Genomic DNA, 144,179 nt, shown 5'->3' on the forward strand with positions numbered 1-144,179 from the left:
CAGCCTTTAATGTTTGTTTTAAATGCAAATTTTTTTATATTTTTATTTTTTTTGATTCTCAAAATGCATTTGCCCGCAGGGCCCGAGCCCCCCTTCAAATTTTTTTCTATAGCTTAACTCTAGTTCAACTGTTTAATTCACATTTTTTAAATTTTGATTACCAGCTGGTTCCTTAATATATTCATTTTCTCATGATATAATTATAGTAAGTATAACGCAATGAGTTTTGGAATAGTTACTTATATTGTAGACTGCAGTCTTTATTGTTTGTTTTTAATACATAATTTTCATAATTTTCATAATTTTTTTTTTTTTATTCTCAAAACGCATTTGCCTGAGGGCGCCCATGCCCACCTTCCCATTTTCATTTTTAAAATTGAATTATATTTAATTTTATCATATTTTTTTTTTATTTTGATTCTCAAAATGCATTTCCCTGTGGGCGCCCATTACCTACTTCCCATTTTTATTATTATAATTGAATCTTGATGATTTTTAAATAACATTTTTAAATTTTGATAACCAGGTGGTACCTTAAAATATTCGTTTTCTCATGACATAATTATTGTCAATAACGGAATGATTTTTTAAATACTTATATAATAGACTGCAGTCTACTATGTTTGTTTTTAATGCAAATTTTTTCATACTTTTATCTTTTTTTTTATTCTCAAAATGCTTTTGCCTGTGTGAGCCCCTGCCCCCCTTCCCATTTTTATTTGAATTTTTGAAATTGAATTATCGATGACTTAAATACCTTTTTTCAATTTTTATAACCAGCTGTTTTCTTAAAATATTCATTTTCTCATGATATAATTTTTGTAAATAACGCTATGAGTTTTGGAATTCTTATATTGTAGACTGCAGTCTTTATGGTTTTTTTTTAATATAACTTTTTCATTTTTTTTTTTTTGATTCTCAAAACGCATTTGCTCGCGGTTGCCTATTTCCTCTTTCCCATTTTTATTTTTGAAATTGAATCCTATTTGATTTTTTTTTTTTAATTAATAACATTAATTTGTCCCCGAGTGTTCGTTCATTTCTGTCCGTGATAATTATAACTGTTGACACCGCTATTGAAAGTATGACTACGGCTGTAGTTGTACTATATATCAATCTAAACAAATTTTAATTGTGGGTAACATTATATCTTGTCTTTTGTCATTTTATACAATATTGTGTCTTTATTCTTTAAGAGGGCGCTACGCCGCCACACCCGTATTTATTGGCTCCGTCTTAGAAGCGTGTAACATGGTAAATTTAAGTTCAGCAGATCTCGTTTAGCTCTGTCACTTAAAAAATTAGAGTGAAACTTTTTACTAACTTAATATGAAACTTAATGGCAAAAACATAATCTGTATTCAAATGTTTGTTTTTTGACGATATGCATATTTACGGGAACAACAATAACTGTTTACTTTCGTATTTTCTTCACAGTATTAACGTTTATGGCACGTAGTATTAGTGTTTATTATATGTGTACAATAATTGCGAAGCACATAGCACACGCTGTGAATTAATGTGTTGCTTAAATCGTGGTTGACAATGTCACCAATTAACTTTACCAATGTTTGCCATTACAAAACTTATCATAAATAATTTATTATTCACAACAAATATTTCTTTGCTAAAATAGTTTTATAATATTTCACCCATTACCCATATTTTTCTATAAATTATTCTAATATTAAGGATAGGATCTTACTACTTCCTTGAGAGAACTTAGAAATATTGAAGAACCATAAGACAATTAATATAATATGATACGATAGTTAATTTCATAAATATTTTATAATACTTAATATAGGACATAGGTAACACTGTTGTTTATAAAATATAATATACGTATGGTTTATGAAAAATAAAATAAAAATATAATGTAATATGATATAATTTATTGACTATAATTGCTATATTTTTGTGTATAGAACAATATAGAAATTACCTATATATTAATCAATCGTGAAAAATTAAATATAATATAAGTATAAATGTATAATGATAGTTTAAGAACCAATATATAATAAAATAATAATTACACAAAGTAGTAAGTACACGATTTAGGTATTGTCCATTTCATGAAATGGATGTCCGTATGATGTATTTTCGTCAAAATTCACTATCTGGACGAATTTCGCTATCTGGATATCCAGTTTATGAAATGAGTAGTTTCACTATGTGGATGCGACATATACATTGTCCGAATTTTCCACTTTGCCGGTAACATATACATTAACATGTAATTGGGCTTGTTTCTTTTGATGGTATAGTATCAGTGGCTGTAAATACAGACCGATTCGAACGACGTCGACAAACTTTTAACTTCATTTCTATTTCTCAATTGAATATTTGAATATCTAATTTGGATTTGGTCAAAACCACTACAATACACCAAGTCCATCGACTAGTCATTAGTGGATAAAATATCGTATACTATTGAAAAAAGCTCATTTGCACAGCTGCCTTCCTTGATGTATCACAGGCATTCGACAGAGTATGGCATAAAGGCCTACTCTTCAAACTCAACATGCACATTTTTTTTCAATTTATTTTTTTTCATAATAATTTATTTATTCATAAATGTTTGAATATATAATGACGTTTTTGAAGTATAACAATTAATTTTTAACTGTCCATATTTTAAATTGATTTTATTATTTTTGCTATAGATATTATGACTAATGTTTACTTCGGTAAATTTTGGAAAACCTATATAAATTATAAATTATTATACATAACGTGAAAACACTAAATTAATAATAAATTATACCTAAACTTGGAATTTTGTTTGATTTTTATTATATATTAAAGTATAGAAAATGCAGTTTCATATGAAAAATGTATTTTAACAATTTTATATAAATGTATAGTAAAATGTTTAATGTTTGTCATACATTTTATGTATAATACCCTGGGCTGTACGTATGTACGTATAATCTTTTATATTTCAATGAAAAATTATACAAGAGAGTACTGAGTAAATACACTATAGTACTACATATTATATATTATTATATTATATTATTATACATATAGACTACGATCAGGCTTAGATTGAACCGGCGAGCTACAGAGAAAATCTCGGTGGTCCGCTTAAAAATAATGTATTGTGTACATGTACATCTAATTATAATAATTATATAAATATTAAAGCAAATCAAATTTTAATATTGTAAAGTCATAGTAAATTGATTAAAAATAATAATCATACTACTCATACTAAGGTCATGAATCATGATGACTGATGAGTATAAAATGAAATGTGTGAAAATTGCATATATCTAGTTCTAAGCTTATATTTTGAGTTCTTTTAATAATAAATAGCTGTGAACGAGTACCTATACTAAGTAACTTAATTTAATGTATTGGATAATTTATAAAATTGCTTTAGAGAAATAATTATGAATTAAAGCACACATGCTAAAAGAGTGATCATAAAAAATGTTTGTCAAATTCGTTGAGGGCCGGTGTAATTTTAAATCTTGGTGGGCCGAAAAGTCTTGATCCGACGCTGACTACGATATATTGCTAATTGTACAGTAGCACCAAAAGGTTTTTAATGGATCCATCAGTCGTATTTTATTCACAAAATACATATATGATTAGACATTTAGACCTATGTATAAACATTAAAATGTTAAACGTTCATTATAATACGGCTTAACCAAGTAAAATTTGTGTTGTATGCGGATGATATAAAGATATTTTATAAAATTAGATCCCCTTCAGATTCCACTTTACCTCAGAGTGAATCAGACATTTTTACAGAATGGGTCTCTCATTTAGGTTTAACCCTAAACCTTTCTAAGTGTAACGTTATTTCCTTCTCCATATCTTTAACTCCAATTTTAACCACATACTTCCTTAACGGCACGGAACTTGAACGAGTTTACTCCATTAAGGACCTTGGTATAATTTACTCGCCCAATCTATGTTTTAGCATTCACATAAATTCGATGGTTAATAGAGCACTTAAAGTCCTTGGGTTCATCATGCGTATAATACTAAATTATTTAAGTCGGTTGGATGCCTTTGTACTTTATACTATGCCCTCGTCCGCTCTCTTCTTGAGTTTGGATCTGTGGTCTGGCAACCGTATTTAGTCAAAGACCAGCTACGACTTGAACGCGTCCAAAATAAATTTCTTAACTTTATTGCCTTCAAAATGAACATTTATCACGAAAATCATGATTATTCCGATCTGCCCTGCAAGCCTCGTAAGCTGTCCGATGTGCTGGAGCAGAACGGACCCCCCATCCAGTCCATCGGACCACGTGATGTCCGTTGCAAAGTACGCAGGATACAACACGTCGCTGCAGGATAACGGTGCTATGGAATCGATGGATATGCAGAACGGAATTGACACGTCATCGTGTACGTTCGTGCAGCCAGTGCCGGAACTTCGAACAACATCACCCAAAGTCCGAGAGACAAACGAATTCGGAGGCTGTTCAGCGCAGAGTCGATGGTCCTCAGCGCCAAATATACATATAACTTCTGGACTGGTGGACCACCCGGAACGGGAAACAGAATACTATCGTAACAATGAGCAAGAGTTGGCCAGTAACCCTAAAAATCCCAAACGGCGCCAGTTGATGTGGAACCGGACGAAGAAATTCGTCCGGCGCATGTTTTGTTGCGCCGTTTAGGGTTACCGCGACCTTCTTGTTGCTTTCTTGTTCATACAGTTGATTTATACAAATAAACTTGGTTTGTTATGCTACTTGTCTAATTGTTTTTTAATTGAAATAGTATTATATTATTATCAAACGCATCAGCTCCATAGTGTACAATTAATTTATGTAGCTTATGATAATCGCAACTTTATTGTAAGTTTCTAACGTCAATCATATTGTACCAAAAAAATACGTGAACAAAAAAAATAAATACCAGTACCTATGGGCTATGAAACTGCAAAAGCCATACAAAAAAGATAAATTTCTCTGATATAATAAAATTACTTAGTATACACGTTATTTTTTTTGTATTAAAATTGATGTTTAAATAGATTTCCCAATCAGGTACTTACAATTATATCTTATATTACTTAAGATATTTAGATATGTTTGTACAAAGAAAAACTACGTTCCGAGATGAAATATGTAGAATGTACATAACTCAGACAGATACTTTATACAACACAATATTTGATCAAATTTGATTTATCTTGTGTGGAAACAAAGGTGCAATATCAATTCAAGCTGGTTTTAAGTTATAAGTATGATAACTGATAAGCAAGGCTGGAGACTTGTAGTATTTGCTAATTATTTTTGACTCTAGCAGATAGTGCCACGGAAACTCATGTCAATATGTTACAATGATCTCAAATATTAGGTAAATTTGAATTGTTGTTTTTTTATTGAACTTGTATTATTTATAAAATTAGGGACATATTATGTAGCTAGAGATATATCTTAATAATATTATGTTGTTGTACTTATCACATGATTATTAGTGTCATCATAGATAAAGCTATATCTTTTTTATTAATTTAATTTTATACTATTAGTTTTAAAACATAAATTAAATCCATATAATATGCCTATAATAAATGTATAACATACGGTATTAATACTTTTTTATTTTATAAAAATATTCATTGGTAATCCTTACATCAAAATATTGGGCCTACCTAGAAAAAAGTGTCTAGCTACGCCACTGCAATTCGTTTTTTTCTGAACCAATTCGGATACTCCGGACTTTCAGAGCCCCAAATCCTAATGACAATTTACAATATGTCGGGACGTTCAGGGTGCCTAGGCATTTCTCCCACACATACCCACACTCTGAGCACTCCAATTTCACCACCCTTTGCCCCTTGGAGGGTTATAAAACCCATCCATGCTACAGACTATATAGTTAACCACCGACGGGTTAATGGTCATAGACCACCGGCCGGGAACCTTTTCGTAAGAAAAAACCATTTTTTCAAAAAATTACAAAACTATGATGTCCAGGGAACCGCACAGGGTTGAACAACCTTTCTTTTAGTTGTAGTTGTTAGTATAGACAATATATTATAGAATATTAGAATAAAGATAGCATTATTATTTCATTAAATAATTGGTAGGCATTAAAAACCTTATGACACGTCTTAAATTTAAAAAATATAGAAAAACTTTATTTCATTAATTCATTATTATTATTATTATTATTATTGTCTATACAGATGTAATATTATTCAACTAAATGCAATAACACAAAAAAAACGTATCTACTTGATATTAGTGGGAATTTTCAAAGGAGCCGCAGTTTGCATAATATTAAGGGCGTGATTCATTTGGGCGAGAATTTAATCGATCGTTTAGGTGAATTTATAAATTATTGAATATTAGGGAAGTAACATACCTATACGTATACATTGCTTTGTTAATCAAAAAAAAAATATGATAATAATAAAAATGCTTTCCAACATGCCAAGTTATTTGCTGTGTCTTTCATCTTGCACAAAATTGGTTTAAGAAAATTTAGCAAAATACTGTTTTACACAAGCATTACTATTGAACAATAAATCAGAAATTGGTGATTGGCTACAATGTTTCTTTAGTTTACTGTTATTACCATCAGATCAAATTCTACATGGATTTACAGAGTTGATATTTAATTGTCCAACCGATATTTCTGATTTTTCAGACTATGTTCTAAATAATTATATTATAAAATATGCTAAATTCCCACTTTCACTGTGGGCAAAAGAACCATCTGTTGAATCTCGTACTACTACATACTAACCTAACGGGGCTGAATCTTATCACAGTAATTATAACTCGCAATTTTATCATCCATATCCTAATATTTATCAAGTAATTAATATTTTAAAAGAAATTCAAGTAGAAACCTTACTAAAAATTAATTATATTAATAAACAAAACATAAATATATTACGCATATTAAACAAATGGGCATATGAGATACCATGCTAATAAAAACAAATTTTATAGGGCAATATAATACATTTTTAATCATACCTTCAGTTAGAATTAACTGAAAGTCCTAAGTCTCTAAAAATGGGAAGGAAAAAGTATTAGATAAATTAGGGGTCCATGTAATATAAATTTCGCCCAAACGATATGTTATTTTGGGACATTCGCCCAAATGAAAGTCGCCCCATATTAAAGAGCCGCAGGTTCCCGACCCCTGTGATAGACGATACTAATATTACTAGATATATACTCCCGTCTCCCGCCCACGAGAGAATGACCGTAATTCAGATTTATAGACATATTAATAATATATCATAGTCTCTCTATTGCCTTTTTCTGAGTTGTTCATTCTTCTGTAGTTGAATAGTTCAGTAATATTACGTATCGTACTATCACGTAGGGGTGTAGCCGCGTAGGGCAGTGGTTGAGTGGTGTACACCCTTTCTTGATCCACGACCCCCAAAATTGTTTATTTTGGTAATACGACCCCCCTTCCTACCAACATTATGTAAGTGTATAATATATATTTACTTCATAGTCTTAATGTATACAAACTTATATTATTTATATAAATTAAAATTTTAATTTTAATATTTCTTTAATTTAATTAATCCAAAACATGAAAAATATATAAAATTAGAGTTATATAAAATATAAAATTAAAAAACTAGGTACTCAAATTACCTATTATAATGATAAACAACATTTTGATATTGTTTAAATCATCAAATTACTAGGTAATAAATTATTTTAATGAGAAACATGAGTTTACATTGTAGACTTGATTGATTCTATGTTTGGTTTGATATTTGACACTACTACTCTTAAATCAGCTTCAAAATATAATGTGAAGCGATATTTGTTTTTAATTATCGCAATTGACACACACATTGACCAGGGAATAGTAGTATACAACTTTTTCATTTGGTGTAAAATTATTGGCAACCCTCTAATAAAATTTCACGACTCCCTTAGGGGTCGCGACCCCCAGGTTGCGCACCACTAGTGTAGGGCATAGACGCATGGTAATGGTATTATATAATTATATATAATAATTATATTATATTATAATTATAGACCAGAAGTAGAGCAGAGTATTCGTAACATTTAAAATAAGACAAAAACTGTATACGTCGGCGCCATCTAGCTGGATGAAAATGAGCTGCCGTCGAGGGCGGTTCTTCGTTGGTATCATGTTTAATGTTTAGACTGCAGTGTTGCACTGTTGCTGCTGCAATCATGGAACATCCATTATTCAATTATTAATTATGTATATAGATATATAGATGATTTTTATTATCTTGTAATCATAGATCTATGAACTCTATGTCTCTATAGGTCTATGCTTGTAATATTCTACATTTCGTTTATTATTACGTGATACTACTATTTTTTAATAGGTAAATTCAGTTTACTAATAGTGCAGACGCTAGACTTATGTTTATGTACGAGTTGTAGTATTCGAATTATCAACATTCGTGTGTGCTACGTAATATACAACTGCATTTGCTTCAAGAATCAAGATAAATATATTATTATTGAGATTTAGATATAAATAATAAGATTACTTCAATTCGTGGTATGCATAATTCACAAATTAAATATACATCATAATTCATAATATTGTGTTGTGTATTTAATCTATGGATGCAGTATTTTCTTAATTGAAATATTTGATATTAAATTGTAAGTTCTAACTCACCTACACAGTAAATTACAAACATCAAGATGCCCGAAACAGAAGTCCAAGACGGGAGTCAGACCCAACGGCTGACTAATGCAGATTTTAGACGATTACTTATGACCCCTAGATCAAGTCATCCATCAGCCACCCCGTCGCTCTCCAATTCAGGCGAAACGCCATCTTCCAAGACACCGTCTACATCGAAATTTGAATCTGGCGGTTCGAGCGACAAAGCTGAGCTTAGGCGCAAAAAAAAGATATTTTATGCTAAGCTCAAAAAACAGGAAGAAAATAAAATGGCTGAGCTTGCCGAGAAATATCGTGACAGAGCCAAAGAACGTCGGGTTGGTGCTAACCCTGATTATCAGTCTCAAGACCCTGTTGCTGTAGCCAGTGGTTATAGAGCCGTAGCACCAGATATGAAATCTGGTATGGATGCTGCTGAACGCAGGCGTCAGATGATTCAGGAATCTAAGTTTTTGGGAGGAGATATGGAGCACACTCATTTAGTCAAAGGTTTAGATTATGCTCTGTTACAAAAAGTTAAAAGTGAAATTACTGCAAAAGAAACCGAACAAGAAACTGAAATGGAACAGCTTGCAACTACTAAGCCGATAAAAGAGAAAGCAAAAGATGAAGACGATATGCAGTTTAAAACGAGACTTGGAAGAAATGTTTATAGGTGAGAAATAAGTAGTTCTTTTTTGAAAACTTGATTCGAAAATAATTAATACATTTTTTTTTTTAGAGTTGCACTATCTGATAATGAGATGTTTCGTAATCCATCATTTGCCCCTGGACGTATGGCTTACATAATTGATTTAACTGAAGATATTACAGATACTGATATCCCAACAACACTAATTCGCAGCAAATCTGATGTGCCTAGCATGGATGACAGACCCACATTGACTACAAATGATATTGTTATTAATAAATTAGCACAGATCCTTTCTTACTTACGAACTGGACCAAAACATTTAAAGAAATCGAAAAAACGTGATAAACAAGTTTTCGATGATAACATATACCCTGAATTACCAGATTATGAACCATCTACTCAAAAACGTAATGAAGAGACCACTAAAAAACAATCAAACTATTTTAAACATTCAAAGGATGAAGAAAAAGAAGTGGAAACTGAACATCATAAAAGAGATGAAATGGGATGGGTAAATATATATACATATGAATATATTGTGTATTAATAGTTATTACTGGGAATCAGGAGCTATAAAAGTTAAAATTGATAAAATATGTAATTAACTAGCTATTATAATAACAAATTGTGTGGGAAAACTGGTTAGGAAAAAATGACAATATGTCGTAGTGGCAAAGGTTATATTGTGACTGTTAGGTCATAATAAAAATATGGCATTATTTGATAGAGTGAATTTCCTTTTGCAGTCTTTAAAAAAAAAAATACTCACATTAAAAAATTAAATGTTTAACATTTAAACACATAAGTAATAAAAAAGCAATGTAAACTTTTATGGAAGATAAAATTGGGTACAAATATAAAATAAATCAGGTAAATAATAGAATAATATATTATTTAATATAGTATGCATTCTTTTTCTGAAATTGATAATATACCGAATATTTTAAATTGTTGTTTCTTAACTGGCAATTCTATAGAATTAATTTCTTACTATTTCTGCAGTATCTGCTATGAATCAAAAACCTACTTTAGAGGAATATGAAATTCATTCAACTTCCAAGCCCTAAGTAATTCCTCTAATGTTTTGTGTTGGAATAAAATGGATTGTCCTACAAGTGAAATTTGTGTAATTATTTGCTTGAAAGGCTGGACAAGTTAATGATATCTTTTAACTCAGTTTAAGTTAAGTCATATGCATCAATAAGAAAAAGTTAAAAGCTAATTTCAAAGTCAATACACATTTTTTTATATAACTCTGGCATACTTTATATTTTACCAACCCAAAACTAAATTATAGATTATAGTGTTTATACTTTATACAGTATTTCATTGAAGATTTTTGTTTCTAAAAAAAAGAACTATCTACTACCTATTCACCTATCGTATAAGTTAGATTGGAAAAATAACATTTTAAACTTTAAACAATTCATGGTAAATATTTCTTTGCCATGAAAACAAAATTGACTGAAATTGTTAAATGTAATAAAATTAAAAACAAAATAAATCAACTTAACTTATTTCTTAAAATGAAAAATTAATTTGTTAATTTCACATTAATTCAAAAATAAATGTAGTAAGTTATTAGTTAAGTTAATAAAAATCCAAAAGTAACTAGTTTACTAAAAAGTTAAAATTTAATAAACTTTTTAACTCTTTAATGCCCAGTCTTGTTTTGTGTTTATTATTCTTACTGTTATAATAGAGTGTATGTGTATACCGTGTATGTAGTATATACTGTGTGTACTGTGTATGTGCATTTATAGTTTATGTACATCAATATGATCTTTAATACACTTATAACTTTCAAAAGCTCAAAATATTTATTTTTAGGTACTCTAATTATTATTGAAATTAATTTTTTTACCAGTTCTAAAGTAAAAAAAAATATATAATAATACTGTAGTATAATAATAAATTATTAATTTTTATTGATATAATTGATTAATAATTATTTGAATTTGACTATCTAATTATACAAGTATTGAAAACACTATATTAAAGATAAATTTTATTTCTTACTTAGCTTAATATAATTTTTAATTAATTAATAATATTTTGATTATGTATTTTTCTAGGAGGCATTAAGTAAAACAAAGTTTCAACGCAAAAACCAAATGGGCTTATTATCTCGATTGGCAGCTGAACCCACTGGCTATGCAGAATGTTACCCAGGACTGGATGAAATGCACGATGCAATTGAAGATTCAGATGATGAAGCTGATTATACAAAAATGGATCTTGGTAACAAGAAAGGACCAGTTGGTCGTTGGGATTTTGATACTCCTGAGGAGTATGGTACTTATATGAGTAACAAAGAAGCATTACCAAAAGCAGCTTTCCAGTATGGTGTTAAAATGACAGATGGACGGCGTACACGTAAACATAATAAAGAAAAGAATGAAAAAGCTGAACTTGATCGTGAATGGAATAAGATTCAAAATATTATACAAAAACGTAAAGTACCAGCTGGTAAAGATGAAGGATCGTCATTTAAAGTACCTAAGTATTAGTTCATAACATAATATGGAATATTGGACAGTCATTTTATTATTGTAATAAATTAAAAAATAAATAAACACAATGTCATTAAGTTATTATTACTAAATTAAATTTTGTACTTCAATTGTATCCAGTTTTTAACTCCTTTCAAAGACATTAGTACAGGGATCATAACAGGTAAGAACAATGGAATATAAACCGCATATTTTTGATCATCCGGAAAATAAAGCAATGCCAATAATGATGGATGAGTAAATGCAAACTCTGATGTTTCAAATGCTATTTTACTGTATTCCAATGCTTCTTCCAATTGCCCCTTTTCTATACATTGAAGTACTTTAGTAGCTGCTTCTACTGATTCAGTTACTGCTTTTCCAACTTCTTCAATTATCACAATATTACTGATTTCACCCAAAAGTCGTGACAATGATGTTAATGTAATACGTGTATTAGTGTATTGTTCAATAATTTTGAGTCTGTACATTGAATCCAATTGCCATTTACGCAAAGTAGATGATTTTAGTGGCATTAGTGATATGTAATTGGACATATTTGGCACACCAATTAATGAATGGAACTGTGTGATGATGGGAGTCATAATACTGAGATCATCAGGTATGAAGCTTACCGATTCATTGCATGACATCTGATTGGCATTTAAGAATTGAACTCCACCCCAGCGAGCTGACATCATAGCAGTAGTTAACTGATTGTTTTCATGAAAATATAAAGGTATATAAGAACAAGGAGTTACATATACAACAAAATGTATACACGGATTTCGAGACACTCCAGAACCTGAAATGAGTAAACCAAACAAATATTAACTATAACAAATGATAACTATTATTGAACTTTGAAAATATTACCTAATTTTTTCTCTAGCGGAGTAATTATATATTGAGCATGGTTCTTGTCTAATACAAATGTAGTGTTCAATTTTGGGGGTTTTTGAACCAAATCGATTAAATAAAGCCATTGAGATTGTACAGAAAAGTTTGAAATCAGTTTTAGTTGATCAAGTAAAGGCTGAAGATAACCTAAAAATAAATTTAAAATGCATAAAATAATTTAGTATTAAATGAAATCCATATTTTTGTGAAACTAACGGTTTAAAGGTATTTCTGGCTTCCAAGACACGTGTAGTTTATCAGGTTCTGGATTTACAACAGTAAGAAGTACATTATAATCTGATGATGGTCTAACTCGACGCTGTCGTTCGATTACTACTTGTTGGTCATCAGAATGATTGCCAGGGTTCAACATTGATATCATTGAATCAGACAATGCATCTGTTTGTAACAGTCTTTTTAATGAGTCCATTAATAATTTAATATCTGAAATACATTTAATATGAATGAACATGAACAACAAATAATGGGAAAAAATATAAAATATAAGGTGGGCTTACCTGTATTAGGAGGAAAATAAATATTACGACCAATACCAGCTATTATATCATTTACACTAGTGGTTTCAATTAGTTGTAATGATCCTAGAGGAGTTATAACCATTTCCAGTTTATTCAGTGCAATGTTGTCTGAATGAATGTAAGTAGAAGGCTGAGCACTGATACTGAACATAGCTGTAAAAATATATTTAATTTAATTTACCATGTTTATACATTTTTAAGTATTTATTTTAGAATTACTTGAATTGAATGTAGTATAAATTTGTTTGATAATACGTTCTGTTACATATGGGTTTTTGGTATATACAAATACGTCTGTAGAAATAACTATGTCCATGGTACTCAATTGTGAGATCTGTGCATATGGAAGAGAGTGGCGTTGTACTTCTGTCATTCGCCACCATAGTGGTATGCCAATGACCAATAGTATAAATGCATAAACCGCAGCAGACAAATTTCTCAGGTCCTCTATAAAATAGTGTTAACAAATTGCCTGTAATTTTTAAACGCAGCATATTATTACCATCATCTTCTTTGTCAATTATTTCCCAAATTTCATCATTGCTGGCATCATTTGTCAATGGCTCAACACTATCGATAGGCTGCTTGTCGCCCACTAGAGTATCCATTTTGTGTAACAAAAGTCAACTATATTTGAGTTTAAAAAAAACAATGCATATCAATTCATTGGTTATTTATCATGGGGAGTCTAAAAATTCAAAATACTTTTGAAATTAAAATCATACTCTGGTAAGTAAAGGAAATAAAAATTACCTAAAATTCAGGATGATTTTAATTTTTTAAATATTCACAACCATATTCATATACCGAATAAACCTAATGAAACTCCGTGAAAAATCAATGATTTAACATGAAACATTTTAAAAAGTATTGTTGGAAAATCGTTCATTAAATGAAATAGTTAATTGTATGACGTACACAACAAAAGAACTAGGTAAGTTATACGCACGAATTAAGTTATATATTTGTATTACATATATTAAGGTTTAAGTTATAGCTTAATTTGTGGTCACAGGTGAAGACTGAAGACACATGCAGGGAATACAGAATTAGAGAATATTAACTAATAAGCTTGATTTAAGATATTATTTATTATACTTATTTAGGTACATCGTACATTAACTTAAATCTTGCTACTAACTACTAAGTGAAATCGTTATCTAATCTCGTTATTATATGTACATATTTTCCGGCTTGATAGTTGATAATGCCCACGGATATAATCACAGAACATAATGATAATTAATATCGTTCTATCTTCTATGATGTAATATAAATTTTTAGTACAGAATAATAAATCAATATTTTTGTAATATTTTTATTTATTCTACAATATTGTTCTGTGCAACTGTGCAACTGTGCAAGCCGTAAGTTCAAAGTTATATTGATACATGTGGTTTTATAGAATGTGGAAGGGGGATTATTGTTTATTATTAGTTATCAGTTATCAGTTATCACCACTGAGAAAGAACTTACGAGTTTCGTTTGTGAACAAATAGTGGACTGTTAACACATTATTTACTCGAAGTAGACACTAACAGTTAATATTTGTATGCGGTACTGAGGCTTACAATTTTTCATTGTATTGTTTTTATTTTTAGTCTTTTGGATTAATCGTTGAAAATTCTTGTATTTTGTTTTTCTGTCAAACTAATTAAATCTATAGTTCCAAAAATGAATAAACGAAAAATAGAAGAAGAGATTTTTCAACAGAATAAGTTTGAAAAGTTAAATAATATAGCTGATTCTGAAGAAGACGATGATGACAGTGTTGATGAGAGTAACTATGATGTAATGCAAGAGCAAGATATTGAAGGTAACTTTTTACTATATTGTGGTTTATGCATACAATATAATATATAAGAGTACATAGTAGTAGACGTGTAACTTTTATACTTTTAAAGTTGAATACAATTTTAAATCTTTCTACTTTTGGACATGTTGCACAATGCATTATCAATTGTATTATTATTTCTTCTAGGCCAAGAAGAAGGAGTTGTTGGACAAGATGGTGAGATACGAATCACACCTTTTAATATGCAAGAAGAACTTGAAGAAGGGCACTTTGATAAAGAAGGAATGTATCATTGGAAAAAAGAAAAAGATGTACAGGACAACTGGCTAGAGAACATTGATTGGTGTAAAGTAAATGAAACAACAGACATAATAGTTTTTTATGTTTTGTCATATTATACTGTGTAATTTGTTTGTTTGTTTAGATTAAAGATATATCGAAAGAAAAAAAAGAAGCTGATGAAAGTGTAGAAGATAATATAGAGTTTAATGTAAATGCTGCGTATAAAGAAATCATTAGCATGATGGAGCCCAAAGAGACCATTTCAAAATCATTAAGGCGTTTAGGTGGAAACAAACGACTTACAACTGCTGAAAGGTGGAAATTGAAAAAGGCGGGATTAAGCACCGATGAAGGTTCGTCTTCAAAAGTCACTAGACTTACAGAGCTTGCTAATCAAATTTTAACAGCTAATGGCAACATGGATGTTTATCAAGAAACTTATGAGCAGATTTCTCAAATTGTAAGCAAATGTCTTGAGTTTATTTTGCTAGTAAATAATAATATAACAACGTTTTTATCAAGTTTATAACAGTTAAGACACTATTGTGAGTTGTTAGGTTACTTTGTCATGTTTTAATAATTACCTATTTATGTTCAGCCATTATTGTACATTTTAAAGCCATTATTACACTAAAAATATGCACATACCTACTAGATTGGTTGTATATGCTTTCTACAAGTTATCTGGCTTGTGGTGAATTTTTGTGTTCAAAGTATGTGGTCTATAAGTGAAACTTTAGTTTAGTATAATATATCTGATTTTTTTTTTTTGAAATAATTCATCCTTGGAGCGTCACTTTCTATTCTTTAAATTTGTAGTTTTGAGAATAATTAATTTGAAATTTGAAACAACAATGTAATTTTAGTTAAAGTTAGAATTATTTTAGTGCTTCAAACCAAATATACTAAAACAATAAATTATATATTTATGTTTTTAATTTGTTGCTTTTGTTAATACATGAAACTAAGCCTTACTTCAATTGCAGATTATTAGTTGATAAACTTTTCGTACAATAGGTCTACGGGGGTAGTGTAAAATGTAAACTGCATACTATAAGTAGTAATGTTATAAATTGATTTAGTGCTTGACAAATAACATTCTAGAGATAATCATCATTACTACAATTTTAAATAATGTTAAATAATAGTATTTTAAATATTGGTTTTAAATTGATTAAATATTGACTAATTTTGTCATATGATATCAAAATATTTATAAAAATAGTAAAAAATATGAAATGGTACTATCATTTTTTTTATAGATTTCAAAATCGGAAAAGAAAGGACAACCATCAACTTCCATGTCATCAGATTTGGATATGTATGCGGAAGATTTTGATTTAAAAGAAAAAGAGAAATTAGAAAGTACAATCCAGAGTGGTCAAGAAGAACCAGAAGAATCAGAAGAACTATTGACGGGTATTTATAAAAATATTTTTTTTTAACCATCAATAGATATTTAATCAAACTTTGACAATTTCATTAGGAGAGTCATTACAGTGGGAATACAAGTTTTCATTAGAAAGTAATGAAGTATTTGGTCCTTACAATACTGAGCAAATGCAGAAATGGAAAGTAGAAGATAAATTTAAAGAACCCATTTGGGTACGTAAATGTAATTCAAACAGTGATTTTCATTCATTTAAACGTGTTGATTTTGAACTTTATTTATAAGTATTTTAATGTATGTGTTTATTGAATTTACGACATATTAAATATAGTAGTATTATAAAGTATAGTTAAAATTGATTTTAAATTGGGAACCTTAAAGTTTTGAGACATATTATAAAGGAACAAAAGAAAATCAAAAGTTTCATTTCCCATTTATTCCTGGTAACATTATGAATCCTTGATTCAAAATCATCAAATTCGTAATACTAATTGTTTATTTTCAAATAATAGTAAAATAATAACATCAAATCATAATATCTGAAAAGTTATTTTGATTATGTTGTTTAATTAGCTTACACTTTGTTGAATATGTAATTGGAAATTGTACAATTAGTGAATTAAATACATACATACAATATATTTTGAGTTTTTTTATTCGTCAGCATTCTCTACACCAGTAATAATAAACTATTAAAACATGATTGGGCTTAAGTTACTGTTGTGGCTCTTTAACCAATATGAACAATTAAACAATAATCTTAATCGTATTTAACATATACCAATTTTTAATAAACAGATGATAAATAAACACATACAAATAAAAACTTAGATTATACATATGACACAACTACACAAGTATAAAATGTACATATAATTCAGTAATAAAAAAATATACTGTACAATATAAATTTAAAAAATAAAATGTTCTTAAAGGAATTAAGTTTATTGTATTCAATTTAAAAACAAATTTGTTAGAGTTAAAAAATTTCAATGTGATTTTTGATATTGTTTGTCTCCCACGAGAGAGTCACTATCAGGATTTGAATTGTATAGTATTGAATCACTCACAATTTATTTCTGTATTTATTTTTCAAAAAATTAAAGTTGAAAAGGCTTGTACATATAGATACGATTGTCTAAAACCTCATCAAGTGTCTCAGTAACAAATTGGCTTGCAATGCTGGATAGTCATTCCAAATACTTTCCAGAACAGGACCAATGGTGTGGAGTCTGGTTACATGATTGACCAATGAACGAGTCTTCTTTTGATGATATTTTCAATTGTTTAAGACTTAATCTTCTTCAAATGGATTTCTGATCCATTGGATTTTAGCTTTAGGGAACCAGACATAATGACGTTAATAAAATCATACAAAAATGTCGATGTTGATGCCAATCAGGATAAATTACAATTTGCCAACCCTTGTCTTAGACCCTTCACCAGCATTTGCGGCACAATATCATGTTTAACGCGGCCCATGGGCTGGGAACCTCTGCTGCAAAGTGTTATTTTTCTATAGCTGTTGACTATAGTCGACTTAAAATGTTCTTAGATAACTTCATGTATATATCTACATTGTATATGTTTAAGTTTCTACACTTAGTAATGTCTTATAACTACTGGAGTAGGTACTAAATAATTTAGTTCAAACAGTTTTTATTACATGTATGTGGCTTAAAGTAACTAATTAGATTTTAATATCCTACTGGTTTGTCGAGGAGAATTCTGAAAGTAATTTTCCCCCTCAATATAAAATTTAAATATTGTTAGAAAAAATTGTCAGTTGCTTCACTTAAAATAATGATTATCACTTCAAAAAGAGGTTAACTCTTGTGTTCATAATATCGTCTTGAATGGTATAAGTTATGAGTGATAAAAAGTACTTTACAAAGTTTTTAATTTACTGCTACTATTTAAGTATCAGCGTCTATATCAATTTTAAGTTATAATACTTAGTCTTAATAGGTCTTCTATTTTATCATTTACTATAAGCATGTTCAAAATAATGTGGAGTCACTTTGATGATCATTTTTGGTAGAATAAATGGTTGGTATTGCATACATTTTAATAACACAATTCCATAAATAAATATTTATTTTTAAATTAAATTACAGTTTTGCCATTAAAAACAAAAACTATTGCTAATGATTTCATCTCAATTACTAAAAAATGTATCGGGTCGTTATTATCGCACTTATTAAATACCGCGATTAGACACTAGTGTACCCAAATAGCCTATCTGTTACCCCGTGAAATCATTATTTGATTATCGAAATATTAAACCATTGATTATAAATATTAAATACTAGTAACAAAAATATTCACACATGATAGTTTTAAATTTGTAACTAAATTATTTATTAATCACTTGCTGCTTTTATTAAAATATAAACACAAGAGAACAAAAAAAAAGAAAAAATTTAATATTTGAAATAAAGAAATAAATCAACTACAGATACAAAATTGATGCAATTTAATCTGCCTCAGTTATTCATATGTAAATAATATAATAACTGTTTATAATTAAACTTATAAATAGGAGATTTTTAATAATAATACATATTCGATACAAATAAAGTACAATATTGAGCATTTTGGTATTAAGTGTAAAAACAACATAGTGTATAATATAAATTTAAAACTTAATAAATAAAATAATAAACATGTTTTCCCATACAATTAGTAAAATGCATAACATTGTACATCGAAGTAAGAAAATGAAACGAACAATATTGTAATTGAATTACATTGAATTTTTAATAAAAATTGGACACACATTTAAAATTTAAATACATACCTACTTACTGTTAAAATCAAATTGTATAGCAAATATTAGGTATTTGTGTAATATAATGAGTACGAAAAGAGTATCATGTTTTAAATTATTATTTATAATAAGCAGTAAATAATAAATGTAATTATATGTTGTGCATACTTTTTAACAACTATATAGTATCCAATTTTTTTCTAGCGTATATATCCCCGCATAACACGTACATAATACCTATTATTTTACTGCTGTCCAATATTTACCTACTTGGTAGGTACATAAAATAAAGTCTTAAAACAAATGCCGATTTGGTATAATACTGTATACTTATAAATAAATATAATATTGTATAGAAACCACTTGCACGACTTGATTTTAAAGAAGTACCTAACATTTATTATTGTAAACTATACATTTAAGTCTTAAGAATCATCAGCTTAATTAGATGCGTACAGATGGGTATCATGCATTTACGCCACAGACGCATAATAGCTTAGTCTGTTGGTAGGTAAGCTGCAATTAGATGGATCCCCAAAAATGAATATTATATATTATTATGATGTTGTGCTTAAATAAAATTATATTATAATGTTTCTGTAATGTTTCGTTGGTACACGCTATCTATAATAATATGTATGTGTTGGATACTTGGATCATAATCGAATAAAAAAAATAATTTTAAGTGTGCGTTATTTGTGGTGGCTATCTGAAAATCTAGTTAAGAAAAAAAACAAAAACCATAAAAATAATACTAACGGTGGTGGCAACTAACAGACAAACAGATAGCAGTTTAGCAATTAATAGCATAATATATACTATATTATATACAGGTATATACCTACATATATATGCGTATTGTACATTTGTACATACATATAACATATTATATTATAGTAGATTGATACTACTGCAACGATGATTAAAATATTATTATATGTACACTAAAATAATATGACGTAAGCCTACGATATAAATCATAATCGGTAATAATATAATATAATAACGATACATATTGCGTAATCAATTTAACAAAATAATAATAATACATAATATAATCATGCGTTGTCGTCGATCAACAGGCGTAACATTGCACTAATCCCACTTCATCGCAGTTCATACACTTGAGGGCGATCATTTCGGTGGTGAAGTGATTCCTGTGCACTGATTTCTTGCTACCGTTGCACATCGGACATGGCAGCAGCCTGTAGCCCCCGCAAACTTGGCACGTCGTACACGCGTCCGGACTCTGGAACCATACGAAAACATGATATTATAAAATATAATAATTGTATTATACCGCTATCGAATATTGATTTATTACAACTATTAGGAGCGGTACTCCGTACTTATTAATGGGCATCACCCATTTGAGCAAAAAAAAAAATTAATTCGTTTTGGGTAAGTACAGCCTTTTTGCGCCAAAAAGGTATGTTTTTTCTGATAGGCCATTTGCGTCAAATTTACCCGTGATTTATACATTTTACATTAACGACTTGGTTTAATTCATATATATTAAATACATGACAAAAATTTAAAAAATATTAAAGTAAGCAAGGATATTAAATTTAAATTAAATTAAATGTTTTTATATCATAATCAAAAATACGAGTTTTTCAAAAAATATGGGTAATACTTATTTTTCTAAAGAACAACCAATAATAGGTACCTACCTATACATTTCTTTTTTTAAATCATAGGCTATAATAATAGTTAGTAGTCCACATTCTTTATAAATCATAACAAACCAATATATTTTTATATTATGTTTTTGAAAAACGCCACCGTTCAACATTTTAGAACAAGTACCTATACGCCAATATTATGTGTCTTCAACCATTTTTCGCCTCTTTTGCTTGTCGTACATTCCATTCTTATTAATTAAACTAATTAAAACAAATAAAATACAGACTAAAATATTATGTACTTATGTAGTGTAACGTAACGAATATCTGATAAAATCACACTGCGATAGTTCTTATTCGATGATTTGGAGAATAACGATATCCTATAACGGAGGACCTAACACATTACTACATAATAAAAATGATATAAAACATGTTTTCAGCCTGTCTACGCAATAATATATATAATTTTAAAATCTACAGATTTATGAAAATATTATCTAATAAATATGAGTTACAAGTGCTACAACGTAGGTATGTCGTGTTTTTAAAATATATCAATCAAACCAAGTCGTTAATGAAAATGTTTACACAGGTAAATTTGGCTCAAACTTACTGTCGGAAAAATACATCCTTTTTATTTTAGCACAAATACGCTGTACCAAAACAAATTCGTTTTTTTTTCGGCATAAATGGGTTATTCCCCTTATTAATATTATACGAGCTTTCACAGATTCTATAAAGACCAGCGCAGTTATGGGACTCGAGACGTGTCATTTGTAGCTTCTTCCCGAAACAAACTTAATAATGAGACATTGCAGCTGCGCGAGTTGTAACTATATAACATGGGTCGACAGTTAGTTCCTAAGTGGGTCCGGATGTTTGAAAAAAATTATGGAGTGACGTATTACGTATATCAATTTAGGCTCTCAAGGGCGGTAAAACTTAAACTTTAAAGGGTGGTAGAAAAATGGCATGACCATCATTTTTTATTTTATATTAAAAATGTAAATCAGAGATTATAAAATTATTTTAATATAGACTAAGAATCATTTACACAAATTCCATTTTTGAGGGATGGAGGTGGCGTCTGTGCGGCATTTGTTTAGGGGAAACTATTTTTAAGACATCTGGACCGCTGAAAGTTCCCGGCTCTTTGGTAGGTATAAATAATATACTATATATCTATACATATACACATGTATATACCGTCTACGTTAGCAAAGCTTGAGCGTCTAGGTATCGATTTTTCGGATACAACAATAATTTATAAGCCGCACGCGCTATAATAGGGACCGGTACTTGTCGTGTAACACACGTCTGCGTCTCAGTTGTAGGTCGACGTGTCGTTTGTTCCGACGAATCACACACACACACACACACACACACACACACACACACACACACACACACACACACACACACACACACACACANACACGCACACTCACACGGGCACACGACGCACACTTCGCTTATTGAATTCGAGCCAAAGTCGTCGCACGTTAATGGTCCGGGCGACCGCCTACGATTTTTTTTCACCCGTTTTCATCGGCACTCTTCCATTCAACAATATATCATAGCACTTCGCAGTTTGCACACATGATTGATTACATTAAAATTTTACCGCGAGTTAAATTATCATCTATTGTTTTTATTTTATTGTATATTATTCCATGGGGATGTAGGCTCTTCAATTATACGCAAATGCAATATTTTATTATAAACTATCTATTACCCACACCTATATACTATTCCTACCATGGGTGACTCTTGGAAAACTTACAAGAGGGGTGTAAAAGTTAAATATTTCAAAAACAGGAAAGCAAATGTACACTCATTCATTTTTGTTGCCATCTCACGCCATGTTTTTTTGATGTTGACAGTGGAAAAAGCATTGTTTTTCTCCCTCGAATATTATTAGCGGACAATTTAACCTCCACGCATCTCTTCCCAAATGCCCCTTACTGTGCTATAATTTATTATATTATTCATGATTCTATAGGATCTTAAAAACAGTTTAACTAGGCGTGCTGCACGATTGGACCATTCTTGAGGACGTTTTTTTTTTTGGTAGAATTACATTTTAAAAAATACATTAAAATACAAATACATTTTTTTATAACTATTATTATTTTTATGCATGTTAATATACCGGCTTATCTGATTTTCATAATAGGTCGACTCGCGGATATTATTTTTCATTTCTACATTACTCTGTGGCTAGTCAAAAATGGTACAGTCGTTCATGTCTTACAGTGTTGTTTAAAGTTTTCAGAAAAATTTACTACCTATTCTATTATTATTCTGAAGTATTTTGTGTCTACAATAATAATACGTATATTGTACAAAACGCATAAACACCCGCTTTGCTCAAGATTTCGAAACGTCGGGTGACTTATACTTTTTATTTACTTTTTGATCAATTTATCTACAGTTTATTTTGTTGTCCTACATGTGTTAATAGCACAGACATTTATTTATACCCGGTTATACACTTTTTGATCACTTAACAATGATGTTTTTTATTTATTTTTTGTCGTAAGCTGAGACATTATACAAAACGTTTTGCATACAGATGAAGAGTAACCGCATTGTTTTAAATTATTAGGTGTGAACGTTTTTTTATTTCAAAATGGACAAGTGCCCTAAGTCCTATAACAGTGTCCTTGCAATAATAGTAGCGTGGTATACATTACATGTGATGAAACGTATTATTAATTATTATTCATAAATAAATAGAAGACTTGTATGTGACACTCCTGGAAAATTAATTTATTCCTATTACTTATTGCATATTATAACATAATATATTAAATTATGTGTATTGTCGCAACGACTATTACGTTACTATGCCTATTATACGCGTGTTAATATTATCACTGCACTATAATGGCGGTCAACAATATTTAAATGATTATTCCATTGTAATATACACCTATACACCTATAACAATGGTAGATATTGTACATTTAATATTTATAACAGGGTAGTAATAATATCTATTACCTAAATTTACGTGATTCCTAAGAATACCATGTATATAATATAATGTATTAATAGGTATAATACTATAAGGTCGTTGCCCTTAAGAAAAATAAGGCATCATAATATTCATAAATGTTATTCATCGTGCACACTGCACACTGCTGATATTTATATAATTTTCTTTTTATAATTATTTATAATTTATATTGGTTAGGTATTATAATGTCATGTATTGTTACAATATTATGCTTCACACTTTGAATTAGTTCTAAAAATCGCTCTCATAATGGATTAGAAAGTGTGTTATAGATTTTATTGAAAAAAAACGGAAAAATCCTTATATTATTATTTATACAACATTGGATCTGTCGATCAAAACGGTATTGTAGAATAAAAACAATACAAATGGTTATTATTAAGAAAATGTTTTCGAAAAAGATGTCCCATAAAACAATAATTATAAAAATAAAAAAACAGTAAAACAAAACTGTCAAAATAGTATGTCAACACTTGTTAAGGATTAATATGTTAAAGATTCAACTTATTGGCGTGGGATTTCAAAAATAAAAACATTATAGAAATAAGCTCTCTGGATATTTAAAAAAAATTTATTTTTAACACATTTCTACCAGTAAGGGTGATTTTAACCGATAAACTATTATTAGGAACTCTATAAGTCCACTAGCGTATAATTTTACAGCAACTATTAAAATTGAAAAATATTTAAAGTTATTAATGTGAATAAATAGTAATTATTAGTTTTATTGGTTTAGAGGGATTGCTGGTGTGATGGTACGCTATTACAAACTACAAACGATTCAAAAGCGTGATTCGATCATAATAATAAAATATACAGTGCACATCCATCATTTTGAACCGTATTTGTTCGATGGTTCCTTTTTGCTATGTGTAACATATATATTAGATAACATCGTGACTCGGGTTGTGAAAAGTGAAAACATTAAGCATTGTACAAATTTGAAATATTTACATAATCTCCGAGTAAATTCGAGTGCAATAGATGCATTTATATACATATATTATTTTTAGTTTGTTGGCCGGCGGCAGTATGATGGAACAACAATGGCATGGGTAATAGATAGGTGGAGATGAAATGAAGTGAGAAACGAGTGAGAGAGACCTCTGTCAGAGAGAATCTTTTCATATTAAAAACCATCGAGTGTATATATATATATATATATATATATATATATATATATATGTATATAGAAGTCCGGAATAGGAAAGTTGCGTTTTGTTCTGTGAGTGTATGTGTGTAATGTGTATGTTGTGTGTATGTGTGTGTATGTGTTTGTGTATGTGTGTGTGTGTTTAATGGCATCGGACAACAGGATATTCTTGTCTGCACCGGAAGGAACGTTCCGAATATGAAAACGGATTAATGAAACATAAATCTTTTGGCTTTACCTTAAATGGTTTTAAAATCGATCGGAGTTCCCCAGATTCGTTCAGTCTTTCTACGGCTTCTGCATCCTGAGAACAAAGTCAAACGTCGTTCAATCATTAATCATTATCATCAACCAATGGCCATGATTATTGTAAACGGCTAATACATAATATTTTTTAAAAAATTATTGTTAGTTTGATCAAGACATCTACAATCATTAAATTCAAATGTCGTAAACTTTTAACAACATCGTTAGATCGTATTCGTTTGACGGTACCCATCACATATAATATGTATACCTATAAATTAAAGTTATGATACTACGTTAATAGTATGCTATTAATCAATAATTATAAGTATCGTTTATCTATATGCGTGTATAATTAATATAACATTATAACATCGAATGATTTTTGATAGTGAATTTACTTTGAATTTTGCCGTTTGTAAAATGTATATATAATTACAAAAAATGTACTTATAGAAGGCACTAAAAGATAATAAAAGAAACTAAAATCGCTTTTCTCATAAAGTTTAAATTACAATAACATCAAAACACGCTTAAGTTGTCTCAGATAAAAGTCCACCGTACCATGCCGGTTTATCTTGTTCTTGTAACAGAACACGAAATTCAATTAAAAATCTTATACAATCATGACGTGGACTGTGAGTTATTGGTAGGTAGGTACCCACCTAGTTATTGTTATGAAGATATCGTGGGTTTAAATTCCTATGCATGAAATTAAATTTCGAAGCTCAGAGTTCTAGTTTTAAATTGTAAACGAAACACGTTACTTAAAACAAAAATTCAAGGAAATCAAGTTTACCTATACAAAGGTTACAATATTGAATGTTATTAATGTTATACGAAAAATAATAATATTATACTCGTAACCACTTGCGTTGTGTTAATGGGTTTTTGTACAATTAAATACGAATATTAGATCTTGTAAATAGATGACAAAGTATAATATTAATCCATTATATTATAATATGTACACGCATAATCTCGTAAGGTAGTGAGCAAAGCTTTCGGGTTGCCTAAAAAAACCCCCTCACTATTTGACGTAATGCACTCATTATTCCAATAATCATTAACATTTTGGACGAGTAGTTTATGCGTTATAAGTATTTAAAGTTTAACTGATCGAAGTGGTGTGGTGTGGCACAGGGGTACCCCGCAAAATATTGGTCCACTATAATAGTATTTCACTCATCTAAACTCTAAATACGTACAACTAATAAATTACTCGTCTGAAATTTGATTTATATAGATTGAAATATTCCAAATAATATTCTGCTTTGAAATATGAAATAAAAAATGTATGTTATCCAAAAGAATAAAAAATTAAAAAAAATAACTATAAAAAGTAGTAAGAAATATAATAAAATGGAGTCTTGTAACCACTTAAAATTATGTAAAAGAATTATTTCCAGTGTTTTTGAAACAAATGGAGTGTTTTACTTTAAATGGATCACTCCGTATGCTATATATGGATAGGTACATTAATATTCGGTAAAAATGATAATATTGTAAAAATGGAAACTCACTCCGATGAGATTCCCTTCAACGAACAGCTGCGGCACTGAAATGGTGTCGCCGCCGAGACGTTCTCGAATTTCCTTCTGCACTTCTCGGCTCATGAAGACGTCTCTTTCCACGTACTTGACAAGATGAGTCCTCAGTATTTGCCTGACCTGGAGGCACCGCTGGTAAGTGTCCCTAACTATGCCCATGGTGGTCGTGTACAGCACCACTTTTCCGGCTTCTTTTTCTTGCCACGTCTGAAACAACACAATCGAATCGAATATTATATTACGCGATCGAGTGCAAAACTATATATTTTTTAATTTTTAATTTATATGGACACATTATGTGATGATACGTATTTCCGTCTGTTGGCGGATAATAGGGATTTGTGTACTATAGTATTATCATGTGCCTAGTGTCTACGTCACCGTAAAGTCAGAATTCTGATTGAGCAAAAAAATTATTTACAAAAAATTATTGTTTTTTGTTATTTTTTCAAACGTGAAAACAGATTATGGGGTAGCAAAAGTACTGATCGGTACCCTTTAGTGACGCTCATGCGCCTATGGAAAGATATATAGAGGAAACTTTGTTCATAATATATCAGCTATAGTTTATTTGATTTGATTTTTTCAGTGAAAGTAAATTGGTATAATAATATCGGATACAAGAATAATATCACGGAAAACGTTTATTATTATTAATTTTTTTTCCTATTTGACTTAAATCGCGAGCGGGCTGTTTATTCGGTTGTCTTAAAAGACACGACGTCGGCTGCTGCAGGTACCCGCGTTACGGTATTCAGGTCAAGGAATGCGCGAAAGGTGAAGGTTCCGGCATGTGCATGAGCTTAACCGTTTACCGTATTATAAATATATATAATAATAATATGTTTGTCGGATTGGGTTCATTTCGGAGAGGTTAAATTACCAAAAGCGAGGTAAAAACGCAAGTGTAAATATTGACGTGTTCTCGAATTCTAAATATATTTATTATATATTACATTTGATATAATATAATAATATGTATATGCGCCCAGGTCTTGTAACCTCCGGACAGCAGGTAAACGCGCAGTCGAAATTAAACGCGATCGTTTCGTCAACTATTCATATATATCCATTTCAAAAAAAAATATTAATAGAAACGTGTTCGTGTGGAAAAAAATCGACCGTAAATCATTATAAGAAGTTATACACATATAAGATTGCAGTATTAATTTCGTTGATATATAAACGTACCGGCTCGTATAATTGATTACTTTAACTAATTTAAATATGTCTATAGTTTGTTTGAAAAAAAGGAGTAGGACTTGTTTTGGGCCGGGTGTGACGACTGTTGCGTAAGTGAAAATGTAATAATATGTGTGTATATTTTGTCAGTGGGAAAAAAACACAAATATTTATCTTACGCAAAAGACTAGGTGACTGGATAGACGATGATCAAATTTCGTCATTGATGACCAACAATATACGCACCTGCCTACGACTTGGGATAAAAAGTATATTCGCCCAAACCAAAAGCTCTGACTTTAAGTTACCTATAGACGGATTTTTATTATACCTTAGGTATAATAACCAATATTATGGTGGCGTGGTGGTTGGCTTCAGTTCTGAAGTCAAGCATCAGCTGGTGTCATTAGTTCCCGGGTTCTAGTGACAAATCCTCGCCACATATACAGTAAACACACGTATTCTTACCAACCGTACCTTCCCTCACGGTTAAAAAATCTACTAGACTCAACCAATGGCCTATGTAGCCGTGAGTTATTTAATAACAAAAAAAAACTAATATTATACATTGCTAGAACTCCGTATGTACTCCGGCGCGGTCATGGATACCGACTATATCGACTACTACATTTGTATTAATTATAATAATATGATCACGAGAACAAACCTAATTACCTATATATGTATATATATATATTTGTTTATTTATATTTATCAGAATATGCTTGTGCGCATACCATATGTCCATAATATGCAATATATTACATACGTATCGAATAGACGCATATTATACTAACTATATATAAATGTACCTAATATGCATAATACATTGATGACCGATCGACCTCCACAAGGAGATTCGGGCGAGCGGGCATGTGTTAGACGACAACGAGTATTAAAAGAAAGATGAGATAAAACGTTGGCGGGGAGAATCAACCGACAAGGACGTAGATTGAATGACCCGTTTCGCAATTAAAATATACTCGAGAGTGTGTGTGTACCTTTACATTTATATACGAATTTAATATACCTATATGATATACTACATATATAGTGATAATAATAATAAATAAATAATAATATAATAGCGGCAACATTGGCGGCGGTCTGGATAAAATGGAAGGCGATTCGCGCCCGGAGGCTGTACTCGATGTATAATATGTGTGCGAGAGGAGACCGCTCCTTTATATATATATATATGTACACATTATACATCTTGTAATGTGATGCATGTGTGCGTGTTTGTGTGGTGTGTGTGTGTGTGTGTGTGTGTGTGTGTGTGTGTGTGTGTGTGTGTGTGTGTGTTTCCTTCTTCTTATTTTTTTCACGTTGGGTATCATTGACCCGATCGCGAGAGTAGATATATAGGTATGCGCGAAGATTTCTGTTCGCACACGAGCGCGCGCGCGCGATCTTTCATTTTGTAATATCGTTTTGCATTCCTCGCGACCGATCGAACATAACAATAATAGTAAAAATAAATAATAATATTTATTACAATGCGTACACGCTCATCTCTCTCTCTTATAAATAAATAATAGTATATAAAATAAATTATATCCCAGTACCATTTGTCTTATATATATATATTATGTTTGGGCCATCGAATAAAAATTGAGTCGTGTTGCACGAATAATGGGATTTTGAGAATATTATTATTTTGTTGTTATCATTCTATTAATATTATTAAATGGTTATATTTTTTTGGTTTCAAAAGATATCCAAATGTTTACATTTTTTTCTGCATATACTTAATTCTTCTCATTTTTTTGGACCGCATTATTTTCCTCGGACATTATTATTGAGTATACTATTATAACACAGGGTGTCTCTAGTTCACTCTAACCACGCTTTACTCGTACATATTCTCTACCCTCATTCATTCTATACGTTTAAGATTTTCTTAATTATGAATCAGGAAAACAAGTGATAATCAAACACCGAAGTGATCGACATCATAAATGTTGCGTTAAATATGTTTTAATATGTTTTAAACATGTTTTACATGTACCTATAGTGACTATACATGCTAATAAAGAAAAAGCTCCACTTGACCGCGTTCAATTTATATTTTAATATATTGTTATTTTCTGGAATTTCCGGTAAGTAAGTATTAGGTACTATAAAGGACAATATTTTAATATTCTTGAGTTTTTGTATTACTTAAGGAATATCTTATGGTGATACAAACTTCTGATTTTCAAATAAGAACCTTCGTTGTTTATTAAATAATTCGTTATTGATATGATTATTAAATATAATGATAAGTGGATAATTTTTTTGATAATTTTGATATACCTAATTCAAAATTTGAGTAGTTTCTTAGTTAATGTTAAGGACAATAGTACCTACTTAAAAATGGTTTTACAAAAATATAAAATAAATGTTAGCAGGTATATAATATTGAATCTAATATATTTTATTATACTTGGATCACTTTTACAAATTATAATTTATTTTTAAAAACTAGAATGTTCTAATTTCCATAATAACTTCCAAACACATTACTATAGAACTATAGTATAAACCTCAGTACATATAGTCAAATAGTTAAAAAACGGTTAGCTTGGATTTTTATTTTGAAACGTCAACATTTCCATACAAATGATCCGCAAAATTATTCACAATATAAAATGGTGGTTCTCATTTGAAATACTGGAATTTGTGTCTCCGCAGAACACTTATTAAGTATGTGTGGGTAGGTAGTCCAAAAAATCTCAAAGATTTGAAAATATGGCCAAAGTATGGATTTTAGTAGGTTTATTCAAAAATTCCAAAAACCAGATTTTGTACAATTCCACTGTCGAAGAAAAAAAAAGGTTGAGCTTCATTTTCGATTCATCCTGTATAGTATAAAGATAATAGTAATATAGTAAAAGCAGTGTACCTATTAAACGAAATTCGATTTCGACAAATTTCCATTTGTAGCCGTCGGCGTTTAAATAACCGTCTGCGGCAAACAACAGTATTACTGTACGCCTGTACCTATATTTATGATATCATTCAAGCGTTATGCTTTACCGTATTAATTGTTGTCGATTTGTATATGATAAATGTATTATAATATTATTATTGTTTTAAATCATAATATATTGTATCGAAAACCCGGGTCGCCGGGCGCGTTTCTCGCGGCGGAGAAAAAGAAACACACAGCATGCTGAGCTCCACAGCAGTCTTTTATCCTCGCGCACCTCTGTAACAGTGTTCGTACGACGTATAATAAGTTATAACATATTATTGTAATAACACAATATATTATAAGGTACAATGGGTGGTTTAAAAACAAGCCGAGTGTCGTTCAATCGGTTTTGGAAAAGTTAAGCGGTTTTTTCTCTCTTCTCGTCGGTTTTGTTTTTCGTTTTAACTGCAGTCGTAAGTATGCGCTATAATAGCTGCTGTGTGCATATATAATAATATTATGAACGTTCTTCAATCGCGTAATTCGTACAGCAATTTTTTGCCATTTCTATCTACCTATACAGCAATGCTGCGTGTTCACATTTATACCCGAGTGAAGTTTGAACAAAGCGCTCCGTAAATACATTAGGTTTTGTTATATTATAATATATAGTTTTGACTTTTGTTTCGTATACGTAACACTTATAATATTATAGACGCATAGAAAATTGACTTCAAAGTGTCGTACCTAACACAATAATTTATTAACTAATTTACAATTTTACTATTTATTGAATATTTATCGACATTCATTTTATTTTATATCTCTTTTTACTGTAAACAATATTATCTGACTATATTATGATTATTTATATGTATATAATATACTATTTATGATACATTTTAATAAATATATTTGTTTATAGATCTTTATTTTATTAATAAATTATGTAATATACGCTACATAGTATTTTGTGAACCGCACATTGGTTAGTTGGGACTCAATCGGGATACTTGTACTTGGGATAAACTACTTGAATTCGGGTCGCAATCGGGCATCTCTGGCATGCTCACCCCCATTTTTCGTACCTAATTTAAATTTGAACGAGTACATTTTCAGTTGTTAAAATGTTTACATACTAGGTAACCATAAAAGTCCTCAAAAATGAATGGTATTCAAAAGTATAAAATAGATGTAATATTGGAACTGGTGTTTGTGTTTATTTTAATTGAACTATTTTTATAAATTATAAAAATATTGATATTAATTAAAACAATTTTCAACCCACCTTTGTCTCCAAATCTTTGAAACTCGTCATCAGTACAAACAATTAAATAACTCAAAAACTACTCGTTTGAATTTGAATTTTTATGTATGTCAAAATGTTCAGAAAAATTATTCACTAAATCTTTTACAGTAAAAGAGAGGGCTTCTGATTTGAAAATTGAAGTGCAAAAATCTCAAGAATTTAAAAAAAGATAATTTAAAAACTACCATAATCAGATTTTCAATAACTGCTTTATTGAAGAAAAAAAGGGTGAGAACGCTAGATGAATCATCTTGTATATACGCATAATATTATGTACTTGATACACCTCCCCCACATAATATTACATTATAAATATATTTATTGAAAGTATCGAACGAGATAAATGCCATAACATTTTATTGTCTTACAAAGCCATAATTTGTGCCGATGAATTATTATGAATTATTGGCACATGACATTATTGTAGATCACGTTTCCACTCGGGAGGTTCAATAAAAAATAAATATTTAGGACAAATGAATTGTGCTAGGTTTTTTTTTTTAACCGAATGTTAAATGAAACAATATCGTAATCCACCAATATGTAACTCCTTGAGCTAAATAAAAAAAAAATGTGCATTTTAATTAATAATTACGTCATTTCTGTGACGAATTTCCGCACGGTTGTATGAAAAAAACTCATCCATTTCACTAGTTCCTATACGTATTTGGCATAATTCACCACTAGTTTGAAAAAAACTATTTATTTCGATGTACCTTATGTATCATAATACGTGTGAAGTAATGTGTTTTTTTTTTATTGTTTTACGACATTGTTAAATTGGTTTTTGTAATTATTTGACATGGACAGTCTGTGCTTTTTTTACAGGAAGAAAACTTCACAGACACCTTCATAAATTTGTCTTTTTTAATTGTAAACATTTCTCACGCGTTGAATTGTAAACGAATTTCTCCACGACCCAACTCAATTAAGTTACGAATGATGTGAATCGAAATTTTGTGTAGTATTGTAAGATTTTTACTAAACAAATTGAAATACGAATCCCTAAGTTACCTAAGTGTTGAACAATTATATTTAAACTATTTTATTCTATTTCAAACATATAATGTATAAATATGTAGATACCTAACTATATTACGTAAAATACAATGTCCAGAACACATCACATAAATGGTTATGCACTCAAGTATACATATTTATTATTATAATATGATGTAATAGCCATTATAAAACGAATTTTGTATTTTTTTATAACTATAAAATGTTTTGTAAAATAATATAGTTATTTATATGACAACTAAAATATAAATCTTGACTAGTTTTATCAAATTTATGTATACCTATTTTTATTTGACACGTTCCATAGTATATAACATATTATACGAGTTCATAAGAATATTATAATAATATATTACAATATGATATTATTGTACTGTGATATAACTGATTACCAGTAACGATATTTATTATTTAGTCATATACACTCAAATACTACAAATATATTTTATTTATCTTTTTTAATATTTTATAAATCAATGGTGCAGTGTAAATTGTTATTTTAGTATATTATAAGTTGTTAAAATATTAAGAAATCCCACACTTGCATACTTAAGCGTTCTATGTAATTTATTGTTTATAACGTATTAATGATAGTATTTTTGATTTTAAGCAAGTTGGATATATCATTGCCGTACCTATTGGTTAAAAAATGATCTATGTGTGTGTTTTTTTTGAATTGGGTTTGTAATTACGTTTTAGAAGGTGGAATCGTCGTAGCACCATCATAAAAATGTTAATTACGAACCAATTTCATTTTATTGTAACCATTTATAACCGACATTTCTGATACTATTTTTCAGACATGTATAATTTTTTTAATATTTTGGCTTTTTTTTTGGTTTTTTATTTATTTATTTATATTGATAAAAATGTTTTTGACCGGTCAAAAACCTTGGAAATTTAATTCAAGGTTTGTCGCATAAGTTGTTCTTGCTGGAATTAAAAAAAGAGTTAGTGACTTAGCATGAAATAGTATTAATTTTTTATGAGCATTAAAAGTTCAACATATTTTGAAGACATTGAATATTCAAACGATTAATGTATAACAACGATTTATCTTAAACGGTTTTTATTATTCTGATGTAATTTATCAAATATTATTAGAAGAAAATATTCCTAAAATATATTCTAACATTTTAAAATATTATTTAGGTTAATTTCAACTTATTCATACACAATTATAGGTTGGTAGGTACGTACCACGAACCTATTCACACCGTTATACGGTACATTGGTTCTGACTAGCATACTATGATAATAAAATATGAAGTGATTTGTTTTTGGCAAAAATTAGTTAACCTAGCTAACCTACGGGGTATCACAAAAAGAATAAATAATTAGTTACAATAAAAATATTTAATAAAATATCCTAAGAAATACCCATTGGCTGACAAAACGTTTCCATCCAGATTCATTTTTCACTTATAATGTTTTATCATTATTAAATTTAAGTTCAACACATCCATTACATACGCAGTGACCTACTCGATGACGAGGATTACGCTCGACTCCTTCTATAACTATACAGCAGAACGACTCCTCGGGTTTTTTCCTTCGCTTTCAGCTGTCGTTTTTTTGGCTGTCACGGTTACACGTCTCTGAATGCAAATATACAACGCGTACCAATCTGCGTAGTTTATTATATTATTATTATTATTTCGTATTTCCTATACATAGGTTTATACAATAGATATACGTCGTACCGTTTGTACGTTTGACAACTCAATGACAGCGTATGTCTGCTTACTCTGGTTTAGTATCTATACGTGAAAACAAAACAATAAAAAGGCGTAAAATCCATATGGGAACGCAAAGTAGTCCGCAAACAATAATTATTATTTGTATGTAGGTCTACACAAGAATGGTAACTCCGTACTTTGAGGCGATACGATATAGGTAGGTACGTACGTGGTTAATTCCTCGTTTACACACAAAATATATTGTAAAACCTCGCTAGTTCCAAAGAATAGTAATACGCTATTGTTTGAGATTTTAATTACATACCTACGTGTTGATTATAACAGCGGTTGCAGTATATACAAGAGTAAATTTGGAACGATTTATACACATTTATATATACATATATATTGCGTAAGTGTATAATTATTTAGGCATACGCATATTGAAAATATAACGGAAACGGGAATAAATTATAATGTTGTTGTGTTATAAGTTAGCAGTGCAAAAGTGTAGTAATAATATGTGGGACACGCGGAAATAGGTACTCCTACTAAACTACTTCTACTACTATAGTTAATAATAATAATAATTTATGCATATATATGCCATGTACTTATCACGCAATCGTTACTATATTATATTTAGTAGTATATAAATATTATGTTCTTAGACACATAGGGAGACTTATTTACAAATCGCAAACTTTCCTCAAGAATTATCAACACCAACTGTGGGGGATATGTTATATCTATAACCTAAAGTAACCGCTGATTTTTAATTCGATAACCATTAACATCCATAGGATTATTTTTTAAACCAAAATGTTGTTTGAAATGAAACCGTTAAACTTTCAATATATAAACAAATTCTAAAAAAAAAAATATTTTTAACTTGAGAATAAGGTGAATTGAATTGAATTATTATACCTAGTTTAATATGCAAAATTCAGCCAACGATTGTTAACAATAATGTTATTATTGTCAGTAATACTTACTTTTGTATTTATTTCTTAAGCCAATAATAAGTTATTTACCGATTCATATTAAAATAAAATTTATTATTTATATTGTGGTATTATAATAGTTTAGGTGGATTACTGGGTTTCCGGACGCCATAAATGTTGCCTTATTTAAAAATAAACAACAGAGCGAGTTATAATACTACTGACAAATAAAACAATTTTCAGACGAACACTTTAAGATAAAAATTATATTAGAAAAATATTTTCATAAAGTGAAAAAAATCGTGTGAAAAGTCGAACAATGGGTAAAATGTCAAGTGAACTAAAAAAATAATTTATACAAATAAAATAAATTCAATAACAGTTAATGCATTGAGCCATGTGCAATTATATGGTAATTTATAACTCATTAACAATTATTATTATTGTTATAAGTCTATAGTAGTACCTATATTATTATAAAATAAAATAAAGTAAACAAGGTAGATGTCCTAAAATATATTATTATTGCTGTTTTTTCTGTCGAAGAAAGAAAATAATGCGTACATTATTATTTAAACGTTAAGTAAGGAGTTACACAATAAATAAAAATGTCTTCGGGGGACGAGGTGACCGAGTGGTCTGACTCTTCCGCTGCGACGCAGCCGGTCGCGGTTCGATCCTCGGCCACCGGGCGGCATTTTTCTCCGGACAAGTCGCGGTGACCGGAGAACAAGTGCTGCCATCCCCCACCCCCGGGGCATGGCAGAAACCTACGAGTGCCCCATTCGAAATTCTGCCAAAAACAAACACACACGTGCTCCCCCCTACCGTACCAAAAAATCTACAAACCATCCATACAAACCTACAAATCTACAATACCTACTAATAGCTAATGGCCACAGTTGCCGGGCTCAGGATCAATAGAAAAAAAAAAAAAATGTCTTCATGTTAACGTAATAATTTAGACAATATTATTTCCGAAGACTTCTGTATCAATTTTTGAGTAAATAAATATTAGTTCGTGTTTGGACTTTGGAGCCTTGTACTTATACTTGAATATAATATGAAGCATCATCGTGAGATGAATGAGCTATAGCCTTATAGGTAATCGAATAAAAAGCTACCTACGTTTTTGAATTAATTTGAATATTTTTACGAAATAATGAAAAACGCAATAAAATATTTCGTACATATATTATATTATTTTAAAACTTATTTTAAAAATGATCTTATTTTTCCATTAGATTTCCCCGCTTCATTCACACTACAAATTATAATATCATGTATACACGCTATTACGTTCGGCAGTCTATTCGCGGTTGTAATCATTTTTGCTTCCTCTCAGCATGGTGGTTTGTTCAACTGTTTATTACGGATATGTTTACGAATAATGAGTAGGTAAGTATCTACGTATGAAAAACTCGTACTAACACGTACCTGCCTAACTTCTGCGTAAAAAAATTCTCATCTTGTCAAAATGTTATAAATTCTGAATATTATATAGCAATATATTAGTCCAATCAGGTATCTAATTGGAAAGTTAATAGTATAGGTCGGTCTGTAATATAATAATTTCTACTATACAGCTGCGCTCATCTAGATATCCGTCCTGCACAGGTGACCTGCAATAGATATTATACGAACAGCGACGTATATAATACGCTAACGTTATGCACATATTTTACGATGTTCGAGTAATTCGTATGCTAATTTTCCAACTCTAGAGTATAATATACTTATATTATGTGTGTGTCACATACTGATACTGTCGGATATAATAATAAGGTCTGTATAATGAAGTGGGTACCTACCTACCTATGAGTCGATTAATGTCAACGCAGAGCGCATGTAGATGCACGATGACCACAGAGCAAGTCGTCGTCATCGGTAGTAAAATAAGACGACGATAAAATGCAGTTTAAGGGGATTACAAATGGACAATTTTTATTTCAACCAAAAAATACCAATATCGATGGATATAATAACTCGATACGACTTCTGGACACTGATTTGAATTCATTAATATGTCTACTTGAGATCGATCAGGCCACTATTTTGAAACATTTTTAGTTCTTGTACACCAGCATATTTATACATAATATAATTATATACTAGGTATATCATCATTACACTGTTGTTGTGGGTAAATGTGACGCGATCGAATCGGTCGAATTAAATGACATGGTAAATCGTACGTCTTTCACTGACACTTTTAATGAAAATTTCTGTCTACCATTATGCACACGTAATATTATAATCAATAATAATTCATCATGCAACAATGAATAGACATATTTTTCTCAAAAACACTGAAGTCACGCCTACAATCAAATTGCGTAAGGCAATGTTTATTTTTTCTTCTCCCGTTTCAAAAAAATAAAATATTTATATACATATACATAATATATAGGTAGATAACCATATAATTTATATTAGAAATATTGCCGTTGACAAACATTCTTTCGGAACAAAAAAATTGCACGCGTTCAATGTGCTTAATGATGTAGCATGTATTTAGGAGGCTGCTATACGTTTCATTAAATATGTCCACGAATTTGTGTGCATATTTGTATTTTTCAACTATGTATTATACCTACATATGTTTGCAGACGATCAATTATAAAATAATTAGCGTATCGAATTAACTTTCCGATACGAATTAATTTACGCCCAATTGGACATTTCGATAGTTGGGCTCATATTGGGTCGACAGGTCATCGGCCCACGAGTGAAAGCTTACCCATAGAGTTTTGATAGGCTCATATAGACACATAGACACACGCTTACACACAAACAAATATATATATACAATTTATTTATAAATTGTACACACATTGCATTATACTCACGAACACACAAACACACACACACACACACACACACACACACACACACACACACACACACACACACACACACACATATGTATACAAATATGATAAAATATAATAATATAAACAGACGTGGCGACCGCCGCGAAGACCACCACCAGTAACGTTTATATATTAATCTCTCACGTTCCGAATCGACCACGAGGAGAGGTAATACACACCATATATATTGCATACGTGCATATTGAAAAAATATAATCACCGAGACTTCGACATGTGTGTACCTACGTTTATACATAGGTATATATAGGTACAGGTATTGTGCATTCGACAAGGCGGCTTGTTTGCACGAGAATGAGAGACGAGCGCGCGGCACTTGACGAGTGTATGATTATGGACTTTCGCAAAAAGTCGAAAGGTGCGGGTATTCACACGGTGTGTTTTGTAACTGTTATTGATATAAGACGTATTTGGGTTAAACTCTAACGCGCCGAATAGTTTTGTTCCCAAAACGATGATTTTTAATTTTTTCATCACTGTATAGGTACCTGCTATATTATATACTATGAACCTATGTATATTCTATTATACCTATATGACACTGTCAAAATAGTATAAGTAACGATATAATAATATTGAATCGTATATACATAATAAGGTATATTGTTATGCCTGCATATTATATACAAATATCGAAATATATCGATGTATACGTATTGTAAGGGAAATCATTCGAGGATAAAGCTAAAATAATTATTTATTGTGTACTTGTAATATATTATTTATATTTCCCATACACTTTATACTAGATTGTTGACTTGAAAATAATATGAACTAAAGGGTATATTACCTATGTAGGGATGACTAACGAAAAGTGATTCAGGAGTCCAGGTGGTAATTCATTTGGTCTCTAAGATTTTAAATGCCGGCAAGTTCCACCACAACTTAATTTTTATTTTTACATTTTCTTATTCGCTTTTGTATTCAAAATAAACTAATAATACAGTGCATTAGGGCTCTGTAATACTTTTTAATTCATAGATGTTTTACTTAAACTTTTAATAAATCGTGTTTTGATGTTTTCGAGGTGTTTTGACTTTGGCGTATAGGTGTGCGGTGTAGTCATTTAGCAATATAAGGCATAATATAACACAGCAGATATACGTCTATGCTCGCAGTCCACTATATACCTTCATGCCGGTTATAAGATGTACTATATAATAATATGATAGGCAGTCGGTAAATAATACATGTACTAAGTGTAGTAGTTGTTTAACTATCAAAATACTGGTATGTTTGCAGAATATTAATCATATAGATTGGAAACGTCAACGTACGGAATAATAATATATGATAATGATATTTATGTATATAGGTATATGTGAGAGATTGAAATTATAAATTGGATTATAAAGATGTCTAGGGCACACTTGGCACTAAAAGAGATTTCCTTATTGTCACGCAGGCCGAAATCGAAAACTTTCAAACGTCGTTTAAAACCACGGTGCACTAGATCCATATTATTTTTGCGTGTCTTGTTTAATAATTATTATTGTCATTAGAGCGTATATTATACTGAAAAGTGACGAGAAATTTAGTCGTCCGTGTTGTGTTGTGTTGTGTACTAGTATAATATAATTATTTGTCGAAACTAGATGCGTGTATATATATGGATATAGGTAACGATCTACCTATATAGTTGAAATAATAATACATGTTTGTTTGTAGTAATTGTGTATTATCATTTATTGACTAGCTGTTTATAACTCTTCGACCGCAGCAGAGTGTAGCCGTTTTACCTTTTGACCACATCTTTCGGAAAACGACGAACGTATATAGTATATACAGTACACACACCACACGTGTCGATTTCGAAAAATGTTTACTATCGATTTGCCACTACATGGCACACACATCACATAACGGTTAGATATTTTACATTTCGCCATGGAAATTAATGATTTCCGATTTTCCAACCATCATCGGCGGGCGGTTTCCACACGGCGAAAATGAATAAAATATTATTAAATAAAAATAGTGAACAGTTGCGAAACTTTCGGACATATTGCTCCGTGTCCCATTGTTACAATGTTTCGTTGACGCCGCCCAACTGTGTATATATATACATGCCTAACATTATATATTATATACCCAATGTTATATATGCGTATATTTATCATTATGCAACCCTTCGAGTGCGTGAATTATCACGGTCGGAAATATTGTTACGTTATATTTTCGATTGATCGACGTGCAGCGTTCAGTTCGGCGCGCCAAATAGATTACAAGCCTATAGAACGAAAGCCTGTATATAGAAACAACACTCTAAATTATACATATACATAGGCATGTGTATATAATGATAATAACACATAATATTATATACTATAATGTACCTATACAATATGTGCACACACACACACACACACACACACACACATACAAATTATATGCTATATTATGCGGCCGTAGACACTGTATATATTACATATAGGTAATTTAGTCGCGTATTGTACTATTATACACTCAGGTGCGGGCGTGTGCGTGTTCACGTCGTTCATGAAATAAAAATCAAAGATCAAAACGGAAAAAAAATAATAATCATCATAAATAATCGGCGGAAACGGTTTTAAGTTTTCACGTATTTTCATTGTATGACTGGTGAATGCAGCGAAACGATAATATTATATCTACTGTAGTTATTATTATTAATTATTATTATTATTATTAATTATTACTATTACTATTATTATTATATTGTTATGTTTCGTGCTGTTTGGAGAAGCGACAGCAGACGCATCGTGTAGTAGGACACACGCCGTCCTGCAGGCGGAACAAACGGAGCACACCGCACGACGAAACCGTGTCACATACCTAACTACTAATCCAATGACTAAAATATAAAAATACGAACACACGCGCTGACTGAACGTTTTGTGGAACCGTGACACCGTTGGAATTGGACCACCTATATTTTTTTTTATGATTTATGATAAGTACTTTGCCGAGACGTATGAAATTATATTTTTTACTCTCACTTTGCATCACGTCATAGGTATAGGAGGTATAGTAGAACACTTAGTAGCACTTAGTGTAGTATTTTTATTTACGAATCGTAAACACTGTACAATGACTTGGTATTGGTATTTGCGTTAAAAACCGAAGAACATCCATTTTGTAGTCCATTCAACTGATAAAACATTTCCTGTAATTTTCCCTCGCGACTGAGGATTCTTCGGTGAAGCAGAAGTTGAAAAAATAAATAGTTAAGTCTGCAAGGACCAGATCCTTCAAAGCGAACAACCACTTGACTGGACTTATTTTATACAACGATATATCACGTAGGCGAGCTTTTATGGTAGGTATTTCAAGAAATATCGGGCTTTAACTACGTTCCATCTTATATTTGAAAAAATATAATATTTTACGAAGATTTTTTACGTAGACGAAAACCCGAGGTGTTAAAAAATACCTATATTGATACAGGGTGAGGTTTTGAAGATTAAATAGGTGAAGAACTGGGCCAGGTTGGTTTGTTAATGAAAAAATGATTGGGACTCTAGTAAACAGTATCGTTGTTAATAATAATAATAATAATAATAATAAATAAATAAATGTCACCCATCAAAACGTTGTTTGCTTGTTTAACCGGAACACACAAAAAAAATGTCCTGTCTAAATGAATGGGACGTGCATAAAGCTTACACGTCTACCTATAAGTAGCAACTAGTATTTCGATGTAACTGTATTTTATTTTGTTTTGAGAAGTAATTACTATAATATTATATAATATAGCAAAAAGGACTAACAGAAAATTTACAATATATGCTACATAAAGAGTAAACTTATTATAGTAACACACACACATTTTTTTGAATAATAATATACCTACATAATATTTCTAAATATCTATTTTTGATAGAATATTTCTTTATTTTTTTAATATTATAAGTTTAAATAGCATTTGATTTGAATTTTAAATTACCTATATATTAATATTTCGACGAAATTATTGGTTTTAAAATTGAGGGAGTAAAATATATAACGATACAATTTAAATTACGACAATCGGTATTCATAATATGAAATATTTTAGTAAAGTAGAGTAATTGGTACAATGATTGGCAATATAAGTTTATTATGGTTAAAAAATACATTCGTCGTCGAATGGGAATTTATGAGCCCATTGTTTTAATTGAGAAATTGACCTATACTCCCATAAAGCTATTTAGTTATAAACGTGTATTTATTTTTTATTACCTTATCGTTTATTTTAAGCGATATTATAAGGACATTTTTGTAATAAGAAATTATGTTTGCCAATGATTAGGAAAAAATGTTGGAAATATTTTATGGGTAGTAGCTACCTAGTTAATTAGTAATTACGTATAACTATATACAAGGTGATTGTTTTAAAGGTTAACACTCATTTTCTCAATAAGTATTAATGTTTTCACATTGTATAAAGTCACAAAGTAAATGTAAAAAAAAATGTTTGCAAAATATAATGTTGATTAGAGATAAGTATTTTAAGTGCATATGCGTAGATATACTCCGTTTATCAAATCTGAAAATTAGTAATTACTTATAACTCTTAACTACTTATTCGAAATTAATTTTTAAACATTGTAATTTGTAATTCTCAAAACAAAATTCTGATTTAATGTATGAACCAAAAAAGTAAAAAATTGAAAAATATAACGATAAAAAAGACATTATTTTTTCTCTCAAAAACTTGGTTTTGTAAAGACTTCATCAAAAAAAAAAAGAATACGAAACGTTAGTACTTTTCGTGAAAATGAATGCTCACATAAAAAAAAAAAATTAATAGAAATCAAAAACAAAAACTCGTATTGCATAAGTATAAAATTATATAAATATTTTAAATCATAATAAGCGATTATAACTCCTCACGGTTCACGATAAATTTATATTATGCTAAAAAGTACGAATCTGATGGACTCAGAATACACGTGCAATGAATTGAAAACCATAATCTGTGTACGATACCGCAAGTTATGCCCAATGATTTTTTTTAATTAAACGATCAATAATGAAAAATTTATTAAAAAAGTGATTATTATTTCATAACATGTTTTTTTATTTTCCTGTGTAACTAATATTTACCTACATAATAGGTACTATCGACATTTTATTCTACATAAAAATATGTATTTTATTTGCTGAATTAGATCAATTCGTCCAAACACTCATTATATTTTATTATATAAATCGAGTATTTTTTTTTTTATGACGTGTCTAGATTAGGTACTGCGTTGTTTTTCATCAAAATAATTGATATTTTATTTATATAATTGAGCGTTTCACAGGCACGTGCATATAATTATTATGTATTACAAAATAATATACAATACCTATTACATATAGGTACACTAAAATATATGCATATTATGCATATTACATTTTTATGTAATAACGTTTCAAAAAAAGTCGACAGCTGTACAGGTAAGATTACTACACGTCTGCAATATTGCTCATTAATCATAAAATTATATTACCTACAACTATAATTGCAGATGATACGTTTTAACACCAGGTTGAATATACCTACCTAGCTAATACCTACATTATAATATTTATCCGGGCAAGCGACAGTGTGAAATTTAAAATATTTTTTGTCCATTTCTTAATACTTACCTACCTAACTATATAATATTGGTGGTAAACTCGATCTTATAAAACAACCTAGAACGGAATAGTTTTTTTCTCTGGCAATATAATATAGCTGTCATTATACTTGTACGAACCGACGAACTAACGTCTGGTGGTTCGACATGCATATATTATTATTAGTGTCGTAAAACTGCTTATCTTCTCTCGTACGTTCATCGTTATGACGTAACAGAACGAAAATGTTCCAAAACTATTTCACGATAGGGTTTTGCAACGCTACCGGTGGCTGCAGATGCAACGAAATCCCGATGGTGTGTGTCACATTCTCACACAGGTATTTAATAACATAATTTATTGATTTCTACCAAATGAGCACAAACCAGACGGTGTTATGTCATGTGCAGTGTCGTATAGGTACACAATGTAGCCGATGATGTGTTTTTTTTTTTATGAAAAGGCACATTATTCGCGTGTCGTCGTGTACTGCAGTACCTACACGTATGTATCAAACAGTCACTATATCTAGGTCATTGTTTTCGGTGGACAAATTGGTCGGGTGTGTCTTTGTAACGAAATCATCTGTTGTCTCATACTAATGATATATATTTTCAGTATTAATAATTGCTGCCGATTTCATCAGAGCTCAGAAGTGGGTTTTCAATTTGATAACAACATAAAAAACAGTGCTGTTTATTGAGAGAAACTCGTGATGATGTGAGAGTTTATAGTTTCAACGGTTTAAAAAATATTTAACTAATTTAGTAATTGCGTTGCTCGCGAGTATATAAATATAAATCGTTATTTTATATAGGTACCTACTTCACTATATGGTGTTACTGTATATTGTATAATAACAGAATGTAGGAAATCGTCCGTCACGTTTGAGCCTTATGCATTTACTCACCCTCGATATTTCCAAGCTAAGTTTGAAAACATATGATTTTGTTCTGCGCTTTTTTAATATAATGACAAATTTGTCGAATCTTCTGACTCCACCGGAAATCATATTATTTGGCGTCACCAATTGACGTATTATGTAGACATTTTATACGATATTTCCTTATTTGGGAAGCTTAGATTTTACATATTATTATATTCAAACTTCAACGAACCCTCTCTTCCTCCTCATAAAAAGCAATATATAATTTATAAATTAAGGATTCAACATTTTGATTTGATTTTGCTCCACCTTCAAATTAAATAACTAAGAACGCTACACCGAACCGCAAGTGAATCATTATTCGAGAATTTGGCAGTACACATAATCGCGCGAGTCGGTTAAACTCACCTTGTTGGTCTTGGGCTGCAAGAACGTCGCTATTCCGGCCCTGACACGGTTCTTGACGCCCCTGATTGTACCCTTGGCGCTGCGTATCGTGTCCGAGGTGGCCACCGTCTTGCACCCCGCGAACGTATCGTCTGACGGCGCTGCGGCAGCGGCCACGGCGGCCGCGTCCACTTCGTCGAACACGTTCTCGTTCATGTGAAAGCTGTAATACTGGTCCGTGTTGTCCATGTCGATGATGCGATCGGTTGCGGCCACAGCGGCCACGGACTTGTCGTTGTAACACCGCTGTTGGACGAGGACGGACTGCGAGGACGGACGTTTCGGCAGCTCTTCGACGACTGTCGCGACGGTGGCCGTGGCCATGATCCCGGCCGCGGTACAGGCCTGAACCACCGGTGCCTGCGGCTTGACGGCCACCGGATCGGACGCGACCGGCTCATCGACGGCATCGGCGCAGGCTGCAGCGACCGCCTGTTTCGGCGCCGATTCGACGGCCATTACAGCCGTCTCGGGATCAGCTGTGCTGCTCGTCAGCGAATCGCAACTGCACGTCCCGTCGTCGCTTTCGTCCCGTCGACTGCCCGTGTCCAGGTCACTTCCCGTGCCGCTGTCGAGCGGCGACCGGTGTCCCGACGACGAGCGCCTGTCCTCGTCGTCATCTTCGTCATCATCGTCGTCCACGTCGGTGTAGTGCCGGCGGAACATGAACGGGTCCACGCAAGTGATGTTTATCTTGACCGTGCTGGACCGGCGGCCCACCGCGTGCTCACGGCGCGGCCCGTCGTCCCGCTCGGCGCGGTCACCGGCACCGTTACCACCGCCGCCCCCGTCCACCATCATTGGGTCTATTCGGATTTTCACCACGTGACCGTTGGACTGCAGAATCGTCGCGCCGCCGCCACAGTTGCCTTCGACGCCGCCGTTTTTCAGGCAGCCGCGACGGGTTTTGGGCGGCAGCGGCGGCGGGATTTTCTTCTCTGCTACGGTTTCCAACATGGCTCCCGCGAAACCTGAAACACGCAAAGTCCCTCATGGTAAGCATAATAATTTTATGTGTAACACAGTTGTTTTTAATGAGAGGTTATATAAAAAAATTATTTGTATATGTTACGCATTCAGCGGGGCTCATTATTGTCTCGAAGAATAAAAAAAAAATACTTCATTTAAATGTTATTAATTTTTAAACAAATATAGTGACTAAATATAGTGTAAACAAATACCAGGGGAGTGTTCAACACCCCCCCCCCTCATCGTATAAATGCCACTGTACATAAAAGATGTATAACATCCGGTATCAGTAGTGGTAATAGTGTTTAAATCAACCACAAGTTAAATATTATAATATTGCATCCATGACAATTCTGTATTATTATACTATAATATTACACTCATCTCACCTACAGCCTGCAGGACTAAAATAATTGGAATTTTTTCCACGCAAAACTTCAATAACAATTGAAAATATTATCGATGGGCGTGTTTAAAAGTAATAGAACCATATAGGCAGGTATAATATCACGGAATAAATATTATTATTTTTGTGTTCTGCGATAATAACAATAATATGTTCAACGTTATGATAAATAAAGTATATAACAAGACTGCAGCAGCGTATAAGGTCCTCGCCTCTTCTGTTTTTACAAAGAATAATGTATAAGTACTTACACGAGTTATGAATAAGTCATATAACGGTCGTTTAGGTCTTAAAGGGATGCGATTCGGTCGGTTCACGGGCCGAAAATACAAAATAATCGTTTATTTGCAATGAAAAATACATCGTTACGAAGCGGTGGCGGCATCTTCTTAACGCCATTCAGTGAACTCGTATATTAAACAGCTGCAATAGTATTCATATATGTGTCCATCGTAATATGACGACGACTTAAACATGATTATATTATATTTCACTTAGAGGGACGCTACCCATGCGTTTGCTGTCTTTGTCTTACAAACGTACGCCATGGAAAATTCTTGTTCACTTGCTTCATTAATGTGATGATATTTTTGATATTAGAGTGAATCGATCTCCTACATCGAACTTTTAAGAAAGACATTGTCTGTGCTCAGACGTCGGCTTTTATTCGATATTTTCATTTTCAAGCAGGGTATGAGCATATTTTTCAATATTTGTGATACTTCACTTACCCATACGTAGATTGATAGATATATCTATAATCAATATACTGAAAATCAAAATATTTAAAAAAATCACCGAAGCTGAAGCACAGATAATGTTTCCACCCAAAAGTTTGTATAATAGATAAATTCATTATAGTATATCAAAACTACTGACAGCACACCATTGAAACATTTCAAACTGGTGGTCGAACATTTTCTGTCTGCAACGTGCGTAAGACAGATACAACAAATGCACGGATAGCGTCACCTTGTACATATTTTTTGCACTAACACCACCACTACCATTAAGACTATATGGTATTCTTCGAAATCGTTATTGGTTTTTTATTTCTTTCGTTATTCTCCCCAGCTGAATCTGTGGATAACGGTGGAGTGCGCGATTTAACGGTTATCCGTCGGTGAAAGTCGCTATATATTATATAGATTTATACAAAAATGCATAATGATGGATTGTTATCATATTTTGTGGTAAACAACTTATTTATTAGAAACGACTTCAACTGACATTTTTGTCGGAGAAATACACGTATAGGTATAGTAATATAATACATGGTACTTATAAAACGATAAAGCAAATCCATAGTTTGTACGGATAACTACAAAATCTATACTATCTGAACAGGATGCGATTTAATGATGGTTTTAATCCGGTGAAAAAAAAAAATGTATTAAATAAACATTTTATATTAAAATGTAATATTATTAATGTACCAGCTAGGTAGGTACCTACCTAAGTATATGCTGACAAAATGTAGTGCACTGAGACTATCAGATAAAACGATATATTATAATCAATGCATAGAATCAAAGCATACATTTATATAGTTTTATCGTATGAAATCAAGATCTAAAATTATTAATTATTCTTTAAAAATTAAAAAGTGGTACACTTGAAAAAATTTAAAATATTGACATACATATCGGTTAAAAACTTAAAAATGATATGATGCGAGTTGGTTTAAAATAATTATAGCGTATACTGTAATAGTATAATTATTCAACTTAATAACGTAGGTACCTACCTATTAAACCATTTAATTATTTATGTATCCTAATATTATTTTTACCTTCGAAGTACCAAGGACCAAAATTATGTTGGCCCTATTTGTAACACAAAAAATACACATTATTGTAAAATTATAACGAAACATTTTCTCAAACTATAAATCTAAGTAGTTATGCTACTTAATTATGTTGATGTACTTCAATGAAAAATCAGTTATTAAAAATATCCAATAAATCAATACAACTTATTCTTGCCAGATAAATATAAATAGCATCTAATTTAATAAAAAAAACAGTTAAATTAACAAATATTTGTATTATATTCTCATTAAAATCGATTTAATGTAAAACTAATACCATAGCTGTTGTATATTTATTTAATAAAAATCTGTACAATTATTAATTAGTCGGTATATAAGGTCATATTTTTTTACCGTTTGGGCGTATTCTTGGTTATTTATAACATTAATACATTATGTTGTGTAAATGGAATTTTATGAATTTTGATAACCATAAGTAAGTTATAGGTGTGTGTTAAATGCTAAGCAATAAAGGAAAAACTTTGTCCTTTAAATTATAGCCATCAGCTACCATAAAATAATATAATATGTAATTCTTATTTATTTGTATCATAACACACACACGCGATACTATCTATATAATAAAAAAAATATAAATCTCATTAATTAAATTACCTATTATAATTATTACGGAAATTAAAACCTCTTATATCATGTTTCATGTTCAAATTTACATTCGCCTATAAAATTATAATGTAATCAAGAATTATATAGGTATGTTAACTTATTATTTTTAACACCCTTTAGTCGTTTAATAAAACACGATGAAAAAAATCACTGACCGCCAAACAAAATTTGATTGAAAAAGAATAAAGTTCGAACGAAAATAGAACAATATTCGTTAATAGAACAATGCATAAAAAAAGTAGGTACAACTCTGAATAATATTATTAACTACCACACTTGCGTCGACCGAATGAATACCTATAACACGAATCATGACGTAAGATATCATAACCATATTATGTTTAAAAAAAAGAACATGCACAATCCATTCTGCGCTCGTGCGTTGATGACTTCAATATGTTACATTATGTTCACATACTAATTTTTTGTGTAATTAAAAAAAAATTATAATGCTACTGCGGTAGTCTATATAGGATATTTATTTTAAGATCATCGTTGAATTTAAGTAATGTATTTTAGACTCTAGGACGTTTGTACAATTTTCAAATATACCCATATATATGTCGCTCCTGTAGTATTAATTATAATAATTATTATTATGTTCATGGAATTTCGTGACAATCAAGATATATACTTAAATTATTTATTTATCGCTATTTTCTCTTCTTCAACCGAATGATTTAAAGATAACGTTTATAAATGTCTTTTAATCAAGGAAATTGATTTTTCTATTTAATTTTTATATGGATTATAATATTTTATAAGTATACATTATAGTTACCAATTTATAAACATGTTATAATTGGTCGTAACTCATTAGTAAAGTGAAAATATAGCTAAGCAGTATATATTATGTATTGATAATATATTATAATTTATAACTTGAGTTACAAAATTTCTTAGGAGTATTTATATATTATAATATTATTACATACATTTTGCTCACACGATAAAACCGATCAAACTACGATCGACTTACTAAAATACAATATTATTTATTTATTATGCATATCGTTTTTGTTATTTTAAAATTATAAGACGGTTAAATATGTAACTATAATAAATTAATAAATCAGCAGTAATAAGTACATCTTATATTAGCTACTACACATACAGATATAACTACTTTCAAAATGCAGGTAGTTAAAAAAGTAACACAATTTTTATATTTTTTGCATTAATCGATAGTAATATAAGAAATATATTTATAACATTATTTACTAAAACAACTTGGTAATGCCAATAAAATATAATTAATACTATAGTAATATTAAAAAAAACTCATCATTTATAGATGTAAAATGACGTTAATGTAGAAGAAGCTTCCTATAAATAAAATAATTTACCTTAACCAATTCATTACACCGCGCACCGGTCACAGTCTTACACGTATTAATAAATATTATATTTTTAATATAATTTACTTGTTGAACATAGAATGAAGTCTTGGATTTAAAATACGTACAAGGAGGTACATGTGTATTATTACTTTATGCAAGCCAGTAGCCACTATGGTAAGTCATCTGACTTTAAAAATGATGAATTATTACCTGATTTTAGCCGAACGTTTACATTTCAATTTATCCTAATGAATTTTGAAGTGCCTGTATACGCTCGTGACTTTTATTCGCATAACAGCGTGTGACAAATAATATATCCAGTTAAACGGATGTTGAATATATTTTATGACTTATCTGAATCTTTCGTCATTGATTTAATAATATTATGAAAATATATATATATTCCTGGAAATATGCAATTACTACAACTTACAGTAATGGAATGAAACCGGTTTAATATTTCATTGATCAGCTATAGTAGTTAGAGGAATATGCTATACGATCGAGATAGGATGTAGGTTATCATTCAGTATTTCTGTCTTATATAACAGTACCTCCTGCATAAAATATTTTTATCTGCTAGTGAATAGAAATACTATACACCACATACATACAAAAATGTAAAAAAAATATATTTTTAAGGATTTCTGTAGTATTGAAACGTTGGATGCAATTATAGAGATTAACTTTTGACATAATTTTTGGTGTATTATCTGAATAGATGTCGGAAAAATTGTGAATATAGAGCTAAATGTCTATAATTTATTTGTTATTGATTTCTAAGAATAATTCTATTGGAAAAATTTAATTTAATTTTAATTTTTTTTTACGCACACTTACTTTAATATTATATCACTATTGTTCAATATTCTCAAATAGAATGTTTCTACGAAAATAATGACATTATGCTAACAGGGAGGTCCATTAGCTTATTATATTTTACCGGTATAAACTATAAATATTGAAATACATTATATTTTTTACAGATTTTCGATCCTTGAATAAATTTTAAAATAATACTTATATTATGTTATTGTCATATACGCTAAAATAATAAAGTGATCGTGTATAATAGCATAAGCGTAAAATATTAAAAAAATATTCGGTTCAGTGGTCGTACAGAAATGTACAACCGGTGATGGAAGTCAGGGTTCTGGAGAGTAAAAATATTACTTAATCGAGTAAATTTATCCTTCAAACTAGAAACTTAAAAAAAACAAACGAATCAATTTGAAAAAAAAAATAATATCTGTGTGAACCATGACTTGTGCGTAGTGCCGTAGAACAATGAGTTTTCTGCATTGTTCGGTGGACCATGCTCATGTGTCTGGTGTGTGGAGAAGAATAGATCGGCGGCGAGACGGAGCGGTGGTGCGTCGTCGGTCGTTCGCGATCGGTCCGAGAAAATCGAGAAACAAAACATAGCGAATTCTAATCGGACGTCATATATTGTTATATTAAATATAATATGATATTATTACTATTACTATTATTACGATTTCGGTCAGTTGTTGTCCACGCACCGGTGACCAAGAGAGCAAAATTCAATATGCTAACAACAGGAAAAATATCAATACGAAAGGCTGTTTAATAATAATAATAATAATAATATATGCTTAAAAATGGCATTGTCTCTAGAAAGCGTGTCTTCGCTGTGGGACACAATGATTTGGTCTGGCGATGTTTGACTTAAAAAGAATTGCCTTTTTTTGACATCCATTCAATACCAAGCAGACGCGGAGCGACGTCCAACCTCCGCAGGATGATGTGTGATGATTGATGTTCATTTTATGGGACAAATGACCAGGCAGATCTTGTCGAGATTAAACAACAATATAATAATATGTAAACGTTTGTTATTTTCAGATGGCACATACGTATAATGACTGTTTAAATCCTGTAGTGTAAAATACTAACGAGTTTAAAAAACTAAGTGAAAATCTGTTTTTTTTTGTGTAAAGTCTTTCCATGCAATAGATAAATATTGTATGTAGGTAGTAGAGCTTAAAATACTAGTATACGTTAAACAAGTTCAATTAAGGGGTATAAGACAACATATCAAAGTAAATCTATGTACTTATTTTTACCGTTTTAAACACTTAATAATATTTAAACTAAATATGTATTTATATGTTAGTATGAATATATTATGGGTCCAATTGTGAATCTAAACTATCTCGGAATCTATTCAAACACTTACAAAAAAATTCATCAAAATCGGTCTATCTGTTTAGGAGTTCAATGATGTACACACGTACAGTAGAATTGTATAGGTACATATAACGATTATTATTTACATATGACTATAAAATATGTATATGTTTAAATTAATAAATGGATATAACTATATTATATAGTGGAACTTTATAATGATTATTCGTAAATTTTATTATTCATGAGTTTAAAATTATGATTTATCATAAAAACAAAAATATTAATTCAATACCAATAGGATTCTATTTAAATTCCAAAACTAAAATAACAAGCATCTAGGTATTAGTGTATTACAAACTGTTTGATATTGAATATATAAATTCTGTATTTCAATGTTAAATTATTTTATTCATTATTTTTTAAATAAATATTTAGCTATAGGCGCACGTTGACGGATTTGCATATTAAACATGCTTTCTTTTAACGAAGAAGTCCTCCGTTTCTTTTTAATCGTTTTTTTAAATATATTCAAATTTTGAATTGATCAGGTGTATAAGGTTTTTGTGTCATATAATACCTACGTACTTTATTCAATAATTTATGATACTAAAAACTGTTAACTTGGAGTTATATCCTAAGAGGCAATGACAAAATTCTAATAAAAATATATAAACAATATTATGACCGTCATATTACACATATAGGTTTGATTTATTTCCACAAAATTCAATTAATAACGAGAAGAAAATGAATAAATATAATACAGACCGCGCTTACTTATGTGGAAATAAATTGAACTTTTACACTGCAGAAAATTGTCCCTAAGCTAACATATTATTATTTATTATATTATGGTGTGCGGTGTAATTAGTGATTCATAATAAGCTGCTCACGGAAAATAGTCGAAAAGGAAAAGTAGTAATTTTGACGTAATAAGAATTTGAGTTATTTAAAATTGCTCGATCGACAGCGATGTCGTGTCTACGACTGGAAAACAATATTCGAACGAGTCATTTTGGAAAGGATTTTGTACGTTTTGCGCGTCTCACGCGTGTATAATATACGTGTATTATGGTGAGTATGGACCTTAATGTGCCACTCGACGACGGATAATTTCATGACTGTACAGGTATGTGAGTGTGTGTGTGTGTCGTGTGTGTGTGTGTCGTGTGTGTTTGGTTTGATAGGTAAAAGTCATTATTTCGCATTGCACATTTTGATCCTGCTTGGAGTTTAGACCCGGCAGATATATAATATTGTAATATGATGTCTGTACACGATAAACGTGGACAACTTATTGGAGCGTGTAAAGACTGGTGGCCATTGTGTATGATGGTGTGGTATATATGGTTAAAAAATGTGCAGTAAAAAAAAAATTGAATTTGCCACACTATTACCACTACTATGACTATTACTATCAGCATTACTAGCTATTGTTGTTGTTGTTGTTATTATCATTATTATTTACGAATCATGGATCTGCATGAAACACGCATTGCTATCATCGGTAACAGGCGATTATTTCGAAATGGTCCGGTAGTTTGCAGTGACACATCGATCCGTGCGCGTTCTAAAATCGCGTCTGTGACACTATTTTATTACTAATGGAAATATAAATATTATGGCAACAAATAATGATAATAACGAGAAAAATATTAAATCGATGTCGTGTGCAGCACTGTAGCGACCGCGGCTCCATTATCATATATCGTCCAAGTGCGTTTGTCATTAATGTCAATATGGGTACAACTTTTGCCGGTAGCTGACATATTATTATAAGCGAGCGAGCCCGTTTCGATATTTTTTACCCGGTAATCTACAATACACCTACCATAGTCCGAGCAAAATCATATCATTACAGCGCTCGTGAGAAAAAAATGCCATTGTTACCGCGTTATAATAATAATAATATTATTAGTATTATTACATTTTCCTATGTCACAACACGAACTCTCGAAATAAATATCAAACATAATATGAGGCCAATTCGAAAACGAATTCGATTTCTTTCGTAAGTCGTATCGTATTCTACTGCACATACATACCTACCTATATATATATATATATATGTGTTGTATATGATAATATTGTTCTCGGTGGATATTGTTTCAATATATACGTGCGTCTACGAAATCAACCCGAATGTCCCGAGGCGTGTTTTAAAAATTGTTTTTTTTTCTGGACGATTCCTACCCGTTCACCGTTAGTTCCCATCGCGTGCTAACGCGCCAACAACATATAATCCGATTCAAACTATAATTATTATATTATACCCGAGCTGGTTACACACGTTCTCTTGGATCCGTATCATATGCCTCTACCACTGCAGTTTGTATAACTATATAATATATTACGTTAAAGTTACTTAAGACCACATATTTTAAGAACTCTGCCTGTGTATACATTTAGTATTATTATACCACTGACATAAGAAATCAAAATATTCGTCATTATCATTGTATCTAACTAGAAGAATTTTATTTAGATTTGATTACCATAATATATTATTACCTATGTTTGCCGTCGTGAATTTCTCGTACCTAAGTTATAACCACCCATCGATAATTTATAAATCTGTGTAAGCAACATAAAATGTTAAACAACTAGTTTGGATTTAATTTTTTTCCTCTCTTCGGGAAATACCAACTATACCTACACAGGTAGACAACAGACATCAGCTATTGCTGTAGACGGGGGTGTAAGCAATCCGTTGAGTTAGTGTACGCGACGAGGTTGTTGAATGGCGTATAATTACAAAGAAACATTAATTACGAACTTCAAAAGGGATGAAAGGGGACGGACCTCGCACACAATGCCGGGGGTTGTATGTTGTATCGTTGTCTGCATTGTTGTTGTTGTAAGCATTTTCGCCTTCAAGAAATTTTAAATACCGGCAGACATGATAATTTTCAGAGGAAAGAAACCAAGACAAAACTTATCACAGCACACACGATTGTTTGCCTTGCCTGCTTGTCCTGTCTGACTACTCTTTATTGTTAACGCTTTGAAGGGGAAACAAATACACCATTTACCTTATTTTTTTGCCGAAGTCTGCAGATATCCAAAAGACGCGCGTTTGATACTATTGGAACAGGTGTGATGTGCGTATCAAATTAAAAAAAAAAAAAAACACTAACTAAACAAACGCTTATACCAACGAAATTAAAATCGAAAAACCGTTTTTCGGCAAACGAAACGAGGTAAAATAAAATATCGGTGTTCGAGACGAGTAGACGCGCGCGACGCGATCTTCTAAGAACAAGACTGTCGGTAGGTAACCACTAACCAGTCCGACGTGGATAGACGAGATCGCGCAAACCAGTTTGTACACGCCCCACCAGACCGGCGGAAACACGCGGCAGACAGGAATGATGTGAGGTACCTAGGTAGTAGGTATAGGTAGGCAGGCAGGTATCTTGGGCTACTTTTTTTTTCCCGCACAGCCGCAGCGGTCTTTCAACGAGAATCACTTATAATAATACGTCTTATCATATTATTATTATTATATTGTGCCCACCCGTTCGGTATTCGTGTTTGATGATGATGATGATGATAATAATAATAACACGTAATTGTTAAGGACAAGTCGGCCGGCGGTATAATAATATTGGATCTCTGACATTCCGGCGCCAAAATACCGAAACAAAAAGCCGAGAGAAACACGAAGGACAATCGATTTTTCCGAAGTGGAAAAAAAAACAAACCCTCGTTTATGTTACTTTTATAATTATATAATATTCTAATTTTTAATGTTGTTTGCTTTCGATGACATACATCTGCAATATTTTAAACTACGACAGACAAACAGTATAATAATATAGGGAAATCATTAGAAGAATAAAATTGAACTATAATTATTATTATATTATTATTATTATTGTTGTTGTTGCAACGCTTCTGTGTTTTCGCCGTCTGCACGTTTCCTGGTTAAAATCCAAACTTTCATTGGTTCCGGTTTTCCTTTCATCGGCACCAGGCCCCTGTATGTGAACTCGAACTGTGGGTCCCAGTTGTTGCTCTGATTCAGGACACTGCAGGAAAAAAAGCACAATAATTACTACACAAAACGAATTTATATTTTCAAGTTAATTGGATGTATTATTACTATTATTATTATTATTATTTTTTTTTTTTTAATCTACATAGTAGATACACACTGACGCATCATCATCATTGTTTATTATCTGAGGTTTTCAAAAGTTTTTACTCCGAAGAAAATTATGAGTTTTTGTTTGTTTTTTTTTTTATATATTTCTTAAATGGAACAAAAAAACTATTGTCACGAGACGACGTCCTTTTTGTTACTCGAATTTGATACCACCACGCTGGACACGTTTCGTGCACGTCTTGTATTGATCGCACCGCAACTGTTCATACATCGATGACATAGACTTATACTAGCCGGTACTCTATTCTTTATTTATTTTAGCCGTCTAAGATAAATATTGAATTTTCTAAAAACCAACCTTCTGAATAAGGTAAAAGTTTACCTGTGTAGTTTAAGAATTTTCGTATTGTTTATCATTTTATTTAATGCGTATAGTTTAACGAAGCTGAAAAATTGATTATCGTTGTATATAGTATTAATATATATAATATCGGTGACAGTGTTGGTTGATACGAAAACAAAACAACAGCTTAAGGCATGTATGGAAATAAGCAAAATAATATTATAGTGAAACTACCTTTATTATTTTTTTCCTACTTATTATTTTTATCTTTCATTCATATATGCACTCAAAATCTTCACTGTTGTCATCCGTGAGTCACGAGAGATTTAAGTATTTCCGTTTGAAGCTTTCTCTTCGATTTTTCAACTTCGAAATAACAAAACCAATTTAGTTTGTGACCAACGAATTTTAATTACCTGCGCTAAAGTCATAAACAATTACAGAATGAAATACTCAATTTTTATGTTCGCACAAAACTTATTCTAATGCAGAGAAAAACGCAGTTTAGTTGGACGATGTTACAGGCCAATGTATATAATATTATACAGCAATATATAAGTAATTTAGTTATTATAGTTTATTACTTATTATCTAGTACCTACTCGTTTTTCTACCTCGGTATTTTATTTTAGAAACTGGTTCGATCAAAATATGGTTCAATGATTAATTTCTTGTAGAAAAAAATATAGGTCTATATGCGGCATATGCATTTAACAACACAACAATATGTTCAAACTTTATAATAATTTCACTAGGTCGGTTTTTTTTTCTTCAAAATATGAAATTATTATTTTACTTGTAGGCATACCTATATATAATATAATAATAATGATGGTGTACAGAAAGTAATTTATGTATTTTTAATCATAATAGGTTTATAGGTGCTTGTTATTATTATTACTATTACTATTAATGCATCGTTTTTACAAATAACTTTTGTATTTTTCGTTTTACACTGCGATCGTTGCTTAGTAATATATATCTATATACTTTTATGTTGATTGTGTCTGAATAACATTTTCGAGGATTGGCTGCATACCGTCCGTCGCCATCATTACATTAATACATAGCCGTTAAACCGTGGTTGTCGGTAGGTATACACACACACAAGATAATGATATTACCTACTATACCTATAATCCGAACGATCGACATACCGAACGTGAAAACCGATCGTTTTACTCGCGTAGGTGCGTCTTAATAGGTACGTATCGGGTGGCGCCGGTGTGACCACGTCTCGAGCCGGAAACGTGTTTGTCACACACACACACACACACACACACACACACACACACACACACACACACACGCACGTGACTTGGTGACGAGTTTTCGGAACGTTTCTGGTTCCTAGTCGCGGTCGGTTAGGTAAGGTTAACCTATGCGGAGTGACTCGATGACACCTATAACCGTGCTCGACGGTCAAGGGTACGACGATGAGATCGTCGCATACTAATTTAAATAATATCGTACACCTTTATAATGGATATTTGGATGTGATATTTTCAAATGCGTAACCCATCGCACATATAGAACATGTATAGTACGCTGTATCGAACAAGTCCGACTTGGATGATGTAGTAATATTGTTTACAGGGCGATAAAACACCAAGTATGCTATTGCTATAGCTAATACCTATAATTTTATTAAAGATGAGGGTATGATTTTTTTTTTAAAGCTTCAATGCGATTGAAATTTGAGAGAGTAGTTTCTGAGTTTTCAAATTATAACAACGGTATCTATGAGTTTATAGAGTTAGTTATATCCTAGTTCGATTTAGATGCATCATCTTTAAAATCAACATTTAAAAATTCTATTTACAGTAAAAATGGTGGTTAGCGTTTGAAAATAAGAAGTTTGCACCACAGCAGTCAACAGTCCACTCCTTACGCTCCTAAAATGGCATGACAATGTAAATATTTTTAAAAATTCCGGAAATCAAAATTTTAACGAACTCATTTAAACGAAGTGGATAAAATAGGGGTGAGCATACTCGATGAGTCACCCTGTGCTTAGTAATAATATGTAACTAAGATTTATGGCTTCCGAGGGCGGCGGTAAATCATAAATCGTCATTGTCGCCTGTCGTTCAGTCGGTCGGTCAATGGGTAGGTCGGTCGGTTGGTCGGTCGGTCGGTCTGTCTGTCTGTCTGTCTGTCTGTCTGTCTGTCTGTCTGTCTTTCTGTCGTACACGTCTTGACGAACGCGTTTCAGGAGTGACTATGCAGGCTGTGTTGGACGAGTTCTATGCGCAAATCGTGGCCAAACTGGAACGCGACGAACTGATACCGGCCTACAAGCGGTCAATGCACCGCGAGTACCTGGCCACCGTGGTGGACGGGCTGTGCGGGCCGTGGTGCGGCCGGGACAGGCGTCGAGCTTGCGAGGCTGCGGTGGCCGGATCCGTGGCCTACCACGGCCGCGCTGTCCGAGACAACGGGTCCGTGTGTCCGCTTGGCAAACACCACGACATGCTGTACGTGATGGCCCGCTTCGCAATGGACGCAGACGCCGGTCCCGAACCCGTAGCCGAGCTGTTGGCCGCCATTTACACGTAATTTATCCATGTTATATTTTTCGTTTTTTCTAAGTTTTTATGCGATCGTTAATTCGATTAGAGCAAATTTGATTTAGTCAATAGCATTAAATAATTAATGTGTATTGGCGGGAGGCTTGGGAGGGACATAATTCGAATTAAAAAAATACGTTTATAATATGCACCAAAGTACCGAATTAATATACTACTTATATACAATTTAATGCGCATTATGTTATTTCATGTATATCCTTATTGTTCACTTTGTTGTTGTTTCTTAGCCTTAGGACAAAATATGTAATTGGAATTTAATTTAGAGCATAACTTTAGTAACTACAGTACTGATATAAAAGTATTCGTTTCAAGCATGATATAAATTATTTAAATTTTCATGTTAAATGGAACATATTAATAAATACGATACATGGCATAATTTATTATTAAAAATATGGTCTGTGATACTTCCATCTCAACAAGTCCCTATTAGTTCTTCTAATCTATTTTCTTGAACGTTGTTCGATTGCCATCGAAATATGTTACAATTCTATGGATGGCAATAGCTGAATCAGACTCATTTTGATAGTTAAGGTTCTCATAGGTGTTATACAATTATTTGTACAGTTCGGTCGTCTTCGCTATGATGTATCATCATATAATATTATGTTATCATGTCCCTCCTCTTTTTTTTTTGTTTTTCAAACGTCAGACGTCAGAATTAAAAAAAAATATTAATTGTATGTCCTCAATACGCGTTCGCTGTACCTACATATATGTGTATAATATTACTGTGTATCTAAGTGATAGATAATACGAGTATGTGTAATATAATATGTGCAATACAGCATTTAAAGTAATAAAAATAAAATACTGTTGTGGTTTATGCACTCGTTTGTGTGTTAACGTTTTTCCACTATTGGAGGTTTTATTCGTCAGAGGTGGGATATTATTATTTTACTAGAGGTATTTAATACATATTACGTGAGATATTTTGACCGTCATCCAGTCAATCCGGATTAAGGACTCAATGGACCCCGGAGCGTTACACGAAGTTGTGTCCCGTGCTCCGAACGACTACAATTTAAACGACCGACTTTTTAATTGTATATTTCCTATATAGACAATATTATTAAAAGTAAAACCATTATACGATTCGATAGGTGCATGTTAATGTCATAAACATAATAATATAATTATATCTATTTGTCGATTAATGAACGGGTTATCATTCGTGATACGAATCATGTGAATTCAGCACAACCCCCCTCCTAATTGTCGAATCTCGAGAATTTAGTGATTCATAAAAATTATATTGTAGACTCACATAGCTATTTCATTTAGCTACTATTTGTGTAAAATTCAAGAAAAAAAGTCGTTACGGGAGACCACTCTCAATTTATTATACATAAACCGGTGATATCTGCAGGCATCAACCTCATTTTTTCTATAATAATTTATAAGTTTACTCCAGTTCCACATATTCAATTATTCAGATTTATTATACCAATTAAGAAGTGTCCTGTATTAATACAAATTAATTTTTTTCCAAATGAGTTTCAACTTTTTTTAATTAGATGTTGTTTTTTATTGTTTAAATGTCAATACATCTAAATTGAAAAATAAACAATAAACTATTCACTTCTTGGTTATTAATATCAATATGAATATATATAATAGGTACTAAGAATAGTCTTTAAAAATGGTTTTATAAAAATATAAACGTACCTAATATTACAGGATGAAGTATATTTTATTATACTCAAATATTTTCACTCATGTGCTATACAATTTTGATAGATTAATAAATTAATAACTTTCGTCTTAAATTCAAAACATCCGGTATCCGCTATACATGTTTCAAACGCACTATCGTGGACCTATTATTCTTAGTGCACAAAATTTATTAAGTCAAATACAACTCATTCGGATTTTGATTTAGATACATCGGTGTTTCCAAAAAAGGCGTCTGATTAAAAATTCACCGAGAAAAAATGCGATTTTCATTTAAAAGTGAAAAGTTAACATTGCCACTAGACATTCGCTCTAAATCGTAAACAAATCTCAGCAATTGAAAATGTGGTCCTAAAGGCGTATACCCAAAAGTTCCGAAAATCAGTGTTTGAACAAATTCATTTATTTTTGGAAAAATAGAGGTGTGAGCGCGCTTGGTGAATTGCCTTGTATATTTCGGCACCACATCTATCTACGGTGAGTGGAAACCCTCCATAAACCTAGGTGGTTACTTCGACGAATCCACGGGCCACGAACGTTAAATATGTAGTTCTCTAAATCGGAAGTGACTTATACTATACAAATGAAATCGATCGAAGTCTCTGCAGTCTCATAAAATATCTTGTTATTAGCTTGACGAATTGCTCGATTTGTCCCACTTCGACATTAGCGTAACGTATATTAATATTATATAGTCGACGAGACACTCGGCGGCCGCGGAATACGATTGCGATTGAAATCCGTGAAAGAATAATATCATCATCATCGAGAGCGATGTACAAAAATTATTATTATCACCTAGCAAATAGAAATCTCATCGTTAGGAGGAAGTTTATTAATGAAAATGTCTACAGTATATTATAAACTCTCTACTGTTCTACCGATCGCGTTTACGTGCTTTTATATGATTAACATAATACCGTTTGAAATCTATAGGTAATTGAAGTATATAAATCATGGCATCATGCCACCACCTAGAATAAATATGTTCGTTTCTCTTTTTTCCTTTTCTTCAAACGAAATAATTTAAAAATATTATAATTGTTTATTTTTCATTAAATAAAATAGATTTAAATATCGTTACACAATAATTAAAAAAAATATTATTATTATTATTATTATTGTCAGTTGATTTTGGCGCAATTATTACATTATGTTCAGTATTTTAGTACTATTATATCACATCCTGCATACCGTTTGTTAATGCTTATTTTCGTAAAATGTTTCGTCGTCAGCTTAGAACTCCCAGACTTGTTTACATTATACATACATCATAATACGAAACATAAGAAATATTTCGGAAGCGGAAGCCGCTTGTATACATTCAATTTTTGGAGTAGGAAAGAGTTTATGGTCAAATTATACACTTTACAAAGTCCGATGATATTGCGAGCTGAAAGTAGTATTATTATAAGGTTTTTATTTAAGCAAGGAATAACCACATTTATAGATAACTTGATAAAATAAAGTCCAAAAAAATCAAAGAAAATAAAATTAAACAATTATACAATTACTTCGAATCATTTATAGTATCGATTGTCATTACCTCATTAAGTTATGGTTTTTAAAATTTCAAACACTTCGTTAGTATTTTACTACATACTAATTAACCTTCGGAAGGTGATTAAATGAGTTTATATTAGGATTGTTATATATCTCAGGCCCCTATAGTATATAATCTATAAGTAAGTGACATACTACAGATTTTGAAGTCTGCATACAAAGCGCATGAAAGCATCTCATTAGAACATCAACTGAATCATATTTCGTTTCTATATATAGTCATATTTGATCGTACACACCTCATTCAGATTAATAAAAATAATACACTTAATATCACTATCATTCATAATATCCGACATATTAATATGAAATCAATAAATCTGTTTCTTATTATTGTAGTAATTGGTTGTTATATTAGTTAGCACAATATTGAAATACCATTATACCAGAAAAAGTTTTTTTATCAATCTATAATAATGATCTTTCATTAAACAATTCAATGTTAAAAGTAATGTTATCAAAATTGGTTTGAAGTTTAGTTTTAATTTTAAGTTAACTATAACCTTGCTTGCAGTCATACACTATCCTACCAAATGAAAAATATGTACTAAAATTAAGAAAACAAGGAACAATAAATTATATTTTTTTTTACTACAAGGAACTTTTTATTGTTATATTGTGGGAAAAAAATGTAAAATTAAAATTACAAATTATTGTATTTAATAAAAGCACCTAGTTATAAAGATATAAAGAGCCACTTTGTAATTGAATAATTACGAATAAAAAAAAGAGAAATACTTTCTTCGGGCTAATTAGATTACAAAATGAACAATCGTATCCGTGTATATTCAGTGTATTCCAAGAAAAAATGAATCATCCACAAAAGTACAAAGTAAACAAATAAAATAAAATATTTTTTTTTTATGTCCTATAGATTGAATTTTATTTGAATTAGACATTATAAGATGCATAGAAAGTCCTTAAAATAGCTAAAATAACTAAATCATTAATATACTTATATAATATGGTTAACAACGTTTACGTCATTTTCACGTATCATACGATTCATGCGTATGTATCGTGTATATATATATATATAGATATAGGTACCCATTATATAGATTTATACGGACTAATTTATTTAAGGTCATTTTTTAAAACTATCATATTAACAATAAAATGTTTAATTAAGAAAATACCTTTTTAAAATCGTCAGCTATTTGTTTGTACCTAATGTCTATGTCTCGGTAAGTACAGGCGCAATTACTAAGATTTGCTCTGTGTAATAGGCGTAATTTAACTTAATAATATGTATGCCACTCTTGAAAAAAGTATTTATTTTCATTTTAAATAATATAATGTTCTTCATCCGTGTATAATGGTAGGTATATAAAGTATGCAAAGTTAGTAAAGTATCATATTTTACGAAATCGCACTCTAGCATAAGAAATGAAATAAATTATAATATATGCGTAAATAGGTAGGTAGGTATCGCGAAAATTGAAATGACTGTAAATGGTAGATTATGCAAATAATACACATTTGTCGCTCCAAGAATAGTAATGTATTATGCGTTTTATTTTTTAATTTAGTTTGAGTAAAAAAAAAAGAAGAAACACTTTAACATAATAATATAGTTTCTATTTTTAAGTAAACAAACGTCTTATTTCTATTCCTTTTGCGTAAGTTGAACAATATATATTTCCGGTCAAAAATATTAAGATTTTTAGATTTTAGAATAGCCGTGAATCGTATAAAGAGAACATATGGCTAGTAATATAGACTAGGTATAGTATAACATGTATTACAGTGCTGTATGTATTATTTATAATATGTTAGCCATTTCGAATTCAAACGTTTGATTTGCAATTTATTATTTCGGATATTTAAGTCAGGAACGACGATGATAAGTAAAATATTAAGAGTTTCAGAATCAAGAAAAAAAATATTTATATACCTACATGACATTATTATTATGTTGGAATCGCAATACACTGTGAAAACCATGACGAATATTAAATGTTATTGTGTAATGGATTGCTCGTTTTAGAATGTTTTGTTATCGGGATAGGTGTTTGCACTACAGTTAATTTTTTTTTAATCGTATTTCTAATTCGGATCCGATGAGATATTAAAAAATACAATTCGTTACGTCATGTATTAGAATTAGGGTCTACTATGCACATTTGATTTTTTATTATACAAGGTCAAGCTATAAACTGAAACGTGGGAAAAGGACCAATGCACTTATAATAGGTACTTACTTATAAACATTTTCATTTCAAAAAACTGGACCATTACACATTTAAAATAAAAAATAAATTATGACAAATACATCAATACTCTTTTAACGTACTTATATACTGCTTATTAGTGTTGAGGTTTGAACATTTTGCATAAAGCTGAAGATAGTCATGTCCTTATACGTAGGGCTAGGATTTAAGTGCATTCAATAATTGTAAAAATATATACATTTGTTATATACGTTAGTTTATAAATATCATGTATCATATATATTTTCTAATTGAATAAACTGCCTAAAAATACAATGAAAACTGCAAGTATAAATACATAATAGTAAATTGATGTAATGTAAATTCAACATATTTAAATCATGTAAATCATGTAACGCCGGATGATAATCATGCAACGATGTTTAAAAAAAAATTTAAAAAAATAAAATATAGGTGTCATATTTAATATTTTTGACTTAAAAACACAACAATTACAGATATTTATAAGATAAATAAGATTTTACATTCGCTTATACAAATAAATCCTCGAAAATCTATTACTAGATAATATGCAGTTATTTGCATTTTGATTAAAATATGCAAACATATAAAAGACAAATTGTTTAATAAAATTCATTGTGAGGCAAATCATGGATATAATTGACGACCAATGTATTTGGACTAATAGAAAAAAACATTTTTAAAGTGGCTAGATATCCTATCTCTGGTCATATTATATAAAAATACCCCTCCTTATTATAGAATGTATTTAAATTTTAAAAATTAAAACTAATCGACAAATTCATACTACCAAATTGTAGTTGGTGCAAATTATTCAAATACTGTATTTAACATTAATACATAACACTCACACATATTATTGAAACATCCAAACGACGTAAATCGTGAATAGTATGTTTAATTTTAAAATACTTTAGATTTTTAATTAGTAATCTAGCTACCCCGTTAAAGAGTAAAATAATGTGTTATTGATAGCTTATATTACACATTGTGCATTGGTATTGAATAAGTTTTGAATAGTTTTAATGAATTATATTTGTATGCATTTCACGCTTGGTAAGGGATTGCTAAATCACCGCATTAAACCTTCGTGTGACGGGAGCTGTAAAATTAAAGTACTTTAGTTTTTAAGTCTGGTTAAAACAATAGTTCGTTTAAATTACATTATTTTCATGTAAAACAAAATTTGAAGCCTATTAAAATTTTCGAATGTTGTTTTAATAACTAGGTAAAATTTATTTGTATAATATCATATTATATTGACAATATGCGTTTTAAATATTAGAAAATTTTCACCTATTTAATTAAAATTTAGTTTAAAATATAATTTAAAACGCAAAAAAAAACATGAAGTTAGTACGTTAGTAGTTTTGTGTACGTTGTCAAACATTGTGTTTGTACTATTATTTCCCAGTCACGATTTTTCGTTTGTTTACACATTATCGTCCTGACCTTGAGCCAAAGAAACCAAATTTAAAATTTGCCCTGATGTATTATTTAGTGTCTCTTTCGACACGTACAAAATAATTAGTTTGCAATATTTGTATTCATACGATCATACGGCGCAAATGCCACCAATTAATATCCGGAGTTATTGTTATTCCATTGTAGCACAAGGCCAGTGGAGCTTATGTGTGGGGTCCTCCCTAATACCTCGGGATGTCAAGCCTATAATACGGTATGATTTGAGAGTGGTACGTTTTGATTACAAGTTTGTTGACTTTACTTGGCCTAGTTGGGAAAAATATTCATTGACATTCCGTAAGTGGTATTAGAGATATCATCATTCAGATAGATAAAAATACATTTGTATTTATTTATTATAATTACATTATCGTATTGAATTTCAACTCACGTATAACGTAATATATATAAGCCATCACGAAATAGAAATGATGGGCATTATTGCCAAACGTTTCTTTTTTACGAAAGTTTGATAGGAGCTGTCAGAATGCTTACAGGTAGGTAGTTGAAGATGAGTTATTTTTTCATACATTTTGATCTATATGGGACTTGAATGTTATAGGTATTACTGATTAATGTCGAGTATGAAGTGTGATTTTTCTTACGTCAATATATGCTAATAATAATATGTAGGTGCCTGCTGTACATCATTGTCAATAACACACATATGTATATAAGTGTGCCAAAAAAAAAATTACAATTTACCTATAGTATATTTTATTTATATTCAAATGTCCGTTAATTACGAATGTTTATTTCAATGCTTTCATGGTAAATGGAATATATGGGGCTTAAAAATCGTGTAGGATAATATTTTTTAAAAGTGGAAGAGTGCGAGTTGACACATGTCCAAGACAAACACTTTAACGAAACGCCAGAAGACCGTGTCGATGTCTGTAGTTGTAATTCTATGTAGGTACCGCGTAGCTCATGGTCCGGAAGTGCATTTATAATAATAATAATAATAATAATATTATGACCTACAATTTCTCGGAACTATTAATGTTACAGTATTTTTAGTCTTACTTTCGTTCCCATTCGGTTAAAAACTTAACGTCTTGTATATGAATGTTTTATTTAAATTGCGTAGAAGTCAAATAGGTCAATTTTAATTTTAATATACAAGCGCCTTATTCATCCTAGTTTATTGGTTACCGGTTATTGCCTACTGGTTATTATTTATTACTATAAATATAAAATGTTTGTGTAATGCATATATATATATTGTACATTATAAACATAATTGTACGTATAAAATGACAATAAAATAATTTGTCGAGTATTATTAAGAAGTTATTAAACTTATACAGCATTGATAGTCATGGTAGTTGGCCAAATAATGTTTAGCAAATTTTTGTGTAAGTACTATAATAAATTATCACAAAATATTTTTGTATTATCATTAAAAAAAAAAAAACAATTTTTGCAAGTATTGTACATAATTTATACTATTTTCACTAGTTTTTAACTTTCAGGTAGTCTGGAAGTAAAATACCTATAATTAGTTAGCGTTTGTGTTTATGACAAAAATATTTAGATCCTTGGTAGTGTAGGTGGTACTTATTGTATCATTTGAATGCATTTTACTAACATTATTAATATTATAGCACAAGTTTCTTGTCTGATACATTCGAAATAAAATGTATACTCGTGTTTAGAGGCTAATCCTAAGTATTAAGAACATTCATATACCTATACTCAGGTTTAATGGATTTAAAAAAAATGTGAACATACTTAACGAACTGTATCCTTGGATTTATGATAAAATTCAACTTTGCTATTCATCCTGCGTTAAGACTAACGAAGTATAGATATTATTAGATACATTCAAGAAAGCGAAATCCTTGAAAACGATAATCATCAAAAAACTATATAGGTATTATATTCCATAATATTATATCCCATAGTTAGGTCTGCTTATAACTGTAACTTTGTTTGTACACAATCACAATGGTTAGCTTAGATTACATTAAAATTATGAAAACCACATAATGTGGGTACACACTATTATATACCTACGAGTGTTGGGTCGGCTATATTTGATATTCAATTATTATTGTACTTGATTTTTATGGATTTTGATTACGAAATATCCGTTAAGCACAAATACTTTGGTATAATTTTTTGTTTTACAAAACTAAATTCAGACTTTATATTAGATTCTGGTTAAGAAAAATAATTTACGAGTAATAAGTAATTATGTGAAAAATGTTGTCAATTGTTCTCAATTCTTATTAACAGTTATTTAAAATTGTAAGTAGTTTAATTGTATAATTATATTTGACCAGTTGAGCTCTGTGTTGTTGTATTTATATATTATCATGATATAAAACGTCATAATATACCTACTTTTCATTATCTAATAGGTATACTATAGAGTATAGGTATTAATTTAGATGTATTTTAATTTTTAATTTTATATTTTTGAACTAACGCCATAAGAGTTATTTTAATTTAAGTAAAAGTTGATTACAATGATTAGTTTACGAGTATCACTTGCGCATTGCTTTTAGTATCATTACGTTTATTATGTTGAAAACTAAAAAAAAAAAATATATACTTACATTTAATTTTAAACCATACCTTAAATTTTTTTATGGATGTTTTTTTTAGTAACTTCATTAGTTACGCATTCTAAAGATTTCTTATTGGTTAGTTAACTTTTATGTGGTAGGTACCTGTATTATCCATGTATTGAATTTTATTTTTTTTACATTTGTAAAGTGTGTTAATGATTTTTTAATAACTGCATTTGTCTACCACGTATGGGATTGGTAACACTTAGTTAAGCATTTTACATAAATTAATTTCATTAATATATTATAACAGTGCAATATATTAATATTTTACATAGCTAATGAATGTCAATGTCCTATTTTAATTTTAGTTTCCTTGAATATCCTCGTATCAAAAGTGATTTTTTATTATTTATTTTTAGTTGTGTTATTACAACTTTAAAAATACCTACATGATTAACAAAATTATAAATGTACTAAATTTTGTTCATCATGTATAATTTTTACAAAATTGTATAATAAAGAATATCTATATTTATCTGTTATGTTCTAGTGATGTTGGTTTGGAATCAATTACTTTGTTATTGTTCTTCCTGTATCGGCTATATCCTATGCACCAAATTATACCAACGAACTACTGAACGGTAAAATACTTAGAATTTGAGATATTGGGTTTCACTTTTTAGTTTTTAATATTTACTTTTCGTTTTGTTTATTGGTCTATTGCTTATTTTCTATTAGTTTTAATTTTATTTTACCAGATTTGCAAAACGACTACCTGATACATAAATTAAATCTGTTGATTCATGTTTAATTTCTTTTTTTTTATGATGATATAAAAATCAGAGAATGTTATTGTTTTTAGTAATTATTAATTTGCAAACAATATAATATACTCATTGCCGATAATACACTATTTTAATCGATTTTTTCAATCAAACAGATCATAACCTGGCCTGGGAGAATTTTTATTGATTACATACACTAGCCACTAGGCTTTCGGATTTGATCCATAATATAATGATATACTAAAGATTTATTCGAACGTAGTTATCCTGTCTTACAGCACATGCGTACCCGCGAAACAGACGATAATAATAATAAAGAAATACATAAAGCGATTTTTGTGGTTTTGTTCCAAGTCGTTTGCATGGAATAGCTATTGCAGTGTAGGATTGGTACTTGCGGAAACTAGCGCGTGATAATATAATAACGATATTATAAACGCGTAATTAGTTACAATATTACTTCGAAGAAATTGGTCATTTTCGATTGGCGCCGCGATGATGCCAATCGAGTTAAAAATCAGAACCCGGTCTTGACTCATGACCACCGGACGATCACCTATTGACCCACTGGCCCAACACCCGTTACGGGTCGTCGCGGTCGGTGTTACGACTTATATCATAATATTATACGAATATGATAACTTCGAATATTTTTATTATTGTTGTGGTACGTGCGCATTATGCGTATTACGCCCAGGCCGAGTGCAAAGCCATAAAAATGCATATAATATAGGATGTGAAATAACAGCAACGGCGTGTTAACCCTTTCTCTACTTCAACCCAAAACACAACTTATGTAAGTGCACATGATTTTGTACGGTTAACAACTCACACGCATTGCACTTTGGCCTAACAAAATAATAACAGAAATGCAGACGTGTTAAATAATATAACCTTATGACAATAATAATACGTGGAATCTATATAGTGTACTGTATAGATTTTCGCGGTAATCCGCTACAAGTCATGTCCCACTACAGTCATCCGACCCTAATTATTATTATTGGTACTATCATAGGTACTGCTTAATACGTAAGCTATTGATAATTTACGTGTTAACCCTTTCTCTGCTCCTACCCAAAACACAACTGATGTAAGTACACATGATTTTACTACGTTGCAAAACTTAAGATAATTGCACTTTGCCCTCGATTAATTGCCCTAACAAAATAATATAAATGCTGATATGTCAATGTAACCTGTGACAATAATTCCTCTGTAATGATATGTGGTACTTTTATTATAGTGTGCTGTATAGATTTTCAAGGAAATAAACTACAATTAAAGTCATGTCTCGCAGTCATCGGTCCCTAGTATTATTAATGGTACTGTTATAATATTTTTTATTCTGCCAAATACAATATAATTTATTGATAATTATTCCGATAAACCAACTACATTACTTCATGTTTATAGGTGGACATACAATGTACACTATAATGTGTACGCGAGATAAAAAAGTGTAAAAGTATTATACCACATATTAGGTAATATTTTAAAATATAGCAAAAAAAAAAAAAATAATAATATAGGGGAGTTTCCACCGCTTCAATATGAATAATAATGGTCCAAGATTTATATTCTAAAAAATACAAAATATAGGGTATTATATGATGTTTAAAATAATTAAAAAAATTGTTTATATTTATTTTGTTCTACATTGAAGATTTTAAGTTACGAGTATCACGAAGCACGGTCTTCCATTAAGGCGCGCAAGTTCAGTAGGTAATATAGTTTTAACTGTTTCCTCGAATGTTTACGACGAATGCAACTTTATATGTTGCTATTATGCAGAAATATGCATTTAATGTGTTGTAATTCGGAATATGCAAAAAAGAAATGCAGTGATGAACGTTTGCATAAAAATAGGTATATGCTAATACCATAATATTATTTAATCCATACAAGAATTATTATTAGTATTAATATTCATAAACAATCATGAACCTTATATACATATAGATCTCTGACCAGAGTGATTTCAAGTCAAATGTATACAAAATTATGCATTTGCATTTAAATCTAAGCCACGAGTGTAGTTATACGAATATCATTATATCATGTTTATGTTCATTACGACCGTTATAACGGAAAAACGTATTATTATTACTATTATTATTTTATGTGTCATGGCAGGTGCGAGAAAACGTTGGAAAAGCTTTTCGAGGGCGCCGTGGTGGGCAGCAAAGTGGCGCGCATGATCAGTGGCCGGTGGACGGACTTCGGGGCGACCGTCGCCGACAACCGGACGGCGCTGGCGTTCTATCTGGACCGGGCGACGCGCGCTAGACTCCTACTCGACGGCCGCCGAATGCAGGACGTCTGGATGCGGTCGTACCGGGCGGCTCCCGTGATGGTGGCCACGGCCACGGGAGACCTGGCTGCTGTGGCCATGCTGTTGCGGTACGGCCCAGACGAGCGGTCAGTGCGCGCGGCCATCGCGTACTTACGCCGCCGTTGCGCCGACCAGGACCGTGGCCCGCCGTTCCCCGATCGCGTCCAGTCATGCCTGGAACTGCTGCTCAGAGCTGTCGCCTGCGAGGGTGGCGGACACGGCAGTGTCAGCGGTGACAAGGACGGCAGTGGCGGCGGGTATGGCAGCCGCGATGATTATGACGAATGTGACAGCGCCGGCGGTGGTGTCAGCAGTGTCGTCAAAGTCGTTCCGGTGACGCCGACATTGCTGCACCTGGCCAGGTGCGCCGTGCGCAAAGCGTTGCACCAAAACTTCAATCTACCGCACGGCATCGCGCAATTACCCGTGCCCAGGTCATTGGTATCGTATTTAGATCTCGAGTGTTGATCCACAACGTACTACTCTCCCCTACCCTTCAGGCCATTCGGTACACCAGTCATCGATATTATAATATTGTGTGCGTTATGCTTTTAACTGCACCGGATACGATCGCAGGTCGTTCAAATAAAATAACGATACAGACTCAACTAGTTGTATCATTTTTTTATATTTGTTATCTTATTATACGTTTCTAATAGTTTTGCTACATAATCTTTCCGTAGTTATCTGAATGCTTGTATAAGTGATTTCGACGATCGTCATAGGTGCAACTAGAGACATTTTTCTGGGAGGCTTAGAATTGCATCAGCAGCACAAACTCTGATAACTGATATTTCAAACAAAAATATGGTTAAAAAACGGCGAGTGCTACTGATACAACTGGTTGCCGAAGCCCTCACAAGCTTCCCTCCTTAATTGCACCTATGACTATAGTATGTTAATGTTATAGTGTTAAGACTGGGTATGTAACTAATTGTAACACTGCTGTAATACTGGTTAAAATATTGGAGGCGCTCTATTCGTATGTAATGCAGAGAAACTCTCCGCGCGTATAATAAAGAAGTTAATGACGTACATTAGTCTCGTTGTTTTCATTAATTAAAACGTCTATTTATTTTGTTAAGTGTACGACGGCTCCTATTGCATTATATGAATTTATACAGCGCAGTAATAAATTACCTACCCAAAGAGTGAAGTAATAAACTACTGTGACTTTAGAGTAGGTATATATGGCTTAAAATAAATAAATAATTGTTGTACCCACAGTCAATATTGAAACAATTAGTAATTGTATTGCTCGTCGCTGTTAATAATTTCTATTATTATTATTTAATAAGCCACGAAGATGAACAATGTAAATGAGTAGACGTGTCCTGTGAACTGCTTTGTGTGATGCATAATGTGCATAATATTGTGTATTATAATCGTGTTTATTGTACAGCTTTGGTTTCACGATCGACCAAATTATTCATGGTGAACTTTCGAAAACGATCATCGTGTTGTATTGACAAGTTATTTTTTTTATTGATATTCCTGGCGAGAACCGATATATTTTGACATATTTTATACCTCATATAAAATATGATACCTTCTGAGAAACTATATTTTATTATGTGTGAATAATTCACACAGTGTGATATTCAGGGTAATGCTAGTCAGTAGGTAAATAGGCACCTACTCATTAGCATAGAAATTGATTTTAATATATTTTGTTATACTATATTATCATATTATTTACCTATGTATGTACCTTCATTTAATAATAAAGAACATAAACATCATTATTATGTCATGTATACAAATTGCAAAAGATTTTATTTATTTAAATAAACGATTTGCTATAACTATAATTTATGGAATAAATATTTATTTTCTAATCATATTTTAAATTCTACCTAATTGATCTATAAGATATTGGGTACGTATAACTACAAAAATATGACCGTTCAACATTTAACGCAATTGGTTTGTTTTTTCCAGTCAATATCTAAAATTAGGCTCACAAAATGTGAAAGTTTTACTACAGAAATTTGAATAATATTATTAACGGTTGTCAATAGTTGGTGCATTACATTAATGTAACGTTTTTCTGAAACTGGAGATGAACCATTTTTTATTCTTGTTTTCTCTTTACATGCACTCATAATATTTTTCCTACATTCATGTAAACATTGGTTTTTTAAAATATATACAAACGTTATGCAACCATTATAGCTGATCCGAGACAGTAAATATATTAGGTACGCGACATGGATAATATTTTATTATGGTATGTCACTACATCATAATATGTTGTACTTAATAAAAGTTAAGTGGTAGTCAAAAAGTTGTTGAAAATTTAATAAATGAACCGATTACAACCACATTAGTTATGATAGTTATAATAGGTAGGTACAAGTATTTAAAAAAAATATAGTAGTTTTGACTTGTTTTTTTTTTAATTTCAATATAAAATAATAAATATTCTATATCAAATGATATCCTTTACCTATACCATGAAAATAATTTTGTGGAACAATAATAAGTTCTGATTAACTCAATGATAATAGTTATTTATAAATGCTTTTACTGTTTTCTTTCAGAGTGAATGTTGCTTTAATTTTTTGGTAGTGACTGGCTGTTGCCTGTTTGAAAGTTTATACAATCCTGCAGAGAAGATTAAAATTATTTAAACGTATTAAACCGCACATTCGCTGTCACCCTTTAAAATACTTATAACTCGGTTCATTATTAGATTATCATTAACGTGAAATTGGGCAATAGTTCGTTAATATTTTCTCAGTCGTTGCTCGTTAGTACAGCTTACTACAGTAATAGTTTAACGAGCTGTAATGTTTTCCGAAAAAAAGCAACATCATCGAATGCTGTAAATGGTGATAAAGTGTAACAATGTAATATTGTCAATGGAAGTATGTTTTAAAAGCTCAATTCACTGGTGCAGCTACCTAAGTATGTTGTATCTGCAGTATGCCAAAATTAAAAAAGAAAAAAAACAAAAATTGAAATATTAATGTTCACCGTACCTACGCGTACTTATTAGGCATTATAATTTGTAATACTCTATTAACACAGTTTTCCTATACCGATTCATCACCTACAGGCCCTATAATATTACCTACGTAATTTTATTATCAGTACCTAGGCTAATATTATGCTAAATTAGTATTACTGAAAGATACTGTCAACTGGGACTATTGAGGTGTAAAATATTAATTAAAAACTAAGAAAACTTATTTTTTTTAGTGAGTAGCTAAATATTAAAATGGTCCGAAATATAAATACAGGCATGTGGAAGGGACCTGTAAGGCTGGTCCTTCTCTAAGGTAGGTGTATGATGACTTGAACAAAAAAATACATAAATGATCCCCTCAAACAGTTTAAAAAAAAACACCAATATATTATGAAATATTATTGAAACTTGTTTAATGTTAAGTATTTTAAATTTTGTCCACGAATACACACTCCACAAATAAGGACCCGACTTAAATTTAATATTCATTTTAATCGAAGGGTGACCATCAAAACTTCTAAGGCTCTTGGAACCAAAGTGACTTTATCAACCCTGCATCATTATCATAAATTCGTATCGAGGTATCAGACTACAATGGAGTGCAGAGTGGGTTTGAAATACAAACTACAGGTACTTATTATTCAATTGCTAGCATGAAAATTTCCAGCAGCTCGAATCAAAGTTTTGGTTTGATAAACAATTTAATTTTTAATTAATTATTTTAATCATACAACTTTACGATATCGTTGTAGGTACTTAGGTACTGGCGCACACAAATATAATACTGAACCCATAACAAAGTTGCAGCAAAAAAAATTACTCTTTTACTTTTTATAGTAATTGCTAATAAACCATAGCTAATTATATATGGCATCACTTTATTTTCGAAGTCATCAACCGTTCACCAAATGTTACGTTTGCTCAGTAACTCTTAAGTAATTGTACACCGCGGCCAGCGTGCAGTGTGGCGTGCAGGTCTCAAGACGTGTTATATACAATATTTTTTTTGTTATGTCCCTAGAAATATGTATTTATTTGTTTCTATCTTTGTAGTAAAATTTTTTTTTATAGTTTTAATGCGTTCAGTTACCATTTAGGTCACAAGCGCCTTGCATCTATAATAATAAGAGGTATTGTCGAAAAAATCTCGTCGCCAAAGCGTTTTATAAGCTGTTACACAACTATTTGTATATTATACGTCCCGCAGTGAGTATTATTATCAATTTGTTTCTCAATAACAACGACAACAGTTGCGTGTTGAAACGTTGTTTTAAGTGATTTTTTTAAGAAACTCCATGTAGGTACTAAAAGTATAATAATTATTATTAAATTAACAATTTGTTTTTGTTTTTTTTCCATCAATATTATATAATTATTAATAATAATAAATTTAGTAAAAACTATTGCACAAAAAATGATTTGCAGTTTGTATTCGCTGTTAAATTGTTTGGGCAGGACCAAATTGACAGGGCACAAATTTGCACGATTGTATACGTCATAATAAATAAATAAATAAAATGCTTGGGCTCAGAACCAAAAGGTACTAATTCAAGCTCATATCCATCATTGTAGGTCCGGTTAGATAAGACAGTTTTAATTTAAAATAGTTTGAAATGGCTCTCCTGGATAATTTTATATTTTGAAATTGCACTTTTTGTTTCTAAGCCCACGCATTGCCCGTAATCTATATAATATATACTATGCATTATGAATATAATATATACATATGGGTATTTTAAGAATTTGAAAAATCATTCAAAAGGTGTCCAAGAACGTTTTCAAAATTAGACGCAGCTCGAAAAATGAGAAAGAACCCAAATAATTAATGTAATCATATAACAGCAAGCAAAAAAACCAAAAAAAAAAAATTAAATAAATAATTGCCAAGAAAATAGTACATGCAAGATTAATATCAAAACGGAATTCTGCGAATCGGCCAAGCGGCGGCGGCAGCGGGCGGGACTTAGCTGATGTGCTCACGATCCGCATGAACGCATACACTACGGTAGAAACTTGTTATGATTTGACGTAGAAAGATATACGTATACCTACCCTAACTACAACAACTGTGTACAGCTGTACGCATTATATCGGTGCTGCAGGAGGGAAAATGAAAAACGATGATGGAACGCGCACGGGATACGACATCGTTGATAGTAGTTTCGGACGTGAGTGTGGGTAGGCTAGGGAGGGTAGTTGGGTATACATGTCATAGTGTATAATAATATTGTATAGCGGACAGCAAGACGAACAACAGCGAGCAGTAGAAAAGCGATGGAGACGGGGTTGTAGTTGCCGAACGTTTCCTCGTGGGGTGTTTTATTTTTTTAATTCGGATGCGAAATATCTCTTCTAACTGGCAACATTTTAAGCCAAAATATAATCTCGCTCTGATGTACAAGTTCTTTTTGTTGTATTTTGCGTTACGCGTCTCGCAGTCTCCTCATTTCGTGACGCCACCTTGTTATCTAATCGTACCTACATATATCTATAATCATAATAATATGTACGCCGGACGGTAAACGACCCGTACGATACGACGCCTCCGTGACCAATTATTATTCGATTTATTTATTTTTTCGTTTATTTCGCATTAGAATTCGGTATCGAAACGACAGCGGCGGCGCACACGCAGGGTGACAATATGCTTTGTTTGCCGCCTCGAAGTTAAACGACCGTGAAGTCTGCTGAACGAAATCGAATTAATACAACACTGCGAAAACGAAAAAAAGTGCAGTCCAACCCAGCGTTAAAGCCGAAAAAAATGTATTATTCTACAGACATAATAATAATTTATCAATTCCCTCGCCCTTTGTCAATGTTAGAATAGCGCATAATATATAATAATATAAAAGAAAATATTTTATTAATGAGCCGTTGTTCGCGGATGAGAGACACTCGCGTCTTATTGTTGTTCTATATTATTATGCAAAATGTTCATAAATTCGTTTAACGTTATTTAATTGCAATCTTATATTTCGTCGTCATACAACTGTAGGTAGTCATAATATTGTTTATAAACCAACAACTTAACGTTAAAAGAAGTCTGTTTAAAAGAGTATAGGTATTTAATTTTTTCGTTAACGTTTTTTTTTAGGAAAACGTATAAATATTATTTAAAATTCATGTAACCAAAAAACAATAAAGCGCTTGAGAGACGCGTGTCTTATCATGCGATATTAATTTGACGTTGTAATAAAATAATGGCTCTGAATATTTTTGAAACGGTGTTAATTAAAAATAAGAGTTGAGTAATAAAATTGAAACCATTATATCAACTAATTGTGCTAAGTATACATAAGCTTACAACGCATAAATTAAAGCTCGTTACTGCGATCGTTATTCGTTTATATAAGTATATACCTACCTGACTATGATATTATTTATATACTTATCATCAATGTATTTAATTCTCACAATGAGATATTATGTTGTGATAACTAAAATATGATGTAATAAATATGAGATAATAACTTTGTGATTTCGAATAAACATTAAGGTTAGTTTGTTTAATATCATAGCATGATATTTGATATAATTAAATTATGGATCGACGTTTTAAATGTATTTTTTAAATTAAAATAATTCATCTCGACTCTATAGAAGTTGATTTGTTGTTATTCTTTGTACTACAAATAACATAACCACCTTACACCACTCTAATAATATTATATAATTATTATTACACATCTTTGTGTCGATTTGATTAGTTTAATGATCGTCCGTACTAATATATTTTATTGATATATTCATCGTGTAGTTCTGTTCAAATAAAAACTCAACTGATTTTTATTTAAATATTGATGATAATAGGTTATACATGCAGTAATATACTAGGTAGGCACTCGTATTATAACTCGAAAGTATGTTATATTATATTTAAAATACCAACTCAGGGTATTCCGCTTCATAAAATCCGGATTTATGAGAAACAATATTATGTATAAACGCTCATATTATATAATTGTTTATACAGTCCATGGACTCAGAACTAAAAGGTGCTATCTCATAATATACAATTGCGTAGGAAAGTAATTTTTAACTTCAAACTACAATCTTCTTTCATAATAAATTATTTTTAATGATTGCCAAATCTCAGTTCTATAAATAAAATAATTGGTTGATATTATATTTTTTTTTTAATTTGGTGGTTACAATTTTTTTTATCCTGGATTAAATGTAATTTTTCCCGTTAAACAATAATCAGTTGAACTAAAGATGGTGTTTCATAATGTTGATATCAAAATAATTGATTCCCTATCTATTTACAGAATTATTTATTTTTTTGATAAATGTACAAGAATGAATAATATTGTATAATATTTTATAATTATTGTATAGTTCACGAAATTAATACTTGTGAAATATTACCCTTTGGTTATCATTAATTATTGATTAATATTTTTTATCATGTAAATATAACCTTTAGGTGAGAACTGAAAAGTATTAGACACATAGAACACTATTAAATAGGTAGGTACCCTGTACCCAACACATTTGTTAGTTGTGTTGATTTAAAACTTTATAGTTTTCGATAGCTCTTTAAATATTTCCACTCTATGGTTGTTCATGGGCTTGAATTATAGAGAATTAATAACTAAACTAATATATATATATTATATATAAATATATTTAAAATACTTTGGTTACGAGACCACGAATTTACCGTGATATTAAAGTGCGCCATAGGTACGACCAACGACATTAATATAATTTGTTCAACAAAATCAATTTAAAATCTGAACAAAATTTGTTTAACAAAATCTTAACTACCAGAAATAACAATAAAAGTATTATATAAATGAACATCGATGCACTTACTTGTATGCGTTTTCTGAGACGTTGATTTTTCCCGGTATGCCCGTGGTCTCGGTCCTGCTTGTCAGATTTACAGTGTTACCGAATAAGCAGTACCGGGGCATTCGGTGACCAATCACTCCCGTTACCACCTCGCCGCTGTGTATGCCAATGGTCAGGCGCTGAAAATTTTTTTTTTTAATTAAAAAAAAAAACAACAGTATATATAAGTACAGTAAGTATATAAATATTTTACTTATCCTGACAATAATAGTTATAGAGATCTATAATAGGTGTTATCGTTTAAACAGGGTCATTTACCAATCATGCTCATCCCATTATTTTTCTTCAATAATACAGTGGTTCAAAATCTGAGTTTTTACTTAAAGACCATATTTTCAAATTTTTGTGATTTTGTCACGACTTAAGGAGTACCCTACAGAGATATAAACTTATGTTTTTCAAATGAGAACCCCTTACCTCTTTCTACTGTAAATTTATTATAAATGAGATAATTTTCTGAAAATTTTGACGAGATATGAATGATCAGTTTTTGTGTTATTTAACTTAATGTACTAAGGATAATATTTATGGTCCAAGTTTTGGAATATATGGGGTATAAGATGATTTGAAAATTTTAGAAATTAATATTAATTTATCAACGCTTATAATATTTGTAAGAATGGTCCAAGTGTAATAAATAATATAAACCCAATATTATATCTATTTTATATTTTTCTAAAACTATTTTTAAGAACTTTTATCTTTACTATAATTAATAACAATTAATAACTTAGAAACTACTCGACACTTGTTCAAATTTTTAATTGAGTATATCAGCATTTTTAAAATAAAGGTTCACTTGATAATTTGCAGTAAAAAAGAGGGTAGTTATTTGAAAAACAGAAGTTTATATCAATGCGGAACACTCTTTAGTAGTACACAAAATATCAAGAATGTGAAAATATGTGGTCTTATAAGTTATAAGTATATATTATTTAAAAATTAAAAAAAAATCAACATTTTAATAAATTAATTATTAAAGATTAATAATTTAGAAGATCATGCTCGGTGAAGCACCCTATGTATAATACTATAATTGGCATTGTGCACTCCACGCGATTTGGAGACACTTTTACAGAGTACTTACAACGGGCACACCGTCCACTACGACAGTATGACTGAGGTCCATCATATCCAAAGCCAGCCGAGCAATGCACCGGACATGCTCTTCACAAGGTTCAGGAAGTCCGCTGACCGCCATGTATTTGTCGCCGACAGTCTCCACCTGTGTACACAAATATAATCGTAGATTAATGCTGGGTCGCATGAACAATCACTAAACATTTATTGATTCAATTGCGAGCTAATGGTCGCTTAAACATGATTAAGTGGCCCATGATTGGTCCATTAAATTGTATTGTACCATTCAATTAATTAATTTTCCGTGCAACCCGGTCTAAATATTCTAAGTATATTTAACCTATGGTAAAGTATAAGCCACTCTCGGTTTCTGCAGCAAATACACATTTGTATTATTATATTGTCTGTTGTTGATTTTTCCTGGTATGGCGCGACCTCTTACATTTTAGTACTATTAAAATGTATGTTTTTGAAAATGTCAATTTCGAGAAACCTATATGTATAGCTCCTATCTATTCTTACATGGAAAGCTATGAGTCATGGTAATAAATAGGGCCCGGATTTTTATGAAAATGCATATTCTTCTACATTTGACGTATAATAATTCTGATTAAATATCTTGACGTTTCGTAAAACGTAGATTCTACTGTTAATTTTTAATTTTGCATATTTTTGCATATTTGCATCAAAATGCATAATAATTGCATATTTCGGGGTAATTACATAAAATGTGCATATTTAATAAATACTTGTGGCTTGGCGTGGCGCGTTGGCTGCTACCAGTCGCGGAATACGATAAAATATTTTAAATTTTTCTCGAAGTTTGATATACATGCCGATTTTTCCCGATCGTCGACGTTCCTGACAAATATAATTCGACCGAATAAAACAAAATATTGTCACAGACGCCGCTCCTTATATGGTAAAATCTGGACATGCGCTTAAAGTATTTTATCCTAAACTAATCCATATTACTTGCATGGCCCATGGGCTTCATAGATTATCAGAAGCTATTAGGGATAAATTCTCAAATGTTGATTTGTTGATATCTAACACAAAAAAAGTTTTTTTAAAAGCACCTAGTCGTGTAGGTACTTTTAAAGAAAAATGTCCAAACTTAAGTTTACCCCCACAACCTATTATTACCCGATGGGGAACGTGGCTTGATGCCGCGTTTTATTATGGTAAAAATTTTGACAAAGTCAAAGAAGTTATCAACACATTTAACCCAAATGATGCAAAGTCTATTCAAAATGCACAACAATTATTTAATGATAACTCGATCAAAAATGAACTTTCGATAATTCTATCAAATTTCCAATGTATAACAGACACTATTACGTGTCTAGAAAAATCTGGTGTCAATCTTGGAAAAAGTCTAGAATTGGTTCAAAATGTAGAAAATAAATTGAGTGAAGGAGGACGAGGTATTGAATTTGCTAAAGTTAAGCTATCGGAAGTATTATCAAAAAATCCCGGATTATCACAAATAAAAAAAATTTCTGAAATTATAAGTGGAGAAATAAGAAACGACGATGAAGACCTAGCAGAGTTGTCACCAGAAGATATTTCTTGTTTCAAATACGCACCAATTGTGTCAGCAGATGTGGAAAGAAGTTTTTCGAAATACAAGGTAATGCTACGCGACAATCGCAGAAGTTTTCAATTTGATAATTTAAAAGCACATTTTGTTACATCATGTTGGTACTCATTCAATAATTAATACAAATTGTTATTCTTTATACATATTTTAAAAAATAATATTTAAATTGTATTTTTTTTTCACTTAATACCATATTTTTAAATTTTTTTTTTAAATTTTTGCATAAAAATCCGGGCCCTAGTAATAAAATATGTTAAACTTATAATTTGATTTGTCCCTTATTTATAAGAACCATTTAAAATATAACCTTTTTTATATTTGTCAAATATATGAATATTACTGTTCGTAGTTATTCAGTAAACCAATATTATACTGGCTACTTCTGATCTAGACAATTAATATTTGATAACTATTTTTTTTAAATGAAATACTTTGTACTCAACGTAAATTGTAAGAAATAGACTAATTAATAAAATTAATTGTAAGCAGTTTACGCAAATTTAGTCCAATACTGTACTAACACCTAACCATTTGTTTTAAAAAAAATTATTTAAAATGATTAATAAGCTATACCTACACCATAATGTCCTTGATCCGGAAAGTTTTTAAAGATTGAAGAGTAAAAAGTTTTTTTTTATATCCGGGTATCATACGAAAACTATATTGAAAGTTGTAACTAACTTTTACATTTTGTTTTCGAACTAATTTTAAACATATATACTTCCTGAAATACAGAGAGACATTTAAAATAAAAAATTGTTTTTCTTTTTAAAAGTTTTTAAGAAATTGAAGATAATTTTATGATATTCATTGAAAATATAATTTATTTATTTCTCTCATAACTTGGTAAGACAAACGTTTATTTTTCTCTTGTATTTTGGATGCTTACACGTGAATTATTATTATATATTAACGGGAAAAATGATATTTTATTCAATGTTTAGAAAGTACTTTGGTAACTAATTTATTTAAGTGGAACTTTAGTATTCAATACTTATAGAAATTATAGATTGTTTGAATTTATTTATTATATTATATTTCATGAGGTTAAAAAATGCAATAATATATTTACTGTATAAGTATACAAATATCAAATGCATAATATTATTGAATTCTTGCACAAACTTCATAATAATACTGAATTCATTTGTCTATGAAAATACTCGTATATATTCTTTTCTTCGATAAAGATATTTTATTAAGTCGTATGTTTATTCACGTATTTGAATATTCTTTTTTTGCAATTGTTTATTATTAGGCAGTAAATAAAGACCTTGTAGTTTAAAAAGTTTATTTACTGTATACAATATACATTATCTATAAGGTTCACCATCAGTTTAATACCACAAGATGCGAAACTTCTATTTATTAAAACGGATGGTTTTGAAAAACTTTTTCGAGTTTTTATTTTACTCTTAAAGAAAAGAAATGTTACCAAATCTTATATGGTATATGAACTGTGTACGATAATTCCTGAAGAATTGATTATACACTTTTTATATGTTATCTTTTTTTTTATTATTTACCAGCCTTTATTATTTTTTTTTTCAGAATAAACCGTGATATTCGAATATTGTAAGTATATATTTCATATTTTATCTTTGTGCCCAATGTTGGCCGTTGATTTCCGACCGGCCATATAATATTATCTTCCCCGAGGTTTAACGGATTTACTGCATTTATTATATTTATATACCTACGCGTTTCAATATAAACACAAAATATTTTCTAGAAAAATGCATTTTTAGCGGCAATTTTTTGTTTTTGTTCGTGGTAAGCCGTCCGTGCCGTAGACGCTGCACTATCGAGCGAATTATTCTCTTCGTCATACACCACGAATTACGGTAATAATAATATCGTCGGGGCCATTCGACGTGTTTCCGATATAGATTTTCAATCGATCGAATCCGCGACGGTATCGTTCACCGTTGCGGATTATATGTATTTTACGCTAACATTGGCGTATACGCGTATCCGGAGTGGATGACCGTTTCGTAAAATACATTTTATTCAGGGCAGTTCACCCTCAACCATGTTCGCTTCCCTCCCAGTTTATCCTTATGTATATTGCATAACACTAATGTTCGATTCAAGTCTTTGGGATTTGTAACTTTGTAAGTTAACTTAAATACTGTAATTCAAATTGCTCAGAAATTCGTTACGAATATCATTACGAATCTAATTGAAAATATGGTGTGTAGTTGAAAGCTCCAATCACCAAAATAAATGGGTAATAATATAGTTTGATTTATAATAGTATTTTATTGTCAAAGGATAAATTATGCATGTTAGATGCGAGGGTGAATCGCCCTGTATATAGACGTCGTACTATATGCACACGATTGACGGCCGGAAGTAAATTTTGATCTGAGATCGATCGGCTGTGCTCTTGGAAAAGTGTGACTATTATTGTATTTGACTGGATACAGATACACGCCGAGTAGGACTCACCGTTTCTGCCTCTAGGGTGGGGGGGTCTGGAGTGGAGGGAGCGTGAAAGGAGGGTCGTCGGATAGGTTAAAGCCTAGGTGAGTATTTTCTTTATTTTTGATCTCATGATATTATAACCGCGCATCGGCAGTAAGCGGAATATAGCATAATTCATACCTTGTAGACGTTTGGATTTTTCTTCGGGTCGGTGAGCACGTCGAAAGCCGTGTAGAGCTGGTTGAGCATCCGGACGATTTTCATGGCGCCTTTCGAGTCCGCGTGACCGGCACAATAGTCGCTGAAGCCCACTATGCCGGAAAACAGCAGTGTCACGCACTCGAACCTTTTCGGCGGAACCGGCCGCTTATGCCGAAGCTCTGTTGCCACGCTGATCGGCAGCACGGAGTACAGCAGCCTAAAACGATACGGAGCATCGTAGGAGATAACCACACGGGTATAAATTATACATTTTTAAGTAGCTCCACCTGCGGTCCACTGTTTCGAGGTGAAGCAGACGAGGGTTCGATTTAATAAAATACATAATATTTCATTTTCTTAGAAATAAACACGCACTATCTGATTACAGTTAATCATCATCGTGGTTAAAATTAAAATATCAAAACAATAAACTGTTCCTGTGATAACCCAAAAAAGAGGTTAATGTGATGTATCTTCATTTTTTTTCTCTCAGTTAAGCTTGGTTCATTTATGGTCCATTTTTTTTAGCTTTTAAGTTTAAGACGATAGATACATAAAATACGAATATAAACTGTTCCCTGAAATCCCCTTTTATTTTTGGTTTCCATTAATGGATAACGGTTGAAATTTAAAAAGATTATTTAATATTAAATTGTAAGTATAGTAGTGCCTATTGGAGTACATAAATACGACGGTTCGCAACGTTATTAAGACGATGCGATCGACGTGAATGTTTATTCCGTTTTGTGCTCAGCCACAGTTGTGTTGTAAAATAATTCGTGTTTCAGACCCTATGTATGTAGGATGTGTGTGTGTGTGTGTGTGTGTGTGTGTGTGTGTGTGTGTGTGTGTGTGTGTATGTGTGTGTCTATTATATATATATAAAGTAGCCTACGGGGGCGATTTGCGACGAGAAAAGCTTTGTGAGCCAAACCGAAGATTGCAATCCGAGAAAGGGGAAGAAAAAAGTTAACAACAACGGCTTTAGTGCTATTATTTAGATTAAATTCGATTTTGGCATAATATTCCACCGAAACTACTACAATATACGAATTGGTATAATACTATTTTTAAGGCTGAAAGAGGTTCTGATCAGGACCAACTATGTTTTCATAAAGACTTATAAAGCGATAGGTATTTCATTTTGTTTATAAATTTATAAATATTGAAATTTACCTATAATAAATTATTAATACCTACACATTATAATACGTATAACGGTTATATTATTATTATTTAAATATTGCATGTTCAAAAATCTAAAAAAAAAAAAATATTTTGAAATGTTTCACCATTTGTGTGACACGATTACACGAGCCGTGTAAGGTTGACACCACTGTTCTATACCCATTATATAATATTATACAGTCAATATAATATAATATGTTATTATGTTGGAATCTTACAAGTTACAAACTATATTTATTTGGCGCCCATGAAGAATGCGGTAAAAAGTAAAAAGACTATTCATAAAACATTTAGGTAATCTAGATTGTTTTTGGTGACCAACAACTATTATAATACAAATCAAAGAAACTCGGTTAGACCGCAATAATTCCAGAGAAGAAAACAAAACAAAAAATTTAATTTAAAAGAAAAATCTTGGTACACATTTCATCGCTTTCGGTTGGAATTTTTAATATGGGAAATTTAACTTTTTCGTATCAAATAAATCTTATTCATTTTAAAATTCTACAAATTGCTTAACAGGTAGTTAAAAGTTAAAACCTACGAAAAATTAATTTTTATTTTATGTTCAACCCGCTACGATCGGACTCTTTAAATAATAAATTAACAAAACTAATTAAATGCTATGTATAAACTTAATAGCTTATGAACTTATTACAAAATGTCGAGATAAATCTGAGAATTTAAATGTAAAAAACATTCGATTATTTTAATGCAGATTAGACAGCACCGTCAAATTTCATTAATAATTATATTTTGAAGATATTTTTCTTAGTCCAGAATAGTTGTATTTCTTGTTGAATTTGCATCAAACTTTTATAAATACAATTTTATAGGCACGTACATTTTATGTAAAAGGATTTCATTCTATTTTTATGACATAACTACTTTATAACTTTGTATACAAAAATTATTTTTATAAATAATTATGACACTTCGTTTTCATATCTGTAGCTTTCTCGCATCACTCTGTGTGTATACAACGTAGTAAACAAATTGTTATCAATTTTATCAATCAATATTTTATTGATCGATTAAAACTATTTTAGACACGTAGCATACCTACCTAAATAAGTGATTTTCATCAAACCCGAAACGTATAACTATAAACTACGAGTAATATAATAATATATTTTCTTTCCAAATATAACTACATACTATTTTGTTTTAATAATTATAGTTTATACTTTGTACATGCCTGAAATATTTCGATACATTTTCATTACGACGCTATTGAGCAAGATTGATTTGGATATCGAATGAATTATATTTTTATTTTATGCATTTTTTATGTTTGTTTTTAATTTTTGGCAATCCGTTTAATTATAAGCAAACACGTATCGCCGAAGGTACACAACTTGGGTTTTTTCATTTCGAGGATTAGCTGTATTGGACTACCTGTCGGTTTTTTGTTTTTCGCTCTCCAGCTCTCTATAAGTCTGCTGGAGCTTGTCCGTTAAAAATTCCAAATCCATAGTCAGTTTGAAATCAGCTTCAAATTGTTCAGACATCAACACCAAATCCCTAGTGGCATCGTGCAAAGGTATATCGCTGATGTACAGTCCCCGTCTGGGACAAACAAACAAAATAAACACTGTCAATAATTTATAGCTCAATTATCTAACCTAACCTAACGAAATTCCATTCAATCAAAATATAAACTTATTAATAGGTATAAATGTGTTTGTATTAACTTGGTAAGATCGTCTAGATTCACGACGCTCGGATAACACAAAAACAACATTAGATCTGTTTCCGGCACATACAGCATTTGGCCCTGCAAAAGAAACGTAATTTTTAACCGTGGTAATATTTTCAAACCGACAGTTTATTTAAACGCATGCAGTCTATATAAAGGTTCAGAACGATTGGATCTATTGATTATTTACTTTAAGGCGCAGAGATATAGAACAACCGTCGTTGGAGTCGCCGTTCATAATTCCCGGTTTTGTGTTAAGAACGTACACGGTGTTTATGTGCGCTAGAATGTTGTCGAATGTCAATTCCAAATGAGGTCTTACCTGCCCAACCGAGTCAACATTAATAATAATTATTTATTATGCTTGGGTGTATGTTTGTGTGTGTATGTGTGTATGTGTGTGTGTTGTGTGTGTCTGCGTGTGTGTGAGTATTAACACCTACGGGGTATAAGATTTGTGTTAATTTGCATGGTTCTGGCCCTTGTACCATGGGTATTACTCTGGTGATCGTGCAACCGGTTTGAAGGACGTTCAAGTCTCTGTCGAACATCAGATGGAATGGGAACACATGGCAAAACGTGGCTGGACTAATTTTCGGTTCTACAAAAATATAGCAAAGTCGTTACATTATATACGCTTGTGATGTCGTTTCGCAACGCACTAATAATAATAATAATATTTATGTTTATATATATATATATTTATACATGTGTACTTCAATTTATCAAAAATAAGAACTATCCCATGTTCCGGTTGATAAAGCTATTATAACTGATATTTTATATTTTTTTTAAAAAAGTATGTATACGTTCATACGTATTTTTAATTAATTGAAACACGGATATGATAATTTTTATTTTTAAATTGGATTTCATTGGGTTTAATCTACTTATATAAACTGTAACGTTAGTAGAATTAAAAATACTTATATATTATATTATACTATCATAAAACCTATGGAAAACTTTACTTAGACAAAATACAAATTTATTGATGTAACAAATGGTAACTGTCAACGATTTAAATCTTACATTAAAAAAAACAAAAATTGTTAGATGTATTTTTTTAAACTCAGGTAAAACCTAAAACAGCATATTATAGTATGGTAAGTACGATTTGAATATTTAGCCGATTTAGACGCCGAAACAGTATACTATATTTTTTTTATAATTAGAAATACAAATATTTTTGGTGATGACCTTGCGATAGTGTCTCAACTTCAGCTGTTTGATCGCTTTGACGTTGCCCCTTGGTATTCTTATCGGTTATTAAGAACTGCACATGATCACATTCCTCTTTAGTTTGTAATATCTCAACTTCCACCTCGGTGTTATGAAGTTTACTGGCGACGGTCTACAAGACACACAAATACACACAAAATATATGTTATATCACTATATAAGACCACGACACATTCACTATGTCGTTTCGTTATTGTCGGTCGTAAAATATTGTTTTTACAACCTTAACAATGCCGATGACAATGTACTCCAACCCGGGACGGTCGGAATAGTAATGCAAGACGAGGGCGCCATCCTCGGTCCTTTCTGTGCACCGGAAAGACGGTGCTCTCATGCCCGGATACAGTGTACCCAAGTGATCGTGCAAAGCGTCCAGATTCTACAAAAAACAGTGGTGATAACAGTTATCGTATTGTGCTAAGGATGTAACTCGAACAATGCGTACTTGAAGAAAGTCCCGGGGTGTGGCTCCAAGCACCTGTAGGATTTTATCGTAACCGGAGTCCTGGCAAAACTCGAAAAACATCTTTCCGAACAGTTCTAATATACTACTGGCGGGCAGTTCTAATGCATATAAATAAAAGAAATTATATAAGACTCTAAATCGTGGCTCATTAACATAATTCAAACATACATTTCATGAGGTCTTTTTTTATTTTTATGAACAGTGTAAAAGTTAAACGAGTCCCGTGGATAATATTTTTATACACACTTTTTTCAAAATTGAATTCTATAATAAATATGAATGTATTTCTATATTATATTCACTTCCTTAACGCAGCGTAAAAAATGCCGTAGGTACCTTATATTGTTTATTTATTTAAATTGCTTTACATTAAAGAGCCTATGTATATGATCGCCGTATATTGAGTTTATACCTCGCATAATCGAACATTTTTTTTTATTAAAACTAAAAATATCTATTTTTCAATCATATATTTTACATAACTTAATTGTATTGAATAATCCGAATTATTACATTCTTATATGTCATTGGATGATTTCAATATATGGTAAATGAAATAAACAAAAGTAGGCTTAGTTAAAAAAAAATCAAATGAAACATAAATACCTATATTGTTTTGGTTTTTTTTAGTAGATTAGAGTGCCTACCTAATAGTACACGTATTTATTTTTTAACCACATTAGCTTCCGTGATAAAATTTCAGTAAACCAAGACCTATTGAAACCTAATTATATTTACCTAGAATTTGTGCGGCCGACGACACCAAATTGTATGTGATTTCGTCATCATAAATTTGTCTGACCAAAAACTGACCATCCATTGTAACCTCCGCATCTTTTCTGTAAGCATGCGATATAAAAAGTGTTTACAAAATTATTAAAACAAATAATTAATAATCTACTGAATTCCACGTTTTAATTACTAATAATATTATTTTAATACTCACTTGATTTTTTCCCACGTCTCTTCGCCAAATGTTTTCAACACAAGCAGCTCTAAAGCGTAATTCACGAATCCGTACTAAAATATAATATAAAATGAATAAGAAGATGTATAAAAATATGTGTTTAAATAAATGCACAACCACATGGTGCACGCACACTAACATGCATCAATTTAATTGACAATTGTTTTAAAATAATTAATGCCCCATCAGACTATTTAATTTTCATGATTAATAGTAATATTGAGACAAACCCGTAAATCGCGATAATATTTCAAAATGAATATATTATAATGTTCACATATCATTAAAAAAAAATATTATAGTCTTCATATACTCTTGCGATATTTTTTTTATTAACAGATTTTGTGTCTGCAAAAATCTTGGTACTTACCATTTTGATTTTGTGTGTTTTTAAAATCTCGCCCAAAGATCGACAATTCCCAGACGGACCGGAGTGAAACACATACGTGCTGTTTTGTTGGCCGAGCGTACACTGACGAGGGGTACGAACATCGATTCATTGGCGCGCAGTTACCGTCACTAGATGGCGTTAGCCAGGGTGGCTTCACAATAAAAATAATAATAACAACATTGTTACGATATTGTTATTATTCCAAGTGTAGTAGTAGACAATCGAAATATCGTACCAAACCGTGTATTTAAAAAAAAAAATGTCTTATGATTTTGTAATAATTATAAATCGTTAATATTATTAAGACAAACGTAAAATATTTCATCTTGTATAAAATAAATTAAATACAGCACTCAGGTACATTTAATAACTAATTAATAATACATTATTATACAGGTATAATAGGAGCTTAGGACCAAATATGTATTATAACAATCTAAAATATTATAGATATAAAAACAAAACAATTTTGCATTCAGAGCTTAAAAATGTCAACGAAATAATTCGCCGGAAAGAATTGCGTTTATAATTGTAATTAATGTGTTAAGTTTATTGCAATATCGCGCGTATTAGTTTCATTTATTTTACCGTTTTTGACAACAAAAGTCCTTTAAGCCAATTATTTCGAAATTAGTTCACGATTACAATATAAAAATGCACATTATTTACAGCCTCGCACACATCCAATACAGTAATATGATATACGAGTAGGTAGGTAAAGGTATTGTAGGTATAGTAGAGTGTAATATGTATAATATGCGTGTATGAGTTTTTTTGTTGTGTTTTATTTGGTTTTTTTCATAAAAGCTCAAACAAATTACAATACGTTTTTCATATACGGGTTTCCTGATACTTCGCCCCGTTCTAAAAATATAAATTTCATATCACTTTTTTTCAAAACCATAACGTTATTCAGTTGACACATGACAAAGCAGATAACGACTCTTTGTTTTCTTTATAAAATAAAAAGTATTTATATTTAATTTTTTTTTTAATACGAAAACAATTATTGTTATTAATTAGATTTATTTTTCCTGACATTTCTCGCTCTACATTTAAATTTTAAACCCTTATAAGTTTTACTTATTTTTTGCAAGACAACTTTTTCTTGTAAAAGTATATAATAATTAACATATTTCTTTTCAAAATTAGTAAGTATACATAGTCTATCTGATTTTCCTTAAAGGTAGTAGCTAAAAGTGTATGATATTGTAAATATATGTTTATATTAATAGGTTTTGCAACAATAAATTCTAAAACATTTAGGTTTATATATACATTATAACAAAACATATAAAATTATATTAAGCATTATCAATAAGTAATTAATAATATTCAAACAACTAAAAATAAAATTGTAATGTTGTTATTGTTTTGAAATGTATTAAAACGAAGAAGTGTGCCAAGAACATATAAAATTATTTTTTGTTTTTAGTTTGAGATACTTTTGTAGAGTTCCTTGAAAAGATAATTTGTTATTTACTACCAAGTATATTAAATTGTGAATTTGTGATCTATATTAATCAAAGTTTAATACTACAAAAACTGAAAAACATCGATGGCAAATTAGAAATTAATTTGTTATTCATTACTTTATCAGTGCGTATAATATAACTCACATAAAATTTATTTTATAACTCTGTTGTACATTTATATGTATTTTAAATAATACACACGGGTACAAAATTTTTGGACTGTTATTGAGTTGGCATTTAATATACCTACTATATAGTTAAATGTAATTTATGTTTAATATTATTCCAGTTAAAAATAAAATTGATACCCGTCATGTATCAAATAATAAATAAATAAAACAAAATTTATAATAAATAGTAAGGCAAACTATAATAATAAAAAAAAATAATGAAGTTTTAAATAGTAAAAAGTTTTGGAACCATCAAAGCTTATGACGGTTTCAAAAAAATACTAGTCGTTCTGTTAAGAGAGTAAGTAGTATTATATATTATACTATATATAAATACAGTGAGTTATTGTGGTTTTCAGAATAATTATTACAATAATTATTTAAATAATAACTAATAACCTATATGATACTTATTTTGTTCACTAGAATAAAATGTCCAAATTTTCATAGAGCCAACGATTTATAATTTCATTAATTTGCTTTTTACTTTACTAATGTCGTGGAAATGATACAATAAAAATTACAACAGTTAATGGTTTTTTGTTTTTAAATCGAAATAAACCATAATTTTAATCAGAAGATAGTACCTATATTGCATTCAAACGTTCCTAGTATTTTCTTTGTATATTAGATATTGACATTAAATCATACATGGGTACATGTTTGGTTTTGTTATGTTTACATTTTTTTCGAATAATATTAACAATTACGTACTTTTAGATGATATAATGTCATAACTATAAGAATAATAAATAAAATAAGCCAATTTTAATGTTTAACACAATTTATTTCAGACATTAATTATTAGCTTTCACAAGTCTTCATATAATTCCATTTAATTTTGATAAGTTGTCAATCTTAAATACTTGTCAATATTAGAAGATTTTCTTATAAATCTTCTACTATTAGGATTTAATTGTTTAAAATAGTTTTAATATACTCTAATCTCATAGATACCATTACCTAAATTAACTGATGCCCAGAGTGGAACCTTCCCTATGCACATACTGTGATGGAGTCAATCTGTCTATACAACATATCATGACTGAGTGTAACACATACAGCGAAGTAAGAATCCGTATTAAATTATTTGAGAGCATACTCAAAAGCCTCGGACCAAACTTGCCACTATCCATCCCCTTCCTCCAGCAAACTGGACTGGCCAATTTAAATTAATTTAAGCTACATTATAATTATGTAAAAATGTATCTATTACATATCACTATCTTTTCTTAGCACTTGAGTTAAACCATTGAAACAAATATTAGAAAAAAAAAATGATATTCAATTATTTAATTGTTTTTCTGCCTGCTCTTGAATGAATAAGTAAATTATTGAATTATGCGTAACTGGGGTGTTGATGGCTTTTGAATTTTTTGACTTTATAATATATCCTATATTTGTCATTATATTTTTATACTTACGAATCTTAAGCATAAATATACTAAACACTACATTTTTCTAGTTAAACATAATATTATACTATGCGTGTCTGTGCGTGTGTGCGTGTTAATTAGTTATACATATAGGGATGCCATTAATCACTTATGTACCTAGTCCATCTCGGCTAATTCAGTTACAACATGTCACAAATGAACCATATATACACTACCTTTATTCTATATAGTACATATGATCTCGGGGGACATTAAAAGTTTTCTTTTCAATTGTTCCGAATTGAAATATTTAATTTATTAACATTAGGTATAAATAGTATCTCCCTATAAATAATAATGAATGGACATGCGATTTTTGCTATTATTCGATTTAAGGAATAAATAACTTTCGTAGAATCTTAGATATGATTTAAAACGTTTAAAAGTAATTCATTATTTCATTTTAGAATGTTTCACTTATTTATAGAATATTTTGAAGGTTTTCCAATGATAATAAAGTTGAGTTCAAATATACATTTTTAAATGAGTCCAATGTTCTTAAAACTAATTCACATATACATTGCGAATTCAAGCTCATAATTTGAATTAAGTATACTTATACTTTGTAATTGGTTTAAAAATGGAATAGAATACATTTTAAATCAAATAATTTATTGTGACAATAATAGGTACATATTATGTTATGTAAATGATTAATGAATAAACACATTTTTAAGTAACTAAATTTTTTTAAACAAAACTGGCGTCTTGTTATTATTCTCGTAATCATATATTTTAATCTTTCATCAGTTATAAAAATTAATAGAGTATAAATAAATTTAGATACAGACATAATATAAATATTATAAAATATTAAAAATAGCTAACTTTGTAGACGTTACGGAATTTGTTGTATAATTTAATAAGATTTTTAATTGGAATTTAATTTTGCTATAGATTTTTAAAGGTTTATTAAAACAAATATGTGTGTATTGTTGTTTAATTAAAATCATGATAGACAACAAATACATAGTTACATATTTTACAAAACCTTTCTAGTTAACACTAAATTTTATCATCTCATATATTCTCAAAACAATTCCAAAACTTAATGAAACGAAAACAATGACAATTTTAATGAATAGTTCGTCATTATAAACTATAATTAAATAAAAACAACGAAAATAATTTACTATTGTAATTTAAACAAATCATGATATTCAATAGGTAAGAATAAATGGAGCATATATTATATTTGCATGTACAAAGAAATATTACACATTTAAGGGTGATCATTATTAACATAGTTTACACTCAAACAAATAAAATTAAGATTGATACCAGTTTAATGTATTAGGTACTTATGACTTGAAATAGCTAGTTCTATACAATTAAAAAAATCTATGCATTTTGTGACAAATAAATAATATGTTATAATATAGGTATTTATTTACATTTAATTTATTTTACTGTATTTTATTGTATTCTGTTAATAGTTTAGTTTTTTTTAAACTAAAAAATACGATTATATAAAGTTATTTCAAGTTATTCATTAGGTATATTCTATAAAAATTTAACGTATGAGCGATTATTGTATGATCATTTCAAAATATTAAATAATATATTAATATATACACGATTCAGTATTCATTCAAACTTAGCATTCTCTCAAGCGCATGTTTTAAAAACTAATTACGTCTCTTTCGTACAAATAAAACCTATTTCATGTTATTTAAGAAATATTATACTAGATATGTATATTTTTTTTCACTAAACAAGGCAAGTGTTAACCTACTACAAAATTGAACGTGCACGAGTCTCCTGGGATTTTGAGATATAATCTTTGAAAATGGTTTTTAGAAACTTGCAAAGCACGTTTTCAATATCGTCATAATGGTAAACTATGCCGAAAACTAAATCTTAAAAGGAAAATCTTTACTTTATGGAAACATACGCCTATAATATGTATTCGTTACATAAAAAAAAAATGTATATATTTAAAGATAATCGACACTATAATAGGAATGTACTGAATTATCATTTTTTATTAATTATTCACAATTTATATTTTGTCCATTGTTAATTTACTTATCTACTTATTCATACAATATACATCCTGAATTAAAAAATAAATAAAACTAAGTAAACAATTTCTTACAAAATTAAGAACTAATACGAAATACGCCAACTAAATTGAGGAAAAAAACTGTTTATATATTATATTATACACTGAACATGACACTTTGTAAGACGGTAATGAAAATTGATAGATTATCAAACTTTAAGTAACACAATTAAATTTAAACTAAAATGTCAAAGAATTGGCTTGTATAACTTTCAACAGCTTAAATCACGTTGTTATTATGTAAAAAAATATGTCAGTAAGTACAAGTCAACAATATCAGACATTTTAAAATTATTGATTTATAATAAATATTTAATGCTCTAAATAGGTATTACAAATATTATATTTTATGTTTAAGCTAGTATCGTAATACTACTAAACTGTATCGTGATATTTTTTTCTAAATACAGGAATTTGGCAGGGTTTTCAAATTGTTGTTGCATTTTAGGATTAAATTGTTTCTGAATGACACTTGGCAATCCATCGTCCAAATCCAAAACCATAAAGAAGGTATGAATTATTTTTTTTTTCATAATCTAGGTGCTGATAAATATGTACAGTTTAAAGAGTCTTTAACTTTAAAGTGTGCTAATAATAATATGGAATTTTTACATAAGTGTTCTACGGGTGAAATATAATTTATCGAAGTGGCAAAGCTTTTAGTCTTTTAAGTTTTAAAGTGCTACATTTAATGTTAAATATAATATTCTCTCTAACGTTTCTATACTTGATTAACGAGTAGCGATTTAAATAGTCATTGTAATATGTTACATTAACAAAGGAAAAAAACATAAACTCGTGAGTTCGATTGATGTTTTGATGCATTATTGGTTAAAGTTCAATTAAATATAATATGATAATGAATCAAATTCAAAATAATTAAATTTCTCAAATGTTCTTTCTCAAACCTTTGAGGGTATTGATTATTCACCAGGATTAACCTTTCTACGGTATCTCGAGGCTATTTTCAACAACGACTAATATTTAATGATTATAATATTTTGAAATATTTTCTTTGAAAAAATTAGAATATTTCTTAGGTATAGAAGTCGCGAGTGAGAACAAATTACAGAGAATCGTTAAAAAATGAATAATATATTCGATGTAGTTGGTGTTTAAATTGTGTTAAGCTTTAAGCTTCGCATGCTCTAGATATTATTAAATAGAAATATTTACCAGTTTTTATTTGGAGTAGCTTATGAAAATATAATAATATCATAAAATATGTAGAAATAAGAAATGTAATGGTATTATAACAGCACATGTTAATACACATATTGTTTTTGCAATTGCGTGTAAAAATAATTATGAACTTAGTATTACTTTTCATAAATGTGTGATAATGTTGGGTTAATTAAATTAAACTCTCGAGGCAATTTACTTGTGATGTAATTTTTCATAAAGTAGGTACATACTTTATGAACTTGTTAAAACTTAAATACTACGTTTGTTTACATTTATTACAACTGCATACCTACCCAAAACGCACTCATAAGTGCTTAAGTAGATATAATATATGACTATTTTCGGTTTAAAAACATAGAATTAATAAAAATGAGACATGAAATGCACCTAGAAAATAATTAAATCTTCATTGAAAATTAAAAGACTTGAAAAAAACGTATTATTATACATTTATTTTTTTACAAAAAAAAATTATTTTACAGGATTGTAAATATCTTTTAATAATAATTACAATAATAATAGAGAAATAATTTTATAAGAAAATAATTTCACATCAAAAGTTGTTCGTTGTCTGCTTTTATTCTGCGATTATTATTATAATACAAAAAAAAAGAAATGAACATCTCATATTTGGTTTTGTGGACTACTATTGAAGTGTCATCAAAATCGCGCTAAGGAAATAAAAACAGTTAATTAGCAGATAGGTACAATACTTTTAATTATGTTGTATATTAAGTACTACTTCAATTGTTAAGCCATAATACTAGTTGTGTACTTGGAGCGAATAAAAAAAAATATGATGTATAAAAATATTTTGGAAAGATAGGTATGTGACTGGAAAAAATGTACTCTCACACAAGAGCAAAACACGTTAAATTCCATTTAAGATGTATATGCAATATGTATGTACATGCATGTTATAATCTTAAGCTTTATAACATATTCCGTATTCGTGTTGCTGCAGGTAGGTAGGTACTCGTATATATTCACAAAAACTCATCTCGGAACCCGTGGGAACTCCTTTAAAAGTTTTGCGTATTCAGCTGAAATGATAGAAACGAATACAACGCGAATAAACAGAAAAAAATAACGCCGTTAGCACTTTTCCTATAATATACATGTATATATTTAGATTTATAATAATGCAGAGACGTGTATTATACCTAACCTATAATATATTATATAATAAAGTAACCGGAGTTACAACTGTGCGATTTTCTTCACTGTGGTAAGAGGGGAGGATTTCCTATATTATGACTTCATTACGACGGGAATAAACAAAATTAAAATTTAAGATCTGATTTTTTAAGGATCTACGTACGGTTTTTTGATTTTAATAGGGTAGAATGTAAGACATATCTATCTACTGTTTTGCAAACATTAACCCTGAGAGTATACGTTGATAAGTTTGAATGCTACATCGTTAGACGTCGTATACAGACCGAGAATTTTTTTTATCGTGAAATGACCATCAGGCATAATATTTTCTCCTTTAGACGTTTTACGATTTTATTTATTTATTTATTCTTAACTTTTAATGGAATTACTAAAAATACTTTCATTACTTAAATAATGAATAAATTAATAATATCAAATTAAATTCTTTTGTGTCTAGAAATTACGATATTGCATTGTTTTCGATAGAAAATCACTTTGTATATTATTATGTTTATTTTAATAACCTTGTTACAAGATTTTCTGTATCGTATAATCGTGTTTAAATTATTATTATTTATATTCTTGTAAAGTATCGGTATAAACATGAGATTGGTTTTATCACTTTTATCCAAATTATAATTTTTTCTCTCTGCGCATTGAGATAACTGGATTTGCAACCGTCGCTCGAAAAATCCAACGTTCTATTAGCATAAGTAATTAATACTACTGTACATTATGTTACGTTTTATTATTTTTATTATTTTTACTATTTCTTTATTAATAAAATATAATTTAAAAAATGTATATCATGTATTTCGGTAAATCAAATACAAAATTAGTAGAGCCCAGAAGAAGAGTTTCAGAGCTTCAGTTAATGATACAGAAACATGAATACACAAACGAAGGATAAAGTCGATTTACAAAATATTTAAGAAAAACCCAATATTCTCTAGTATAGAAGTAAGTAAAAACCTAGAGTGGTCATGGTTGGAAGGAAGATAGAATAAAAAAATAATGGAAGAAAGTCACGATTAAAGATTTAGGGAAGATCTGGGAGGATTTGCAAGTAGAGAAGATAATATCATAATATGATACAGACTGATGTAACGGTATAGTGGTGACTGAATTTTCCATTGCTGCGATTGGTACTTCTAAGTCTACTAAACTGCTAAAAAGAGAAAAAGTATTCAAAGAAAACATCAATAACGTTTAAGCTGAAAACATCTACAGTATTTGGAAATGTTAGGATCCTACCACGAACCATTGGGTGGGGCCCATTATCTTTTCTAAAGGTTAAATAAAAAAATAAAATTCACATTTATAATTATATATTTATATTTACTAATTATGTGCTTATATTTAAATAACATTTTTAAATAAAATATAAAATATATATTATGTAATGAACCAAATACTGATCTAATAGTTTATGATGTAATATAAATAATGAATTTAAAAATATTACTATTTACAATTAAGTATTTTAAATATTAAAATCAGTTAAGTTATTGTTGTTGTTGTCTTTAGACTATTTGTCAAGATTGCGATTTCTATGAATCGTTATTTTCAATATAATAATAATTGTATTGTCTAATATATAATCCCGTTATAACTCAAATAGGTCTAGGGGATGATTTAGATTGTTTATTTTGTATTCACGTAAAATGAGTAAAGGTCCTCGAAAGTCAAAACAAAAATACAAGCAAACTTTTTAAAATTTTCAATAATAAAAAGAGAATCTAGAGCCAAAAGGTTTTAAATAATCCATTTGGTTATGTGAAATCACGGAACCTACCTATACGACATACAGTAATATTTAGTTATTTACATAAAAAATATTTAAAAAAATCTTCATATACAATTTAAAATATAATAACTCAACCTAAAATCTTATTCAAAGTTTGAAGTAAATTTGGATTTTATGTATACTATTATATTATAGTATTAATAATTCTAACACTTACATTTCACCGACATTTCTTGATATATTACTAATAAACGTCATCAATGTATAGCTATATTCCTAAAATATTTGCAACACTGTGTCACTCATAATGTTAATACGTTGATTTAATATATAAAGTAATACAAATAGTTTTCACCATACAGTTGTTTAATACTGTTATAATATTCTATATTTATAGTAAAATAACTCTTAGAATGAAAAAATATTAACTTTAATATAAAAGTTATATCCTGGTTCTACCTAACTAGTTGGCAATCTTTATGATGATACAGTTAAGTCTTAAGAAATAAAATTAATCAAAATAATATCAGAAATTAGAGTAAAAGTATTTGTATAAATATATCTATAGAATAACCACAACCAAGGTATTTGGTAATAATATAAATGTATATGTAAACATATTTTTATTCATATTGCTATTCGTTTTGCAGATATTCATTAATATTTGATTTAAACATAAGTATAGAAATCAAAAATATTTTAAAGTTTAATTGAATTCAAACCCAATCAAATCCTACCGAAAAAGTTATCTTAATAAACTCTGAAATTTAAAAAATACAAAATAATATTCAAAGCGTATTTGAGGCACGTGAATATTGGTTTTTTGAAAATAACAAAAAAATAATTAAAGTAAATAATAAACTAAATGTTTTTAGAAGAAACAATTATCCATCTAATTAATTAAAAATAATTGTTTCATATTTTATGAATTAATAATACTGTTAGTATAAAATAAAATATGTATTGTTTTTTTTTGGTAGATCGAGAACGCCAATATTCGATGACGTCAGATTTTTTGATTGAAGTTTTTATGTACCTTGTAATATAGATTATATAAAATCGAGTCTTGAGTAGTTCAATTGTCAGTTTTGTGTTGTTACGAATATAGTGAATTCAGTGCTATGTGTCGAGGTCGACAGACGATAATGGTGTTGTGAACTAAGAGACAATTCTCGGTACTCGAACGACGATGGATGATTACGAACATGGAAGGGTCATTAATATGAAAAATTGAGTGGATGAGGTCACTAACGCTTATGCAAACTAATGTAATTATGTAATAAAGCGGAAGCAGTGTTTTGATTGATTTTTTGGAACATTATGAGACGACACATCCAGAACATCTTCAATGAATCTTGCATTTTTTAAGACCATTTCATCCACATTTTATCAGAATATTTGTTTACTAGGTTTTATCTCAACGATCTTGTTATAATATCATTCACATATCATACATTATGTGTTTGGGGAATAACAATAAGAACAAAATGTACTGGTTTCTCAATATTATTCATCGAACGGCTAATAATGTCATTTATTAGTTTCATGCCTAACACGGCGTGCCGTATAGGCAATATAGGTACATTCATTTTTACAGTAAGTTGTAGTTGTAACTTGTTATAATGATAATAATATTAATAGATAGTGTTTTTTCGTGTACCGCTTCCAGGCTTCGGTTTTGTATTAGCTTAGATTTTTAATAAAATAAAATAAAAAAAAAAAAAAAAAAAAAAAATATTGAAACAAAAAAAAAACAAAACAACTAATAAAATAATAATATTATAATAATTATTTACCAGATACAATATTGAAACTATTGATCATAATATAATACCCCATTGAATAAAAGCTCGCGATCCTTCTACTGTGGCCGCACGGTCTTTGCGCATTACGTGGTATGGAAAATATAATTCTTGGGTAATCTCGGTATCATTAAATAACGATATAACTCGGTATCGCGAACAACTCGCATCTTATAATGTGTCGGGGTCGATTCGCACGTGGCCCCTGCGCACCTGTACGTACCGATTCCTAAGGCCAATCGAATCTCGTTTAGCTGACTCATCACTTTTGTACCACATCTGCACCGTAGCGGTCGACCACAGCTGTCAGCACACCCGAAGTCAGTAGGACTTTGTCGGACGAGGTGTACCCATCGAATCGTCGTTATGAGTTGCCTCCGTGATCGTCGCCACGCTGAAGACTTTTCAGTGTTTCTCGTCCGACGAGCTACGGATACGAATCATATTATGACATAGCCAACCGATCTCGTTTGAATCCCAAAAATACCTATCCGGATCGGGTGATGGGAAATAATCGGCAAAAATAATATTCAGAAGCGCGAATGCGGAAGACGTTTCATTTATCTCCTGCAGTTATTTTGTTTACTACATTCCGTGATACCAAAATATAAACTTAACAAACACTATTCAGTAGAATACTATAAACAAAAAAAAAAATACTAATAAATACTAATTAATACTAATTATATTATTATGCGCACAGTGTTATAAATATAAATTTAAAAGTTAGCTGTTGCATTGACGTCTTTATATAATTTTTCAAAATTTAAAATTTGATCAATTTTTAATATGTACTTATTAATCATCATTCACATTTTTCCAAACCGAAAAAATCATACAATTATATGAATGATGTTTGAATTTTTATAAAAGTATATATTTTTATTTATGTATAATATACCTACACCACTTAATGAGTAATCATTTGAAATGCAGTCGAGCAGTCCTCAAAATCAAATTTACAAACGGTGTTTATTTTACTATAGGTACAACTAAAACGTGGTTTAATGTACCATTATACGTCAACATTGATTTTCTTAAGCATCACTTTCCAACTTGGAACGAATTCATGCTAGGTATTTAAAATTAATACATTCTGTTTTCTTACTAACAAAATAATTGTGATTTGAATCATGTAAAATTGTGATATTTACAGAATATATTAATTTTAAACTTAATTCTTAGAAAGTTGTAATACTAAGTTAGTGAATAGAGGGTAATAATGGTTATTTAATATTTTATTAATTGAAAAACTTTAAACCGTCAACTAAAATTCGTTTATTATTTGTTATTTTTTTTAAAGTGTATATAAAATTAAGTTGCATTACCATTTTTGGTAGCAATTTAGACATTTAAAAGTTTTTAAAGGAGTTCAAATATTTTATGGTTTGTTGTAAGGGAACGAAGATGTGTTTTTCAATCCAGCGGTGTAACCAACTAAAAATTAAAACAATAAACCACAGAAACAATCACTTGTTATAAACAAATATATTTATGTATTTACCATAAATTGAATAATTCATTAAAAATAATGTTATTTGCATCTTTCAACTCCACAAAAGCAATTAATTTTTATTTTAATTGCCAAAAATAACACTTTCAACAATATAGATAAATATATAGGTTTTGTGATTACTTAATATGTATATTTATTTACATACAATTCTTAAAATATATATCGAAAAATAATTTTTTATGGAGAAACTTTATTGTTTACAAATAAATATTGTAAATTAATTGTAAATAGATTTATTATTGTTTATACGAAATTGCTGTTCTTGCATAGTTATTTACCCTGGAAACACAGATTGGATAGTTTTCATGAAATATATACTAAATCAACACATTAAATAATATAATAAATTCATTAACTGAACATCCACTCAGTGTAGCAATTATTATTATAGTTAATCATAATTTTAAGGTTTATCAAATAATAAAGACAGTTTAGAGAAATGTGTTGGTAGAATCTAAGAAATAATTAATTGAATATTTAAGGGTTTTTTTTATAATGTAGTTTTACAATTACGATTAACTATTTATATTATAATTATTCTTTTGCATATTCGTTTATTCGTTATAATTTATAAAAACGAAGGTAGGTACCGATATAGTTACTAATATTATGACAACTGAAGCATTTTAATATGCATTGAATAAATATAAATATGCATTTAAATATTTTATCCAGCAGAAGGGTTTCATGAATTATTTATCGAATGTTTTAATATAATGGACAAACTATGTGCATTGTTTTGTTTAGAAGTGTATGCAAAAGCACACAAGATAAAATTCGTATTCCGCTACAACCATTACCTGACAAACTAAAATTTATGTTCCTCAAACAATAATTTCAAATACAATTTCATACGTGAAAATTTTAACTGCTGTTCGTATGTTTTTATGTGCGATATCCATTTTTATTTTTAAATGTTCCATTTTATGGTTTGCCACTGCAGAGGTATTACTTTTAATGCCATTCGTACATGACAATATAACGGTTACTTTACGACTAATTACGTGTATTTAAGCCGTATATCCACAATTTGTGTGCAATTTGTGCATGCGGTTATTTATTTGTGTGCAACCGTATACTGAAGTCAAATGGCGAATATCCTTATTGTCGACAAATACTTCCATCTAAATAAACACGAGGGACATATAAATTAGTATAGGTATATTGTTATGGGATCGTTAAGGACGTTATTCGTAATTTCATACCATCACATTAATCATATTATATTTTACTTGTAAGTACATATACCCATATTTCACATGACGAATATTTTTGTTTAACATCATAATAATATCTTTAATGGGACGTTTCATTTAATTTCCAATGAAATGTTCAAAATGGAACTCTATCGTCTTACTTATACCTGTATGCAGGATTAAACCCTCGGGTCGCTAGTATAATGTTCATAATTTCAATAAAAATGTTATTTATTAAATGTACATAACGCTATGAGACACAGCATAAAAATTACTTCATAATAATAATTACTTGAGATCTCACTAGTGGACTTCAATACATTAGAGGCCGTCTGAAATAATAGTGGACCATATAATTTATATGAATGAAACGACAGCATTATGAATCTGGTAGAATTACACGGCGATAAGCTTTTAGACAATAAAGCTGCACCGGCAAGTATTTGAACGAAAATACAAAATGATAAAATAACAAAATATTACTACTCGTATTTTATAAATTATAATACCATAGTCACACAACCACGAAGACCACGACCAGCTATTACTGCTACTTCGTACATTAATTATTCGACACTTAGGATGGTGATAATCTCGTCGGTTTTACTCCATTATAATTCTCCGAGTTTTTCGACGTAGGTTTACTGTGAAATATAATATTTAATTATTATAATATACTGTATAATATTTTACAGTCTTGAGAGGAGCACACAATGACAAGCAGCTCGTTGTGTGGCACTTTCTTCTCAGACCTATCATTCTTGGACGGGACGCCATATTTTTTCATTCAGTTTTGCGCATTTAAGTCTCGTCGGACGTTTATTTCAATTTCGCTGTCACAACACTGCTGCTGTTTTTCCCGCACCACTCTGGCTACCCGCCCACCCATCAAATTCTATCGATTTGCATCGATCGAACGCTGAGATGTGCGTTGTACCACCGAATCATCGGAGAAGTTTTTAATTATTTTTTTTCAACACGTGATCGAGTACGATCGCATTATTCGCGATTATATTGTGTGTTGTACCTACAACACTTTTCGACAACGTTTGTCAAGACGATGATGGATGGTAATCATACGAGCCGTGTTTACGCGTTAAAACAAATACTATTATTGTGTTAATATTTAGTTTTGCCACATTCGACGGATTGTATTTTACCGCATAATATTGATTTGAATTCGGATGGTTCGACCCACAACGCGCAATAAGCTGCAGCAATTGATTATACAATTATTATTACTTATTAGATATTTTGTGTTTTTGTAAAACCAACTTGTGATATCTAACGAAATGAAAATTGTTAGGTTTACTACAATATCAATTTATTATTATGTATTTATATTATAAATATTTGTACGTTTTTTCACTATCGGTTTATATCTGGAAATCGTTATCCTTATTAGGTACCAACTCTATTTTAACACACCACGCAACGTTACATAACATTGAACATGATATATCATGGCAATTGTATCTGCATATATGTATCAGTGTATATCATGGTAAATGCATCTACATTTTACCATGTTTCCGGGGAAAGTAAAAAAAAACTGTCTGAACCTGCATGTATCATCAGCCAATGGAAATCGTGTACATAATACTACACATCGAATAGAGTTAAACCTAATGCACTGAAATACATCAATATTATACTAAATATATAGAATTTAGTTAAAGTCTTTTGACACAATATTTAATTAAATTAATATAAGTACCTATTTAACTCGATGATCATATAATATTTGTAATGAATTGTAAATTAACGCAATACCTATTTTATTGAATTTTAGAGATAATTATAATTAGTCATAGATAATAATAATCACTACATTCTTAGAAAATCATACAACCTATATGGTCCGTGTTGCACAATAAAATATAATGATTAATAAAGTATGAACTAAAAATAATTTAAATATAATTAGGAAAAAATATTAACATTAAATAAATAATTTCACTTTTTTGACTGCAGCACTCGTTTTTAAACTAAATAAAATATTATCATTTAACTGAAAAAGAATAATATTGAAAGTTTATTTCTACATAATTATTTTATATTTGATCATAACATATATTTTATTATATCACTGAGTGAAATTGGTTTTTCTTTCATATAATTTAAAATAATTTTAATACCATTTTTTTCATTATTATTTATTAGTATCATTCAAAGTAAACATAAAAGTTTTGAAAGAAGGAAGTTCAGTTGTCTAAGTTTTATAATGTTAAAGCCATCCCGCTGCGTATTTATATCCATAACTTCATTTCTGAGTCGATATTGTTTTTTTTCTTATCATTGTCCAAATAATACCCAACTATATTATATTTTTAATATATAATTTTTAAAATATTTATTATTACTCGAATGTAAATTAATTGTGTTGTAGTCTTTAGTGAAATTATTTAAAAACAATTGTAATTATTATCAAAAACATTTCTGTGAATCTGTGAAAGTTAAATGTCTGTATGATAATATATACTTATAACACAAGACATCTAAAAGATAAATTCTATAATCTAATGTTCAAATTTAAAATTAATTAGAACAATCATCAAGATTAGTAACATAAAGGTAAGTAACAAAGTAACAAGTAAAGTGTATCAATATTATTTTGTATTTATTTGTTCCAATTTATTTGATTGCATAGGTATAGGTACATACAAATACCGGGCCCACTGAGTAGACTTATCTGGAGGCCCAGAAGTTCTCGATCAAATTGTATTCATAGAACATTTCTATTTGGTAGGTAAAAATTATAAATATTAAAATTAAATACTAATACAATATTTAAACTATAATATCATTAATTTGCCTGGAGATTCCAATAACCATTTCGAAATCTATTTTTTTAACAGATTAATTGGAAGGCCTATATTACATAAGATGTTTTTTGTTACAAACGAGTTATTTGGTGTCGATTATTTCAAAATGTCTACCAGACGTCCAGACGTGTTTTTTTTTTTTTATCTTTTAACTATAAAATGATTTTTTTTCCGTCACTTGTATTAACTCTTATTATGTCAAATGAAAGTTTTTAAATTTAAGTAAAAACGAATAGATACAGAATACACTGTAATTTGGCTTTAATAACAATTGTATGGTGTGAAACTGCAGTCATAGTATTTTGAATACGCGTGTAAATTTTTGTTCTTACGTAATATTTGGTTGAAAATAATTGCGTTATTTTAGTCTTGTAATTTAGTTTGAGGAAATGGGTATTCATGAGGCGTTCTTCCTTCCATATATGTTCTTGGTTATTGTTGTTTCTTTGCACGAACTGAAAACTTACACATTATACTATAATGAAAAACAAAATAACGGAAATAATTATTTCCGCAAATATAACAATAAAATGTAATATAACACGTACGCTATATTAAACAAGCCAAGGCGCATCCTACAAAGAATATTATGATTTAGCTTAATGTATAATAATTAATTAAGTCCAATGATTTAAACGTTTAAAATATTATATTATGCTGCTTGTATTTTAATAAGAAACAAATTAGATTTATACGTCATGAATTAAACTTGATATACTTATGATCAGATAAACTTAAAACTACAGGATTCATATAAAAGTATCAGACTTCTATAAAAACAAAATTCATTCATTTTATATAAATTAATATCAAAATCTGATTATCCATTTTAATATTTATTGAACTATTTTTACAATTAAGCACTTGGACTTGGAGTATTTACTTTTTTAAAAGTGATGTAGGTAGATACACATAGTATAATTATTATACTTTTAATTAATTCACATTCGTGAAACAACCTACATACAATTTATAATTCAATTAAAACCATCAGTTTAAGTGAAACGTCGTTTAATTATAGAGTGCTCAAGGATAAATTTAAATTAAACTATTATTATAACATCATATTATTTTTAATTTTTTTATTGAGTTAAGGCTTCATCTGTGGTCATCAGCCTGATGATTATTTAGTAGGTTTTAAACTGTGGGGTATGGTCGGTTAGAACACGTGTATTTAATGCGTTGAAGATTTGTCACTAAAATTCTATGCTTTGACCTCAGAACACGCTTATGACTGAGGCCAAACACCGTGCCACAAAAGGTCACATCACACAATTATTATAAATAATATGCCTTTTCTGTTTAGATTATTATTACTATAAAAACTTAATATTTATATCGTTGTTTAATACGTAGATTTATAATTTACATTTTGTTTACTCCTATTGAATGAACGTAATCACTTTTTAATTAAAGTTTCTTTAAGTTACTATAGTAATAATATTCTTTGTTAACCGTATTTCTTTTTTTCATAGCAATATAATTATTATAATATAATATCGTAAGAATAACGTTTAAATAAAATATATACAGTTAAAATGTCTACATTTTTAAAAATTAATTATATAAGATATTGTATAAAAATATCATTAAATAGAAAAATAATTAAAAAATACTACGTTATGAAAATACGATATGAATATGACATATTAATTTAATATCTATAATAGTTATCTCATTAACACCAAAATCTAACCTACCTATTTGATGCAAGACATGACCCCCCTCCCCCACAGCAATATTTCTCAGGAGAAGGGGGGCAACAAAAATATTATGTGTTTACCATAGATAACGTACACAATATTAACTATTAAGCGTATCTCCAAAAGCGAGAAAGGGGGCAGTAAATCATTTCCACCCTCCGGCCTTGCTTTGACGAATCATGGAATATCATACTCGTATTTATGATGCGAACAAGTTAGATGAATACTATAATCAGTGATCAATATTCTATAGAGAGTTCAAAATATATGAAAAAATAGTTTTGGTAAGTAATGCGGAATTATTTAATACAAAGTGTCAAATGAAAGGACTAGTACATAGTAGCGCATACTTTCTCATATACATTAACCACTCTATCGACTCATCTTGAAACATTGACATTAATTAAGAAAATATTATTGCAAAAATTATTATTAAAAAATATAATATGTAATGTACAGTGTCTTTTCTGTTAACGAATACGTATCTTATGAATTATCAAAAAATAATCAAAATGTAAGTATTCATTTATTTGTAAAGCTATTTGCTTGTTTTCTATAGTTCTGCTGCAAAATAGACAATATTGGCTGAAAATAATACAATACTCCTGGATAAATATATCTGTGATACGCATCTAAAAAATACAAAAAACGGGTAAGTGGATGTCGTTCTGCTGTACATTAGGTGTCTAGGAGGTTGCTGTTATGGATGGTATTAAATTTGAATTCAATGATATCATAGCACTGTATACGAAAAACGATTGTGAGCGGAGACGGCGTGTCAGTCTAGGATATTTTATATTGTTATTACTTATTATTAATACGGTATATTGTATTATCTAACGGTATGTTCAATCAATATTATTCTTAAATGATGCAGAAAAAATATTAAATATACCTATGTAAAATTGGGCTGTTTTGGAACAGAATTACAACAAAATAATAAACATTATTCTCTGTGTTAATATGCAATTTTGTCCAAATTTAAACTTAAAATGTCTGTAAAAAATAACTGTATTCATATATTTGTTAGGTTTATTAGTTATGGAAAAAACTGCTTAAGTGAAACCTTATTTTACATTTTCAATCCTTGCTATAAGAATTGAACATTTTATACATTTTAAACTACAAAATTGTTTTCAATTTTCAACTTGATAAATATTGTCAACATTTGAACTTTAAATGCTTATAAAAAAAATCGTGGTTATGTATTTTTCATATTTTTCAACTGCTATTGTAAAAAGTTATCAAAAGTCTTGTATTAAATGTTCATGCATTTTGACCCAACCAATACAATTTTATTGACATTTATAGAAAAAAAATGAAGAAAAATGAAAATTTAAAATGTCCGTCAACAGCTTAAAATTAGTCAAAATATTTTGAAAATGTTATCAAGTATATGAAAATGTCAATCTTAAACGCTTTTTGATAAAGGTAGATAAACTTGTAAGGTATCTTGTATGCAAGTTTAAAATCTTAAATATAAATAGAAAATTTGTTATGAATTTCTAACTCATTATTTTGTTAATTTTCTATAAGTTTAAACTCACATAAAAAATTATTATGGATTCACACTCAACTTTTTTTAAATTTCATGAACAGCGACTTACAGGGAACCTTGTATTACATTTTTAAGATTTTTGACAGAGCGAAAATTATTTTATCGACTTGGGTTTAAAAAAAACAAATAACAATCGAAAATTTTATATGCCTATAAATAGTTCAATACACATCAAAATATTTTGAAAATTGTATGGTATATAGGATTACACAAATAATCAGTGAACATTTCATGTATCTACAGTCATTTTTGTTAGAGTTACACTAAAAACCAAAATAGATTTTTTCGAAAAATAGTTTTGCGTAAGAATTCCCGTTTTTCTTAATTTTTTGTTTGTTTTTCCTGTTGCTTTTAAAAACTATTTTGAATTTAAAATTTTGACCTTCCGAATGCACAAACTAGATACACTTCCTTACCAGAAAAGTGGCTGTTAGAGAAAATCGAAGCACTTTTACTGCAAGAAATGATGACAGAAAAAAAGTAAATAAATATAAAAACACATAATTGTAAAATCAGCACATTTATTGCTCCGCTCAGAAACTAAAAAGTAGATGTATAGAAAATAATATTCGGTGGCAGTGAACCAATGAACATGAGCTTATTAGCCTTGAATTAAAGGCATTAAGCCTGGCATAATAATAAATTAAATACGTCTCAGAAGAATATTCAAGTGAAAACAAGGATCCCGATGAATATAAGGAGTTCTCGGTTATACATACCAAACATATTGTAAAGAGTTGGCCCATACAAGAGCCACGGATGGTCATTGGTGTTATTCAACGGAATGGAATGAATTCAAAAAGGTAGGATTTTATTCTCTACAGAAATGTGAATGGACAGTACAAGACGATTGACACATTCATCATTATTTTGACCAGAGGATCGAATTTCAATCCTCTAAACCAGAGCTCACATAACATTTTAAGAATATCTGAATATATGACTGCAGTGACCAATTTTCGATGAATCATAAAAGATAGTATACGATAATGATTGTCCATCCATGGTTCTCAGTCTTGCAGGAATTTCAAGCGATCTCTTTCTTGTGAGATTCACACGGGCTGTGGTAGAGGAAGTATAGTGTATAGTCTGGGTCTACTGGAACCCGACCCTACCTTAGCGAGATGTTTTCCCGAACGCAGATCGGCGCCCACCGTACCGTTTAAAAACTAGGTTCTCGATTCATTGTTCTTAAACCTTCACCACTCTTGAGTAATAGCTGTTAATCGTGCTAATTTATAAGATTATTGGTTGTAGGTGACAGCTGTCAATGCGAGTTGTAGAACTAGTGTAATTATTACTTTTAGTGCTAAGAAATATGCATGTAATCGACAAATATACGTACATACAAACAAAATTATATTATTGTATACGTCTAGTTGTAGTGATCGCTTTCGATGTGTGACCGCAATATGTCTGATAAATGATAATATTAATAATAATACTACTACTAATAATAATAATAATAACAATAATAGTTAAAATATACAAAGGCGAATGTGGTGAAAACATTTCAGTTGCTTGCAAACTCCGCAGGTTTGGCGATTGACTCGGAATTCCTGGGTGCGAGTCCTGCGGGTCGAGTGACAACGATGACGACATTATAACGATGACTTTGGGTCGTAACGGCAGTGCACTAAAGCTCGTTGGCGGCAAAACGATTTGCGGTCGTGTGGCTGGCGAATCGCAGTAGGTACGTATAATAATAATAATAATAATAATAATAATAATAATAAAATAATAATAATATAGCACGAAGGCGTTTCGGGAGCAGGCGACAATGAGCTTTTCTCCGAGAGACAATTCTGCCCGGTCGGCGTTAAATTAATCAAGCTGCTTGCCAAACCGAATTCTTCGGCAGCGCGACATTCTACCCTCTGCAGTGTCCATCGATCCGTGAAATCGTCATGGTCTCGACTAGCCCATCTCTCCTTGTCCCTTTGTCCCATACAAAACCTCCTACGGTTATATGTGGATAATATGTGTGTGTGTAAAACGACCTATCCAACCACAGGTCCCGTTGACCGTGTATTAAACCTTCCTGTCTTCAAGACTAGTTAAATTGTTCGTATTTTCTTCAGCGAGAGGTCTACTAAAACTATCTCAGACGTGCAGGTTCGACGTCTCTATAATCATATTCAGCAGCGCCGCAGTCATCGTTAATCAAAATATCTAATTATTATTATTATTTTAATTACAATCAATGAGATATTTTGATCTATACTGAGGTGTACGTTTACACATCGAATTAATTGATGATATATTATATGCATGCAGGAGAATGTACTTTGGAAACGTATTTTTTTTAAATTTAAATTAACAGTTGATAGTGCATAATTATTCATAGAAAACGCGTATAGCACACTACAGAGCTCAGTGATAGGCTACAGTCGTATAGTATATGTCGTGGTGATTCAAGAGCCACATTTGTATTCATCGACCAGCCACGTCCTCTGTTAACCCATAACTCAGCAATTTATCACTTGACAGAAAATAAATTCGGCAAAGGGGGTATAAGTAAATAGGGTATATGTATTCCTCCTAAGTCATTAGGAGGTGGAGGCACCGGGACCTAGATAAGTATCGTACCTGTGTGGTCCACTGGCTGTTAAAACTTTATGGTTATCTTAGGGTCATATTGTTATTATTAAAACGTCTGATTTAACTTATTCGTGTGGTCTGTATACTGTGAAAAAATGTGACTTTGTCTGCAAATTTCAGAATGCGACCTCACCACTACAGCGGGAGTCGATAGGTATAATGAAATAAATTAAAATGTTGGGTACCTGTAAACGCTATACACTTGCATAATATTGTATTTTAATATTGACAGTCTGTATACGAGTATTGTCCGGTGTTATTTTATTAAAAGCGGGTGCGATTAAGCTGCGATATAAATTGGTCTAAAAATGATATAGGTAGGTACACACGTTTTTTTACTCGAAAAACATTTTTGGTGTAGTGAAAGCGCTAGTGCTCCATATTATATCATTCATATGTATAATAACAATCCCCCCATTAACTGGAGGGTTAAAAAAAAAAATATATATATGTATATATCGAGAACATTCAAATTTAATGAAAAATTATGAAACACGATTTCATTTTTTTCTGTATATTTTTCATACCTATACATTTTTGTTCATCAGTAAGTTGCAACTAAAATACAGCAGCGATTACTGTTACTTGAAGCTTCAATTAAATATTCATATTTAAAATTATTTATGGTTCTAAAAAAATGTGAAAGTCTTTCGTTCTCAGAACAAGAAAAAAACATATTCAAATATTTAGAGAACTACCCAAGTACTATACTTTATACTATATATACGAACAGTTTTCAAATTATAGTTTCAAATCTGAATAAAAATCGCAGAGCCCCATGGACTCATGTATAAGTGTATAACGTATCATGTGAATTGTATATAATACATACATAGTTTTACTACTATTGTCAAAAAACTACAAAAGTATAACGTACTTTAATATTGTTTTGTATTGTAATATGTTTTCTTCGCAATGTTTTACTGATATATAACGTCCGAGACTAAAAATGTAATGGGCCACAAAAAAAAAACAATTGACTGTTGACCTCAAGTGGTTCGCTATTGGTCGAGAGAAAAATATATTACACGTTGTCGTACGCAAACAAAAAATAAATTATCCACCGATTTTTCGGGCCAGCCGCCGTTGTTGACGAGTGACGACCACTTTATTAGCGCGGAACAATACCCACAACAAACGACTTTAACTAGTTATTACATAATATACATCGTTTTTCGTTCGTTTGATAAATATTCAATAATATACTGTCATAATTGTTTTTCATACCTACTATAATATTATAATATTTTATTTTGTTGTTACCTATTTATTGATATTGCGATGTCTTCATCACCACCGTCCGATGATTGCGAAATATAATAATATTTAATATTATTGTTGGATGCGTAATGCGGGTGTGATTATGAGTTATATCGATTTGGCCCCCTCCCATCTGTTATTCACTCGAAAACGAAAATTACTCCAGGTGTATGCGAACAACGGCCAACCATTCACTCGCCGATATTAAGAGTGTAGCGACAAACTATTATGAGGAATAGGTAACACTTCTGTGTAATAATATTATACACGTAGGTACCGGAAAGACACCGTTTTCAAATGAATAGGTAACTTCGTAATAATAATAAAAATAAAATAAATCTTTTTCGACGAAAATCGCTAGTAAACGGATACAATGGCGTTCATAATTCAATGACAGAGTATATATAGCCATGATCAGGGGTGGCCAAACTCGTTTTGATAAAATATCTTTCGAGAATAATAATGTGTATTTTCTTCGGAGATCCTGTTGTATGCGTCATGTGCAATTAATAATATTATGCATAATGATATTATAGTATTAAACTATTAAAAACAATAATATTATATCCTAAAAAGATACGATGACAAAATTAGAAACATTTATAATTATTAATTGCAAGAATGTGAGCTAAACTTTTTAGGACATTTAGTACAACGTACATTTCGATTAGCAGTGAGCAACTTTTCTCCAGATTTTAATTTACCTGTCAGCGCGTGATACGCTGTAGCAATATAACACTTCAACTTCAACTTGGCATTGTGTTAATTTAAAATATGTGTTAAAAGTTGTATAGAAATTTATTACAAAACACTTATGATTTTAATTTGAAAAAACTCTGTTTTCCGCTTCATAAACACGAGTTGAGCAAAAAATAACTGATTTTGAAATAATTCACGATTTATCAGTGTTACCATAATTCACCACATGTTGAAACTATAGTGCTACTTATTCCGTGTCCTTTGCTTATTGTATGTACCTGCACGTTTTTTTGGAACAAGTGAAAAATAATCTAGCCTCTTAACATATTTGTGTATACACACGATACGCACAGTTTCAGGTGCATGTGGGAGGGGGGATGATGTACTCCAGAAATGTTGGAAGCCTCCCCAGATTTTTTGAGTAAACGCATGTATCCTTATAATAATATTATTATCTTTATTTTTATTTTTATTTTACAATATTACTAAGTTTTTATGTAACTCATCAGGTTTAATAGTGTTATAACCCCAAAAAGTTTCAATGTCTTGTGACTTTCATACTCGCGTTTCCCAACTTGCGAGCTCTACTCGTAAAAATTATTAGTCGATGTATACAACAGTTAACGAATGAATATTATCTGAAAGTGTATAAAATCGTTTCTTTCGAAGAAAATTTTATTTTAAAGGTTATAAAAATCGGCCGTCTTACAGACAGTATAACATAACGAAAGATACGATACGTAGTGCGCGTGGGTGGAATTAAAAGGGGTCAAAAAGTAATTTTCACTAGTCAATATATTATTATTATATCTCATAACCACCTTAAAGGAGTAGGCGAAGTTTCCGGGTGAACACGAAAACGTACTATTATAAACCAACAAATTTTCAGTATTCACGTGGTCGTGCGTGTAAATCACATTTGCGATCGTGTGACAGCGCTACACTTCATATTTTCGTTATCTTGTTTTAATCACATACTACTATTATAAAGAGTTTAGTTATGAGTTGTATAATAGTATAATCAAATTTTCATTTGGTCTCTTGAAAATAAAATTTTGTCTATAACTATATTTCAATAAAATTCAGGTTTAAAATATTGAGATTTTTTATATTTAATGATAAACGGTAATTTCTCCTCCCAACTCCTACAGTTTTCGATGGAGTTGGACATCTTTCCTCGGCCTTTGATAAATTATTTTTTGATGAGAAAATTTTCCCACCATACCCATTTTTAAAAGTTTATTATTCAATAATATTATATTATTAGGTATATTATTTAATATAAAACTATTTGTTTTTGTTTAATGTCTAAATTTGTTTAATAAATTCATATAAATCCAAATATTTTTATTTGTCATTAATTATATTTTATTTAGAATTTGTCTTAGCTATTTTGTATATTTATTTAATTTTAGTAGTCAATAATAAAAAATATACATCTAAAATGTATTATATTTATGAAAATACTTAAAAATACATTCTGTATTAATATAAAATTAGACAATCGGCAAAGAAAACAAAAATTAATATTCAATAATGAATAATATAATATAGTTAAAAAGTAAACTTTTTAAAAAATGTGAAGGAGGGGATATGTCGGTATAAAAAATGTATCGTGGCATGATGTGCTACTACATCAAAAATAGCTGGGTGGGGGGAGGGAAAAGGTACTTGACTCTTTTTTAATATGCCTACCCTAGGTATGTTATAAGCAGTTGGGCATTTGTTTGTTACCACTCGGCTACCACCACGCCGTAAAGATGTATTACTAAAATATTTCTTATACTATACCGGCCGTTCTAATACTTCCAATCAAAGTAAATTAAATAATATTATATTGTTATGATTAAAAGTTAGAAAAATTAGAAATTCCATTTTTAAAAATAATTGTCTTATACATATGCATAAATAATATCATATATTTTGATGATCCTTAAAAAAAATTGTGGACGGTCTCCAATAGGGCGGTGACCCCAATGTTGAGAACTGTGGGTACCTATATAAAAATATATAATATCTACCTATGGTGTTAACTTATTAACAATATAAAATAACAACAATAAAATGAAGAGTTTATCTTTTCACCTGTCTGTCTGTCATAAACACTGCACAATGTGTACCGCACGCAGGGGTTTGAAATTTTAAACTCCAAAACATTCACAAAATATGAAATTAATATTGTCATATTTGACAATATGACAGACCCACGCATACAACTTGGCAAACCGGGCAAAGTGGGCAACACCAGGCTAAAGCTTTTATAATATTATGTTTTGTGTATTTTAGTTATTTAATAAAAACGTCACTTATACTATATTAAAATTAATTGAATAAGCTATAAAACCGGATCGTAAAGTAAAAAAGGACCTAGTCAATAAGATCGAGTATTGTGAAGTCAATGGTTGGTTTTTCTTTATTATTTTTTTTTTAAGCAACTGAATTTATCAAAATTACAGAAAATCGTTCACAGTGTAATTAAGAGTAAAGTCAATAATAATTTAAAACTTACAAAATCGATGCTTAAACGTAGTAGTAGCGTAGTCAGGGTTTATTTTAGGGGGGGGGGGGGGTGATATTTTTTAATACTGGCGATACTAAACTATAATTCCTATTAAGTCTGGAGTGCTAATTCCATGATTGTATACCATTTTGCAGCAACCCTCATACAAATTACAATTTTAATATGATTTTACTTTAATAAATCACTGTATACTGAAAACATTTAAAAATTGTCTTGTGATTTCTGGGTGGGCTACCACCTTCTTACCACTGGCTATTTAGCTGCTTGAACACATCATTGATTTTCTGGAATGCTCATTCAGCAGTATAAAATCATCCAAATTAAGACAAAACTAAATAACAACATAGCAAAAAAGAAAAAAAAAGCATACTAATATCAGGAATCATGATATTATTGTTATCGTTACCAAGTCAAATCGTTAATAAATTGCGTCAATTTAAATTTTAAATATTGCTGTTTTTCGACACTGGAATGTACCTGATTTGCCTATACAATGCCCCGTGCGTCGGCACTGTAGGACACTGAGTTCGTGTGTCAGAAATTTGTTCTTCTTCTATCGTCCCGGAGCAGGTTGGTATCGTAGTACCATTATAATTTTAAACTTGAAAGTGATGACAAATGTATTTGACCGAAGAACGATTATAGGCAGACAATATGTCATCAGCTGCAGTGTTAAAATTTCTGTCGACTGTTATTCTAATAATAGGTATTATTTACACGGGATTTTTAGAACGCAACGAGTGTACGAAAAAATAACAACCAAAAATAACCAATTAAAAAAAAAAAAACAATTGTTTCACATTCAAATCTACGAAAAACGTATTCAGTTTTCGTTTGAGTATATTCACACTGTTGTCGGTGTACCTGCACTACGTCATGACGGATGAAAGTTAAATTGCATTGTTTTAATTTTTGATACAATTTTACTAATTTTATTTTAATATTTGAAATCACGTGCTGAACAAACATGTGCAAGACACGTGCACTCCAACATTTTTTTTAATCCTAACCTTTTTATCGGTACTGATATTACAAAATTGTTTTTTATTTATTGTTATTCTTAACGTCTTTGTATGAACATCATCTACGTTCATTGTGTTATAATATATATAATATCAATTTAAAATTTCAATATCTTAAGTTATTCTTTTTTTGGGGTTCAGTGGGGGAGAAGGGGGGGGGTCAGTACTCCTGCACGCACTCGTGAACACGCCACTGTGTGTCATACATAAGTACACTTAATATTATTGTTGAAAGTGGAAAACAAGTGACATACTTCCTACCTAAACATTTTATTTTTAACGAATACAATCTATTCATGATAATATTATGTTACTGATCGAGGTGTCTTATTTATAGTTAGTAGGAAACATTTTAAGTGTAATATTGTGTCTTATTATTTAACATGTTCCGTATACCTACCTACCATATTATATACGAATCCCATACAAATTCAAATTATATGTTATCATACAACAGATCTAGTTCAAAAATATTTCCTTGGATCCCATTTTCCGTTTATTTAAATGATCGCAATATGAAGTATTGGAACAGTCATACTAATCATTTTTGCTCAAGAAATTTTCTTGACTGAAGAATATGATATTTCTGAAACACATATCAAATCATTTAGTGAAGTTTTTATTAGCGTGCAACGTCGTTATAATAATAATAATTTATTTTATTTGTATTATATATTAAATATTATATGTCATGTTACGCGATGCAATATAAACACCTATTAAGTACCAATTATTTGGCGTTTTATATAACAATAGAAAATTATATTGTTACACATTAATCAATTCATTTTTAATGTATATGATTGAATATCACTACACTTATTATAAGTGATAGTTAAAATTCAGAAGCAAAATTAGATGCAATTTTTCTGACCACTTTTATTAATTTATTATCACAGTTATTGCAATAAACTAGAATAAGTGTTCCCAAGAGTGTTATAATATAACCGCTCAATTTATACGTAATATACGTTTTATACTTTTATAAATACTAATTGCATTACCCATATTGAAATATTATCACCATAATTTAACAACCACATATAACCTTGTTTAAACGTTTTTCAGATAGATATGCAATGGTAAAATAAATGTAAATTATTTATTACAAAATGTGATTATAATAATTAATAGCATTTCTTGTGCGTATATTTTTATCGAATTACTACATTAGAAATAATGTCATAATTGATTTGTGAAAAAAATGTTTATAAATAAAAATTATCTCCCAGACAAGTGTTCTATAAATTAAATCAATACTTTACACAATTAATAACTTATTATTATTTTAAATTTAAATGTTTTTTTTTATTCTGATTTATGTTTAAAAATTAATTAAATAATTAGATTTATTAAAAGAAATGATATAAGTATAGGTGCATAAAGTGTTTAATTATAAAATATATTAAATGTAACAAAAAAACTGTAATTTTTAATTGTAATTCATTGATTAAAAACCCCATACATATATATATATATATAGTTTATAGACATACATGAATAACATGAATAATACTAATTGAATAAATTTAATATCATGTGCGTTTGAAAAATATTTTGTTATTGAAACTCATAAATATCATGAGCCATAGTGGAATACTTTTTTTGTATACATTAAGTTATTACATACGATGTACAAATGCAACATTTATGTAAACGTATTTGTAATAATATGTTACGGAGAACCACAAATGAATATTTTGTATTTCTATGATAATAATAGACGTAGGTAGTAGGCCATAATTTTTCTGTTGGTAGTTAGTATACGTCGTTATAATATCGTTTTTGTAAAATACATTGGTAATATTACTTGGTACACATTGGTAATATTACTTTAGCTGAGTTATGTCTACATGCTTGCATTTGTTCATAACATATTATTATCACTATACATACATTTACTCTAGAACTAATTAAATTATTAAAAACAAACGAAATTAAAACGTACTCGACACTCCATTTTATTACATAGGTGTGTACTTAGTTGATATGTATATAATGAGCGTAAAAATATAATATTGTTAAGTGCAAACTGCGAACAAAAATATATTTAAAAACACACACTGTTGACTGTATCATACAGCTAGCGCGTCATACAGAACTATGTAATATTGTTTTCAAATGCACCATTCCCCACACGTTGTGCAACAATAGAAGTTTAATAAATCCTTTAAATTTAAAAAGCTATCGGAGGATAATGTTTTTTTGTTTTCGGCGTGCATGAGTTCCGTTTAAATGTTAAGTACTATTGAATTTGTGAGCAGAGTGATCGTATTGTTTGTAACGAAATTTTTTATTTAGGAAACACAGTTTTTTACTTTATTCCAGAAATTACCATGTATATTATGTGTAGAAAATATTGATGTAAATGTTTCCAGAACCATATAAAAAAGGTTTTATATTTTCTTATATTTATAGGTGTAAATTTGGTTAAAAATCTGAGGGTGGGAGGACTTGAAATATAAATGAACAAATATTAAGAAAATGTATTATACTTACAAAGATAAGTTGGGAAATATTTTAGGGGTGCTTAAGATGTTTTTAAAACTGAGTACCTTTGTGTTCTCCAATATACGCCTATGCTTATTAGTTATTGCTTATGTTAAAACTAGTTTTCTTGTTATTTTTTTATGAAATTGTTTGAGTAATATAAGTTATTAAGTTATTTGTTAAATTAGGATAAGTACAAAATAAGCTTAGTAGGGGGTAGGTTTGAATAAAATAAAAATAATAAATATCAAAATAACGGTAATATAACGGTTAAATGTCAAAACCAACTTGTGATTTGTATTAAAAATTAATTAAAAAACTGGAGTTCGTTAAGAAAAGAAAAACAACAAAGGAAATAACAAAATATCGATTATACGTTTCGTACAATTGCCGTGAATATTACTACGCACTGATAACATTACTGTGCATCCTTGTCATTTTAAATTTTAACGAATCAAAAAATTCTTAAGGTTAATAATTTGAAAGTTAGAAGATAACGATATTTGTAGGTCTGTTTGCTACCTACTCATTACATATCTTTTCTAACCCATCATTGCTAGCATGTGAGAATTTCTATCACATTGTTTTGAAGGTGAGAACCACTGATTTGCTCATAATTGTATTTTCCCCAAATCCGTATAGTACCTTAAAAGAAACTTATTAAAAATAGATTTATCGATAAAAGGAAACTTCATTTTTCAATAATAAAAAATATTGCATTCCGAAAATAATACTCCTCTACTCGCGAGTAACAGTGTTAGAATTATTCACGTACATTAATACAAACATTTTTGTTTTTATATTTATCTTAAATATGAGTCAGTTAATTTCTTCGTGGTTAGATGAAGATGCACGGAGTATCTATAATTTCAATCATTTTTATTATATTAATAAAAAAACATTACATTTTTTTATTCTATGTTAGCTTATTAATAATTATACAATAGGTTATTACTTTTATGATGAAATATACTTGGTGAGCGAATCGCTCTATACGCGAGTATTATAATATCACGTTCAGATTATATACGCCGAGCCATTACGGGCTAAACACAATTGTTAAGGCTAAGCAAGGCAAAGGAAATTAAGTATAATTCAATAAATACAAAACGAGTAAATGGGTGTCAGGCTACAGGGAAACATTAGATTCTTATTTCGTGAGTTGCATTTTGCGTCTGCAACATATAAATGACACCAACAAATATTGTTTTTCACGAACGAGGCAACTTCTTGATTCTATTGACGAAAATTGTCTTTTGTTTCAGTTATAGCTTTTTGTAAAGATAAATTATATATTTTATTTGTGAACTTGATATCCGGTCTCATGCCATTTAAGGCAACAGATTTTTTGAAATATACAGTGTGTCAGTGTAACTTTAAATTCGATTACTTACATAGTAACATTGTAAGTCTTGCAATATTTGTTGGAAGTCAAATACCAAACAGATAATTATATTATACAAGTACCATTGTATATATTTTATAAATCGTTGTCACAATAAAAGGCACTAAAAACATTTAACCAGAATATTATTAATGTAATTATTATTAACAAGTGCTTTTTATGAAAAAGAAATCTAAAAGTCTATTTTAACAACACTCATAGGCATGTTGTAAAACTTATTTCGATACAAAGTGATGATGATGATTCGGTGTAGAAAAATAAGTTAAAGAATACCCGTAATTGTTTACGTTACCTAGTACCAAAAAGAGTATAGTATTTTTCTTAACTCTTAGAAACAATTCAACTTTTTGGCATTAAAAAATTAAATGCAAAAGCATATTTTTTTGTTTAGTCTACAAACAATAAGAATATCACCTACTATGATTTAAAAACCCTAAAAGAAACCTTCCTCAGAATAATTAGTAATTACTATGGCAATCGATTTAAAGGGACAACGAAAAGTATTTGACTCTAATCATTCGTCTATGTACATAATAATAATTATTATTATTATTCTATAATTATATATAGCACATGGAATTATACGGTTTGCAGTGCTGGAATCGAAAAATAGAAATAATAAATTCAACCACAAAGAATTCCGCTTATTTTTCGTTGTTCAAATATTATACTTTTGAACACCCTTCTAATATATACGTACCTAGTACATTTTTATTTACAATTCTGTAGGTATAGAGAAAATATTATTTATTCTGTGTTATTTACTGACAGATAAAGCAATTAAAAATTACTCAACAAATAAAATTCAACGTTTTTATTAGAATATTGCACTCATGATTAATTTAAAAACTATATCATATTGACAATCTCAGATTTTGAAACAATTATATCAGATAATAAAAAAATATTTATTATTTTGTACCTATATTTTCAGAACCATCTTCACTAACGGTATCTATACGTATTAAAAAACACAATGCAAAGGGCACATCAATTAGGACTAAGAGTTTCTTATAAAATAACGATTCTAAAGAGAAAATATCTCTTGTCCCCTCAGATTCCCATATAATTGCAGTATATTAAAATTTAAAAACGATTACAAGGTATTATGCTTCTGCTGTCATACTATCATGGACACCAATATGTAGACGTGTAGTACTGATAATATCATACTATTATAATATTTGTAATTGAGAACTTGTTTTTCACCAAGGCAAATCGCCCCTACCCTCCAATGGCTGTAACTCTTGTTTCAATAACAAAGCGACCGATTTTGGGAGGAAATAAGTTTAGGATCTAAACTGATATTCGTCTTAAAACGCTATTAACCCAAATCTGAGCATTTTATCTTAGATATTATGTATTACAATTATTCGAGATCAGTTATATCAAATATTAAATAGAATAAAATATATTTGTTAATTATTCGCAAGCATAGTATGTTCCAGTTTTCAGGCCCATTACACCCATTTTTATCATAAGGTATTGTTAAACACATAATTTTCTATACAAAATGTTGATGAGCTTAAATTGGAATTTGAAAAATTAGTTTTGAAATTATCAATGGTGATTTAAAAAAATATATTCATCTTTAATTAATGTAAGTTTATAAGTATTTTATATTTTTAATAATAATTATTGAAAATATCCGGGTTTAATAATTATTAGTAAAATGTATATAATCATTATATAGGTACAAATCATATCTTCTATACTTATTGATCAAAATATGTTACATTTATTTTACATTTCATCGGGAAAATTAATCTTGAGTTTGTTAGTTTAATATCATAGAAATTACTCGTTTGAATTTCGGGTTAGTGCGGACATAAAAAAGTAAAAACCAAAGTTTGCATCTCCTAAAATGGCATAACAATTCGAAGAAAATTCCAAAAATCAAAAAATTGAACAATATATGCTTTACAACGACATTAGAGCACCGATGTAATGGTGTTGTTTTTTTTTTTTTGGGGGGGGGGAGGACATGTTCGACGTATCCCTTTTTAAAATATTATAGGTATGCCTAGTATATATTGTATTATACTATTACTGTCACACGTGTCCGTCGTCGTCCGAATGACGGGGATGCAGTGGTGGTGGACGACCCACACGCCCGGTAAGCCAACAACTGTGCACGGCTGGGTGGTGCAGGGGACCGGCGCAACGCCGTCGACGGGTGTCGTGCCGCCGCCGCCTGCCCACCCGCGCGTTTCGAAAAACAGTGTGCTGCCGAATGGTTCATGTACGGTCGTACGTCCGCTGGTCTCGGTTCGATCCGCTGTCGTGATTGCCGCATGGTCACTCGTATCGCCACTGCCGCCGACGCCGTAGAGGTAACGTATACTCAATATTATATTATTATCATACTACCTATGTAGTGTTGTGATATCACGATACACATTTTGAGCAGTGTTATCATAATTATTATAATAAGTAAGACATCGTGTAGTAATAAATTCGTCCTAACGGTAAGGTGCATATAGTCACGAGTTCAGGCCAAATCTTGAGAAGAGAGAAATCGAGAATTTTTCCGGAGTGAGGGGATAATGTATAAATATAAATGTGTACGATCATAAGAAATATACCTAACAATGTCATAGGTATTATTATTTTTTTTTTTTGATTCCATTTTTATTTGTACGTGTTAAATTGCAATTTTCTTAAATTATGCTTGAGCAATTATAATAGGTATACTATAGTACGCATTATCTATGTATCAATAAATTAAATATCTTAGTGTTTATAGTCAGATAGTAGTTATGTATAGTATAGAGACAGTTAGTACAGATCTAATTTCTCTCATGGATGAAATACCATAATGCGAGTCCTCGTTCACGTAATATTAATTTATTTTAAAAATTGAATAGTGCAATTTATTTGGCTATATTGGATATATATATGTATATATTATACCTACATTTATATTATTAACGTATAGAAAACATAACACTGTACAGTGGTTTACTTAGAATTACTTTTTAAGATGATATTGTTAAAAATGTAGAAATGGAGTGTATCTTAAATTCTTAACTAACCAATGAAAGAGATTTCAGAAAAAAATTTGTTGCTCAAAAATTGGGGACGCGGTTATGCCCCCTTAATAAACCACTGACCCTGATCCCACAGCCTGATGAGGATCACATACTAAGTATCGTTTTTTTATTAAAATATTTGTTGGTCCTAGCACTTGAATAGTAAGGTTTCTCAGATATGCCGTTGTTTAATAACGTATGATAATTTATTTAGCGGTGTTGTATACAATACATGTATGATAGGTTATATTGATAAGTGGAGTCTTGCAATATACCTACTAATGTACCACTTTATAAAAAGTAAATCTATGGCAGTTTCCGCTGCCACTGATCTATACATATTCACATTTTTCAAACCAGCTCCTTTCACCGCGACAACGTAAATCATCATAATTTTTTCAAAAAAATAACAAATTATCTCACCTTAATACTATCTAACATTCTATACGTTTTCTAAATTAGCCATTACGATTGTTATACATGTCAAAAATTGTATCGTAAAAATAATAAAATCGTGTGCCCCAAACTTAGGAAAATAATCTACTCAAAAGCCGAATCTCTAAATATGTAATGTCTATCCAACCTCTAACATTCTAATTAGTTAGCTATTGAAGTACACCATAAAATTAAAATATATTGCTCGTAAATCGAAATAGTTTTGTTCATTTTGGTAACGATATCGTAGTCTTATAATTATTCATCTATTGGTAGGTATTCTATTCTATTATTTTATTCTAAACCATCTACTCTTATAATAATAATAAATAATATGTTACATGCTCTGTGATTTCTACAGTAACTTTTCGCTCACAACAAACAATAATAATTATTGTGTTAAATATTTTAACCATGGTCTTATTTGTATTGTACTCACTCCCATTTATGCATTTCACCGAAAGTTGTATACAAAAGGTCGATATACATATTATATTATTATACCTACAATCATTTGCACCGTATGATAATTAATGAATGCAGGATTAAATGTATATTGTTTATCAAACAAGATTCGATAATTTCACTTCGAGTTTTGAAAACAAAGAAAATATTTTTCTTATCATAATGTTATGATAATAACGATTCCTCACAGTCGTCGTGTTGAAACGAACTGCGACGTCTGTCCCATTACTGTCTTCACACTATTTTATGCCATTTTTCAGTTACACCTATCTATATTTGTTTTCTATATAATATTGTGTAAGTACGCTAATGTCACTCATGCGATGGTTGTGGAAAAATATCAAGTTTTAGTCGTCGTATGCTTTGAATTTTGGTAGAAAATCGTGTCCGATATGATATCAAGTTTTAAATCTATTGGTATACCGTCTCAACGCATACCTGGCATAGATTATCCCTAACCGTTTTTATTCCTTGATTCGTAGTAGGACTGTCGGAACATCTCTGTAGATTACGGTTTTATGATTCAATCAATTTCTACATTTACCTACACACATATCGATAGTTTTTAATCTTACACCTGTGGATTCCCCATAAGCACTGTATACAATCCGTTACATAAAAAAATCGCAGCGTAAAACAAAACAAAATTCCGCTCATTTTAAATATCTAAAACGTTGCATTTTGAATACTGCATATTATTATATTGTATGCGTGAATAACCAAGACTTGATATTGCCAATATTGGTATAAGAAACACCTGTGGACGTCAAACTTTGAATTAATAACTACGTATAGAATATCAACTAAAAAAATACAAAAACGCCAGTAACATTTTTACATTTTCAATTTTAATAATAAGTTATAATATTTGTTTTGAGTGAGGTATTTTTAATTTTTTTAAAAACATGTAATCTTTTGATCTACATATTATATACGTATAAAAATGAATGAGTCTGCTGTTTTGTTATTTTTATTATTTCTAGTTACATCTCAAAATTGTTTAATTAAATAATTCAACAAGAGTAAGGGAAAAAAGTAAATATGAAATCAATCTTCAATTTTTACAATTTTGAATAGGTAAATCTTCAATGTGTTTTTTGAAACACAACATAATTATAAATTATAATATATAATTTTTATATTTAATCATGTTTGATTTACATTTTACAGTTACTTAAGTGTATAATCTTTTTATTTGCACAAAATGCATTGTTCTTTATAAAAAGCAAACAAACAATATTTTAATATTTGTTTTGTAATTTATACTTACCTATATCATTTTTAAAATCAATCAATTATACATTTAAAAAATAGTGTGAGATAATTTATTATTTAAAACATTTCAAAAACAATTTCTGCTGTATATAGTTAGGCTTGAATTATTTCAAGGTAACGGAACAAGTTTTTTTTAAAAACCATAGTTTAAAAACTGTTTATTTTTTTAAATAAATTATAAGCCTTTTTCGTATATAAAAATGTTAACTCGTGTATTATGATTTTCGAAAAAGGCGTTTTACACTCGAGTGAAGTAAATAAACACTATGCAGAAGTACCTGCGTCTAATGAAAAACGATCTGTGAATAGTGAAAATGGAGCATACTATTCAAGTAGAAAATGCTATTAAATAATATTGTGAAATAGCTTAAATATGTAAGTGTATGACACAGCGTAAACGAGAGGACATTTTTATGTGCCGTTTGATAACGCCGAAAGTCCTATGATCTATAATATTACAAGATGGTTTATACTAAAATATGTCTCATGTGCTACTTAAATATCTGAATGAATTTCTTAACAAATAAAATAGAAAAACAAGAGTTTCAAGCCACATAGGTAATATAATATTTAGAAAAAACACATTGTTCAGCTGCTGTCAAGTGTCATTAATTGTGGTAAAATTAAATTTAATTAATTTATCTTCAAAACTGTTTTTGAACACAGTTGACTTTGAAACAGTAAAATAAAACTGAAACTACAGATTATTGAGGCAATATGGTTTAACCACATTATTTGTTTAAATTAAATTTAGCAAAATCAATGAGCGGAAGAGAGAGTTAGGGCATAGGGTTGTTGCTAAGTGTGCAAAATATGAGCTGTTGTATAAACGGCTTGTAAGTATATTATAGTGGTTTTCGTTAAATCTCAAATAGCTAGTCTACGCTATTTATTTTAATATGATATAAGTCTTCGTCGAATGCGTTTCATTTCAAATAAACGAGTGAAGTTTCATTATTAAAATTTTCCTGGATACTATGTTAAATAAATATTTTAATGGCTCTCAGTGATTGTTCACTTGGGATAAAATCGGAATTTTCGATAACATGTGACATATATTTGAGTACCCAATACTCATTACTCGTGTACAATGATTAAAATCAAAGAATACATTTATATTACAGTGACACTCGTATATAGGCATTCAAAACGGATATGAGTATCTAATAGGTATATAATATAGTTTGAATTGCGGTATGCGTTTAACCACTTGACAAGTAATTCAATATTCACAAGTAAAATCGTTGAAAAGGCCAAACGCATACTCTAGCTGTTATATTATTACGTAATGTGAAATTGAATTATTTTTTAACACAAAACAATATTACACTAATCACAATAAACTCAACACGTTTTATAAATACCAGATAGGTAATGTCCCCTTATTGTATACAAACAGCAATAATATAAACCGGCAGTTTACAACATTTTAAAATTCGTCCACTAGACACATAGAATTATTGCACGTCAATAGACAATAATGTTCAACATGATAAGTAACATAATGATGTTGATGTTATAGCAGGGACTTTTTTTAAAACTAACATAGGCATGTTATGTTTCTGGTTCAACTTTCCCCATACATGCGTTCGTCTCTGTGTTTGTGTTATAGTAAAAACGACATAATGTTATCATAATTTTATATAATATTATACTTATTACATAATATTGTGATAACGTCGGATTGTGGGCCAATAACGTAAAACACGAAAAGATAACCACTTTTCAGTCAGTTTTATGTAAAATTGATCTAAATATTAATTAATTGAATTTTTGAAGGTAATTGTCTGTGTTCGTCTAGCTCACGCACGGCATAGGCTTTTAGACGTGTTCTTTAAGAACATGATTCTTAGGAATTTGGGTAAAATATCAAAGATGTATACAAGTTGATCCTAAAGTAGACTTGACGACATATTATTCAAATCTGTTTTCAGAATTCTGATCACTTAACAATATCAATCGGTACGATTGGCAAAGAACATGTCTAAAATCCTAGGTGTCACACGTATGTTAGACGCAGACAGAAAATAACTCAACTTGAAATTCCCTTTAAAGGACGCTACACGGATATTTATTTTCTCCGTTTTTTAAGTGCGTAACGTAGCAAATTTATGATCAGAAGATCACGTTTAGCTTTGTTAGTATAATATTTAAGTGGATCGACCTATTATGAAACTTGGTGGTAAGAAAATTATCTGTATTGGTATGTGCGTTTTATACGATGGTAAAAATGTTGGCAAATTTTGAGTACATAATATATAATAACTATTATAGTGTAAATTAAAAATGCTCGTAACTCACCTAAAAACTTAACTATCGTAAAAAACCCACATACATTCTTACTATCGAGTTTCAGAATAGGTCGATTACCTACTCTATCATTTTCAAACTAACAGAGTTAAACGTGATCTGCAGAACATGAATTTTCTATGTTACTCTCTTATAAGACAGAGACAACCGGCGTGTAGCACCCTCTTAATGATTCGTATATGACGACAGTTGAAGACTTGTGTAATATCAAATTTAAGGCATTTTCGGACGTCATGGTGTACGGTTTTATAAGAACTAAAAAATAAATAGGATAATCAAGTTACAACTTTCCACACACTGTAATAAAAAAATATTTTTTTTGTGAATGTTATGTAATTTTAAACAATTATTACAATGGTATAATCTTTTAAGTACATATTTAGAATGTAACAATATAATGTTATTTTAGACATTGTATCAAAATGTGAAAAAATGATTGACCTTAACTGGCAAAGTTTAATAAATTCGATATAAAAAAAAAATAATAATAATAATGTATGCTGAACGAATGCAGTGAACGCCCTAATCAATAGTTATTATTTATTATAGTTAATATAATTATCACAACTTACTTAAATGAAGTTGTTCAGGAAATTGGGCTTAAAACTTTATGAGACAATATTATAGGGATTATACGTTATCATATTTTATTCATAAGATATTATATTGTTAATAAATAATAATAAATGAAGAGTATCCATCTATGTGATGAACGGTATTTGACGTTTGCATAATGTTGTACACTTGTACCACACACTTATAATTGTAGTCTGAAATTTTGAACTTGTTAGCCTTCGCGGTCGAACACAATAGGTATACTAAATAAAAGTGTATAAATTTTAAAATGCTGATTTGATTGCTTTTAATTAATTTAAAAGCTCGATACCAGCTGTTTCGGTCAATCGTTTATTTCTACGCACGAGTTTAATCGGTTTACTTTACGTGTTATATATGATATTATAAAAAACTTTAATGAGCAATCATTTTTTTCTTACTTACTCGCAATGTATATTATAGTTAATAGGTATTTTCTTTCAAAAATGTTTATTTTGTTTCCACGTGTAATGCAGTGCCTGGGTACGAACAAGTTAATAAAAATATTGTAATACTTTTAAACTCTGCTATCTTATCTAGTTTTAGATTCTTTAAGTGTTAGTGCTTTGTAATAAAGCACAGAGCCGACGAATTTGTCTTCTAAATTAAATTTTCATTTTATATTTTTTAACGAAAATATTATGTAAATAAACGTGTCGTAAAAATAGTTTTTCGTTCAATTTTGTATTAATTAATTAAATATCTATCAAATTTACTTTAACATACTTATCATAATAAAATATAATTATACATATTGTTTTAAATTTCATGATAACTTTTTAATTATTTACGGCTTAATAACATTAAAGATAATATTGTTTAAGTAAATATAAGACGGTAATTGTATTCATTTAGACTTTCAGAGTTAAAAATTAATTATTTACTTCGGAAAAATTGTTATGACTAATTTATAATCTGTCAAATATAGTTTCCAGGAAGCTTTCATTTTTCTAACAAATTAGAGACTAAAAATGTCATAAGCTTGTTATTCATAATTTCTTTAACACTATTTGAAATTTAAATTAAGAAGTCTTGCTTTTTATAGATATAAGACTATCAATTTAATATAATAACTAATATATAATTATTAATGCCTTAAATACAAAATTATTATTTATGAAATTATCATAGATAATTTTATTTGTAATTTTACGACCTTTATTATTATTAAACACGTTATGAAAAATGAATTAAAGACAATAATGGCTTTCTGTTTTATTTTAATTAAAAATCAATCATCTTAAATATATAATAATAATGATAATTATATTATTTGTGACAGTATTTGAATGCTACACCCGCAAGCGTTGCATTGATCTTATAAGCAAACAATACTGAATATTTGCATCCAGCAGAACCAATTTCGAGTTGTTTGTTTTATTAATAATAAAATAAATTGACCTATTACCAGGTTATAACTTTAAGGTAAAAATATTATCTACTACTCCCATAGATTTGTATAAATTAATTATTATTATTATTATTATTATTTTTTTTTTTATTTGTAAATTTCAAAGTCAAATTTTATGTTATAGTTAAGTAAAATATTACTATTTTAAAATCCTCACAACTCATTCTAAGACTTAAATAAAAAATTAAATCTTACCATTTGATAGAGTTTATACTAAACTATTTTCCAGAAAGTTTTATCCGGATTATCTCTCTAAAACCCTCAAGGCAGTCTCCACATAAAAAAATGAAAAAAATGTAAAGAATTTGAATATTTAAATTATTAACAAACGAATAATTGCATATCACTGTGTATTATACTTAAAATTTATATACAATGCAATAATGATAAAAATAATAATAATAATTGGTATTGGTTCTTAAAACGATTTTTTTCCCAGGCACTTTGTTGGTAGTTCTAAAAAGTTTGAACCAAAATCGTACTGAATTTAAAGTTTATAGCAATTCGTATAAGTAACTTTTTAAATAGAATTATAAAGAAAAAACCCATTTATAAGACCGATCCGTCAAAATATACTAGGTACCTAAAAAAGAAACATTCAGGTTTTGGTTAAATTATATTCTTAACTTTCTGATTAAAAGTTTAAAAATAAGCCACATTAAAAATGATAAACCAATGTAGTGGACCGCTTCTGCATTCGTTGGGTCGCGTAAAACACATGGCATTTATTTTATTGTTACTTTCCCACACGAGGTAAATATTTGTATATTAATGATCAGGTAAAGGTGCAAGTAAGACGAATCACTGTTTATGTAGAATTCGTAGTAATTGTAGTAATTTTCCGTTCACCGAGTATTACAATTTAATTTGGAATAATAATTATCGTTAGCCCATTTCCACCAGCACGCGCGCATGTGTTACGTCCGCCCACCGCCACCCGCGTTTCATTGGCCCGGAACGATATATTCACCAGACACATAAATCATGCAAATTACACCGCCAAGCACGGGCGCTGTGCAGTTCAAATAGCGATTAACCAAAACGACACACACATATAATATCATTTACGTAGTAATATTATAATAATAAATGTCCGATATACATCTTGTTATGATATAATATCACACCGCGACGATGGTTCGGGAGGAGGATATTATTATTTTTGTTAAATTAAAACGGTACCTACTTGTTAAAAAAATATTCAAAAAAAAATCGTTAACTAATAGTTTATTTTCGTCGTAGATAAGTCGTGTGTTCGATAGGTAACCGCAAAAGAGTCGCCTATGCTTTTCGAAAATTGAACTTTTCTTTTCTGTTCATATTCTGAAATGTGAAATGTCAACTTAAATAAATACTTTTGTTTTATCTTAATATTCTTGGCTTCGTTCTTTGTTTTATTCCTGATCAATCATTATGACTAAAACAATTGCAATAATTACCGCTTTTATAATAACTCGATTTAAACAAATAAACGTAAATACGTATTATTACTGTAGCAGTGTACTATTTTAGTACATACGCGCAACGTACCTTAAGTGTAATTAAATTTTCGAGAAAAGCGTTTTATGAACTGTCACTATATGTGCTGAAAATAGAAATCATATTAATAATGATATTACTATCATGAGATCAAGTCAAATTTTAATCCTTTCATAAATAATCTCGACATCTCGTAACGTAGCATTATTATATTTGTATTATTTAAACCATCGTGAAATTCATAATTATTATAGGTAGTATGAGTATGAAAATAATCAAATATAATGTAAGCTCAACCAGGTGTTAAATGCTGTGAATAATATATCATACATGCACAATGGTATTTCTATTAGAGCGAGAAAAGAACTTAAAACATAGAGGTTTGTAATAGTAATAGCTGCGGTGATCATTTCATGTTACATTTGAATTGTGATAACCTACCTGTCCTGGTGGCTAATGCACTCGCATGCACATGCATCATCATGTCGTAGGCACAATTCTACGGTTGATGTGTGGTTTAATTGTTATAACATATTAGCTAATTTTAGGTAGTTTAATGTCAATTATTCCGTTCGCTGTTGCAATGTTGATTATAGTGCTATTGATGTCATCAACTACTTTCAGCATTACTCAAAGGCAATTATTCCAACAAGAGAGAAGATTATGTTAAATCTTTATTACATTTATGGTACAGCTGAAAAATATCGATTACCTCTCTATAGTTTAATAGGCGTGATTCAAAAGTTAACCTGTTTAACTGAAGTTGAATGAAGGTTAATATTATAATATGTGTGGGACTAATATGGATATATTAAATGCATTTATGCAATTAATTTAGTTAATAAATATTATGTATGTGTTCGAGTGTTAACGACACTTTTAACGGTGAGTTATACAATTTTTATAGTATATTGCATTCATACTTAATTTAATACATTTACTGTAGACATACTGTAAATAACAAATAAATATTTATTTATGTAATTTTATCAATGCATATTTATAGATCTTATGTGTATTGTATTTTAAAGAATACCATAAATAATAAACAATGTATTTTGATTTTCAATTTCATCACTTCAAACTTAAAATAAGTTTAAAAGTACATATTATGTTTAGAATTTTAAATTTAAAAAAAACTATTTTTATTTAAACATAATCATAATAACAATTATATTCACTAAAAACTTTTTTCAAAGTTTTCAAAAACTCACATAAGGTTCTCAATAATTAATTTGGAATAAAGCCATGCAATATTGTTCGATTTCACAAATGTTCGGTAATAGTAATTCATTCTTTTTTAAAAAAATTAACATACTACTTTTATATTTTTTCGATGTATTCAATGCTTCTAATATATATAAAAATATTTCTATTTACAATTTTACATTGTTTTTGTTGCAAATGTTAAATGCATTAAAATAGATTAAAATTAGTCTTAATTACTCTGAATATTTGATTGTGTATTGAAAATAATAATTTAAGCAATTAGTATTAAGTTTCTAAGATTTTTGAACTATGGCAAAATATAACATAAATCGTTTGAGGATAAATCGGTATTTTACGTGTGAATATCCAATTTCATCATAATTTAAATTTAAGACGTTCAAATTAAAATTAATGAGACTACGTTAAACTTTTTTTTTAATTCCAGTAAGTACATTTTATGAGGAAACTATTTATTAAACTGTCAAGCTTTTTGACCGAAGTTATTATATTTTATTAACATTTATAGATAAAAAAAATGTAGGTCAACAAATTCAAATGCATATAAATTGCTGAAAACTAGAGATGGTATTTTGAAAATTATTTTAGTTTATCATAATATTAGAATAGATTTGCAGGTTGTAACAATAGCAATTCGTGAAGTATAATACAACTACAGAATAATGACTAAAATATTAACCGATAACAATATGCCCACAACTTATGTATTATATTTGTGATTTTACAATAACTGTGTGCTAAATGCTAATCGATGTTAACTATTTTTATTTCTGGTAACTAGATTTGGATAATAATTATTTTGAAAATGATATTTTCGTACCGATGTACTTACCAAGATAAGACGCACGACTAATATTATTCGACAACAGTATGAACTGATATGAATAGTGAATATTAATATATTATTGTATAATTTTATACCTACCTGGCTTAATAGGTACCGTCCATTATTATTTTGTCATGCGATATTATTATATTTTTATCCTGCATAGACGTGGTTATCCCTCACAGACAATAACCTACGACATGCCAGTTCAATGTTGATACCCGCGCAGGCTGTATGATTTCATTCTCGTGAAATATTAGATTCAAAATAATATTTTCACTTATACTACCGTAATATTATCTACTAGAACCGGCAACCTCCTGTGGACGCCCTTGTCCTTGAAGCGCATGTCAGACCTTCCCAGAACTACTCTCCGGACTTTAGCCTCTGACGATATGGTCCTGTGGACGTTAATTATTATTGCTGGGTACTAATCGCACAACTCAAGCTCGCCATGATATCACTCGGTTGTGTGTGTGACAATTGACATATCGCGAGCTGCATTGCTTGTCCCTTGGAATCACTTGTCCGACGTGGCTATCATACACCTCTCGGCTCTCACTCTTATTATATACTCATAGACACGTCCTGTGAATTCAAAACCTCTATCCTGCATGGTAGAGGGCGGGTTATGTGTTTTTAAATGTATACGATAAGGGTCATACGTATTAATTCTTTGTTAATGTAATTAGTTATACCTATAAGTATTATTACTATTATACATAATATGTTCTGTGTATTAAAATATGTTATATTGTTAAAGTACTTATAAGCATCCTCTCACCCCTTAAGATATTAAGGTCATTCATTTATACAATTTAATCTGAATAATACAGCTCACTATAATTGTTAATCAATATGATGTTGTTTTCTCTCTTTTTTTTCGTACCGCAAGTTTCCCATATCCCGCCACAGCGCCGCCGATAGCCGTTAACTCCTGGAAACTTTACGTGAACGACGTTTGTGTGAGAGCTTTCCCCTCGCATTGAAACGAGCTCGTTCGACTTTTCACAATTTCCATTAACACTGATCGGCGCAATGACATATTAAACGAGCGTTTGGCTTTGGCAGCCGGTCACCGCGATACTAGGCGTCTACCGACGTCGCGAAGCCGTCACGTTGAACAGTTCCACGATTTGTTAATCATGATAAATAACGTTATGGTGTAAATTGGTAAAAATCAGCATGTCGATAAATCGTTCCTGATTTTAAACATAATTGTCTTTGATTTGTCACCCCTGCAGCGCTGATCATTTTTGGCCATCTCAAACATAAACGACAGGGACTCTTATGATTACATTTTTTAGTAAAATAAGTTGTTTTTAAATAACTGAAATATAATGTCTTTGCTGTACATTTGAAATACAATTTATATATAATGACTATACAACATCAAACGTTGCATTTTATTATACAGTAGTAGTGACCTTTATTTATTCACCGCAATAACATTAAATTGCCAATTCTGAAATGTAAACAAATAAACCAAATGTACATAAATTTGTGATGTATATTTTATGCAAGTACGGTTTATATCATGAACAATTATTATTTCAATAGTTTAATTATACCATTTAGGTGTAATGGCATAATAAAATGTCATTGAGTAGGTCACTTTTGCCAGATGAGTTAAATTTAAATACAATGATAATACATCACCGTGAACGAAAAATAATTTTAAGCGGTAGCGATGTGTCAGCTTTTTATTCTAAGGATATTTTATAATATAAATAGCCAAACATATAAATAAATAACTATTAGTAATATGGTTCAGTTTTATGTATACACAGGATTTTTTTTTGTTAAGGGGTTGAGCTAATAATTATTTTATCGAAATTACATACTTCTGATACTAGAGGTGAGGGGGATTTAGAAACAAATTTTCAAAAATATGACATTCCGAGTTGGGTGTTGTGACCCCCTTATCACTCATCTGAAGTGGGTTATACTTTTAGATATAGTTGATTCTACTAACTAAATATTGCATAATATATATTATAGTATTCTAATATTACATGATATATTATTAACTATTATTAACTTTTAATTTTTAATACCGACGTATTACCTTAGAACGGTTAATGAAAAGGTTGGTGGTATAAATAGCATATAATTAATTAATTAATATACATATATTTGATAGTAAAATTTCACTGTAGTGGAATGCCGTGTTTCCAATTGGTACGATTAATACCCTCTGAATTACAATAAAATAACTAAAATTGTTTCATAAAAATTGCAACATTTAAGAGAGGTATTTGATTGAAACTCAATATCATCGACATTTGAATTTGAATTTTAACTGTTTTCGAGATTGTTGAACTTTAATATTACAACTTATTACAGTATTACCACTTACAATGAATCGAATATTAAATTTTTAAATGTATTGACTGTGAAAAAAAATATTCTCATCATAAATGGTAAAAAAACTAAAAATTACAAATTTACTTCAATTAAATAGGTAATTAAAAGTAGACATCTATTTTTAAAATCAGATTATGTCCGAACATATTAATTTAAATATTTGGAGAACATTTTGTAAGTCTCTACGGAGTACGGTTATCATCCTTTCTAAACTACAGAAACAAAAACCAAAATCGATTCTTCAAAATCCTGTGTTCTCGTTTAAAATATATTCTTGTCTTTCAGAAGTTGTTTGATTAGTTTTTCCCGATCATTGGGAGAAGTACAAAGATTTTCTATATTTTAACGTTACAAAGCACTAATTAGATCAAATTTTCCACCAGAAACTAAAGAGAACTAAATGAAATCATCATTACCTATTGCTTATTTCTGCGAATAATAAATAATATTATAAAATTATCCTGTGGCGTTATAAGATAATTACATCGAAGATGACATTATTTTCATTGTTTATATTATAACAATTTCAAGGTTGGCAATTGTTGTAATACATTGGTATAATATTATTTGAATAAAAAATAATTATGTATCCATTTTTCTAAAGAAATGAGGTATTTTCTCATATTATATATTTTAATATTAAAAGTGATTGACTAAAGTATCTAACTCGACCCTTTTATTATTTTGCTCCAACGGCATTAGGTATAGGCATTTTCTACATCAAGACGATTAACAATAGTTTAATAGTTTATAAATTATTGTGCAAATACTACATATTTTAATATTTATAATCGCGGCCCATCGCTTTATTGTAAACATTGTACTAATTAGTACTTATTTACAATTACTACTGCAATATTCATCATTATTTCGGGTGGTATCGGCGCATGGCGTCAATGGTGGCAATTTTCAGACATGATCATAATGAGCTTAGCAGGCATGACACTAACAAAGTTCCTTTTTTTTTGTAACTAATGTAATAATATTTTGTAATTTATTTATTTTTATCATTCTTTGCTGAACTTGATGAACATTTCTTTGTCCATAAGCACGATTTCCCACCGGGTATGCTATTGTTTACTATAATATAGGTTGTAGTAGGACAGGTTTGCACTGTGCAATTATTGCCGAGCTAAAAAGGTTTTATATGGCTTGAATTCTATTAACATCTAAAACAACATGATCATAATATCTTTAATCGATTTTTTTTAGTAATGTCAAAGGATGACATTAAGGATTGTTTAATCTATTAATTAGAACAGAATTGGAGAACGATTTTCGGTGGATCAAAGTAGTCAGATTTCAACTATGATTAAAAATTCTCCTTTGGAGCTGAAACTAATACCACATATCTTTGATGTTATCATTGTATATAAACCTGATAAATATTTTATTTTTCAATGATGATTGATAAAATAAAATAATTTACGATATTTATTGTAATAATAAGTTGCAGAATTGATTTTTATCTCTATGCAGGCTACACTGATGTAAAATGATATTGTAAATAAAATATCCCTCACAAGAACTTATATCATACTAGAAAAGTGATTCTTCTGGTTATCCTATGGTATTGCTCTATTGATAGATAAACTGAAATCTCTAAAAAAAATAGACATTATGCTATTTGACAAACACTGAGTGTGTAGAATGCGGCAAAAGACAGAGGGTGCTTTTGCCTTTTGGTTGGCTCGTTAACTCGTACGTACGGTGGTATGGTATCGTATGATATCAAATTGATTGGTTAGGTATGTGTTTAGTCTGTTGCTAAAATCCACAATCATTATTGTAAAAATCCATGCCACCATGCTTGTAATCCAAAACAACCTACATCACTGAATGTTTTACCACCGCTCTTAATGCTGTTGTTATACACACTACACGACCACACAGTACTTGTCTATACTAGGTCCAGCCGGAGAACGAGCCTGCGTACCGACCAAATTTGGTTTCCCCAAACGACACCCTACCATAGGTGAACCGGTTTTGTGGGCGGGGTGACGAGGAGGAATGCGCAAACCCGGTGCATTCTCTCGCTGGACAGAGTATGGTAGTAAATATTAAGATTTATGCTCTAAGACCATAACGTATAATAATCTGAATGGCCGCTCTGAGTTATGAATTATAGGTATAAAATGTACACATACTACAGTGCCAACAACATATTCTATACATAATAGTATTGTACCTCATCGCATAGTGCATTTATATAATAAGCATGTGTGTGTGTGTGTGTGAGTGTGTAATAAAATTAGAATCATTTTTATGCAGATTTAATCTTCAAAATCGCAGAGATGTTTTGTCCGTTCAGTTCCGGACGCCCCGGTGCAGCAGCTCCGCCAAGAGCAAACACAACGCAGACTGAACAACAACGGCCTTTGAATCTGAAGCATCTTAGCGAAGCTGTCAGAACTCTTACTTCGCCACCGGTGAGTACATAATATTGCCGATTGTGTAATAATATATTTATTGTTGTACAATATATACGTATACGTGCAATGTGTATAGTGTATATTGACTAAAGCCACTGTATTTTACGCATGCGCGGACGATGGTAACAAAAAATTGTTTATCCATTTTGTAAATAACAATAACTACCGACTGTGACTGTTGCTCACGGAAAAGAGTGTACTTATAAACAATATCATTGCTCTATCGTATTCTCCGTTCACCATATTATAATTATTATATCGTCGTTGATTCCGGGCTGTATCGATGTGAAAAAAAGTTGTAACAGTTCATTGTAATAATATAATATTGTATTAAAAACGTTTAAATGTTTGAATATAAACTTCATAAATCATAACTGACTGAAATATTAATTATTACTGATTTTGAAATCTTGAGTAAACAATATTATTCTTGTGGTGATAAAATGCAACACATGCAGTTCGCAATTGATGATGAGGGACTATTCATTACATTATTATTTTGCTTGGTATCCAATTTATAGTTTTAAAAATTAATTAATGATAATTAAAAAAAATAAAGTGTCTTGACAAGAATAAAACAAAATACAAATAACTAAATAATATTATGTCAAATACATGTTGCTAATAATTAAATGTATATGTAGATAAAAGTATCCTTCCACGAAAACTACCCTACTACCGGTGAAATGATTCAAAGGAGGAAAATCAAAATAAACGAATCTTAATCTGTTCAAGTAACATTTTCACTTATAAATCTCGATTCATCACTTGTTATGTTAATTAATCAAATAATTTTCAACAAATATAGCTAAATATTTTGGTCTAATTCTAGATGAAATCCTAACCTGGAGCCCACACATAAAGCTTAAACGTAAGACTGTTAACTTTAGATGACTAGACTTGACCTTCTAAGTCACTCTTGAAATCCAAACCTTATCTAACCAAAAAACTTAAAATGTACAAGTCAATTGTTCAACCAGTTTGGGAGTATGGTATTCACTTGGGGCTCTGCAAAGCCACCAAATACTAACAAATTTAAGGCGTTTCAATTCATCTCCCTACAACTATCGAGATAAAAGTGGATTTTAAAAATAATAAATTATTACTTTGTGGTTCAGAGCCACGAATTTAATAAAACTTATATAGCTGCTTGAATTTTAGTTAAAATATACCCTCGACTGTGCAAGTTTTTGTTGTAGCCATATGTGGGGTCGCGATTATTGTTGAAAGTTTTGATACACATGTCCCGGAAGGCATATTCATTAACGGTTTTAAATTGAATGCACGGCGGGTGCCTTTTGTTTGCACACAGGTATATTATATTGTTATTGTTTACACGATGTCATTAAAATCATTCTCTGCGCAGCTAAAAATAAAACCACGACACGACACTATGCGAAGCTAATCTTTAGGTAATAATATATTGTTGGGTTTGAGTGCTGTACATTTATGTAAACGTTCACCAATCACCACGAGTTAATCGACATTATGAAGAAAACTGTTTACAATTTATTCACCAACATAAACGATGTTATAAAATAAGCATGATATTTAACTCCCGACTACAATGGCCGTTTATAATATGACGTATCAATTTTCAAAGCTCCTCAGAAATCGATTGAAGTACTAGTATATACAGCACGTTAAATAGATAATAAAAACGTTTAAAAATTTACAATAACGTCACTTGAACAGGTAATTTGAACTTAAATGTGGACAAAAGTGCAGGGTTTTAAAAATATCAACTTAGCACCGTTTGATTCAGAGCCACTAGTTTAATAAAACCAATATGTCTGCTTGAATTTTAGTCAAAATATACCACTCAACCCAGCAAGTTTTGGCTGTATACATATAAGATGGAGTTGCGATTATTGTTGAAAGTTTTGATACACATGCCCAGGAAAGTATATTCATTAACTGCTTTAAATTGAATGCGCGGCAGGTGCCTTATGTTTGGGCGTAGGCATTTGTATAATATTATTATTGCTTACATAATGTGGCTAAAACCATTCTATGTGCAGCCGAAAAGAAAATGACCACGACTCTGTGTCAGGCTATTTTTTAGGTAATAATATTATATTGTTAGGTTTGCGTGGTGTAGGTACGCATTGTATACAATTATAGGTTAGGTTAAGTGTACGTTCGCCGCGAGTTTATCGACACGCTGAAGAAAACGGTTTACAATATTAATTCACCTCCCCAAACGACGTTATAAAATATGATATTTTGCTCCCGACTACCACGGTGGTGTTTGTATATGACGTGCCAATTTCCAAAGCTTCTCAGCACACTATTTATTCGTATATTGTATAAATAACGCGTATATATAAGGCGTGTTAAATAGATAATAAAAGCATTTACAAATTTACAATGACGTCACGGGAACAAGTCTGGAGTAAAGAAGGGGGGGGGCGCTTACACCGCATTTAATATCTATATATGTATACAGTATTAACATTACAAGTTGACGGGTGGCGGAAACGATGGGTATACTAATATAATATACCGGTAACATTGTTACGACGGCGAATGCAGCACAATAAACATGTTGGGTGTACGTGGAGTCGTTTCCGCGGACGTAATATATAGGCACCGTCGAAAATGAGAAAAAAGAATATTAAAAAGCATTTACCATCAGCTATGCGGAAAGGTAG

The 144,179-nt window shown here is 30.0% G+C and overlaps 7 protein-coding genes across 8 annotated transcripts in view; 4 read left to right on the forward strand and 3 right to left on the reverse strand.

Moving 5' to 3' along the window:
* The first annotated feature begins 8,210 nt into the window (after window positions 1-8,210).
* On the forward strand, window positions 8,211-11,854 carry LOC111030648 (protein Red). Its single transcript, XM_022310258.1, has 3 exons — window positions 8,211-9,289; window positions 9,356-9,779; window positions 11,344-11,854. Exons 1-3 carry the CDS (start codon window positions 8,652-8,654, stop codon window positions 11,776-11,778), a joined length of 1,497 nt encoding a protein of 498 aa, XP_022165950.1. The 5' UTR covers window positions 8,211-8,651; the 3' UTR covers window positions 11,779-11,854.
* LOC111030647 (GPI transamidase component PIG-S) lies at window positions 11,793-14,330 on the reverse strand. Its single transcript, XM_022310257.1, has 7 exons — window positions 13,953-14,330; window positions 13,702-13,826; window positions 13,419-13,646; window positions 13,179-13,352; window positions 12,877-13,104; window positions 12,637-12,807; window positions 11,793-12,565 (listed from the first exon to the last, which is right to left on the reverse strand). The coding sequence occupies exons 2-7, from the start codon at window positions 13,805-13,807 to the stop codon at window positions 11,874-11,876; spliced, it is 1,599 nt and encodes a 532-aa protein (XP_022165949.1). The 5' UTR covers window positions 13,808-13,826; window positions 13,953-14,330; the 3' UTR covers window positions 11,793-11,873.
* A 122-nt stretch (window positions 14,331-14,452) lies between these two features.
* On the forward strand, window positions 14,453-17,307 carry LOC111030651 (CD2 antigen cytoplasmic tail-binding protein 2 homolog). Of its 2 annotated transcripts, none has more exons than XM_022310262.1 (6): window positions 14,453-14,566; window positions 14,801-15,015; window positions 15,181-15,344; window positions 15,419-15,736; window positions 16,539-16,695; window positions 16,763-17,307. In XM_022310262.1, exons 2-6 carry the CDS (start codon window positions 14,874-14,876, stop codon window positions 16,948-16,950), a joined length of 969 nt encoding a protein of 322 aa, XP_022165954.1. In that variant the 5' UTR covers window positions 14,453-14,566; window positions 14,801-14,873; the 3' UTR covers window positions 16,951-17,307. The 2 variants fall into 2 exon arrangements, with proteins under 2 accessions (XP_022165954.1, XP_022165955.1); XM_022310263.1 differs by having other exon boundaries at window positions 14,460-14,566; window positions 14,866-15,015.
* Window positions 17,308-19,571: 2,264 nt separating this feature from the next.
* On the reverse strand, window positions 19,572-56,455 carry LOC111030649 (glutaredoxin domain-containing cysteine-rich protein CG12206-like). The gene is made up of 5 exons (XM_022310259.1): window positions 56,199-56,455; window positions 45,822-46,831; window positions 27,009-27,242; window positions 25,478-25,543; window positions 19,572-20,685 (listed from the first exon to the last, which is right to left on the reverse strand). The coding sequence occupies exons 2-5, from the start codon at window positions 46,815-46,817 to the stop codon at window positions 20,512-20,514; spliced, it is 1,470 nt and encodes a 489-aa protein (XP_022165951.1). The 5' UTR covers window positions 46,818-46,831; window positions 56,199-56,455; the 3' UTR covers window positions 19,572-20,511.
* A 420-nt stretch (window positions 56,456-56,875) lies between these two features.
* On the reverse strand, window positions 56,876-91,916 carry LOC111030657 (guanylate cyclase soluble subunit beta-1). The gene is made up of 14 exons (XM_022310273.1): window positions 91,818-91,916; window positions 91,427-91,500; window positions 91,219-91,319; window positions 90,460-90,578; window positions 90,238-90,393; window positions 89,973-90,126; window positions 89,216-89,373; window positions 88,963-89,094; window positions 88,768-88,850; window positions 88,472-88,642; window positions 85,865-86,102; window positions 81,662-81,799; window positions 80,536-80,693; window positions 56,876-57,197 (listed from the first exon to the last, which is right to left on the reverse strand). Exons 1-14 carry the CDS (start codon window positions 91,818-91,820, stop codon window positions 57,041-57,043), a joined length of 1,842 nt encoding a protein of 613 aa, XP_022165965.1. The 5' UTR covers window positions 91,821-91,916; the 3' UTR covers window positions 56,876-57,040.
* Window positions 59,841-74,509, forward strand: LOC111030659. The gene is made up of 2 exons (XM_022310274.1): window positions 59,841-60,172; window positions 72,545-74,509. The coding sequence occupies exons 1-2, from the start codon at window positions 59,841-59,843 to the stop codon at window positions 73,209-73,211; spliced, it is 999 nt and encodes a 332-aa protein (XP_022165966.1). The 3' UTR covers window positions 73,212-74,509.
* A 33,982-nt stretch (window positions 91,917-125,898) lies between the features above and the next one.
* LOC111030654 (head-specific guanylate cyclase) overlaps window positions 125,899-144,179 on the forward strand; it is a 263,376-nt gene continuing 245,095 nt past the window's right edge. Inside the window, exons 1-2 of the mRNA XM_022310268.1 lie at window positions 125,899-126,005; window positions 141,365-141,522. Of these exons, the coding sequence (XP_022165960.1) occupies window positions 141,388-141,522 (135 nt within the window). The 5' untranslated portion in view covers window positions 125,899-126,005; window positions 141,365-141,387. The remainder of the gene's footprint in view (window positions 126,006-141,364; window positions 141,523-144,179) is intronic.

Source organism: Myzus persicae, unplaced genomic scaffold, assembly GCF_001856785.1.
Source record: "Myzus persicae strain clone G006 unplaced genomic scaffold, MPER_G0061.0, whole genome shotgun sequence".
NCBI lineage: Eukaryota > Metazoa > Arthropoda > Insecta > Hemiptera > Aphididae > Myzus > Myzus persicae.

Excerpts from the sequence above, each read along its gene's own strand:
- LOC111030659 (XM_022310274.1), top strand. The coding sequence starts at position 59,841 with ATGCAGGCTGTGTTGGACGAGTTCTATGCGCAAATCGTGGCCAAACTG. Across the intron at positions 60,173-72,544 it reads CTGTTGGCCGCCATTTACAC|GTGCGAGAAAACGTTGGAAA; the intron begins GTAATTTATCCA and ends GTGTCATGGCAG.
- LOC111030649 (XM_022310259.1), bottom strand. The coding sequence starts at position 46,817 with ATGTTGGAAACCGTAGCAGAGAAGAAAATCCCGCCGCCGCTGCCGCCC. Across the intron at positions 25,544-27,008 it reads TTGAAGGGAATCTCATCGGA|GATGCAGAAGCCGTAGAAAG; the intron begins GTGAGTTTCCAT and ends CTTTGTTCTCAG. Across the intron at positions 20,686-25,477 it reads CGATTTTAAAACCATTTAAG|AGTCCGGACGCGTGTACGAC; the intron begins GTAAAGCCAAAA and ends GTATGGTTCCAG.
- LOC111030648 (XM_022310258.1), top strand. The coding sequence starts at position 8,652 with ATGCCCGAAACAGAAGTCCAAGACGGGAGTCAGACCCAACGGCTGACT. Across the intron at positions 9,290-9,355 it reads CTTGGAAGAAATGTTTATAG|AGTTGCACTATCTGATAATG; the intron begins GTGAGAAATAAG and ends TTTTTTTTTTAG. Across the intron at positions 9,780-11,343 it reads AAAGAGATGAAATGGGATGG|GAGGCATTAAGTAAAACAAA; the intron begins GTAAATATATAT and ends GTATTTTTCTAG.
- LOC111030651 (XM_022310262.1), top strand. The coding sequence starts at position 14,874 with ATGAATAAACGAAAAATAGAAGAAGAGATTTTTCAACAGAATAAGTTT. Across the intron at positions 15,016-15,180 it reads GCAAGAGCAAGATATTGAAG|GCCAAGAAGAAGGAGTTGTT; the intron begins GTAACTTTTTAC and ends TATTTCTTCTAG. Across the intron at positions 15,345-15,418 it reads AGAACATTGATTGGTGTAAA|ATTAAAGATATATCGAAAGA; the intron begins GTAAATGAAACA and ends TTGTTTGTTTAG.
- LOC111030647 (XM_022310257.1), bottom strand. The coding sequence starts at position 13,807 with ATGGATACTCTAGTGGGCGACAAGCAGCCTATCGATAGTGTTGAGCCA. Across the intron at positions 13,647-13,701 it reads AATTGACAAAGAAGATGATG|AGGACCTGAGAAATTTGTCT; the intron begins GTAATAATATGC and ends ACTATTTTATAG. Across the intron at positions 12,566-12,636 it reads TCCGCTAGAGAAAAAATTAG|GTTCTGGAGTGTCTCGAAAT; the intron begins GTAATATTTTCA and ends TACTCATTTCAG.
- LOC111030657 (XM_022310273.1), bottom strand. Across the intron at positions 90,579-91,218 it reads GTCGGCCGCACAAATTCTAG|AACTGCCCGCCAGTAGTATA; the intron begins GTAAATATAATT and ends TATATGCATTAG. Across the intron at positions 90,127-90,237 it reads TTGTCATCGGCATTGTTAAG|ACCGTCGCCAGTAAACTTCA; the intron begins GTTGTAAAAACA and ends TGTGTCTTGTAG.